The sequence below is a fragment of the Oncorhynchus kisutch genome, linkage group LG2 (assembly GCF_002021735.2).
Source record: "Oncorhynchus kisutch isolate 150728-3 linkage group LG2, Okis_V2, whole genome shotgun sequence".
Lineage (NCBI taxonomy): Eukaryota > Metazoa > Chordata > Actinopteri > Salmoniformes > Salmonidae > Oncorhynchus > Oncorhynchus kisutch.
In genome coordinates, this window is record NC_034175.2 from 64,391,102 (window position 1) to 64,535,280 (window position 144,179).

Below are 144,179 nucleotides of genomic sequence, written 5' to 3' on the forward strand. Positions count from 1 at the left end.
CCAAATTCTGGTTGAGAAATGAACATTTTGTTTTCTGGCAACAGCTCTGGTGGACATTCCTACAGTCAGCGTGCCAATTACACACTCCCTCAAAACTTGAGACATCTGTGGCATTGTGTTGTATGACAAAATGGCACACTTTTGTTGTCCCCAGCACAAGGTGCATCTGTCAAATCAAATCCAATTTTATTGGTCACATACACATGGTTAGCAGATGTTAATGTGAGTGTAGCGAAATGCTTGTGCTTCTAGTTCCGACCGTGCAGTAATATCTAACAAGTAATCTAACAAATTCACAACGACTACCTCATACACACAATGTAAGTGGATGGAATAAGAATATGTACATATAAATATATGGATGAGCGATGGCCGTGTGGCATAGGCAAGATGCAATAGATGGTATAAAATACAGTTTATACATATGTAGGATATGTAAACATTATTGAAGTGGCATTATTTAAAGTGACTAGTGATACCATTTATTAAATCAATTTTTAAAGTTGCCAGTGATTTGAGTCTGTGTAATGATCATGGTGTTTAATCAGCTTCTTGATATGCCACACCTGTCAGGTGGATTTAATATCTTGACAAAGGAGAAATGCTCACTAACAGGAATATGAACAAATTTGTGCACAACATTTGAGAGAAATAAGCTTTTAGTCCATAATAAACATTTTTGGAATCTTTTATTTCAGCTCATGAAAAAAGCGACCAACACTACATGTTGCGTTTATATATGTTTGTTTAGTGTAAGTGAACGTTATAAAGGGACATTGTTTTATTTTTAAAAAAGATGTCCAGTTTGGGTCGTAGTTTATTGCCAAAACAAATAGGTATGTCTGGCCCGAGTTTGACACCCTGGGCTAGCCTATCAATTTATGTAACTAGCTATTTATTTAGCAAGCCAAAGACACAGTATAACCATTAGCTAGCTAGCTGCTGGGAGGATGTAATGTCAATGGAGGAGTGGGTGAGTGACCGACGATTTCCTATCATATCGTTTTCGTTGGCTATAGCTAGAGATGCTGCGGGTGTTAATCTCTTCGTTTTCAATCAAATGTATCTGGCAGTATAACTGGAATCTGATGGAATAGCCTACATCAACTTCATCGGCCACCCAGACATCTTTGTCTTTTTCTCATGAGCCTAATAAATTGGTACAGTAATACTTGCACGGGCAGAAATGAGCATTAAAGCACATGCCACCAGAGGGCAGTACATCTACATCAGAGAGGTCAACATTGCCTCAACCCAGAACCAAATCTCAGGATTATGGAACCATTGCTTGGGACAGTGTAAAAACAAAATACTATATTTTCCTTGAAATACAAACAACAAATTTAAATTAAATGACAAATAAACTTGTATCATACCTAATTAAGTTGATATTGACCATTATATTCCTCCTGTCAAGTGGATCACATATTCTTGTTACCTTTCCGACTGAAGAGCGCTACAGAGTACATCACTTCCTGCCATCTAGGACCTCAATACCAGGCGGTGTTAGAGGAAGGCCCCAAAAATAGTCAAAGACCCTTGCCACCCTAGTCATAGTATGTTCTCTCTGCTACTACAAGGCAAGCGGTACCGGAGTGCCAAGTCTAGGTCCAAAAGGCATCGCGTGGACAGAAACGAACATCTTTCTGGTAAGAAGAGGGGCGGGGGCGTATGCCTTATGGCCAACGTGACATGGTGTGATGAAAGAAACATACAGGAACTCAAATCCTTCTGTTCACCTGATTTAGAATTCCTCACAATCAAATGTAGACCGCATTATCTACCAAGAGAATTCTCTTCGATTATAATCACAGCCGTATATATCCCCCCCCAAGCAGACACATCGATGGCTCTGAACGAACTTTATTTAACTCTCTGCAAACTGGAAACGATTTATCCGGAGGCTGCATTCATTGTAGCTGGGGATTTTAACAAGGCTAATCTGAAAACAAGACTCCCTAAATTTTATCAGCATATCGATTGCGCAACCAGGGGTGGAAAGACCCTGGATCATTGTTACTCTAACTTCCGCAACGCATATAAGGCCCTGCCCCGCCCCCCTTTCGGAAAAGCTGACCACGACTCCATTTTGTTGATCCCTGCCTACAGACAGAAACTAAAACAAGAAGCTCCCACGCTGAGGTCTGTCCAACGCTGGTCCGACCAAGCTGACTCCACACTCCAAGACTGCTTCCATCACGTGGACTGGGAGATGTTTCGTATTGCGTCAGCCAACAACATTGACGAATACGCTGATTCGGTGTGCGAGTTCATTAGAACGTGCGTTGAAGATGTCGTTCCCATAGCAACGATTAAAACATTCCCCAACCAGAAACCGTGGATTGATGGCAGCATTCGTGTGGAACTGAAGGCGCGAACCACTGCTTTTAATCAGGGCAAGGTGTCTGGTAACATGACTGAATACAAACAGCGCAGCTATTCCCTCCGCAAGGCTATCAAACAAGCTAAGCGCCAGTACAGAGACAAAGTAGAATCTCAATTCAACGGCTCAGACACAAGAGGCATGTGGCAGGGTCTACAGTCAATCACGGACTACAGGAAGAAACCCAGCCCAGTCACGGACCAGGATGTCTTGCTCCCAGGCAGACTAAACAACTTTTTTGCCCGCTTTGAGGACAATACAGTGCCACTGACACGGCCTGCAACGAAAACATGCGGTCTCTCCTTCACTGCAGCCGAAGTGAGTAAGACATTTAAACGTGTTAACCCTCGCAAGGCTGCAGGCCCAGACGGCATCCCCAGCCGCGCCCTCAGAGCATGCGCAGACCAGCTGGCCGGTGTGTTTACGGACATATTCAACCAATCCCTATACCAGTCTGCTGTTCCCACATGCTTCAAGAGGGCCACCATTGTTCCTGTTCCCAAGAAAGCTAAGGTAACTGAGCTAAACGACTACCGCCCCGTAGCACTCACATCCGTCATCATGAAGTGCTTTGAGAGACTAGTCAAGGACCATATCACCTCCACCCTACCTGACACCCTTGACCCACTCCAATTTGCTTACCGCCCAAATAGGTCCACAGACGATGCAATCTCAACCACACTGCACACTGCCCTAACCCATCTGGACAAGAGGAATACCTATGTGAGAATGCTGTTCATCGACTACAGCTCGGCATTCAACACCATAGTACCCTCCAAGCTCGTCATCAAGCTCGAGACCCTGGGTCTCGACCCCGCCCTGTGCAACTGGGTACTGGACTTCCTGACGGGCCGCCCCCAGGTGGTGAGGGTAGGCAACAACATCTCCTCCCCGCTGATCCTCAACACTGGGGCCCCACAAGGGTGCGTTCTGAGCCCTCTCCTGTACTCCCTGTTCACCCACGACTGCGTGGCCACGCACGCCTCCAACTCAATCATCAAGTTTGCGGACGACACAACAGTGGTAGGCTTGATTACCAACAACGACGAGACGGCCTACAGGGAGGAGGTGAGGGCCCTCGGAGTGTGGTGTCAGGAAAATAACCTCACACTCAACGTCAACAAAACTAAGGAGATGATTGTGGACTTCAGGAAACAGCAGAGGGAACACCCCCCCATCCACATCGATGGAACAGTAGTGGAGAGGGTAGCAAGTTTTAAGTTCCTCGGCATACACATCACAGACAAACTGAATTGGTCCACTCACACAGACAGCATCGTGAGGAAGGCGCAGCAGCGCCTCTTCAACCTCAGGAGGCTGAAGAAATTCGGCTTGTCACCAAAAGCACTCACAAACTTCTACAGATGCACAATCGAGAGCATCCTGGCGGGCTGTATCACCGCCTGGTATGGCAACTGCACCGCCCTCAACCGTAAGGCTCTCCAGAGGGTAGTGAGGTCTGCACAACGCATCACCGGGGGCAAACTACCTGCCCTCCAGGACACCTACACCACCCGATGCTACAGGAAGGCCATAAAGATCATCAAGGACATCAACCAGCCGAGCCACTGCCTGTTCACCCCGCTGTCATCCAGAAGGCGAGGTCAGTACAGGTGCATCAAAGCTGGGACCGAGAGACTGAAAAACAGCTTCTATCTCAAGGCCATCAGACTGTTAAACAGCCACCACTAACATTGAGTGGCTACTGCCAACACACTGTCAATGCCACTGACTCTACTCCAGCCACTTTAATCATGGGAATTGATGGGAAATTATGTAAATATATCACTAGCCACTTTAAACAATGCTACCTTATATAATGTTACTTACCCTACATTATTCATCTCATATGCATACGTAGATACTGTACTCTATATCATCGACTGCATCCTTATGTAATACATGTATCACTAGCCACTTTAACTATGCCACTTGGTTTACATACTCATCTCATATGTATATACTGTACTCGATATCATCTACCGTATCTTGCCTATGCTGCTCTGTACCATCACTCATTCATATATCCTTATGTACATATTCTTTATCCCCTTACACTGTGTATAAGACAGTAGTTTTTTTGGGAATTGTTAGTTAGATCACTTGTTCGTTATTACTGCATTGTCGGAACTAGAAGCACAAGCATTTCGCTACACTCGCATTAACATCTGCTAACCATGTGTATGTGACAAATACATTTGATTTGATTTGATTTGAAGGCTCCTTAACAGCTTCTACCCCCAAGCTATAAGACTGCTGAACAATTAATCAAATGGCCACCCAGACTATTTGCCTTGAGAAGTCACATAATTAGTTAAATAAATTCCACCTGTGTGCAATCTAAGTGTCACATGATCTTAGTATATATACACCTGTTCTCAAAGGCCCCAGAGTCTGCAACACCACTAAGCAAGGGGCACCATGAAGACCAAGGAGCTCTCCAAACAGGTCTGGGACAAAGTTGTGGAGAAGTACAGATCAGGGTTGGGTTATAAAAAAATATCAGAAACTTTGAACATCCCATGGAGCACCATTAAATCCATTATGAAAAAATTGAAAGAATATGGCACCACAACAAACCTGCCAAGAGAGGGCTGCCCACCAAAACACACTGACCAGGCAAGGAGGGCATTAATCAGACAGGCAACAAAGAGACCAAAGATAACCCTGAAGGAGCTGCAAAGCTCCACAACAGAGATTGGAGTATCTGTCCATAGGACCACTTTAAGCTGTACACTCCACAGAGCTGGGGTTTACGGAAGAGTGGCCGGAAAAAAGCCCTTGTTTAAACAAAGAAATAAGCCAAAAGGCATGTGGGAGACTCCCCAAACTTATGGAAGGAGGTACTCTGGTCAGATGAGACTAAAATGTAGCTTTTTGGCCATCAAGGAAAACGCTATGTCTGGCGCAAACCCAACACCTCTCATCACCCCGAGAATATCATCCAGTGACAGCATCATGCTGTGGGGATGTTTTTCATTGGCAGGGACTGGGAAACTGGTCAGAATTGAAGGAATGATGGATGGTGCTAAATACAGGGAAATTCTTGAGGGACACCTGTTTCAGTCTTCCAGAGATTTGAGACTGGGACAAAGATTCACCTTCCAGCAGGACAATGACCCTAACCACACTGATAAAGCAACACTTGAGTGGTTTAAGGGGAAACATTTAAATGTATTTGAATGGCCTAGTCAAAGCCCAGAACTCAATCCAATTGAGAATCTGTGGTATGACTTAAAGATTGCTGTACACCAGCGGAATCCATCCAACTTGAAGGAGCTGGATCAGTTTTGCCTTGAAAATGGGCAAAAATCCCAGTGGGTAGATGTGCCAAGACATACCCCAAGAGACTTGCAGCTGTAATTGCTGCAAAAGGTGGCTCTACAAAGTATTGACTTTGGGGGGTGAATAGTTATGCACGCTCAAGTTCTGTTTTTTGTGTTATTTCTTGTTTGTTTCACAATAAAAAATATTTAGCATCTTCAAAGAGGTAGGCATGTTGTGTAAATCAAATGATACAAAACCCCAAAAATCTATGTTAGTTCCAGGTTGTAAGGCAACAAAATAGGAACAATGCCAAGGGGAGTGAATGCTTTGGCAAGCCCCTGTAATTAGTGAACCACACACTGCATCAAGTTGAGTCTGTAAGTAAGCATTTCACGGTATTTGGCGCATGTGACTAATAAAATTTGATTTGATTTCTTTGGCAGAAGGAACCTCTCCTCTGTCCATCTGGCCACTGTGAGGCTAAAAAGTAAGGTAAACAAACAGTTTTGTTTGACACGTTTCTATGGAATAATAAAGTACATTACGTAAAAAACGTGATTTTCCTGTGTTTTATATTTTCAGACTGAGGTTGGAATAATACTGTATAATTGTGAAAATGATGATAATGCTGTTTTCGTGCAAGAACTGTTTGAATAGACTGTAAAATTTCAGCCTGTTTTGGTGGGATGGAGTTTTGGCCTGCCTGGCGACATCACCTGGTGGTATAAATTAATAGACCAATAACAAAAATAGTTTCAAATCTCTCTGCCAATAACAGCTAGTTTTCATGTTATATATCTCTCCCATTAGGCTCATCCAATTAGGCCCCTTACTCAGACCACTTATAGACAGTCCTAGCAAAGTTCCTGCTTGCGAAATTGCTCTCTGCTAAGAAGCTACACTACATGACTAAAAGTATTTGGTCACCTGCCCGTTGAACATCTCATTCCAAAATCATGGGCATTAATATGGAGTTGGTCCTTCCCAGATGGCAAAAAAGGGGGGCTTTCCACTAAATGTTGGAACATTGCTGAGGGGACTTGCTTCCATTCAGCCACAAGCATTAGTGAGGTCGGATGATGGTGTTGGGCGATTAGGCCTGGCTCGCAGTCGGTGTTCCAATTCATCCCAAAAGTGTTTGATGGGGTTGAGGTCAGGGCACTGTGCAGGCCAGTCAAGTTATTCCATCCTGATTTTGACAAACCATTTCTGTATGACCTTGCTTTGTGCACAGGAGCATTGTCATTCTGAAACAGGAAAGGGCCTTCCCCAAACTGTTACCACAAAGTTTGGAAGCACAGAATCGTAGAATATCATTGTCTGCTATAGGGTTAATATTTCCCTTCACTGGAAATAAGGGGCCTAGCCCGAACCATGAAAAATAGCCCCAGACCATTATTCCTCCTCCACCAAACTTTACAGTTGGCAATAAGCATTGGGGCAGGTAGAGTTCTCCTGTATCCGCCAAACCCAGATTTGTCTTTCGGACTGCCAGATGATGAAGCGGGATGAATTACTCCAGAGAATGTGTTTCCACTGCTCCAGAGTCCAATGGTGTTGTGCTTTACACCACTCCAGCTGACACTTGGCATTGCACGCGCATGGTGATCTTAGGCTTGTGTGCTCCTGCTCGGCCATGGAAACCCATTTCATGAAGCTCACGACGAACCGTTCTTGTTCTGACGTTGCTTCCAGAGGCAGTTTGGAACTCGGTAGTGAGTGTTGCAACCGAGGACAGATGTTTTTTATGCGCTACGCGCTTCAGCACTCAGTGGTTCCGTTCTGTGAGCTTGTGTGGCCTACCACTTTGTGGCTGAGCCGTTGTTGCTGCTAGACTCCACTTAACAATAACAGCACTTTCAGTCGACCAGGGCAGCTCAAGCAGGTCAGACATACAACTCTCCTTCCGTGGCCTCCAATTGATCTTAAATACAAGTAAAACTAAATGCATGCTCTTCAACCGATCGCTACCTGCACCTACCCGCCTGTCCAACATCACTACTCTGGACGGCTCTGACTTAGAATACGTGGACAACTACAAATACTTAGGTGTCTGGTTAGACTGTAAACTCTCCTTCCAGACCCATATCAAACATCTCCAATCCAAAGTTAAATCTAGAATTGGCTTCCTATTTCGCAACAAAGCATCCTTCACTCATGCTGCCAAACATACCCTTGTAAAACTGACCATCCTACCAATCCTCGACTTTGGCGATGTCATTTACAAAATAGCCTCCAATACCCTACTCAACAAATTGGATGCAGTCTATCACAGTGCAATCCGTTTTATCACCAAAGCCCCATATACTACCCACCATTGCGACCTGTACGCTCTCGTTGGCTGGCCCTCGCTTCATACTCGTCGCCAAACCCACTGGCTCCATGTCATCTACAAGACCCTGCTAGGTAAAGTCCCCCCTTATCTCAGCTCGCTGATCACCATAGCATCTCCCACCTGTAGCACACGCTCCAGCAGGTATATCTCTCTAGTCACCCCCAAAACCAATTATTTCTTTGGCCGCCTCTCCTTCCAGTTCTCTGCTGCCAATGACTGGAACGAACTACAAAAATCTCTGAAACTGGAAACACTTATCTCCCTCACTAGCTTTAAGCACCAACTGTCAGAGCAGCTCACAGATTACTGCACCTGTACATAGCCCACCTATAATTTAGCCCAAACAACTACCTCTTTCCCAACTGTATTTAAATTTTTTATTTTTATTTTTTTTGCTCCTTTGCACCCCATTATTTTTTATTTCTACTTTGCACATTCTTCCATTGCAAAACTACCATTCCAGTATTTTACTTGCTATATTGTATTTACTTTGCCATCATGGCCTTTTTTGCCTTTACCTCCCTTCTCACCTCATTTGCTCACATTGTATATAGACTTGTTTATACTGCATTATTGACTGTATGTTTGTTTTTACTCCATGTGTAACTCTGTGTCGTTTTATCTGTCGAACTGCTTTGCTTTATCTTGGCCAGGTCGCAATTGTAAATGAGAACTTGTTCTCAACTTGCCTACCTGGTTAAATAAAGGTAAAATAAAATAAAATAAATAAATAAATAAATAAATAAATAATTTGACTAACTGACTTGTTGGAAAGGTGTCATCCTATGACGGTGCCACGTTGAAAGTCCCTGAGCTCTTCAGTAAGGCCATTCTCCTGACAATGTTTGTCTATGGAAACGGCATGGTTGTGCGCTCGATTTTATACACCTGTCAGCAAAGGGTATGGCTGAAATGGCCAAATAAACTAATTTAAAGTGGTGACCACATACACTATATACACAAAAGTATCTCTGTTATTTTTTGACCATTGTAATTGAAAAAAAAAATTAACAGTAAGGTACTTAATATTAAATAGGCTGTCATTGTAAATAATAATTGGTTCTTAAATGACTTGCCTAGTTAAATAAAGGTTAAATTAAACAATTAAAAAATCTATATAATGATTTGATATTGCGTTAAAACTGCTGCATTTTGGGATTGCCTAATTCTTTTAGGATTGTGAAATTAGGTTTTAGTGGTATGCAAGTCTTTGTGTGTGTGTGTGTGTGTCATCAGAACTAGCCTATAGGGACATTTCATAAACAAAGATGAATGAGAGCAGATTAAAACAGCAGAGGAAACCTTCATGTTTGTAGGGGACAGAGGGGGCTAAAGAGATCTTTCTCTATAAAGTGTATGACTACGTGTGTTAAACATCTGCTCATCTCGGCCAATATCCCACAATCGGAGCTGGCTGCAGTCCTTCCTCCCTCAAGTTTCTTCCCATAGGCTAGCCTATTCTCTCCGGCCGCAATCACACACTATTGGCCCGGTCAGGTGACAAGCTTTGGGGAAGCTGGCCAGCCTCGTTCTCGCTTTCCATCATTTAACACGCCATCGCCAACCGGGAGTGCACGGGAACAGGATAGAGCATCGGATTTATCGGAATATTTTCCAGATATTGGACAAAACTGATTTAGGGTCAACGGCATGGGCGAGCGAACGGCATTTCTGCTGTTATGGGTTGCGACCTTGACGCTGGCATCTGAGGTAAGAAAAGGGGAGAACAGGTCTGCGTTCTTCGTGTATCGGGCAAAGCACGAACCTCCATAAGCTAGTTCCCGTCCCTGTAGCAGCGGAGGATAAGGGTGAACTGAAGGCAGGAGGAGTGAAAATAACGGAATTCAGACCCACGGTGAATCAGGATTGCATTTGGAGGCAGAAATAAATGTTACTAAATTACAAAATTCCACAATGTTTTTAAGGCACTATACGCTAAACACCATAGGTTTTAATGCGATTACTAGGCTACATTTCTCATCTTGTTCCAACCACTCCATATTTCTGCTAATTGCAGCCTGCGTAGTAGTATCGAAAATAGCTTGTTTTTATCTCCATCATAGCCTTAACTAGCTTTGGAGTGGAATATCCAAATGTGTAAAGCAAAAACATTCCAAATTTTTTTTGGGGCCTATAATTGCCCTACCGTTGAATCTGTCAACGACACTGGATTGACAGTTAGGCACTAGATTACATGGACCTGGAATGACAAAATAAAGTATTGGTCCGTTTCTCTACTGACAGACTACTCGTTTAGCCTATATGCAAAAATATTAGGGCCTAGCTATATTGTGAGGTTACGTTGTTTCAATGGTGGTAAACGTATGCTGGCGTGTATGAATTAGTTGGAGTCCGTTGCAAAACGTTTCGTCAATTTACCATTTACTCTAGGAAGCAAACAGAGCAAAAAAAAACGGGGAGGGACATACCAGATTTTGTCCAATAGAAAATATAGCTTCCGTTGCAAAACGTTTTCCGTTTGGAGTAAACAATTTCCTTTGCTAAATGTTTTGCAACGGAATCTGACTAATGAATACACCCCGCATTTTGTATTTTTCACGGGTGTGTGATCCTTTTCAGGAATATTGAACAGATTAGGCTAGACACGCGTTTAGACCTGATAAACAACATAATTAAGCCTACGGACCATAAAGCAGTCTATTATCATTTTAAGGTTGTCGACCGGTTCAACTGCAAGCGACGCTGCAACCCATGGGTTATATTTTTTTTTAACCTACCATGAAAATGCAATGATAGGCTATCTGCTTATCAACATCAAATGAAGGACCAACAAGTTACATCCTTTGGGCATTTTACACTTTAGCCTTAACTAGCGTAAGGCCTCCCAGTGAGCACGTCCAGCACCTGATGTACATGGACATTGAAAAGTTGTAAAAATGTGTTCCGTCCACCCTGGCCTTGATTTCAATGTCCACAGACGTCCGGCCCAGACCGGCCTCGATTTTGTCCCGATCATAGACATTTATGATTTGGTTCTGACAATAATAGATGTCTTTGTTTCACAAGTTTGGACAGCACAGTACAGTAGGGCATAGCAGAGTAATAGTTTGGTACAGTAGAGTACAGTAAATGCGTATTTTCAATTTCCAGAATCGACGTTGTTTCATCTTTCGCTCAGAGCCAAAATTCAACCCGTTTATCTTTGTATGTTGGATTCGATTTCAACGTCTTTTCAACATAATTTTGCTCACTGGGTTACTACAAATGCTGTGACCCATTTTCAAATCTCTATGTTAGATTCACATAGCAGGGTTTATTTTAGTCAATAAATCAGTTTGTGCCTATTCCTTTTGAGAGTGAAGAGACATTGTTGCTTTTCCGATACAAGGAAATATGGAACTGCTGTGCATATGGATACTTATGGAACAGACATTAACATGATACAATGTTGCATTTGCCACATAACCGGCCAGTGGATGCTGGTGGGTTTATGTGGAGTGGAGAATGGAAAAGAGTGAAGCTTGACACAAGCAAGATGGCGTCAGTGCTGCAGTGCTGAGATACACGGTGGCTAGACGGCACTGAGGAGGTTGCTGTTTTTAACAGCGCATTATTTGATTTAAGAGTTATGACACAGCATCAAATTGTCTATGTTCGTGAGTAAAGCCTCAAAATGGGCCTGGGTCGATAGTAGTAGCTTATGTTGCATCTAGACTGTTTTATGCCATTCCTTGGTGCCTTGACTGTAAGCATAAAACCAACAGGATAATTGCACTGTAAACTAGTAAACAAAGTGTGCATACCAGAACAGTCGGTCAACCCCGACATGCTAAAAGACATGGACAAGTCTCTGTTTGACAGCTGCTCTATTAGGAACATAAAACAATGTGTTTAACATTTTCTTATCATCTTTATATCATTTTGAAGGTGTTTAGGGAAAGAATAGTCTACTTTGGTTGCAGTGTGTATGTGTGTGTTCGTACATATGTGTTTGTTTTGTGTACCTGTAACTGATGGAGAAAGAAAAGCACAACTGTAGGCGCATTTTACTTGGCCACACCAAGTAGCCTAATCATTAGCAACATCACCAATAAAAACCCAATCTGGTGCAGCGGTCCAAGGCACTGCATCACTACAGCCTGCGGTTCGATCCCAGGCTGTGTCACAACCGGTCACGGAAGTCCCATATGGCGGCGCACAATTGGCCCAGCGTTGTCCGTGTTTGGCCGCCATTCTAAATAAGAATTTGTTCTGACTTGCCGATGTGAAATTATATAAAGTGGCATTGTTTAAAGTGGCCAGTGATACAGTTAGCGGTGGTGCGTGCTAATAGTGTTTCAGTCGGTAACGTCACTCGCTCTGAGACCTAGAAGTAGTTGTTCCCTTTGCCCAGCAAGGCCTGCGGCTTTTGTGGCGCGATGGGTAACGATGCTTCGAGGGTGACTGTTGTTGATGTGTGCAGAGGGTCCCTGGTTCGAGCCCAGGTTGGGGCGAGGAGAGGGACGGAAGTAATACTGTTACATTGATGCTGTTGACCTGGATGACTGGTTGCTGAGGAAAAGGAGGAGGTCAAAAGGGGTTGAGTGTAACGGATGTGAAACGGCTAGCTAGTTAGCGGTGGTGCGTGCTAATAGCATTTCAATCGGTGAAGTCACTCGCTCGGAGACCTAGAAGTAGTTGTTCCCCTTGCTCTGCAAGGGCCGCAGCTTTTGTGGCGCGATGGATAACGATGCTTCGTGAGTGACTGTGGTTGATGTATGCAGAGGGTCCCTGGCTCGAGGAGAGGGACGGAAGCTATACCGTTACACCTACTTACATAAAGGTTACACAAACAGACACTGACCACAAAGTTACTTTGTTGCCATTTACGTACGTCCCCGTTTACCAGGGACTGTAGTTGTCTTGCACACCTTCAGTGCTGGTCATAAAAAGTGCTAGCTAGCTCATGGATTTTAGATATATTTTTTTCAACCTTTATTTAACTAGGCTAGTTAAGAACAAATTCTTATTTTCAATGACGGCCTAGGAACAGTGGGTTAACTGCCTGTTCAGGGGCAGAACGGCAGATTTGTACCTTGTCAGCTCGGGGGTTTGAACTTGCAACCTTCTGGTTACTAGTCCAACGCTCTAACCACTAGGCTAGGCGTACAATGTTCTTCCCCAAAAACATAGCAAAATAACAATCTGTTTTAGTAGCTATAGTTAGCTAGATGTCATCATCTAAAATCACCCGAATTCATAAGACAGTTCTTATTTGATTAATGGTGGTCGGACACATCTATGTGACGCTAGCCACAATAAGGATTAGCCACAGTAGTGGACTTTAGCCTTCAAAATAAACGTATGTCTTTGACAGTGAAGCAAATTAATACAAATAGTAGAATTATGCTATAATTGAATAGATCATGCTAAACGAGGTTGGAATGTTATATATAATCAACTAAAGACAATGTTAATTAGACAAATGTGTTAATCACACTGGATGTATTATACTTCAGAATTGCGTTGGGGGCATACTTATTTCACTCAAATCAAATGTATTTCTCACATACACATGGTTAGCAGGTGTTAATGCAAGTGTAGAGAAATGTTTGTGCTTCTAGTTCCAACAGTGCAGTAATATAACCTAACAATTTCACAACAACTACCTTATACACACAAGTGTAAAGGAATGAATACGAATATGTAAATACAAATATATAAATGAGGCAAGATGCAGTAGATGGTATAGCGTACAGTATATACATGAGAATGAGATGAGAAATGTAGGGTATGAGAACATTATATAAAGTGGCATTGTTTAAAGTGGCCAGTGATACATTTAATTCCATCAAGATGGCAAGATGCAGTAGATGGTAGAGAGTACAGTTTAAACATATGAGATGAGTAATGTAGGGTAAGTAAGCATTATATAAAGTGGCTAGTGATGCATTTAATTACATCAAGATGGCAAGATGCAGTAGATGGTATAGAATACAATATATACATATGAGATGAGTAGTGTAGGGTAAGTAAACATTTATATAATATAAAGTGGCAAGTGATAAATTGATTACATCAATTTTTCCATTAATAAAGTGGCTGGAGTTGAGTCAGTATGTTGGCAGCAGCCCCTCAATGTTAGTGATGACTGTTTAACAGTCTGATGGCCTTGAGATAGAAGCTGTTTTTCAGTCTCTCGGTCCCAGCTTTGATGTACCTGTACTGACCTCTCCTTCTGGATGATAGTGGGGTGAACAGACAGTCGCTCGGGTGGTTGTTGTCCTTGATGATCATTTTGGCCTTCCTGTGACATCGGGTGGTGTAGGTGTTCTGGAGGGCTGGTAGTTTGCACCCAGTGATGCGTTGTGCAGACCTCACTACCCACTGGAGAGCCTTACGGTTATGGGCGGAGCAGCTGCCGTACCAGGTGGTGATACAGCCCGACAGGATGCTCTCGATTGTGCATCTGTAAAAGTTTGTGTTTTTGGTGACAAGCCGAATTTCTTCAGCCTCCTGAGGTTGAAGAGGCGCTGCTACACCTTCACCACACTGTCTGTATGGGTGGACCACTTCAGTTTGTCCTTGATGTGTACGCCGAGGAACTTAACTCTCCACCCTCTCCACTACTGTCCCGTCAATGTAGATAGGGGACTACGATTGCGTAGTCTGTGGCTCTATTGGGGCGGTAAGCAAATTGGAGTGTGTCTCGGGTGTCAGGTAGGGTGGAGGTGATATGGTCCTTGACTAGTCTCTCAAAGCACTTCATGATGACGAAGTGAGTGCTACAGGGCGGTAGTCATTTAGCTCCGTTACCTTAGCTTTCTTGGGAACAGGAACAATGGTGGCCCTCTTGAAGCATGTGGGGACAGCATATGTCCGTAAACACACCAGCCAGCTGGTCTGCGCATGCTCTGAGGATGTGGCCGGGGATGCCGTCTGGGCCTGCAGCCTTGCGAGGGTTAACACGTTTAAATGTTTTACTCACGTTCGGCTACAATGAAGGAGAGCCCGCAGGTTTTGGTAGCGGGCTGTGTCAGTGGCACTGTATCGTCCTCAAAGCGAGCAAAACAGTTGTTTAGTCTGTCTGGGAGCAAGGCATCGTGATCCGCGACAGGGCTGGTTTTTGTTTTGTAGTCCGTGATTGACTGTAGACCCTGCCACATACCTCTCGTGTCTGAGCGGTTGAATTGCGACTCCACTTTGTCTCTGTATTAAGCCTCCTCAATGTACAGTTGATTTCGGAAGTTTACAAACATCTTTGCCAACTACATTTAAACTCCGTTTTTCATAATTCCTGACATTTAATCCCAGTAAAAATTCCCTGTTTTAAGTCAGTTAGGAGGACCACTTTATTTTAAGAATGTGAAATGTCGGAATAATAATAGTGATTTAATTATACTTGTATTTCTTTCATCACATTCCTTCCACAAGCTTCCCACAATAAGTTGGGTGAATTTTGGCCCATTCCTCCTGACAGAGCTGGTGTATCTGAGTCAGGTTTGTAGGCCTCCTTGCTCGCAAATGCTTTTTCAGTTCTGCCCACAAATTTTCTATAGGATTGAGGTCAGGGCTTTGTGATGGCCACTCCAATACCTTGACTTTGTTATCCATTTTGCCACAACTTTGAAAGTATGCTTGGGGTCATTGTCCATTTGGGAGACCCATTTTGCATCCAAGCTTTCCTGATGTTGCTTCAATACGTCCACATAATTTTCCTGCCATCTATTTTGTGAAGTGCACCAGTCCCTCCTGCAGCAAAGCACCCCCACAACATGATGCTATCACCCCCGTGCTTCACGGTTGGGATGGTGTTCTCTGGCTTGCAAGCCTCCCCCTTTTTCCTCCAAACATAACGATGGTCATTATGATCAAACAGTTATATTTTTGTTTCATCAGACCAGAGAACATTTATCCAAATAGTATGACCTATGTCCCCATGTGCAGTTGCAAACTGTAGTCTGGCTTTTTATGGCGGCTTTGGAGCAGTGGCTTCTTCCTTGCTGAGTGGCCTTTCAGGTTATATCAACATAGGACTCGTTTTACTGTGGATATAGATACTTTTGTGCCTGTTTCCTCCAGCATCTTCACAAGGTCCTTTGCTGTTGTTCTGGGATTGATTTGCACTTTTAGCAACAATGTACATTAATCTCTAGGAGACAACGCGTCTCCTTCCTGAGTGGTATGACGGCTGCGTGATCCCATGGTGTTTATACATTTGTACTATTGTTTGTACAGATGAATGTGGTACCTTCAGGCATTTGGAAATTGCTCCCAAGGATGAACCAGGCTTGTGGAGGTCTACAATTTTCATTCTGCGGTCTTGGCTGATTTCTTTTGATTTTCCCATGATGTCAAGCAAGAGGCACTGAGTTTGAAGGTCGGACTTGAAATACATCCACAGGTACACCTCCAATTGACTCAAATGATGTCAATTAGCCTATCAGAGCTTCTAAAGCCATTATATCATTTTCAGAAATTTTCAAAGCTGTTTAAAGGCACAGTCAACTTAGTGTAAGTAAACTTCTGACCCCCTGGAATTGTGATACAGTGAAATAATCTGTCTGTAAACAATTGTTGGAAAAATGACTTGTGTCATGCACAAAATAGATGTCCTAACCGACTTGCCAAAACTATAGTTTGTTTACATGAAATTTGTGGAGTGGTTGAAAACGAGTTTTAATGACTCCAACCTAAGTGTATGTTAACTTCCGACTTCAACTGGATATCTCATTAAGTCTGGATTTTTAAGCCTCCATATATGCAATGGTTCTAATGTGTCCATGATATTCGTAATTTCCCAAATAGCTTGAAGGTGTTTTCATTTATGATCCGTTGGGGTACTTAAAACTGTATTCTAATCTCCCACCATAATAATAGTCATTTGTTGCTTGTGATTTCGAGAGATTAGCATATATCATATAGAAGAAGTGTGGATCATCATTATTTGGACCATATAGATTAATTAGCAACATCTGTTTATCGTCCAATTGCATGTTTTAAAATGATTCACCTTCCTTTCCGATCTGTTTGGACAGTTTGCACATTCCGATCAACATTGTTATTAATTAATATGATCACCCCTTTTGAGATTCTTTGCCCATGACAGAAATATACTTCTCCCTCCCAGTCCTTTTTCCATATAACCTCATCTGTAATTGGAGAGTGAGTTTCCTGTAAACAATAGATATTATGTTCCTTCTCTTTGAGCCAGTTAAAGACTGTCATTTTTATAATCAATCTGCTAAGCCATTACAATTATAACTAGGTATACTTATTTCACCACTTACCGTAATGAGATACAAGTTTCAATATTACTTTTTTTACTCATAATATATGCCTGTAAACGTACTACCAAAAAGTAGTAGACGCCCAGAATTGATCCACACTTACCAATACTACCAGTATCAGTGTCTGACATCTACCCATGTAGCTGTACCATAATATATGCACTGCTAAACATGCTGCAACTGACTCTAAGTAAACCTCCAATTGTCTTGCAAACGCCTCCCCCATCCCAGAAGGGGGTGTTGTCCCTGATACTGTCATACCACCCCCGTACCCATAACACACCTTTAGCGTCCTAAAACACACCTTCAACCGCCGATTGGCATGGTCCAGGTAAGAAATCGGGACTGTCCCATAAACTTGTTTCTATGCTGCCACCCCTCAAGCGCCCAGCCATAAACCCTATAAGCCTATGCCATGACCACGAGAGGAGAATCCTCTTTAGGAATTAGCCACGTAACAAATAAAAAATGGAGTGAATGAATATAAATAATACTACTAACAATAATGAATGATTATATCCTCATTACTGTCATAAAAACAGTGATGCACAAATATCTATATACAGCTGCTCATTATTGGCTCCCTTTGCAAGTTGGCAGTTGGCAAATACAACAAAGGAAAGCCGAATTCTTCTGAAAATGACAGGCTCACTAATTCACACCCCTACAATCACAATGGAGGAAAGACCGTCTTTCATTTCATTAGATCAGAATGTCAGTAAAATGAGATGAATAAATTGAAAACATGTCGGCAATTTCATCCTTGTTGATATTCTAGCATTGCAAATATAATTTGAGGAATCTGCAATAACTGATGGGTATCTGATTTATACATCCCAACACCCTTGCAAATAATACACAATCCTAATGTATAATTGCCCTTGACACTAAAGGACAAATAGGGAAAAATAATAATAAAACAATATATGCAGAAATTGTAATTATAGTGATTTGTTGTATATCGTAAATTTAGATCTTTATAAAATATGATTCCAGGACATCCCCCTTTTGCACCAGGGTCGCTGTTCTACAAAACGTGGAAAAGGTGTGTAGGGAGAAAGCTAGAGCGTAGACAAAAGAAATAAGATCAAAATTGTCCGGCACCATGGGAAAACATTATGGCACACGAGACACCTGTTAGTGGACTAATCCACCGCGGAGGCAGCGGCATAGCAGTATCACCAGAAGTACATTTACCGTTAATTCTGATCATTTCTAATCTACGTTTGTTTGGTTACTGTCACAGTTACTGCATTCGATTTATTATTATTATTATTATTATTACAGTCTGACTGTTTTCAATGTAGGAGTTGACATGTTGTTTGCAGAGCGTACAACCTAGTGACACTTGTGAGAAAAGTTTAGATTGATTTAATTCCATTTACGAGATGTCAATTTATTCATTGTTTTTTGTTTGGAGCGCTCCTGTCAATCTTAAGGAAGGAAACGCACCTGATTACGCATAGAACTAGGCCTAGAACACGTGGTCTGCGTGCAAATGTAGACCTATAAATGTGTCTATTTGTGCTCTATTTCTGAGGAGTATTTCTGTCTGTAATAAAGTCCTTTTGTGGGGAAAAAATCATTCTGATTGGCTGAGCCTGGCTCCCAAATGGGTAGACCTATGCCAACCCAATCATGTGAAATCCATAGATGAATTAAGGCATAATGAATTTATTTAAATGTACTGATTTCCTTCTATGAACTGTAACTCAGTAAAATCTTTGAAACTGTTGCATGTTGAGTTTTATTTTTGTTCAGTATAGTTGATTTTATTCTAGCATAGGGTGTCTATATATGGAAAAAATACACGTTGACCAATCGATTGGTCGAAAGAACAGACGACTCTCGGTCGATCAATATTTTTTTTGTCGGGGACAGCCCTACTGTAAGGGCACCTTGCCCTTGACTGATTGTTCGCGGCCTAGTAGTCTGATGGAGACAAAAAACAACTGTTTTTACCAAATATTGTTGTAATGCTGTGTATTAGGAACTAGCTTAGCATGCTAGAATTACTCAGTCATATTGTAACCTTTGATTCCCTGAAGAGCTAGTTGTTTATGTACAGCTTATCCAATACTAAGCGCACATTCTGTTTCTCTGCTCTGTCTTTTGAAAATGGGATAAAGGATGCGTTGTCTCTTATTTCATGGGGGAGTTTTTTGTTGATAGAGAATGGTGTGCCCTTCAACTCCCTACCCCTTTCCAACACGGCCACCTTCATCTTGTAATGTGAGAGTCTAGCAAGAATGGGTCAGGGTTTCTGGGGAACCCTTTGGCCAAAATGATGCGGCCTTTGGAAATCAATCTTATCCACCTGTTTGTTGGCCATTTAAGATTGCTTAGTAAAATTCTTCACCTTTTCTTTATTTTCATTCTCTTTCACTCACTTTATGACTTTGTCATGCTTCTGCATTTTTAGGTCAAGTAGCTCCACTTTCATTTTAGTGTTATCACTCAGGAGTTTCATCATTGATTTTAGGGAGTCTGACGCTTTCAAACCTTTGTTTTCAGTCCTTATTTCTTCCGTTCATTTGTTGGAAAGCAATTCATTCCTACCTTGAGGGCCTCGATGTCCTCCATTACTCCGGGCTGTAGATCTAGCCGTTGAGGCCTTATATACATGCTTGCCGTCAATGCACTGTCCTTTTTGGACATTGTTGTACCCGCATCCTCTTCCATTGTTATGTTTGATTGTTTGGAAGGATGTTTCGCTGGATTAAATCATCTCTCTTGGTCACTTTGTCAATTCAATATGCTTGAACAGCAAGTCAATCTATAAAAAGTTCATAGTTTTCTGTTATCCGTAGTGTAATTAGTTATAGGCTAATTTCGCAGATTTTAAGATTCATTGGATGAGTTGTGCCCACCACGCCATCACATGCCATGTCATTTCCCCTCAGGGAAGGTGGTACTTACACTCTGCTATAGTGCAGCCTCTCCTTGGGATGTCACCTTCCTGGAGATGGTGGGACCTGAAGTCAACTGTCTGTCACCTAGCTAGCTAGCTTGCTCTAGTCTCATGGTAGGCTATGGTTGGTACCAGAGTGCTAGTCAGCCAGTGGCAGGTATCAAATCCTGGCAGGGTTGGAACAAGACAAGCTACATAAACACAAGCTCCCTTTTTCCTAAGCATAACAGGCACTCCCAAGGTCTTAATCATGTGGAATGGGATTTCTGTTGTTACTCCTGTTACAACTGACCCCCTCAATAACAAGGACTTTTCTTGGGATTGTTTTACTGCTTGCATGTCACATACTGTGTAATGTTGAGTGACCAAAACCAGGCTGGTCTGTGGCTGATCATGGTCAATGGTACAGTTTAGAGGTCGACTGATTATGATTTTTCAACGCCGATACCGATTTATTGGTATCGGCGTTAATTAATCTGACTTTTTTATTTTTTACATTTATTTGTAATAATGACAATTACAACAATACTGAATGAACACTTATTTAACTTAATATTATACATCAATGAAATCAATTTAGCCTCAAATAAATAATGAAACCTGTTCAATTTGGTTTAAATAATGCAAAAACAAAGTGTTGGAGAAGAAAGTGAAAGTGCAATATGTGCCATGTAAGAAAGCTAACATTTAAGTTCGTTGCTCAGAACATGAGAACATATGAAAGCTGGTGGTTCCTTTTAACATGAGTCTTCAATATTCCCAGGTAAGAAGTTTCAGGTTGTAGTTATTATAAGACTATTTCTCTCTATACGATTTGTATTTCATATACTTTGACTATTGGATGTTCTTATAGGCACTTTAGTATTGCCAGTGTAACAGTATAGCTTCCGTCCCTCTCCTCGCTCCTACCTGGGCTCGAACCAGGAACACATCGACAACAGCCACCCTCGAAGCAGCGTTACCCATGCAGAGCAAGGGGAACAACTACTCCAAGTCTCAGAGCGAGTGACTTTTGAAATGCTATTAGCGTGCACCCCGCTAACCAGCTAGCCATTTCACATCGGTTACACCATCCTAATCTCGGGAGTTGATAGACCTGAAGTCATAAACAGCACAATGCTTGAAGCACAGCGAAGAGCTGCTGGCAAAACGAACGAAAGTACTGTTTGAATGAATGCTTACGAGCCTGCCATCGCTCAGTCAGACTGATCTATCAAATCATAGACTTAATTATAACATAATAACACACAGGAATATGAGCCTTCGGTCATTAATATGGTCGAATCCGGAAACTATCATCTCAAAAACAAGACGTTTATTCTTTAAGTAAAATACGGAACCGTTCCGTATTTTATCAAACGTGTGGCATCCCAAAGTGTAAATATTGCTGTTACACTGCACAACCTTCAATGTTCTGTCATAATTACGTAAAATTCTAGGCAAATTAGTTCGCAACGAGCCAGGCGGCCCAAACTGTTGCATATACCCTGACTCTGTGTGCAATGAATGCAAGAGAAGTGACACAATTTCGCCTGGTTAATATTGCCTCATAACCTAACCTGGATTTCTTTTAGCTAAATATGCAGGTTTAAAAATATATACTTCTGTGTATTGATTTTAAGAAAGGCATTGATGTTTATGGTTAGGTACACGTTGGAGCAACGACAGTCCTTTTTCGCGAATGCACACCACATCGATTATATGCAACGCAAGACACGCTAGATAAACTAGTAATATCATCAACCATGTGTAATTAACTAGTGATTATGATTGATTGTTTTTTATAAGATTAGTTTAATGCTAGCTAGCAACTTACCTTGGCTTACTGCATTCGCGTAACAGGCAGTCTCCTCGTGTAGTGCAATGTAAGGCAGGTGGTTAGAGCGTTGGACTAGTTAACTGTAAGGTTGCAAGATTGAATCCCCGAGCTGACAAGGTAAAAATCTGTCGTTCTGCCCCTGAACAGGCAGTTAACCCACTGTTCCTTGGCCGTCATTGAAAATAAGAATGTGTTCTTAACTGACTTGCCTAATTAAATAAAGGTTAAATAAAGGTGTAAAAAAAAAAAAACTGCATCCAAAAATACCGATTTCCGATTGTTATGAAAACTTGAAATCGGCCCTAATTAATCGGCCATTCCGATTAATTGGTCGACCTCTAGTACATTTGCATGTACAATCTCTGTCCCATTCCCACTACTGTTACAGGGATTCCTCCTCTATCAACAAATTGTTCAGAGATCTGCACAGCCTGAGGAAGCCTGTGGAACCAGGACAGCCCTAGCTGACTATTGGTGGATTCAGGGAGGGTATCTGATCCTAGATCTGTGCTTAAGGGAAAAATCCACTCCATAAGCAGTGTCACTTGCCACATCATCATGATGCGAAAAGCATAATTAGATGTAAAACGCATCATCATGAGGATGTGACAAATGAGACTACTTCTTGAAAGTCCAATATCTTGAGAAATGTTGGGACTGTATGAACAGTGGACTAATGAAAGAAATGCCAAAATATATAGGTGGATTTTTCCATGAATGGCAACTCCTGCATCAACCAGCACCTTAACCCAGTTCAGTGTGCTGACTCAGGCCTAGTGAATGTATGGTGAGTGTCTTTACTCCTGATGACCAGGTGGTGAATTAAGATTCTAGAAGGCACCAACACCTGCAACCCGGCTGATGCTGTCTCCCTTTCCGTTGCCATACCAACATCGTTGCTGTTGACACCATCTTGGAAATGCTGCAGTCCTTTCCCCATCGCATCAGTTGGTTCTGGCATCCCACTACCACCTCATAATATCAACATCCATTCAGGCTCCTTAATGGATGATAACTATGGTTCATGTTTGTGTTCCTCATGTCAGCCATGTTCCTCGAGGGTCCCTTACAATTAAACACAAATAAACTAGACAAAGACTTAATTAACCAGCAGTGTCAAAGAGCTTCCCTGCAGGTAGGCAAGGACTGTCCCCGACAAAAAACAAAATATTGTTTGATCGAGAGTCGTTGGTTCTTTTGAACAATCGATTGGTCCACATTTTCAAATGTGTATTTTTCCAAATATAGACACACCCTGTGTTTGAATGAAATCAACTATATGTTGGCTACTTTGCCTGAAGCTTTAAGCACTGCAATTCCAAATTAAGACACACAAATTACTAAAGAGGGAGCCAGAGATCAATATAGGCTAACCAGAATATAGCCTGCCCGATGCTGCTGGTCTTCACAGATTCTGCCTTTAATCTGTTGACGGTAATAGGCTACACCAGCGGTCGACAACCTTTTCCATTTGGAGTGCCAAGTTAGGGTACCATTTCTACTGATTTTCATATGCACCTTTTCTTAGAACAGCTTCATTTAATTTATAAAAGTCTTCATATCTCAAAATCAATGTCATATGATTAATCAAATTCTATCTAAGTTAAAATGATACAAATCTAAAAGTAACATCTATTGCCAATATGTTTAAAACATGTGCCTACAAACTGGACAAGCTGGACCCAAGTTAAAATAACTTTGAACTTGGGTCCAGCTTGAAACTGGTGCTAGCAAACTTGCAGCATTGTATAAAATATTCTAGGCCCCAGAGTTCCCTGGGCCTGTGAGCTCCGGACAGACAGACACAGCTGTAGGCTATTTGCGGAAGTGATAGTAAGTAATCAGGTACCCCTTTTTTATGGCATTTCCACCTGATCAGAACAATAAATGTTTTCCCCTTAAATACTGAGTTGTTATTGAAAGGGAGAGTGCTGGAAAGATTTTTCAAATAGGCTACGTTGAGGAACTATTGTCATTCTCAGTGAATTTAAAAACAGACTAGGCCTAGTTCTATGTGTAATCAGGTGCGTGTCCTTACTCAAGATTGACAGGAGCGCTCTAAACAAAAGACAATGAATAAATTGAAATGAAATAAACCAAAAATAAACATGGAATGAAATAAACCAAAACTTTTTCCTCAAGTGTCACCTAGGTTCTCCACTCCTACAATGACATAGGGAAGACTGTAATAATATATTGAATGCATTAACAGAAATGACTGTAACCAAACCAACATTGTAGATGAGAAATGATAATTAACGGTAAATGTGTTACTGGTGTTGTCACGACTTCCGCCGACGTCGGCTCCTCTCCTTGTTTGTTCGGCGATCGATGTCACCGGCTTTCTAGCCATCGCCACTCCATTTTTCATATTTCCATTTGTTTTGTCTTGTTCCATACACACCTGGTTTTCATTCCCTAATCACACTGCATGTATTTAGTCCTCTGTTCCCCTCCATGTCTTCGTGTGAAATTGTATTTATGTTATGTGGGTATTGTTACGCGCCTTACTTTTTGTCTATGTTCCGTGTTTGGGCACGTTTATGTACTTTTGGTCTTTCGTTGGACCGGAATAAAAAGTGTGGCTGTTCACTTCACTCTGCTCTCCTGCACTTGACTTCGCCTCCAGTACAAACCCTTAGCACACCTGTTATCTTCACAGCCTCCGCAATGGATTAGTCCACTCAGACAGGTGTCTTGTGTTCCATAATTCAAATATATATTTGCCACTACTCAACTGAAAAAATCTTGGTCAACCAAACAATCGACCAGTTGACTAAATGGGGTCAGCCCTAAGGTAGGCTATAACAAAACAAGCACCTTGTGAGCACAAACCAGACTCCCTGAATTCCACAGGGTGTTGGGTCAGACACATTAATAGCATCTATTGAAAAATGCTTGTTTCTTCACTGCTGCTATAAGAAATTAAAGGGCAACATACAGTGCCTTCGGAAAGTATTCAGACCCTATCAGGGACTGGGAGATTAGTAAAGATCAAGGCAAAGATGAACGGAGCAAAGTACAGAGGTCCTTGATGGAACACCTGCTCCGGAGCTCTCGGGTCCCTCCGACTGGAGCGAAGGTTCACCTTCCAACAGGACAATGATCCTAAGCACACAGCCAAGACAACACAGAAGTGGCTTCGGGACAAGTCTCTGAATGTCCTTGAGTGACCCAGGCAGGGTCCAGTCTTAAAGAGGATCTGCAGAGAAGAATGGGAGAATCCCCAAATACAGGTGTACTAAGCTTGTGGCGTCATACGCGAGATGACTCAATCTGAAATCGGTGCTATAGGTGCTTCAACAAAGTACTGAGTAAAGGGTCGGAATACTTATGTTAATGTAATATCTCAGTTAATAAATAAAAAAACAGTTGAATCAATATTAGAAAAAGGTTGTAACTTAACAAAAAGTCAAGGGGTCTGAAAACTTTCCCGAAGGCACTGTGTGTCCATCTATAACACTTGTATTGCAGACAAAATGGAAACCATGAATATGGGGAGAAAATATATAGAATATACATCCAAGATTGTGTGGTAATTGATCATTAACTGCTACACTACAGGCTGCAGAAATAACTAGGGCCTAGTTTTTTTTAATGAGTATCATCAATCTAGGAAATGGATCGTTGTGTTTTTCTTTTCGCAGGCCATTTACCAGCAGAATGGCAGCAGGCTTCTGTTTTGTTAGGTTGCGGCATCCTTCTTTTCCGATGTGCGCGAGACAAAAAGGAGAGCCAGACGGCCAGCTACAATGAAACTTCCTCCCATTGTATCACGGAACAAAAAGAGTGGGGAAAAACCATGATCCCAGAATGCTTTGCGTTCAACTTTGTTGAAGGCGGGCGGGTGGGGGGGCGTAGATGTGTATTTTGTGACCGCTGGTTTAGATTTTGAGTGCACTTCAACTGCAAATAATGTTTTTAATAATTTATTTACAGTAATTTGACTCCCTCTGCACTCCTCCTTCACTGCAGGTGCCTTCTGATGACTCAGTGGGTCTGCTGGCAGAGCCCCAGGTAGCCATGTTCTGTGGGAAATTCAACATGCATGTCAACGTTCAGAGTGGCAAGTGGGAGTCGGATCCCTTCGGCACAAAGAGCTGCATCGGAACCAAGGAGGGCATCCTGCAGTACTGTCAGGAGGTAGGAGGAGAGGGGGGATGAGAGGGAGGGGGAGGAGATAGGAAGAGGCATCAGATTAGGTGGGAGAGGAGGAAGAGGCATCAGATTAGGTGGGAGAGGAGGAAGAGGCATCAGATTAGGTGGGAGAGGAGGAAGAGGCATCAGATTAGGTGGGAGAGGAGGAAGAGGCATCAGATTAGGTGGGAGAGGAGGAAGAGGCATCAGATTAGGTGGGAGAGGAGGAAGAGGCATCAGATTAGGTGGGAGAGGAGGAAGAGGCATCAGATTAGGTGGGAGAGGAGGAAGAGGCATCAGATTAGGTGGGAGAGGAGGAAGAGGCATCAGATTAGGTGGGAGAGGAGGAAGAGGCATCAGATTAGGTGGGAGAGGAGGAAGAGGCATCAGATTAGGTGGGAGAGGAGGAAGAGGCATCAGATTAGGTGGGAGAGGAGGAAGAGGCATCAGATGAGGGAGGGAGAGGTGGAAGAGGCATCAGATGAGGGAGGGAGAGGTGGAAGAGGCATCAGATGAGGGAGGGAGAGGTGGGAGAGGGAGGGATAGGTGGGAGAGGGAGGGTTGGGTGAAAGAAAGAAGGAAGGAAGGAGGGAGGGGTAGGCGGGTGGAGGGAGAGGTTGGTTAGAGGGAGAGGTAGGAGGGGGAGGGAAGGAGGAGGGGGAGGGGTAGATGGGATGGAGGGCAGGAGAGGTGGGAGGGGCGGAGATGTGGGCGAGGGGTAGGTGAGAGACTGAAGGAGAGGTGGGAGGCGAGGGAGGGAGACAGAGGGAGGGATAGGTGGGAGGAGAGGGAGGGAGAGGTGGGAGGGAAATTTGGGAGAGGGAGAAAAAAGCGAGCGGTAGGAGAGAGGGGGGAAAGGAGTGGAAGAGGGTGGGAAGATAGAAGGGTGGAAACAGAATGCGATTAGGGTGAGAAAAAGGAACAAGGGAAGCGATAGGAAAGGGGGAGGTCTGAGGTAAATGTCTGGAATATTAAACCCATAGAAAACAACTGTGTGAAGTACATTCATTAAAGCATGCTCCTTCCCCCAGGTGTACCCTGAGCTCCAGATCACTAACGTGGTGGAGGCCAACCAGCCAGTCAGCATTCAGAGCTGGTGCAAGAAGGGACGCAAGAAGGGACGCAAGGAGTGTAGCAGTCACACACACATCGTGGTGCCCTACCGCTGCCTGGGTAAGTTGTGTGTGTGTGTGTAGGATAGAACAAAGTTTAATGTCCTTGAGGGGAAAATTGGCTTAGAACAACAGTAACGCTGTATAGAAAATAGTAATTACTGGTCATTACACACAACATAATACATACAGTGTCTTCGGAAAGTATTCAGACCCCTTGACTTTTTCAACATTTTGTTACGTTACAGCCTTAGTCTAAAATGGATTAAATAAATACAAATCCTCATGACACATAATACCCCACAATGACAAAGCGAAAACAGGTTGTTTGAATTTTTTTGCAAATGTATTACAAAATACATAAGTATTCAGACCCTTTGCTATGACACTCAAAATAAAGCTAATGTGCATCATGTTTCCATTGATCATCCTTGAGATGTTTCTACAACTTGATTGGAGTCCACCTGTGGTAAATTCAATTGATTGGATATGATTAGGAAATGCACACACCTGTTTATATAAGGTCCGACAGTTGACAGTGCATGTCAGAGCAAAAACCAAGCCAAAGGAATTGTCCGTAGAGCTCTGAGACGGGATTGTGTCAAGGTACAGATCTAGGGAAGGGTACCATTGCTGCAGAATGCTGTGGTAGCCATGCTGGTTAAGTGTGCCTTGAATACTATAATAAATCACAGACCGTGTCCGCAGCAAAGCACCATCACACCTCCTCCTCCATGCTTCACGGTAGGAACCACACATGCAGAGATCATCTGTTCACCTTCTCTGCGTCTCACAAAGACACGTCAGTTGGAACCAAAAATCTAATATCCATGGCTCGTGTTTCTTGGCCCAATCAAGTCACTTCTTCTTATTCGTGTCCTTTAGTAGTGGTTTCTTTGCAGCAATTTGACCGTGAAGGCCTGATGCACGCAGTCCCCTCTGAACAGTTGATTTGTCTATTACTTGAACTCTATGAAACATTTATTTAGGATGCAATTTCTGAGCCTGGTAACTACAATGAACTTATCCTCTGCATCAGAGGCAACTCTGGGTCTTCCTTTCCTGTGGCGGTCCTCATGAGAGCCAGTTTCATCATAGCGCTTGATGGTTTTTGCGACTACTTGAAGAAACTCTCAAAGTTCTTGACATTTTCCACAATGACTAACCTTCATGTCTTAAAGTAATGATGGACTGTCATTTCTCTTTGCTTATTTGAGCTGTTCTTGCCATAATATGGACCTGGTCTTTTACCAAATAGGGCTATCTTCTGTATACCTCCCCTACCTAGTCACAACTGATTGGCTCAAATGCATTAAGAAGGAAAGAAATTTCACAAATTGACTTTTAACAAGGCACTCCTGTTGATTTGAAATGCATTCCAGGTGAATACATTATGAAGCTGGTTGAGAGAATGCCAAGTGTGCAAAGCTGTCATCATAAAATATACGTAGATTTTTTTAACACTTCTTTGGTTACTACATGATTTCATAGTTTTGATGTCTTCACTATTATTCTACAATGTAGGAAATAGTAAAAAACAAAGAAAAACCTTTGAATGAGTAGGTGTCCAAACTTTTGACTGGTTCTGTAGGTGTGCCAAGCTTGTAGCGTCATACTCAAGAAGACTCAAGGCCGTAATTCACTGCCGAAGGTGCTTCAACAATGTACTGAGTAAAGGGTCTGAATACTTATGTAAACGTAAAATTTCAGTTTAAAAAAAAATACATTTGCACAAAAATAATTTAAAAAATCAGTTTTTGCTTTGTCATTCTGGTGTATTTTGTGTAGATTGATGGGGGTGGGGGACTATTTAATCCATTTTAGAATAAGGCTGTAATGTAACAAAATGTGGAACAAGTCCAGGGGTCTGAATACTTTCCGAATTCACTTTACATTGCACGTTACCTCTGTCATACACATTGTACACTTCTCATGTAGCCACATACATTATACATATTGCACAATTTCCTTACACATTCTGTCAGTGGCGCTAACACAGTGTGTGTGCGCGTGTGTGTGTGAGAATCATTCATCTGTGTTTTGCAGTTGGAGAGTTTGTGAGTGATGCCCTGCTGGTTCCTGATAAGTGCAAGTTCCTGCATCAGGAGAGAATGGACATGTGTGAGAGCCACCTGCACTGGCACACCGTGGCTAAAGAGGTCAGGACGCTTTCATGGCTTATCACACAGTTCTGATGTGTTCAGGTCTCTGCTCTCTGGTCTCTCCTCTATCTATCTAGTACTCTCTATCTGTCTATACTGAACAAAAATATAAACCATTTCTAAGGTTTTACTGAGTTTGAGTTCATCGAAGGAAGTTAGTCAATTGAAATAAATCCATTAGGCCCAAATGTATGGATTTCACATGACTGGGCCTGGGATGGGCCTGGAATGGCATAGGCCCACCCACTTGGGAGCCAGGCCCAGCCAATCAGAATGAGTTTTTCCTCACAAAAGGGCGTTATTACAGACAGAATTACTCCTCAGCACCACCCCCTCCTCAGACGGTTCTGCAGGTGAAGAAACTGGATGTGGAGGTCCTGGGCTGACGTGGTTACACGTTCTCTGACAACAGCTCTGTTGGACATTCCTGCAGTCAGCATGCCAATTGCACACTCCCTCAACTTGAGACATCTGTGGCATTGTGTTGTGTGACACAACTGCACATTTCATTGCCTTTTATTGTCCCCAGCGCAAGGTGCACTTGTGTAATGATCATGCTGTTTAATCGGCTTATTGATATGCCACACCTGTCAGGTGGATGGATTATCTTGGCAAAGTAGAAATGCTCACTAACAGGGATGTAAACACATTTGTGCTGAATTTTTGGGGGATGGAACATTTCTGGGCTTTTATTTCAGATCATGAAACATGGGACCAACACTTTACATGTTGCGTTTATATTTGTGTTCAGTCAAATGTTATATTCTCTCAACATTACACACAAAAGAATAAGGACATTACAAATGTCATGTGTGTATATATACAGTGTTGTAACGGTGTGCAAATAGTGAAAGTACACGTGGGAAAATAAATTAACATAAATATGGGTTCTATTTACAAGGATGTTTGTTCTTCACTAGTTGCCCTTTTTCTCGTGGCAACAGGTCACAAATCTTGTGGCTTTGATGGCACACTAGTATTTCACCCAACAGATATGGGAGTTTATCAAAATTGGATTTGTTTTCAAATACTTTGTGGATCTGTGTAATCTGAGGGAAATTTGTCTCTATGGTCATACATTTGGCAGGAGGTTAGGAAGTGCAGCTCAGTTTCCACCTACTTTTGTGGGCAGTGTGCACATAGCCTGTCTTCACTTGAGAGCCAGGTCTGTCTATGGCAGCCTTTCAATAGTAAGGCTATGTTCACTGAGTCTGTACATAGTCAAAGCTTTCCTTCATTTTGGGTCAGGTATTCTGCCAGTATCCTCACCTCTCTATCTATCTAGTGGTCTCTCTCCTCTATCTATCTAGTGGTCTCTCTCCTCTATCTATCTAGTGGTCTCTCTCCTCTATCTATCTAGTGGTCTCTCCTCTATTCAGTTCAAGGGGCTTTATTGGCATGGGAAACATATGTTAACATTGCCAAAGCAAGTGAAGTAGATAATATACAGAAGTGAAATAAACAATAAAAATTACACTCACAGAAGTTCCAAAATAATAAAGACATTACAAATGTCATATTATGTATATATACAGTGTTGTAACGATGTACAAATGGTTAAAGTACAACAGGGAAAATATATAAGCATAAATATGGGTTGTATTTACAAGGGTGTTTGTTCTTCACTGGTTGACCTTTTCCTGAGGCAACAGCTCACACATGTTGCTTCTGTGATGGCACACTGGATTTTCACCCAGTAGATATGGGAGTTTATCAAAATCGGGTTTGTTTTCAAATTCTTTGTGGATGTGGGTAATCTGAGGGAAATATGTGTCTCTAATATGGTCATAAATTGGGTAGGAGGTTATGAAGTGCAGCTCAGTTTCCACCTCATTTTGTGGGCAGTGTGCACATAGCCTGTCTTCTCTTGAGAGTCAGGTCTGCCTACGGCAGCCTTTCTCAATAGCAAGGCTATGCTCACTGAGTCTGAATATAGTCAAAGCTTTCTTTGAGTTTGGGTCAGTCACAGTGGTCAGGTATTCTGCCACTGTGTACTCTCTGTTTAGGGCCAAATAGCATTCTAGTTTGCTCTGTTCTTTTGTTAATTCTTTCCAATGTGTCAAGGAATTATCTTTTTGTTTTCTCATCATTTGGTTGGGTCTAATTGTGTTTCTGTCCTGGGGCTCTGTGGGGTGTGTTTGTGAACAGAGCCCCAGGACCAGCTTGCTTAGGGGACTCTTCTCCAGGTTCATCTCTGTAGGTGATGACTTTGTTATGGAAGGTTTGGGAATCGCTTCCTTTTAGGTGGTTGTAGAATTTAACGGCTCTTTTCTGGATTTGGATAATTAGCGGGTATCTGCCTAATTCTGCTCTACATGCATTTGGTGTTCTACGTTGTACACGGAGGATATTTTTGCAGAATTCTGCATGCAGAGTCTCAATTTGGTGTTTGTCCCATTTTGTGAATTCTTGGTTGGTGAGCGGACCCCAGACCTCACAACCATAAAGGGCAATGGGTTCTATAACTGATTCAAGTATTTTTTAGCCAGATCCTAATTAGTATGTCGAATTTTATGTTCCTTTTGATGGCATAGAATGCCCTTCTTGCCTTGTCTCTCAGATCGTTCACAGCTTTGTGGAAGTTACCTGTGGCGCTGATGTTTAGGCAAAGGTATGTATAGTTTTTTTGTGTGCTCTAGGGCAATGGTGTCTAGATGGAATTTGTATTTCTGGTCCTGGCGACTGGACCTTTTTGGACACCATTATTTTGGTCTTACTGAGATTTACTGTCAGGGCCCTGGTCTGGCAGAATCTGTGCAGAAGATCTAGGTGCTGCTGTAGGCCCTCATTGGTTGGTGTCAGAAGCACCAGATTATCAGCAAACAGTAGACATTTGACTTCAGATTCTAGTAGGGTGAGGCCGGGTGCTGCAGACTGTTCTCGTGCCCTCACCAATTCGTTGATGTACAGTGGGGCAAAAAAGTATTTAGTCAGCCACCAATTGTGCAAGTTCTTCCACTTAAAAAGATGAGAGGCATGTAATTTTCATCATATGTACACTTCAACTATGACAGACAAAATGAGAAAAGAAATCCTGAAAATCACATTGTAGGATTATTAATGAATTTATTTTCAAATTATGGTGGAAAATAAGTATTTGGTCACCTACAAACAAGCAAGATTTCTGGCTCTCACAGACCTGTAACTTCTTCTTTAAGAGGCTCTTCTGTCCTCCACTCGTTACCTGTATTAATGGCACCTGTTTGAACTTGTTATCAGTATAAAAGACACCTGTCCACAACCTCAAACAGTCACACTCCAAACTCCACTATGGCCAAGACCAAAGGGCTGTCAAAGGACACCAGAAACAAAATTGTAGACCTGCACCAGGCTGGGAAGACTGAATCTGCAATAGGTAAGCAGCTTGGTTTGAAGAAATCAACTGTGGGAGAAATTATTAGGAAATGGAAGACATACAAGACCACTGATAATCTCCCTCGATCTGGGGCTCCACGCAAGATCTCACCCCGTGGGGTCAAAATGATCACAAAAACGGTGAGCAAAAATCCCAGAACCACACGGGGGGACCTAGTGAATGACCTGCAGAGAGCTGGGACCAAAGTAACAAAGCCTACCATCAGTAACACACTACGCCGCCAGGGACTCAAATCCTGCATTGCCAGACGTGTCCCCCTGCTTAAGCCAGTACATGTCCAGGCCCGTCTGAAGTTTGCTAGAGAGCATTTGAATGATCCAGAAGAAGATTGGGAGAATGTCATATGGTCAGATGAAACCAAAATATAACTTTTTGGTAAAAACTCAACTCGTTGTGTTTGGAGGACAAAGAATGCTGAGTTGCATCCAAAGAACACCATACCTACTGTGAAGCATGGGGGTGGAAACATCATGCTTTGGGGCTGTTTTTCTGCAAAGGGACCAGGACGACTGATCCGTGTAAAGGAAAGAATGAATGGGGCCATGTATCGTGAGATTTTGAGTGAAAACCTCCTTCCATCAGCAAGGGCATTGAAGATGAAACGTGGCTGGGTCGTTCAGCATGACAATGATCCCAAACACACCGCCCGGGCAACGAAGCATTTCAAGGTCCTGGAGTGGCCTAGCCAGTCTCCAGATCTCAACCCCATAGAAAATCTTTGGAGGGAGTTGAAAGTCCGTGTTGCCCAGCAACAGCCCCAAAACATCACTGCTCTAGAGGAGATCTGCATGGAGGAATGGGCCAAAATACCAGCAACAGTGTGTGAAAACCTTGTGAAGACTTACAGAAAACATTTGACCTCTGCCAACAATGGGTATATAACAGTATTGAGAAACTTTTGTTATTGTCCAAATACTTATTTTCCACCATAATTTGCAAATTAATTAATTAAAAATTCCTACAATGTGATTTTCTGGATTTTTTTGGGTGGCAGAACTTGCACAATTGGTGGCTGACTAAATACTTTTTTGTCCCACTGTATATGTTGAAGAGGGTGGGGCTTAAGCTGCATCCCTGTCTCCCCCCACGGCCCTGTGGGAAAAAATGTGTGTGCTTTTTACCTATTTTAACTGCGCACTTGTTGTTTGTGTACATGGGATTTATAATGTTGTTTGTTTTTCCCCGAACACCACTATCCATCAATTTGTATAGCAGACCCTCATGCCAAATTGAGTCGAAATTTGTCTCCACTTTTGTGGATTGGGGTGATCAGTCGTTGTTTCCAAATATTGGGGAAGATGCCAGAGCTAAGGATGATGTTAAAGAGTTTAAGTATAGCTAATTGGAATTTGTTGTCTATATATTTGATCATTTCATTGAGGATACCATCAACACCAGAGGCCTTTTTGGGTTGGAGGGTTTTTATTTTGTCCTGTAGTTCATTCAAGGTAATTGTAGAATCCAGTGTGTTCTGGCAGTCTTTAATAGTTGATTCTAAGATTTGTATTTGCTCATGTATATGTTTTTGCTGTTTGTTCTTTGTTATAGAGCCAAAAAGATTGGAGAAATGGTTTACCCATACAGCTCCATTTTGGATAGATAGCTCTTTGTGTTTAGTGTTTTCCAGTTTTCCCAGAAGTGGTGAGACCTAATATGGATTCTTCAATTACATTGAGATGATTTCTGACGTGCTGTTCCCTCTTTTTCCGTAGTGTATTTCTGTATTGTTTTAGTGATTCACCAAACTCAGGTTTTCCGGGTCTTTGTTTTTGGTTGGACAGGTTTCTCAATTTCTTTCTTACATTTTTGCATTCTTCATCAAACCATTTGTCATTGTGGTTAATTTTTTTGATTTTTTTATTTGACATTTTTGGATTTGATAGGGAAGCTGAGAGATCAAATATAAGGTTTTCTACTGCCCAGTTTACGCCTTCACTATTACAGTGGAATATTTTATCCAGGAAGTTGTCTAAAAGGGATTGAATTTGTTGTTGCCTAATTGATTTTTTGGTAGGTTTCCAAACATTCCTTCCATCTATAGCATTTCTTAATATTACTCACTTCCTTTTGGCTTTGATGCCTCATGATTGAGTATTACTCTGTTCAAGTAGATAGTGATTTTGCTGTGGTCTGATAGGGGTGTAAGTGGGCTGAATGTGAACACTCTGAGAGACTCTGGGTTGAGGTCAGGTCTGATAAAGTAGTTTACAGTACTACTGCCAAGAGATAAGCTATAGGTGTACCTACCATAGGAGTCCCCTCGAAGCCTACCATTGACTATGTACATACCCAGTGTGCGACAGAGCTGCAGGAGTTGTGACTTGTTTTTGTTGGTTATGATGTCATAGTTGTGTCTAGGGGGGCATATGGGGGAGGGAATGCTGTCACCTCCAGGCAGGTGTTTGTCCCGTTGTGTGCTGAGGGTGTCAGGTTCTTGTCTGGTTCTGGCATTTAGGTTGCCACAGACTAGTAAATTCTCTCCCTGGAAGAGAATTGATTGATTTCCCCCTCCAGGATAGCATTGAGGTTGCCACAGACTAGTACATTCTCTCCCTGGAAATGATTGATTTCCCCCTCCAGGATGGAGAAGCTGTCTTCATTAAAGTATGGGGATTCTAGTGGGGGGATATAGTTAGCACACAGGAGAACATTTTTCTCTGTTGAGGTAATTTCCTTTTGAATTTCTAGCCAAATGTAAAATGTTCCTGTTTTGATTAATTTAATAGATTAAGTTAGGTCTGCTCTTTACCAAATTAGCGTACCCCCTGAGTCCCTTCCCTTTTTCACACCTGGTAGTTTAGTGGATGGGACTACCAGCTCTCTGTAACCTAGAGGGCAACCAGTGGGTCCTTCTCCTCTATACCAGGTTTACTTGTAGGATGACGATGTCTGTATTACCGATTTCTTTGAAGTCCAGGTTCCTGATCTTTAGGCCAAAGGCAGATGACCTCAGACCTTGGGTATTCCAGGATGAGATAGTGAAGGCTTTGTTTTCCATAAAGTGTCCAATGTTGTTCATCGTGTGGTTTGGCCTCAGGCCAGTAAGTGTGAGCAGAGCCTGCTGAGCATCTGGTACATGCCATTGGCTTGGGCTAGTGTAAGAGTGGGGGTTGGGCCTGTTTGCCTGCTCACTGCCTGGGTGTATGTGTAACTTCCATGTTGAGGCCCTCTTTGCGGGGGTGGGGTGCATGGGTTGGACAGGAGGGGCATAGATCTGATCTGAGGCTGGTGGTGTTGTGGCTGGTGGTGTTGTGGTCTGGATGTAGGTCCTCTCTGCATGGGTCCTCTATGTGTAGGTCCAGGGGGGGTCCCGCAGGTTTGGGAGTGTCGCTGGTCTGGGCGGGGTGTCCATTGATTTGTTGCTCCTGTGTGAAGTGTTGGGACTGCGTTTGAGAGCGATGTCTTTAGATGTCTTTAGAGTCCTGGCGAAGGTGGGCACTGCTGCCTTGTATAGGTGGACCTGGTCATAGATGCTGTTCAAGTCTGGGGTGGAGTGGTGGGCCAGGAAAACATATGGTTTTGAGGCACTGTCATGGGAAATACTTGCGTTTACCTGCTGTATGGTAGCAGGGTGGAAGTCTTTCGTGGTAGCAAATCCAATTTTTTTATCACATACACATGGTTAGCAGATGTTAATGCGAGTGTAGCGAAATGCTTGTGCTTCTAGTTCCGACCATGCAATAGAATCTAACAAGTAATTTAACCTAACACTTTCACAACAACTATCCTTGTACACACAAGTGTAAATGAATGAATAAGAATATCTACATAAAAATATATGGATGAGTGCTGGCCAAACGGCATAGGCAAGATGCAGTAGATGGTATAGAGTACAGTATATACATATGAGATGAGTAATGTAGGGTATGTAAACATTATATATAGTAGCTAGTGATACATTTATTACATCAATTTTTCCATTATTAAAATGGCTAGAGTATAGTCAGTATGTTCGCAGCAGCCCCTCAATGTTAGTGATGATTGTTTAACAGTCTGATGGCCTTGAGATAGAAGCTGTTTTTCAGTCTCTCGGTCCCCGCTTTGATGCACCTGTACTGACCTCGCCTTCTGAATGATAGCGGGGTGAACAGGCAGTGACTCGGGTGGTTGTTGTCCTTGATCTTTTTGGCCTTTCTGTGACATCGGGTGGTGTAGGTGTTCTGGAGGGCTGGTAGTTTGCCCCCGGTGATGCGTTGTGCAGACCTCACTACCCTCTGGAGAGCCTTGCGGTTGTGGGTGGAGCAGTTGCCGTATCAGGCGGTGATACAGCACGACAGGATGCTCTCGATTCTGTAAAAGTTTGTTTTTGGTGACAAGCCTCCTGAGGTTGAAGAGGTGCTGCTGCGCCGCCTTCACCACACTGTCTGTGTGGGTGGACCATTTCAGTTTGTCCGTGATGTGTACGGCGAGGAACTTAACTTCCCACCTTCTCCACTACTGTCTTGTCGATGTGGATAGCGGGCTGCTCCCTCTGCTGTTTCCTGAAGTCCACGGTCATCTAGCAGGGTGGAGATACGCACTTGTGCATTGGGGAAAGTAGAAGAAGCTTTTTCAATCACTCCCTTCAGTGCTGTGGCCACCCTTTCCTTCTGTGTTCTCAGATTGTTTGTATCTGTGTGTAATATTATGTGGCTGGGTGAGCCTAGTTGGTCCTCAGACAGAAGGTCTAGGGCGCGCTGGGTGTTTGGACACCAGAGTTTAGACGCACTGTGTTTGGGAGAAAAAAAAATATTGTATATATTTCCTGTTTGATGACAATCTGCGTCTTGGGGGGTCAGGAGGGCTATCAGGGTGGCTGACGGGGGGGGGGGGGGGTACTCAGAGGGGTGAGGTCCTCTGGGCTTGGGGTTCTTCATTTGTCTGTTCTGCTGTGATGTTGATGCTATGGTCAGGGTCTGGTGTGGACTGTTCTGCTGTGGTGTCAAGACTTTTGTCAGGAGCTGAGGTGGGCTGGTCTGCTGGCTTCTCTGCGGAGGTGGCCACCTCTAGTGAGTTGTTCTGTCACACGCCATCCCTCTAACCCTCTCCTCTAGCAGTCTGATCCTCTCCTCTAGTGCTCTGTTCTTCTCCTGCTCTTGCTTTTTATATTGTTGAAGTTTTCTCACTCTATCTATCAATGTATTTATAGAGCCCTTCTTACATCAGATGATGTCACAACATGCTGTACAGAAACCCAGCCTAAAACCCCAAACAGCAACAATGCAGGTGTAGAAGCATGGTTGTTAGGAATAACTCCCTAGAAAGGCCGGACCCTAGGAAGAAACATAGAGAGGAACCAGGCTATGATGGGTGGCCAGTCCTCTTCTATCCATCTTGTATTCTCTTCTCTATCTAGTCTCTCATCTATCCATCTACCCATCTATCTCGTGTTCTCTCCTCTATCGATCCATCTCATGTTCTCTCCTCTATCGATCTAGTGTTATCAGTCCAGGGGGGTTCTGATCTATGCGGTAGCAAGGGGTGGTGTAAACAGAGGAAGAGTCAGCTTTAAAAAAAAAAATATATATATATATATATTTAATGTTCATAGAATGGCACTCGGATGGTTCAAGAAAGGGAAACAAAATCCTAGTTCGGTTCAGAGCACTTCACTTACAAACCAAAGATCGTTTTGATAATCAACAAAATAATCTCTTTTGAGACTAAGCTTGGCTTTGGCTCGCAGCTACGGGAATCACTCACGCACATTCATCTTTTAATCCGTTTTGTCTTGGTCTCTCAATGTCCTGTTCTTTTCTTGTTTCTTCGTTCTATTTTTTTAACTTTTATTTATTTATTTATTTCACCTTTATTTAACCTGGTAGGCAAGTTGAACAAGTTCTCATTTACAATTGCGACCTGGCCAAGATAAAGCAAAGCAGTTCGACACATACAACAACACAGAGTTACACATGGAATAAAAATACAGTAGAAAAATAAGTCTATATACAATGTGAGCAAATGAGGTGAGATAAGGGAGGTAAAGGCAACAAAAAAAAAGGTCATGGTGGCGAAGTAAATACAATATAGCAAGTAAAACACTCAAATGGTAGATATGCAGCGGAAGAATATAAATAATGGGGTGCAAAGGAGCAAAATAAATAAATACAGCAGGGGAAGAGGTAGTTGTTTGGGCTAAATTATAGATGGGCTATGTACAGGTGCAGTAATCTGTGAGCTGCTCTGACAGCTGGTGCTTAAAGCTAGTGAGGGAGATAAGTATTTCCAGTTTCAGAGATTTATGTCATTGGCAGCAGAGAACTGGAAGAAGACCAAAGGAAGAATTGGTTTTGGGAGTGACCAGAGAGATACACCTGCTGGAGTGCGGGCTACAGGTGGGTGATGCTATGGTGACCAGCGAGCTGAGATAAGGGGGGACTTTACCTAGCAGGGTCTTGTAGATGATATGGAGCCAGTGGGTTTGGCGACGAGTATGAAGCGAGGGCCAGCCAAAGAGAGCGTACAGGTCGCAATGGTGGGTAGTATATGGTGATTTGGTGACAAAACGGATTGCACTGTGATAGACTGCATCCAATTTGTTGAGTAGGGTATTGGAGGCTATTTTGTAAATGACATCACCAAAGTCGAGGATTGGTAGGATGGTCAGTTTTACAAGGGTATGTTTGGCAGCATGAGTGAAGGATGCTTTGTTGCGAAATAGGAAGCCAATTATAGATTTAATTTTGGATTGGAGATGTTTGATGTGAGTCTGGAAGGAGAGTTTACAGTCTAACCAGACACCTAGGTATTTGTAGTTGTCCACATATTCTAAGTCAGAACCGTCCAGAGTAGTGATGTTGGACAGGCGGGCAGGTGCAGGCAGCAATCGGTTGAAGAGCATTCATTTAGTTTTACTTGTATTTAAGAGCAATTGGAGGCCACGGAAGGAGAGTTGTATGGCATTGAAGCTCGACTGGAGGGTTGTTAACAGTGTCCAAAGAAGGGCCAGAAGTATACAGAATGGTGTCGTCTGCGTAGAGGTGGATCAAAGACTCACCAGCAGCAAGAGTGACATCATTGATGTATACAGAGAAGAGAGTCGGTCCAAGAATTGAACCCTGTGGCACCCCCATAGAGACTGTCAGAAGCCCGGACAACAGGCCCTCCGATTTGACACACTGAACTCTATCAGAGAAGTAGTTGGTTAACCAGGCGAGGCAATCATTTGAGAAACAAAGGCTATCGAGTCTGCCAATGAGGATGTGGTGATTGACAGAGTCAAAAGCCTTGGCCAGGTCAATGAATACGGCTGCACAGTATTGTTTCTTATCGATGGCAGTTACGATATTGTTTAGGAACTTGAGCGTGGCTGAGATGCACCCATGACCAGCTCTGAAACCAGATTGCATAGCGGAGAAGGTATGGTGGGATTCGAAATGGTTGGTATTCTGTTTGTTGACTTGGCTTTCGAAGACCTTAGAAAGGCAGGGTAGGATAGATATTGGTCTGTAGCAGTTTGGGTCAAGAGTGTCCCCCCCTTTGAAGAGGGGGATGACCGCAGCTGCTTTCCAATCTTTGGGAATCTCAGACGACACGAAAGAGAGGTTGAACAGGCTAGTAATAGGGGTTTCAACAATTTTGGCAGATAATTTTTAGAAAGAAAGGGTCCAGATTGTCTAGCCCGGCTGATTTGTAGGGGTCCAGATTTTGCAGCTCTTTCAGAACATCAGCTGACTGGATTTGGGAGAAGGAGAAATGGGGAAGGCTTGGGCGAGTTGCTGTGGGGGGGTGCAGTGCTGTTGACCGGGGTAGGGGTAGCCAGGTGGAAAGCATGGCCAGCCGTAGAAAAATGCTTTTTGAAATGTTCAATTATAGTGTAATTATCGGTGGTGACAGTGTTTCCTATCTTCAGTGCAGTGGGCAGCTGGGAGGAGGTGTTCTTATTCTCCATGGACTTTACAGTGTCCCAGAACTTTTGAGTTGTGTTGCAGGAAGCAAATTTCAGCTTGAAAAAGCTAGCCTTGGCTTTTCTAACTGCCTGTGTACATCGGTTTCTAGCTTCCCTGAAAAGTTGCATATCACGGGGGCTGTTCGACGCTAATGCATAACGCCATAGGATGTTTTTAGGTTAGTTAAGGGCAGTCAGGTCTGGAGAGAACCAAGGGCTATATCTGTTCCTGGTTCTATATTTCTTGAATGGGGCATGCTTATTTAAAATGGTGAGGAAATCATTCAAAATAAATAACCAGGCATCCTCTACTGACTGGATGAGGTCAATGTCCTTCCAGGATACCCCGGCCAGGTCGATTAGAAAGGCCTGCTCACTGAAGTGTTTCAGGGAGCGTTTGACAGTGATGAGTGGAGGTCGTTTGACCGCTGACCCATTACGGAAGCAGGCAATGAGGCAGTGATCACTGAGATCTTGGTTGAAAACCGCAGAGGTGTATTTAGAGGGCAAGTTGGCTAGGATGATATCTATGCGGGTGCCCGTGTTTACGGCTTTGGGGTGGTACCTGGTAGGTTCATTGACAATTTGTGTGAGATTGAGGGCATCAAGCTTAGATTGTAGGATGGCTGGGGTGTTACGCATCTTCCAGTTTAGGTCGCTTAGCAGCACGAGCTCTGAAGATAGATGAGGGGGCAATCAGATCCCATATGGTGTCCAGAGCACAGCTGGGGGCAGAGGGTGGTCTATAGCAGGCGGAAACGGTGAGAGACTTGTTTTTAGAGAGGTGTATTTTTAAAAGTAGAAGTTCAAATTGTTTGGGTACAGACCTGGATAGTAGGACAGAACTCTGCAGGCTATCTTTGCAGTAGATTGCAACACCGCCCCCTTTGGCTGTTCTATCTTGTCTGAAAATGTTGTAGTTAGGGAAGAAGATTTCAGAATTTTTGGTGGTCTTCCTTATGCCAGGATTCAGACACGGCTAGAACATCCAGGTTGGCAGAATGTGCTAAAGCAGTGAATAAAACAAACTTAGGGAGGAGGCTTCTAATGTTAACATGCATGAAACCAAGGCTTTTACAGTTATAGAATTCATCAAAAGAAAGTGCCTGGGGAATAGGAGTGGAGCTAGGCACTGCAGGGCCTGGATTCACCTCTACATCAACAGAGGAGGAGTAGGATAAGGGTACGGCTAAAAGCTATGAGATTTGGTCGTCTAGAACGTCTGGAGCAGAGAGTAAAAGGAGGTTTCTGGGGGCGCTAAAATAGCTTCAAGGTATAATGTACAGATAAAGGTATGGTAGGATGTGAATACAGTGAAGGAACCTAGTTATATGCAACTATAGTTCTCCTCATTTCACCCCCCCCCCCCTTCTCCTTTCTTCTCTTTTTTCCTAGTGCGTAATTTCTTCACTTGCACTGGTAATAAGGGGTGTGTTCAGGGAATCCTGTGTAGTCAGCAGGGATTCCCTGAGGGCCTCTTCCCCTTTGACTCCCATTGACCCCCATACCTCTGGATGATTCACCCTATCAGTATTCTCTCCTCTCTCTCATATTCTGAGGGAGTGTGTGCTGGGCTGCGATGACTCAGCCCTTTATCTCGGTCCATCCTCCCATGCATGCAGGATTGCTCCTCACCTCATCCTATTATTTTTGACTGATTCTATAAGCTAGAATTCTACCAATGATTGATTTGCTTCATATTATTTATTTGTATCACCTTTAGTCTTTTGCATAGTTTTATACTGAGCATGTACCTGACCAGGAAACCATCTTGACACTAGTGATATGTAAAGAGCTGTGTCTTAAAAAGTGATGGGCAAATGAGATGTTTTCTAATTACTATTATTATCAGTCCTGCGGAGACCGCACCATGAATCTCCATGACTACGGGATGCTGTTGCCATGCGGCATCGACCGTTTCCGGGGGGTGGAGTTTGTGTGTTGCCCAGCGGAGACACAGCGCGAGTCAGACAGTGTGGAGCTGACTGAGTCTGATGTGTGGTGGGGTGGAGACGAGACTGAATATACCGATAACAAGTACGCACGCACAAACACAATGCGTGCACACATAAAGGAGCAAGCACAGATGCATACAGGCAGACACAAACATCCAGACATTTAAGCACGCACACATCATCTTAAATACTTACTCAAGTTCCTAAACCAGTGGTTAAATCCTTTTGACAGATAACCTGCACAACCAGATAGACTCACGTTCCACCCTCTCTCCCTACAGCATGCCTCGCCAGGCGGATCAGGGGGCTGTCACCACTGAGGAGGATGACGAAGAGGATGCCTTTGACAGAGACGAGGACGGAGATGGTCTTGAGGATGATGATGATGATGAAGACGATGAGGATGACGTGACCGATGAACGGGACAGTGGTGAAGGCACCTCCAACATCGCCATGACAACCACCACCACGACCACCACTGAGTCGGTTGAGGAAGTCGTCAGAGGTAAGAACAAGCCATGGATTGAAAGAGATGATTACTTGTTTGTTTGTTTATTTTTCTCCAAGGATTTGTGGAGAGGTTTCAAAGGTGGAGAAGATGTGTGTATGTTTGAACATACTGTGTAAACACACCCAGTGTGTGTGATTGCTCTGTGTGAGTGTGTGTTTTAAGAGTGTGTGTCTTTCTCAGAGGTGTGTTGGGCGCGTGCTGAGTCGGGCCCATGCCATGCCATTCTGGAGCGTTGGTACTTCGTGCCAGAGAAGGGCACCTGTGCCCCCTTCCTCTTTGGAGGGTGTGGGGGCAACCGGAATAACTTTGACTCAGAGGAGTACTGCCTATCTGTCTGCAGCACCAGTGTGTGTAAGTCCCTGGACTGGACCCCCGATATGGACCTCTAGGTCCCTTGCCTTGGGGACTATAACCCCTGCTGTCTGGCTCTGAGCTGTCTGCCTCTGAGCTGTCTGTCTGTCTAACACAGTCTACCTGTCTGTCTGATGGCTCTTAGACACTTGAAGCACAAGTGATGTACTACCTACTCTGAAAGGGGAAGATGTTTCAGTTCTATACTGAACAAAAATATAAAAACAACATGCAACAATTTCAAAGATTTTACTGAGTTACAGTTCATATAAGGAAATCAGTCAATTGAAATAAATTCATTAGGCTTTAATCTATCGATTTCACATGACTGGGAATACAGATGTCCATTTTATTGGTCACAGATACTTAAGAAAACTAAATGTAGATGCGTGAATCAGAAAAGCAGTCAGTATCTGGTGTGACCATTATTTGCCTCGTGCAGAGCGGCACATATTATTTGAATAGAGTTTATCAGACTGTTGTCCCATTCCTCTTCAATGGCCTCTCCCTCAACTTGACACGTCTGTGGCATTGTGTTGTGTGACAAAACTGCACATTTGAGTGGTATTTGTCCCCAGCGCAAGGTGCACCTGCGTAATGATCATGCTGTTTAATCAGCTTCTTGATATAAAACACCTGTCAGGTGGATGGATTATCTTGGCAAAGGAGAAATGCTCACTAACAGGGATGTAAACACATTTGTGCACAAAATGTGAGCGAAATAAGCCTTTTGTGCGTATGGAACATTTATGGGACTTTTTTATTTCAGTTAATGAAACATGGGACCAACACTTTATATGTTGTTTTGATATTTTTGTTCAGTGTAAATTTTACATCATATTTGTCAATGACTTTTAAGTTTTCATTGAATTTCATTAAAGAGATTTTCTGCCACTCTTAGAAGGTGGTGGAAGGTCAATAACATGCACAGCCTTTTACGAAATGAGTTGATCTTTCATTTCCCTCCAATAGTAGTTATTACAGATGAACCATTACTCTGGATAGCTAGGACTGTTTTACTGTAACAAACCTTGAGGGTCTGGATCCATCTCAGGTTTTAGGGAAGTGCAGAGTGTTCCAAACAAAATAGTCTTCTCTATTGGGTGAACAGGTAGCTTGGTACAGACAGAGGTTGACCTTTCAATTAGGTCATTCTGATATAAAACATTTAAAAAACTATGTATAATGACCTAATCAAGAAACGGACGAGATATTAGGAAGTATCTGCGCCGACATTAGCAGAGAATGTCACTGGTGGAAAATAGCCAACTCACTCACTCACCTCTTCACTCTTCTGCTTTTGCAACAATTCTCTTACTCACTCCATCACTCACTAACCAACTCAATAACATTGTGTGTGTGTGACAGTGTTTGTCTGGTGATTTATGGTGGCCTGACCTGGCAGTGGGTTAATGACTTGATGTTCTAACCGGTTTAACCTAACAGCAGCAGTGTCTCTTTAAGTGTGTGTATGTGTGTGTGTGTGTGTGTGTGTGTGTGTGTGTGTGTGTGTGTGTGTGTTCGTGCGTATGTCAGTTGGTTGAGTCTCTGTCTGTTTCCCAGCCCCAGCCTGGCTGTTCCACTCCTTTCCGGCACTTTCCGCGCAGTTAAGCACGCCTACCCTGATCCTGACTAGGCAGAATTTCCAGTCTCCCTTATCTCGTGCATGCATACACACCCACACACAAAAAAATGTCAAGGCAGACTGGTATATCACCTGTCTGTCTGTGTGGTTGACCTGTTTCTCTACCTACCTGCCTGTCTGTCTGGTTGACCGGTCTCTCCACCTGTCTGCCAGGTCTACCGGTCTTTGTGTGGTTAACCTGTCTGTCTGTGTGTTTTACCTGTCTGTATGGTTGACCTGTCTTTCTGTCTGTGTTGTTGACCTGTCTCTCTACCTACCCCTCTGTCTGTGTGGCTGACCTGTCTGTGTGGCTGACTTGTCTGTCTGTGTGGTTCACCTGTTTCTCTACCTGTTTGTCTGTCTGCGGTTGACCTGTCTGTCTGTGCGGTTGACCTGTCTCTCCACCTGTCTGCCAGGTCTACCTGTCTTTGTGTGTTTGACCTGTCTCTCTACCTGTCTGTCTGTGTGGTTGACCTGTCTCTTTATGTCTGTGTGGTTGACCTGTCTGTGTGGTTGACCTGTCTCTCTACCTGTCTGTATTTCGGTCTGTGTGGCTGACCTGTCTTTCTGTGTGGCCGACCTGTCTCTCTACCTACCTATCTCTGTGTGGTTGACCTGTCTCTCTACCTGTCTGTATGTGTGGTCGACCTGTCTGTCTGTGGGGTTGACAGTCTCTCTACCTGTCTGTGTGGTTGACCTGTCTCTCTACCTGTCTGTGTGGTTGATCTGTCTGTCTTTGTGGCTGACCTGTCTTTCTGTGTGGCCGACCTCTCTCTACCTACCTATCTCTGTGTGGTTGACCTGTCTCTCTACCTGTCTGTATGTGTGGTTGACCTGTCTGTCTGTGGGGTTGACAGTCTCTCTACCTGTCTGTGTGGTTGACCTGTCTCTACCTGTGTGGTTGACCTGTCTCTCTACCTGTCTGTCTGTGTGGTTGATCTCTCTCTACCTGTCTGTCTTTCTGTCTGGTTCACCTGTCTGTCTTTCTGTCTGTGTGGTTCACCTGTCTGCCAGGTCTACCTGTCTGTCTGTGTGGTTCACCTGTCTCTCTACCTGACTGACAGGTCTACCTGTCTGTCTGTGTGGTTGACCTGTCTGTCTGTGTGGTTGACATGTCTGTCTGTGTGGTTGACCTGTCTCTCTACCTGACTGCCAGGTCTACCTGTCTGTCTGTGTGGTTGACCTGTCTCTCTACCTGTCTGTCTGTGTGGTTGACCTGTCTCTCTACCTGACTGCTAGGTCGACCTGTCTGTCTGTGTGGTTGACCTGTCTCTCTACCTGACTGCCAGGTCTGTCTGTCTGTCTGTGTTTGACCTGTCTCTCTACCTGTCTGCCAGGTCTGTCTGTCTGTGTGTTTGACCTGTCTCTCTACCTGTCTGCCAGGTCTGTCTGTCTGTGTGTTTGACCTGTCTCTCTACCTGACTGCCAGGTCGGTCTGTCTGTGTGGTTGACCTGTCTCTCTACCTGACTGCCAGGTCGACCTGTGTGGTTGACCTGTCTCTCTACCTGACTGCCAGGTCTGTCTGTGTGTTTGACCTGTCTCTCTACCTGTCTGTCTGTCTGTGTGTTTGACCTGTCTCTCTACCTGTCTGCCAGGTCTGTCTGTGTGGTTGACCTGTCTCTCTACCTGACTGCCAGGTCTGTCTGTGTGTTTGACCTGTCTCTCTACCTGTCTGCCAGGTCTGTCTGTGTGTTTGACCTGTCTCTCTACCTGACTGCCAGGTCTGTCTGTGTGTTTGACCTGTCTCTCTACCTGACTGCCAGGTCTGTCTGTGTGGTTGACCTGTCTCTCTACCTGACTGCCAGGTCTGTCTGTGTGGTTGACCTGTCTCTCTACCTGACTGCCAGGTCTGTCTGTGTGGTTGACCTGTCTCTCTACCTGACTGCCAGGTCTGTCTGTGTGGTTGACCTGTCTCTCTACCTGACTGCCAGGTCTGTCTGTGTGGTTGACCTGTCTCTCTACCTGACTCCCAGGTCTGTCTGTGTGGTTGACCTGTCTCTCTACCTGACTGCCAGGTCTGTCTGTGTGGTTGACCTGTCTCTCTACCTGACTGCCAGGTCTGTCTGTGTGGTTGACCTGTCTCTCTACCTGACTGCCAGGTCTGTCTGTGTGGTTGACCTGTCTCTCTACCTGACTGCCAGGTCTGTCTGTGTGGTTTACCTGTCTGCCAGGTCTACCTGTCTGTCTGTGTGGTTGACCTGTCTCTCTACCTGACTGTCTGTGTGGTTGACCTGTCTCTCTACCTGACTGCCAGGTCGACCTGTCTGTGGTTGACCTGTGTGTTCAGACCCTTAAAGTCTTAGTATAGTTTCAGATTACAGTGACAATAAGGTAGAAATGTGGGAGGAGGATTTGCCGCTGTTTATCAAACAGTTACCTTTGGACCCTTTTGTGGAAATCCCCTTCCTCCTCTCCCCTCTATCGCTTTTTCTTCCTCCTCTCCCAGTGCCTACCACGGCCCCCTCCCCCCCTGGCGCGGTGGACCGTTACCTGGAGTCTCCCGGAGACGACAGCGAACACGCCAACTTCCAGCAGGCCAAGGAGAGTCTGGAGGCCAAGCACCGCGAGAGGATGTCTCAGGTCTGTGTGTATGAGAGTGAGAGAGACAATTAGCCTGTGTGTTTGTGAAAGAGGGAGAACTTATGGGGGAGAGGGGTCCCTTCTCTGACGTGAACTATGGACAATAAGGGATTTCACTACACTACCCACAATCCTCTGATGTGTGACTGACGTGTCTCGCCAGGTGATGAGAGAGTGGGAGGAAGCAGAGAGACAAGCCAAGAGTCTCCCTCGCGCTGACAAAAAGGCAGTCATCCAGGTACACTACCTTGTGCGTGCGTGTGTGCATGTGTGCGTGCGTGCGTATGTGTGTGAGTGCATTCTAGTGTGTGTTAATTTTTTTGTGTGCAGCACTTCCAGGAGAAGGTGGAGGCCCTGGAGCAGGAGGCAGCAGGAGAGAGGCAGCAGCTGGTGGAGACCCACATGGCCCGGGTGGAGGCCCTGCTCAACAGCCGCCGCCACATGGCCCTGGAGAACTACCTCGGCTCCCTGCAGGCCAACCCACCCAGGGTACATATGCACAGTGCATTCGGGAGTGTTCAGACCCCTTGACTTTTTCAACATTTTGTTACATTCTAGCCTTATTCTAAAATGGATTGAATTGTTTTTCCCCCCACATCAATCTACACACAATACCACATAATGACAAAGCAAAAACAGGTTTTTAGACATTTTTGCAAATGTATAATAAAAAAAATTCACATTTACATAAGTATTCAGACCCTTTACTCAGTAAATTGTTAAAGCATCTTTGGCAGCCTCGGGTCTTCTTGGGTATGACGCTACAAGCTTGGCACACCTGAGTTTTTCTCCCATTCTTCTCTGCAGATCCTCTTGGATGGGAAGCGTCACTGCACAGCTATTTTCAAGTCTCTCCAGAGATGTTTGATCAGGTTCAAGTCTGTGCTCTGCCTGGGCCACTCAAGGACATTCAGACACTTGTCCCGAAGCCACTCTTCCATTGTCTTGGCTGTGTGTTTAGGGTCATTGTCCTGTTGGAAAGTGAACCTTCACCCCAGTCTGAGGTCCTGAGCACTCTGGAGAAGGTTTTCATTAAGAATCTCTCTGTACTTTGCGCCGTTCATCTTTCCCTTGATCCTGACTAGTCTTCCAGTCCCTGATGCTGGAAAAACATCCCCATGGCATGATGCTGCCTCACTGTAGGGATGGTGCAAGGGTTCTTTCAGACGTGGCGCTTAGCATTATGGTGGAGAAATTACAAGATGATGTTATAATACTACCATTTATGCAATAGAACAGGGTTCCATTAGTACTCGCTTATCTGTGTCTGTGTGAACTGAGAGGAGCCTTTGAGGCTCAATGCTGACAATTGATTTCCGAATGGTTTGGTGATAAAACCTACAGCATGCATTCCATAGAATGAGTTGGTGTTTATGTAATGTAAGGTACCAGGGAGAGATGGCTCAGGTATGGATAATGATGAGAGGAACCTTGTCTCAGGCCAAACTCTGGTTTCTGTACAATAAGAACAGTCTTCACAGCAAATGCTTTCTGGCTGGGGGATACTCCTTTCTCATATCTGTTGTTTGTCATGTAGACTAAGGGGTGTGTGTGTGTGTGTGTCTTTGCTATAAAATATCTTTGTATTCTGTGTGTCAGGGCTTTCAACCAAACAGTCAAGAGTGTTGGGTTGACCAGCCTCGTTATTGCAGAGCACTCACATCATTCACTTATTAATAAGTGATTAAATATTTAGTTTAAGTATAACTCTGACTTGTGTGATAAGGTTGTCTCTCCTCATTTGATAATATAGAAATAACCACCTCAGTATTCAGGCCAATGAGTTCAATCTTGGTTTCATCAAACCAGAGAATCTTGTTTCTCATAGTCAGAGTCCTTTAGGTGCCTTTCGGAAAACTCCAAGCGGGTTGTCATGTGCATTTTACTGAGGAGTAGCTTCCGTCAGGCCACTCTACCATAAAGACCTGATTTGTGGAGGGCTGCAGAGATGTTTCTCCTTCTGGAAGGTTCTCCCATCTCCACAGAGGAACTCTGGAGCTCTGTCAGAGTGACCATTGGGTTCTTGGTCACCTCTCTGACCAAGGCCCTTCTCCCCTGATTGTTCAGTTTGGCCAGGCGGCCAGCCAGTTCTAGGAAGACTCTTGACTCGTGCTTCTACACCTGCATTGCTTGCTGTTTGGGGTTTTAGGCTGGGTTTCTGTACAGCACTTTGAGATATCAGCTGATGTACGAAGGGCTATATAAATACATTTGATTTGATTTTTGGTGGTTCCACTCTTCTTCCATTTAAGAAGGATGGAGGCCACTGTGTTCTTGGAGACCTTCAAGTTTTTGGTACCCTTCCCCAGATCTGTGCCCCTTCACAATCCTGTCTCGGAGCTCTACGGACAATTCCTTCGACCTCATGGCTTGGTTTTTGCTCTGACATGCCCTGTCAACTTATATAGACAGGTGTGTGCCTTTCCAAATCATGTCCAATCAATTGAATTTACCACAGGTGGACTCCAATGAAGTTGTAGAAACATTTCAAGAAAGATCAATGGAAACAGGATGCACCTGAGCACAATTTCGAGTCTCATATTAAAGGGTCTGAATACTTATGTAAATAAGGTATTTCAGTTTCTTATTTTTAATACATTTAAAATAAAACTGTTTTCCCTTTGTCATTATGGGTTATTACGTGTAGATTGATGAGAAGAAAGAAAAATATTTAATCCATTTTAGAATGTGATCGATACACCCTCTCACCATGCATAATGCACATATTACACTCAGTACACACTGTACACCAGGTGTGCCCTACCTTCTTTGACGTCAGATCTACTTTTTCATTTGCCAGTCTGAGATCTACCAGTCTCTAAATCTAAACCAACCAACAACATCTGTGAAACGCAGCACACCACTGAGTATTGACCTGCTGCTATGAATCCTATTTGATACCCAAATATAATGTGGACCAATAACACAGTTTCCACACAAGTGCAACCAATTTCATTTCCTGCCTTTGTGTGACTTTTGGCATTGGGTTGAAGTTGTTTTTTTATAGTTAGGGCTGCAGCGTGTTGCCAGTCTCATGCAGGACACAAGGTGGTCATCATTCATAGTAGATCTGTACTTGGACTTTATTATCTTCATGTGAGAAAATGCAGACTCACAGAGGTAGGTTGACCCAAAAAAGGGCTGATCAGTTGAGAGCACATCTTGTTATGTTGGGATACTTCTTCCTCCAGCAGTAGCTCCCAGAACTCTTCTTTCATCTCAGTGGTTGCCCTGGATTTCAGCTGAATGTCATTTTGAAGGGTGACATTTTCAGTTTCTCATATAGTTGTGTCCAACTGAAAAAGTGATCCCATTTTGGAGGCAATGACTTCCACATTTATGTCTGTGCCAAACGGAAAGCACTTATAAGTGGCAATAGGCTCAAGTGATGCAGTCAGTGAAATGACTGTCGTACTCAGATGAGGTGCTCTGGACTTGCTCCACGTAGCGTCCACTGTCAGGCTGTGCTGTATCCTTGCCCTGACGTTCAGGTTCTGAATGCAGCTTTTTACGTTGCAGCTTTCTCGTGACCAGTTGTAGTTTGCATTTAAAAGTGTTCACAGAGCTGATCATGTCTCTGACATGTTTGCCTTTCCCTTGCAGCTCTACATTTTAATTCATTAAACATGTAAGTTATGTCAGTGAGAAAAGCTCAATCCAGGAGCCACTGTGTGTCCTCGAGCTGTGCATATTCTGCATGTTTGGGGACCTTGAGAAACTCCTTGATTTCAGGCAACAACTCACTGAATCAACCTAAAAATGTACCTCGGCTCAGCCACCTCACATCCGTGTGCAGCAGCAGGCCTGTGTGCTCCTCTTCAGTCTCTTCTAAGTGAGCGTGAAATAGCCTCTGCTGTAGGCTTCTTGCTCGAATAGAACACACAATCTTCATGGTAACATCCATCATCTCTTTCATGTTTAACATCTTCCCGCACAAAGCTTACTGATGAATTATGCAGTGATAACTAAGAAAGTCCGGGAAAGAATCATCTTGTTTGCACAATGCAACAAACCCACTGATGCGGCCTACTATAGCAGGTGGCCCATAGGTAGTAATGGAAACAAGCTTACAAAAGGGCAGTTGGAATTTGATAGACATCTTTCAAGCTTTTATGGAGTTTGCTAACTCCCTTGTATGTCCTTTCAGTGGCAAAACGGCGAGTAGTTCCTCATTTGTACTCATGTTGTCAAATAAACTCAGCAAAAAAAGAAACGTCCCTTTTTCAGGACCCTGTCTTTCAAAGATAATTTGTAAAAATCCTGTGGAATAAATTGCAATGTCCATACTGTGAGACGCCTAAGACAGCGCTACAGGGAGACAGGATGGACAGCTGATCGTCCTCACAGTGGCAGACCACATGTAACAACACCTGCACAGGATCGGTACATCTGAACATTACCTGCGGGACAGGTACAGGATGGGAACAACAACTGCCCAAGTTACACCAGGAACGCATAATCCCTCCAGTGCTCAGACTGTCCGCAATCAGCTGAGAGAGGCTGGACTGAGGGCTTGTAGAGCGTTACACCGAGGCCTGTACTCTGGAGCGGGATCGATTTGGAGGTGGAGGGTCCGTCATGGTCTGGGGCGGTGTGTCACAGCATCATCGGACTGAGCTTGTTGTCATTGCAGGCAATCTCAACACTGGCGTTACAGGGAAGGCATCCTCCTCCCTCATGTGGTACCCTTCCTGCAGGCTCATCCTGACATGATCCTCCAGCATGACAATGACACCAGCCATCCTGCTCGTTCTGTGTGTGATTTCCTGCAAGACAGGAATGTCAGTGTTCTGCCATGGACGAGCACGTTTGGGACCTTTTGGATTGGAGGGTGAGGGCTAAGGCCATTCCCCCCAGAATGTCCGGGAACTTGCAGGTGCCTTGGTGGACGAGTGGGGTAACATCTCACAGCAAGAACTGGCAAGTCTGGTACAGTTCATGAGGAGGAGATGCACTGCAGTACTTAATGCAGCTGGTGGCCACACCAGATACTGACTCTTACTTTTGACCCTCCCTTTGTTCAGGGATACATTATTCCATTTCTGTTGTTCAGTTTGTCTCAGTTGTTGAATCTTATGTTCATACAAATATTTACACATGTTAAGTTTGCTGAAAATAAACACAGTTGACAGAGAGAGGTTTCTTTTTTTGTTTACTATTCTGATGAAATGCATAACTGCCACATCTACCATTGTCTGTGGACTGGTCAAACTGAAGGGAATAACATTCACAGTTGTCAGTATCCTTCTTCAGTTGATCCTCAAGGTTCTCTGCTATTCCCTCACATCTTCTTGTCTGAATGTAATTGATAGCAGCCATAATTTCAGCCTTATTCTTAAAATCCCCAAACAGTGAGTCTGCAGCCTCAATAAATGCTTCCTTGATCATCTCCCCATCTTTGAACAACTTTTTATGCTTAGCAATAACACTGGTCTGAGGGCACTACTCACACGACAAGAGGCTATGGTTGCCGCCTCCCTTTGGTCACAGGCCTTGTGAAAGTTGACTGCTGTGCTGCCCTTTGGTCACATGCCTTGTGAAAGTTGACTGCTGCGCTGCCCTTTGGTCACAGGCCTTGTGAAAGTTGACTGCTGCGCTGCCAGTTGGTTGTTTTGTTCTTGTTCCTTTCTTCTTTGTAAGACAGTCTTTGCTGGAAAATCTCTTTCCTGGGTTTTGTGTGGTTTAAAACGTTGTTCTATGTTACCTTTCTTTGGGATAGCGATGCTATTATGGTAGATGAAGCACACACTTTTTGTGTCTCTGTCTCTGTCCCTCACCCCCCTGTCTCTGTCCCTCACCCCCCTGTCTCTGTCCCTCACCCCCCTGCCTCTGTCCCTCATCCCCCTGTCTCTGTCCCTCACCCCCCTGTCTCTGTCCCCCTGTCTCTGTCCCTCATCCCCCTGTCTCTGTCCCTCATCCCCCTGTCTCTGTCCCTCATCCCCCTGTCTCTGTCCCTCATCCCCCTGTCTCTGTCCCTCATCCCCCTGTCTCTGTCCCTCACCCCCCTGTCTCTGTCCCTCACCCCCCTGTCTCTGTCCCTCACCCCCCTGCCTCTGTCCCTCACCCCCCTGCCTCTGTCCCTCACCCCCCTGCCTCTGTCCCTCACCCCCCTGTCTCTGTCCCTCACCCCCCTGTCTCTGTCCCCCACCCCCCTGTCTCTGTCCCCCACCCCCCTGTCTCTGTCCCCCACCCCCCTGTCTCTGTCCCTCACCCCCCTGTCTCTGTCCCTCACCCCCCTGTCTTTGTCCCTCATCCCCCTGTCTTTGTCCCTCGTCCCCCTGTCTCTGTCCCTCGTCCCCCTGTCTCTGTCCCTCGTCCCCCTGTCTCTGTCCCTCGTCCCCTGTCTCTGTCCCTCGTCCCCTGTCTCTGTCCCTCGTCCCCTGTCTCTGTCCCTCGTCCCCCTGTCTTTGTCCCTCGTCCCCCTGTCTTTGTCCCTCGTCCCCCTGTCTTTGTCCCTCATCCCCCTGTCTCTGTCCCTCATCCCCCCTGTCTCTGTCCCTCATCCCCCCTGTCTCTGTCCCTCATCCCCCCTGTCTCTGTCCCTCATCCCCCCCTGTCTCTGTCCCTCATCCCTCTGTCTCTGTCCCTCATCCCCCTGTCTCTGTCCCTCATCCCCCTGTCTCTGTCCCCCTGTCCCTCATCCCCCTGTCTCTGTCCCTCATCCCCCTGTCTCTGTCCCCCTGTCCCTCATCCCCCTGTCTCTGTCCCCCTGTCCCTCACCCCCCTGTCTCTGTGTCTCATCCCCCCCGTCTCTCTGTGTCTCATCCCCCCCGTCTCTCTGTGTCTCATCCCCCCCGTCTCTCTGTGTCTCATCCCCCCCGTCTCTCTGTGTCACCCCCCCCGTCTCTCTCTCTTTGTGTCCCATCCCCCCCGTCTCTCTCTCTCTGTGTCCCATCCTGCTGTCCCTCTGTACCTCTTCCCCTTGTCCTTCTGTACCTCATCCCCTTGTCTCTCTCTGTCTCTCAGCCTCGTCAGGTGCTTGGCCTGTTGAAGAAGTATGTCCGTGCAGAACAGAAGGACAGACAACACACCCTGAAACACTACGAGCACGTCCGCATGGTGGACCCCAAAAAGGCTGCTCAGATCCGACCCCAGGTACCCCAACCACTATAATACACTACGCACAAACCCCTAAGCTCACCGTTCAACCACCCTACACTACCCACAAGCCCCTACAGCCACTCTGTATCCTGTGTAACTCCTTTGACCTCTGAACTTTGCCCTTCTGACCTCTAGGTGATGACCCACCTGCGTGTGATTGACGAGAGGATGAACCAATCCCTGGGGCTGCTCTACAAGGTGCCCAGCGTGACCAATGAAATCCAAGACCAAGTTTGTGAGTGTCGCCCTACACCTTCCCATATACTGCCGTGTCATGATATTATTCAGTCTATACACGGTGTCGTGCTGGGTTGTGTTATTACTGAGATATTGTACAGATTATGCTTTTTCCTTTCTGCCTCTCTCTCTCTGTCTGTGTGTAGCTGTCCTGATGCAGAGGGTTCAGTCAGAGCTGTCTCAGCAAGTCTCATCTCTGCAGAGCGATGGGAGGGTGAGTTTCACACATACACAGGCACGCACACTCTTGCTCATAAAAATAGTACAATCTCTCCTATCTCACAAACCCACACACAGATAGAAAGTCAGTCATGTGTATCCTGTGTTTGTAGAGTGATGGCAGGGTGAGCTATGGAAACGATGCCCTGATGCCCGACCAGGCTTACAGCTCTGCCCCTCTGGACCCTGGCATGGGCCTGGATCGACTGGGCTTCATCCACCCAGAGAGCTTCAATCAGCCCAACACTGACAACCACGGTAACACACACACACACAACACACACTCTCACAACCAGCCTTAACACACAGCCTAACTAAACCACAGCAATACACATGCATTATCCATTAAATTGGTCTAAAGCTTTTAGTTCGTGAGTGTTTCCTCTGTTAAAACAGTTGACCCTGTTGATGCTCGTCCAGTCCCAGATAGAGGTCTGCCCACTCGGCCTGGTAAGTGTGTATATGATTGTGTTTGTGGTTTGGGTTATGCTTGTGTAGGTCTCTTTGATGATGTTTGGATGCTGTCTCTCACTGTGTCCAGTGTCTGCTCTGAAGCCTGAGGAGGTTCCTGAGGTGCGGGTGGAGAAGGAGGAGCGGCAAAGCGCCAGCTATGAAGTGCATCATCAAAAACTGGTACGGTAACACCCAGTAAATTACCTACAGTATACACTGGTACATATTAATGTGTATCACAAACTGGTATGGCAACACCCAGTAAATTACCTACAGTATACACTGGTACATATTCATACATGTGTATCACAAACTGGTACAGCAACACCCAGTAAATTACCTACAGTATACACTGGTACATATTCATGTATATCACAAACTGGTACGGCAACATCCAGTAAATTACCTACAGTATACACTGGTACATACACATGAATGAATATCACAAACTGGTACGGCAACCCAGTAAATTACCTACAGTATACACTGGTATATATTCATTCATGTGTATCACAAACTGGCTCAGTAGCCCAAGTTCACATGTTTATGATGGGAACATTTGCATTTGAGGCTGGTAAATAATGTTGCCTTCACAATATACAGTATATAACTGCAGAAACACTCAACACCTCCAGGTTGATTGATAGGTTTTGTGTTGATTATTACCAGGTGTTCTTTGCTGAGGATGTAGGCTCCAACAAGGGTGCCATCATCGGCCTGATGGTGGGCGGCGTTGTCATAGCGACAGTCATCATCATCTCTCTGATTATGCTGAGGAAGAAGCAGTATACCTCCATCCACCACGGAATCATCGAGGTGAGTGTTTTCTGTGCCTGTGTGTTGGTGTTCTGTACCTGTGTGTTAAGCTGGTGTGTGTGTGTGTTGGTGTTCTGTACCTGTGTGTTAACCTGGTGTGTGTGTGTGTTGGTGTTCTGTACCTGTGTGTTAACCTGGTGTGTGTGTGTTGGTGTTCTGTACCTGTGTGTTAACCTGGTGTGTGTGTGTGTGTTGGTGTTCTGTACCTGTGTGTTAACCTGGTGTGTGTGTGTGTTGGTGTTCTGTACCTGTGTGTTAACCTGGTGTGTTGGTGTTCTGTACCTGTTTGTTAACCCGGTGTGTGTGTGTTGGTGTTCTGTACCTGTGTGTTAACCTGGTGTGTGTTGGTGTTCTGTACCCTGTGTGTTAACCTGGTGTGTGTGTGTTGGTGTTCTGTACCTGTGTGTTAACCTGGTGTGTGTGTGTGTGTTGGTGTTCTGTACCTGTGTGTTAACCTGGTGTGTGTGTGTGTTGGTGTTCTGTACCTGTGTGTTAACCTGGTGTGTGTGTGTGTTGGTGTTCTGTACCTGTGTGTTAACCTGGTGTGTGTGTGTGTGTTGGTGTTCTGTACCTGTGTGTTAACCTGGTGTGTGTGTGTGTTGGTGTTCTGTACCTGTGTGTGTGTTGGTGTTCTGTACCTGTGTGTTAACCTGGTGTGTGTGTGTGTTGCAGGTGGATGCTGCAGTGACCCCAGAGGAGCGTCACCTGTCCAAGATGCAGCAGAATGGCTATGAGAACCCCACCTACAAGTTCTTCGAACAGATGCAGAACTAAGGAGCTACCCTTTGACCCCTCCCAGACCCTGAACTTCCTTTAACCCCTCACACCTAGGGCCCGTTCCATTTTGGTCCATAAACCCCTCACACCTAGGGCCCGTTCCATTTTGGTCCATAAACCCCTCACACCTAGGGCCCGTTCCATTTTGGTCCATAAACCCCTCACACCTAGGGCCCGTTCCATTTTGGTCCATAAACCCCTCACACCTAGGGCCCGTTCCATTTTGGTCCATAAACCCCTCACACCTAGGGCCCGTTCCATTTTGGTCCATAAACCCTTCTAACTCCTATTCTATTGCTGTCAATGGATCTGAAAGGACTGAGTAGGTGAAACCAGTATGACTGAAGTGCCAGAAAAATCTAGAATGAATTGGGTTCGAAATAGTTGTAGTCATATTACTTCCAGCTATCCAGGGGTAGTGCCAAGGAGCTGGGGGTTGAAATACAACCTAGCCACACTCACCCTTCATCCTTTCCTCGTAAAGTGCAGCACATCAACATTCATAGCTGCTATTGGTCAGACCAGGATATCCTCATTCACCTGCATATTTTTCTATAATATCCTGTAGTGTTTGTACAGAACAGAGAAGCTCATTGATTGATTCATCTGTCCGTCTATCTGTGGGTGAGCCCTCCCCCTCAGGATAGCACTCGCAGGTCTAAGAGGGTGAAACAGAGGCCCCAAATATCCCTGCAATCTTCCTGACGCACTCTGACGCACTCTCCCCTCCCCCTCCATCTCTCCCACGCACTCTTCTCCCCTCCCACTCTCTCAGATGACAGCTGTGCTGTGTTTAGTGATGACATAACAGCTCTTAACACTAGCGAAGGGAGGAGGGGCTCAGTCTGCCCTGAGCTCCTCTCTGTGGGATTATACCACAAGGGAGGAGGGGCTCAGTCTGCCCTGAGCTCCTCTCTGTGGGATTATTCCACAAGGGAGGAGGGGCTCAGTCTGCCCTGAGCTCCTCTCTGGGATTATACAAGGGAGGAGGGGCTCAGTCTGCCCTGAGCTCCCCTCTGTGGGATTATACCACAAGGGAGGAGGGGCTCAGTCTGCCCTGAGCTCCTCTCTGTGGGATTATACCACAAGGGAGGAGGGGCTCAGTCTGCCCTGAGCTCCTCTCTGTGGGATTATACCACAAGGGAGGAGGGGCTCAGTCTGCCCTGAGCTCCTCTCTGTGGGATTATACCACAAGGGAGGAGGGGCTCAGTCTGCCCTGAGCTCCTCTCTGTGGGATTATACCACAAGGGAGGAGGGGCTCAGTCTGCCCTGAGCTCCTCTCTGTGGGATTATACCACAAGGGAGGAGGGGCTCAGTCTGCCCTGAGCTCCTCTCTGTGGGATTATACCACAAGGGAGGAGGGGCTCAGTCTGCCCTGAGCTCCTCTCTGGGATTATACAAGGGAGGAGGGGCTCAGTCTGCCCTGAGCTCCCCTCTGTGGGATTATACCACAAGGGAGGAGGGGCTCAGTCTGCCCTGAGCTCCTCTCTGTGGGATTATACCACAAGGGAGGAGGGGCTCAGTCTGCCCTGAGCTCCTCTCTGTGGGATTATACCACAAGGGAGGAGGGGCTCAGTCTGCCCTGAGCTCCTCTCTGTGGGATTATACCACAAGGGAGGAGGGGCTCAGTCTGCCCTGAGCTCCTCTCTGTGGGATTATACCACAAGGGAGGAGGGGCTCAGTCTGCCCTGAGCTCCTCTCTGTGGGATTATACCACAAGGGAGGAGGGGCTCAGTCTGCCCTGAGCTCCTCTCTGTGGGATTATATCACAAGCGTTTCAGGTTTTTTTTCCAGAAAAATTTATAAAAAACCAAAATATATAACTAATACATCAGAAATATGTAAAAGGCAAAGAAATATTGAATGTTTTTATTTTGTGCGTAATGTATTGAAATAAGGCAGAACAACTAGCTGTAACTATATGTAGTGCATGGTGATATTGATGCCAGATATACGTAGAGAAGCCAGGACTGGGCCTCTCATATAGACTTTTAGCAGGATTGTACATTTTCTGTGTCTTCTTTGTGATCTTGTGATATGAAGAAGAGAGAAAAAAAAAGTATTTAGAATCTGGTCCGCTTTGTTGTCACTGCGACAATCTTTAAACAGAACCTGTGCTCTCCTTTGTTTCCAGCCCCTTCCTCGCTGTGTGTTACCTACATGGACCCAATTATCTCTATCTACATGTAGCTAATATAATGACGTGTAATAGTATATGAAAGGAAGTCTATCTGTTTCATTTAGTCTGGGTGTTACTGGTGTTACTGCTCTGTTTGTTGGTTTATGTCCCTTAAATATTCCACCACTAGGAATTGTTTCAGCTCCATTCATCATTCCATAAATCTCAGCATTCCACCCTATCTTTCCTCATTCCTATATTGTCTGTGAACATCATTTATGTTTTCTTTCTCATGCTCTCTTTCCTCTGTCTATCCCATAGACCTCGACCCCCATAACCAGCCCAGCTCCTCTATCCATGCTGTCGGCTTGGTGTGTGAACTATGTTGACTTGAGAGAGGAGGGGGAGGGGGGGGGGGGGGAGGGGGAGGGGGGGGGGGGGGGGGGGGGGGGATTGGGTGTGTCAGATTTGTACATTCTAATCTATTGTCTTTCTGATCATCAAACACTTATTCCCTCCACAATGTCTCACACAGAACATACACTATTTTTCCATGACATAGACTGACCAGGTGAAAGCTATGATCCCTTATTGATGTACATGTATCAAACAACCAAGGAAAGATAAAAACTGTTCTTGTTCTGTGGTGGATGTCTCCCTCTTGCTTGTTTTATCAAATCTCTCATGTCTCAGACATCCTGGCTTTAAAAGCAGAGGCTAAAGAAATACTGATCTCAGACTATATTGATAGTTATATTGATCTCGAGACAATGTGCATGAGGCAAAATACAGGGACACTGTTCAGAAACTGCACAGGACTTTCAGATATAAATGTGTTATGTGGAACAGATGTCATTCTGTCAGGTAGTTTTGTGTTACATTTCCATCTGCAACATTCTGAATGTTTCACCGAGCTGAACGCACCCCAGATCTGGGATCAGTATTGAGGCCGTAGTAGACGAGACATTCCCCATACCCAAAATGGAGCCTCCAATAGACATGAATGTGACATTCATATTGTGCAATTATGCCACAGATCTACATACTACTACACTCCCTCCCTACACACAAACTGAAGCTCTTAAATCAGGTAAATGTTTTGGTGTTATCAAGGATACTTGTACAGGGTATCTCCAGGGGTTAGTGGATTAATTTGTTCATTCTGTGACTTTTTCTGTGTACCTATACAAATCATTTGCTTAGACTGAGAAAACGCTTTCTACACTATCCCATCAATAAAATGTTGAATGTACATACAAATATCTGGTGTTGAATCTGTGTGTGGTCATGACAGAGCTTGAATCCTGATCATATAGGAAAAACATTAGAACCCACCTGAGTGGTATGTATGCATGCATTACACTGGAGCAGTTCTGCCTATAGACAGACTACGTGTACTGGAGCAGTTCTGCCTATAGACAGACTGCGTGTACTGGAGCAGTTCTGCCTATAGACAGACTGCGTGTACTGGAGCAGTTCTGCCTATAGACAGACTGCGTGTACTGGAGCAGTTCTGCCTATAGACAGACTGCGTGTACTGGAGCAGTTCTGCCTATAGACAGACTACGTGTACTGGAGCAGTTTTCTTTAGGAACTACACCGGGGTCTCGGTTGAATGAGCATAGTAGAGTACACCGACATGCAATTTTGTGGCTCTGCATTGGAGCTGTTGGATCAAGGACAGACTCAGTCCTTAGGAAAACATCTGCCACTTTATTTCCCCTGGTGGACGATAAAGGTCCAACTCATTAGGAGGAAAATAGCTTCAAATAAAATACAAAACTGATCCTTTTATAAATGGAAAATATGAAAATACACTGCCCTTGTGGCTATCAAAAACATGGAGTACCGGTATATACAATGGAAACTATACTAAGCTACAGATAAAGGAACAAAAAATGCAAAGCTCATTTGATTTTCCAGCATACGCAAACACTCCACCTCTCAGACATTCATACACACACACATATACACTCCCTCCAACAAGCATCTCTTCCCTGGTTAAAATAAGAAGACCTCCCCAATCAAACCAAAAGGACGAAGTTGCCCATAGACATGGATCTAAAGTCTGTTCATTTCCACCTATTAATGTAACGCTTAGGGCTGGTCACAGTAATCTGATCCTAGATTTCTGCCAGTGGGCAACTTCTACCTGGGGCAGTCATGGAGCCCCATGCCCCTCCCCCTCAGCTGTCCTGTGCTGAGGTGGCCAGTGTCACCGTGGTGATGGGCTGGCCAATCCCGTGCAGCTGAATGCGGGCCAGCTTCTTCTGCTCACACTCAGTCACCAGGTTGTTGAGCTCAGCAGCGCTGTAGCCAATCAAAGTCCTCAGGTCACACACAAACTTGTAGACGAAGCGCTTGCCCTGCACCTTGCTGATCATGTCCCCGTCGTAGTAATACCTGAGAAAATTGTCCGAAATTAAAACGACATGACTAGAAAGTTCAAGGTAAGGGAACAAGTCACGAGTGCCTGAAATTGTGCAACGGAAATGTTAGAGGAAAAGGGAGAGAAACTGGCAGATTGACATACCTCAGCGCTCGGCTGAGTTTCTCATAGTTCATGGTGGGCTTGTTCTTGCGTTGGCCCCATTTCTGGGCCACCAGTTCAGGCTGGTTGAGTTTAAACTCTCCCTCCTCTCCCACCCAGGAGATACAGTCTCTAGCATCCTTATCCGTCAACAGCTCCAACAGGAACTGCCACAGCTGGATCTGACCGTTGTTACCTAAAGGGACAGGTGAGAGGACGGGTGTGCGTGTGTTCACATCAGATACGAGCATATGCACACTTAAGGCATCCATAATAAAAAGCATACCAAGACTACTGCTCGAGGTACACATACAGTTGAAGTCGGAAGTTTACATACACTTAGGTTCAACCACTCCACAAATTTGTTGTTAACAAACTATGGTTCTGGCAAGTCGGTTAGGACATCTACCTTGTGCATGACACAAGTAATTTTTCCAACAATTGTTTACAGACAGATTATTTCACTTATAATTCACTGTGTCCCAATTCCAGTGGGTCAGAAGTTAACATACACTAAGTTGACTGTGCCTTTAAACAGCTTGGAAAATTCCAGAAAAGTATTGGCTTAATTGACATAATTTGAGTCAATTGGAGGTGTACCTGTGGATGTATTTCAAGGCCTACCTTCAAAATCAGTGCCTGTTTGCTTGACATCGTGGGAAAATCAAAAGAAATCAGCCAAAACCTCAGAAAAAAAATTATAATGTAGAGCTCCACAAGTCTAGTTCATCCTTGGGAGCAATTTCCAAACACCTGAAGGTACCACGTTCATCTGTACAAACACCATGGGACCACACAGCCGTAATACCGCTCAGGATGGAGATGCATTCTGTCTCCTAGAGATGAATGTAGTTTGGTGCGAAAAATGCAAATCAATCCCAGAACAACAGCAAAGGACCTTGTGAAGATGCTGGAGGAAACGGGTACAAAAGTATCTATATCCACAGTAAAACGAGTCCTATATTGACATAACCTGAAAGGCCACTCAACAAGGAAGAAGCCACTGCTCCAAACCTCCATAAAAAAGCTAGACTACGGTTTGCAACTGCACATGGGGACAAAGATCATACCTTTTGGAGAAATGTCCTCTGGTCTGATGAAAGAAAAATAGAACTGTTTGGCCATCAATATGTTTGGAGGAAAAAGGGGGAGTCTTGCAAGCCAAAGAACACTATCCAAACCGTGAAGCACGGGGGTGACAGCATCTTGAGGGAGGAAAATTGTGTGTATATTGAAGCAACATCTCAAGACATCAGGAAGTTGAAACTTGGTCGCAAATGGGTCTTCCAAATGGACAATGACTCCAAGCATACTTCCAAAGTTGTGGCAAAATGGCTTAAGGACAACAAAGTCAAGGTATCGGAGTGGCCATCACAAAGCCCTGGCCTCAATCCCATAGCAAATTTGTGGGCAGAACTTAAAAAGCCTGTGCGAGCAAGGAGGCCTACAAACCTGACTCAGTTACACCAGCTCTGTCAGGAGGAATGGGCCAAAATTCACCCAATTTATTGTGGGAAGCTTGTGGAAGGCTACCCGAAAACATTTGACCCAAGTTAAACAATTTAAAGGCAATGCTACCAAATACTAATTGAGTGTATGTAAACTTCTGACCCACTGGGAATGTGATAAAAGAAATAAAAGCTGAAATAAATCATTCTCTCTACTATTATTCTGACGTTTCACATTCTTAAAATAAAGTGGAGATCCTAACTGACCTAAGACAGGGAATTTTTAATAGGATAAATGTCAGGAACTGTGCAAAACTGAGTTTAAATGTATTTGGCTAAGGTGTATGTAAACTTCCGACTTCAACTGTACATACACAACACCCAAGACACACAAATGCCTACCTGTGCGGTTGCCAGGTGAGCTGCGCTCCTCTCCTCCTGAGATGCGGGGTGTTCTGGGGCCGCGGTTCTGCTTCAGTACCTTGATAGTGGTGGGTGTGGTCTGCACGGCAGCTGGGATGATCTGGACTTCTGAGGGCGGAGGCAGAAGGTTCAAACAGCCAGAAATATACAGGATGAAGTTACCACCTGATCTATGGTCAGTTTGGTGTTCCTACCCATGTTGGCACAAGTAAGGATTTGGGTGAGAGTAAGCTGATCCTAGATCTGTGCCTATAGGCAACAACACCCACATAGAGGAGAACAATATAGTGTGGTTGATGAATGCAGGGTGACAATGAGTGAGAGAGACAGGAAATAAACTTACGTTGGTCAATGGTGACTGTGGCCTCCTGGCCAGACTGGTCCTGACTGGCCAACACATCTGTAAAGAACATGGACAGATACAGTATGTGAGCTAAAACCAACTTCAATAAACATGCTTGTTCAGGCTCAGAACAACTCCCATCCCCTTCAAATCAAATCACATTTTATTGGTCACATACACATGGTTAGCAGATGTTAATGCGAGTGTAGCGAAAAGCTTGTGCTTCTAGTTCCGACAGTGCAGTAAAATCTAACAAGTAATCTAACAATTCCACAACAACTACCTTATACACACAAATGTAAAGGGATGAATAAGAATATGTACATATAAATATATGGATGAGATATGGCCATTCAGCATAGTCAAGATGCAGTAGATGGTATAGAGTACAGTATATACATATGAGATGAGTAATGTAGGGTTTGTAAACATTATATAAAGTGGCATTGTTTAAAGTGACTAGTGATACATTTATTACATCCAGTGTTTTATTATTAAAGTGGCTGGAGTTGAGTCAGTATGTTGGCAGCAGCCACTCAATGTTAGTGATGGCTGTTTAACAGTCTGATGGCCTTTAGATAGAGATTGAGTCAGTATGTTGGCAGCAGCCACTCAATGTTAGTGATGGCTGTTTAACAGTCTGATGGCCTTGAGATAGAGATTGAGTCAGTATGTTGCAGCAGCCACTCAATGTTAGTGATGGCTGTTTAACAGTCTGATGGCCTTGAGATAGAGATTGAGTCAGTATGTTGCAGCAGCCACTCAATGTTAGTGGTGGCTGTTTAACAGTCTGATGGCCTTGAGATAGAGATTGAGTCAGTATGTTGCAGCAGCCCCTCAATGTTAGTGATGGCTGCTTAACAGTCTGATGGCCTTTAGATAGAGATTGAGTCAGTATGTTGGCAGCAGCCCCTCAATGTTAGTGGTGGCTGTTTAACAGTCTGATGGCCTTGAGATAGAGATTGAGTCAGTATGTTGGCAGCAGCCCCTCAATGTTAGTGGTGGCTGTTTAACAGTCTGATGGCCTTGAGATTGAAAAATAGCTTCAGTCTCTCGGCCCCTGCTTTGATGCACCTGCTTTGAGGGAGGAGCAGTTGCCGTACCAGGCGGTGATACAGCACGACAGGATGCTCTCGTTTGTGCATCTGTAAAAGATTGTGAGTGTTTTTGGTGACAAGCCAAATTCTTCAGCCTCCTGAGTTTCAAGAGGCACTGTTACGCCTTCTTCACCACGCTGTCTGTGTGGGTGGGCCATTTTAGTTTGTCCGTGATGTGTACGCTGAGGAACTTAAAACTTTCCACCTTCTCCAATACTGTCCCGTCGATGTGGATAGGGGGGTGCTCCCTCTGCTGTTTCCTGAAGTCCACTATCATCTCCTTTGTTTTGTTGACGTTGAGTGTGAATGTTATTTTCCTGACACCACACTCTGAGGGCCCTCACCTCCTCCCTGTAGGCCGTCTCGTCGTTGTTGGAAATCATGCCTACCACTGTAGTGTTGTCTGCAAACTTGATGATTGAGTTGGAGGCATGCGAGGCCACGCAGTCGTGCCCTAAGTCATCTGGGGCAAGACATCGGTGTCCGCGACGATGTCCGTGATTGACTGTAGACCCTGCCACATACATACTTTGTCTCTATACTGACACTTAGCTTGTTTGATTGCCTTGCGGAGGGAATAGCTACACTGTTTGTATTCGGTCATGTTTCCGATCGCCTTGCCATGATTAAAAGCAGTGGTTCGCGCTTTCAGTTTTGCGCGAATGCTGCCATCAATCCATGGTTTCTGGTTGGGGAAGGTTTTAATAGTCACCATGGGTACATCATCACCGATGCAGTTGCTAATAAACTTGCTCACCGAATCAGCGTATACATCAATGTTGTTGTCTGAGGCGATCCAGAACATATCCCAGTCCACGTGATCGAAGCAATCTTGAAGCGTGGAATCAGATTGGTCGGACCAGCGTTGAACAGACCTGAGCACAGGCGTTTCCTGTTTTAGTTTGTGTCTATAGGCTAGGAGCAACAAAATGGAGTTGTGGTCAGATTTGCCTAAAGGAGGGTGGGGCAGGGCTTTGTATGCATCGCTGAAGTTAGAGTAGCAACGATCCAGAATGCTGCCAGCCCGGGCCGCGCATTCGATATGCTGATAAAATTTAGGGAGCCTTGTTTTCAGATTAGCTTTGTTAAAATCCCCAGCTACAATAAATGCAGCCTCAGGATATGTGGTTTCCAGTTTACATAAAGTCCAATGAAGTTCTTTCAGGGCCATCGAGGTGTCTGCTTGGGGGGGTATAGACGGCTGTGATTATAATCAAAGAAAATTCCCTTTGTAGATAATGCGGTCGGCATTTGATTGTAAGGGATTCTAGGTCAGGTGAACAGAACGACTTGAGTTCCTGTATGTCGTTATGAATACACCACGACTCGTTAATCATTGTCGGCGCCATGTTGGATACTCCCTAGCCTCTAATTTTCAGGCATACTGTATGTAACCAATATAATAAGAATAACAATTTGTTTTGGGGGGGGCTTACATTTGTCCTGTTACACACAGGCGTGTAATGTAAATATTTTTATTTGCACATCCCAACTCCCTGAGACACCCGCAGAGAGTGGGGTCACAGCCAGGGTCGCCATTGTACAGCGACCCTGGAGAAATTAGGGTTAGGTGCCTTGGTTAATGGCACAGCGACCTTGTCGGCTCCTGTTTCGGAACAGCAACCTTTCGGTTACTGTCCCAACCCTCTAACCTCGAGGCTAACTGCTGCAAGGTTTGTATTATGACTCTACTTAGTCCTGAAATGGTGCTAGCCCTTATCCCTAACACAGTGACTCAAACATACAGAAGCTACAATACAAACTCACACTTGCGGAGCAGCTCTAAGTGGCTCCAAAGGATCTCTCCACTGGGGACCCTCTGCAGGAACTCTTCCTGGGTGAAGGAGCAGAGGTCGTGACCCGGGATGTGAATCCCTCCCACCTCCATCTCGTCAATGCTGAACTCCTTCATCACCCACACGGCCCAGTGGATCACCTGGTCCGCCGTCCACTGTTCTGGGTCTGAGAGGAGACAGACACATTACAAGACTGACAATGCTGACTACAGCTTTTCTTGTCTGTTATAAATGGCATGGCAATAGCAGCAAACTGGTCTCACTTTGTACAACAGTGTTTACCTGTCTGATTATTTGTGGTTTTGTGTTTCAGTGTATGTGTGTGTATCTGTATTTGTCTGTGTCCTGCTTGTTTTTGTGTTTCAGTGCAAGTGTGTGTTGGTGTCCTCCTCACCGTAGGGTATCCCCAGACGGACCTGTTCCTTGCGGTAGCCCTCCAGGGCGGCGGCCCAGCGTGTCACCTGCTCCGAGGTGTCATCTGACAGGGAGGAGTGCTCCACAGCAATCAGCTGGCCCTCCTCCATCAGGGTGCCCTCCTCCCCTGCCGCATCCGGGTCAATCACCACCTCCACCGTCTCCACCGGTTTCACGATCTCCAGGATGTTCAGCTTCTCCTCGCCTGGATGGAGGGATTTGATGGGAGGTTAGAGTGTGATTAGTATCAACAGCCTAATTTGTATGGTGCCACATTTGTGTGCATCTATATATTGGGTGCCTGGGTTTTGATTTTGGTGCCGAGACTGTCGTTTGTGTACCTGGCTTTGTGATGATCTGTAGACTGAGTTGCACTGTGCCGTCTGTCTTCACTCCTTGATCAAAGAGGCTGTGGTCTGGATGCAGCTGGAGACAGAAAGAAGGAGAAAGGAGAGGGCAACAGGGGAGGACAGGCGAGGGACAGAGCGGAGGACGGGTGAGAGAGAAAGAGAGGAGGTATTTTAACCCCATAAATACAGGCCTCCATCAGTATCAGGTCTGATCAGGTATTTGAACTCCATAAATACAGGCCTCCATCAGCTTCAGGTCTGATCAGGTATTTCATCAGTACCTGGATGTCCTGTAGACAGATTTCATATCCATCCAATGACATCTGGATACGGGGCTCCAGGAGCTTCTTCAGGTTACCGATTGGCTCATTGATGTCGATGTCCTGTTGGATCAGATCGGCTGATGTAATGGTCTGCTCCTCAACCCTGAAAATGGCACGACCACACAAACAAAAACACACAAATAGTCATGTTAAATCATCAGAAGTAGGGAGGGAGCTGGGTTTGAATTGATGTGCTTTATGGGTGATTGTTCACATTGTAAAATATATATCACTCACCCCTCCTCCAGGCACTCCTGTTTCTCCTGTCCGTCGATCTCAATCTCTATCATCTCCTCTGTCTCACTTTTAGACATTGCTGTACCCCAAGAATCAACCTATTCTGAGGAAAAGACAGACAGGGGGGGGGGGGGTATCAATCAACATTAGGGTGACATCAAATGTTTTCAGATGTGATGGAACAAACACATCGCTACAAACGGTTCAAATTGGCACCATCATTGAGACTTTAGTAAATTGTCATGAACACATTCTTTGAACAGTGGCATTATATCAAGTAAAAAGTTGTTTAAAATCAAATCTAAAAGGTTAATATTTAGCTAGTGGGTCTTGATGTGAATGAAGTTGGGTCATAGTCTCGAAACTAAAAAAAAATAATCTCAGGTGTCATTTTTCACTACATTTCCTCTTGCAACACTGAGATCTGTATTTATCTATTTCAGAATTATTATATTTTTGGTCAGATATTATGCATTTCACAAAAAAATAAAATCGCATAATGATCATTACCGTAAAAATTTTCGAAGTCCAAAAATGTTAACAAAAACAAATCAATATTCAAATATTTTTCAACATTGCTCACCTAATGCGGCCTGAGTAAAGCATAATACTGGACATTTTAGCGCTTTCGGTAATGAGAAGGCCAAGTGGGATGAGAATAAGAACCTCATTCTGAAGACACACACACACATGCATACATACACATATATACATATACATATACTTAAAACTTGTGCTCATCTAAGGACTACTCCTCTAGATGATGCATCATGGGTGAATAAAGCTTTACTTTAAAAAGTGTTGTAATGTCCACAAATACTGTTTGCATGTAATAAATATTATAGTTTCATGTAAACTTCAACTAGTGTAACATTTTTATGATTTATGGACAAACTACTGCAATATATTTGGGGGTTTTTTTCTAAAGAATTTAATCCAGATGCATTTCAGCAATGAGAATTTGGGGTGAAAATTTACCAATTTCAGGTAAAATGTAACATTTATTTAATATAAGACACTTTCCAAAATCTAAACATCTGGTCCTCAAAATTAAACTTGATTTTTGAAGATGAATCATAGTTTTGTAACTCAATTTTCTAGACATTTTAAAACTGGATTCATGAGAATCACCCAGTTGAGGGAGCCTCGGTTTCTCATTGGGCGGCAGAGAGTTATGTGCGAGCTAAAGTACTAACGCGAGGGCGAGGCCTCTCCAAAGCATAGGCCTTACTGTAGGCCATTAGTTGATAAATCATTACATAAACTTGATACATTTGAACTCCTCTGAAAGCAAACACTTCTAAGATATATCGGTAATAATGTTAATTATACGTGTAGCATAGCTGTACAATACTGTAGCAATACAATGCTAGCTATCCAGCATATTTTTCAGCGATGTTATGTGAGGGGCGAGACACGCGCAAAACGGGGGTCGGTCTCGTGAAATACACAATTTATACTGACTGTAAGAAACACAGTTCAATGAATAACTGATTTAAACGTCGATTTAAATATACTCTGAAACTTAGAATTTGGAAAACTTTAAAACGGAAATGGAAGAAACGGAAACAAAACAGCAGAGGGGCAATCGCAAAGGAGCCGGAAATCCTGGCTAAGTTTAGTGTTGTCTACAGACTTCCGAGAGCGGTCAGGGGGAAATGCCGGAGTAATTTGCTCGATTAAAATGAAAAATAACGTAATATTTATAACACTGGGAAAGCGTATTTACATATGGCTAAAAGTATAACGTATCACCAGGGCGAACAACTGGAATAGAATGAACAAGCTGTCGTTTGCGTTAGCAATATTAGCTAGCAGCTACCACTGCTTAGTTAGCTAACGTGTCGAAAGTTGGATTTTGTATGGACACGTTTGAAGGCAAAGTCATTTGGAAAGCGATTTTGTAGTTGGGAAGTAATCTGAAAACCACTCCATCCAGTACATTATTTAGACTTGATGTTAGTGTTTTTAGGCTAATGCATGTGGTATCAACACGCTAGCTTTGTAGGCAGCATTCAGCTAGCTAACAGTTTGATACAAAAAGCGGGAAGACCGATTACCTATTGAAAGAATATACAATTCCGTTTAGATTGACAATGTAATGGATTTCATATATACATCAAAAATAGTTTATGGTCGTACACATACCTCTTAAAATGTACACTCCCAAGATTGTGGACTTGATATATGAGTCAATGTAGAATAGCAAGCTAGCCTTTCCACTCAAATCGATTTCATGCAAGTTTTTGGACAACAAGACAGGGGGCGGGGACTAGCTTGCTTTTTTAGACATATACGAGTTAACTCTTGTATCAAAGAAATCATCATGATATTTGTGTGTGTGTGTTATGTGATGTTTGATAGCACGCATAATTATTTACTATAATGATCAGCTTCTATCCCCAAGCCATACGACTGCTGAACAATTATTCAAATAGCCACCTGGACTAGTTACATTGACCCCCCCCCCCCCCCCCCCCCCCACCTCTTTGGTTTTACACTGCTGCTACTCTGTTTATGATCTATGCATAGTCACTTTACCCCTACCTACATGTACACATTACCTCGACTAACCTGTACCCCCCCACACATTGAATCGGTACTGGTACCCCCTGTATATATCCTCGTTATTTTATTTTTTACTTTAGGTTATTTAGTAAATATTTTCTTAACTATTTCTTGAACTGCATTGTTTGTTAAGGTCTACACCTGTTGTATTCGGTGCATGTGATCAATTTGATTTGACTTGTAACCTACTTTTACCAGACGGTTGTTGTAGATAAGAACACTCACTGTATGCATGAACTTATGTGGTAATAATTGAGCCATCAGTACTCCTTATTTCACAATGTCCCTCCCACAACGATCCTATTACATTCTAAGTTTAACTATGTATTTATTTGGTCCATCCTATGTCCTGAATGATTTTATACTCAAAGCTATAAAAATTAACCCTATCTTTAAGGGTAGGTAAACAAACAAGTGTTAATGTCACATTCACAAGTAGGGTGAAATGCCTTTCTTGCAAGCTCCAAACCCAACAAAGCAGAAATCAATATCAATGTAGTACTAAAAATAACACTGGGTAGAACAAAAACACAATAAATAAACATGTAGTTAGTTCTTATTACAGAAAGATGTGTAATTAATTTGCAAGTATTATCTAGTATTATATTAATTGTATAATTATGCTGCAGTTCCTGTTAATAATAAATACATACAATGCCTTCAGAAAGTATTCTGACCCCTTGACTTTTTCCACATTTTGTTACGTTACAGCCTTATTCTAAAATGGATTAAATAAAACAATTCTGCAATCTACACACAATACCCATAATGACAAAGCATAAACAGGTTTTTAGAAATTGTTACAAAAAAACTAATCCTTATTTACGTTAGTATTCAGACCATTTGCTATGAAACTTGAAATTGAGCTCAGGTGCATCCTTTTTCCATTGATCATCCTTGAGATGTTTCTACAACTTGATGGGAGTCCACCTGTGGTAAATTCAATTGATTAGACATGATTTGGAAAGGCACACACCTGTCTATATAAGTTGACAGTATATATCAGAGCAAAAACCAAGCCATGAGGTCGAAGGAATTGTCCGTAGAGGTCCGGGACAGGATTATGTTGAGGCACAGATCTGGGGAAGGGTACCAAAAAATGTCTGCAGCATTGAAGGTCCCCAAGAACACAGTGGCCTCCGTCATTCTAAAATGGAAGACGTTTGGAACCAACAAGATTCTAACTAGAGCTGGCCGACCGGTCAAACTGAACAATCGGGGGGGAGGGCCTTGGTCAGGGAGGTGATCAAGAACCCGATGGTCACTCTGACAGAGCTCCAGAGTTCCTCTGTGGAGATGGGAGAACTTTCCAGAAGGACAACCATCTCTGCAGCACCAACAATCAGGCCTTTATGGTAGAGTGGGCAGACGGAAGCCACTCCCCTGTAAAAGGCACATGACAGCCCGCTTGGAGTTTGCCAAAAAGCACCTAAAGACTCCCAGACCATGAGAAACAATATTCTCTGGTCTGATGAAACCAAGATTGAACGCGTCACATCTGGAGGAAACCTGGCACCATCCCTACGGTGAAGCATGCTGGTGGCAGCATCATGCTGTGGGTGCTGTAGACCACACTATTTACCAATCGAGTTTTAATCTATATTCTTCGTAGCTTTCTATTTACTACCACAAACCGATGCTGACACTAAGACCGCAGTCAATGAGCTGTATTACAGCCATAAGCAAACAGGAAAACGCTCATCCAGAGGCGGAACTCCTAGTAGCCGGGGACTTTTCTTCTGCAACCAGAGGGAAAAAACTCCAGACCACCTTTAATCCACACAGAGACGCGTACAAAGCTCTCCCTCGCCCTCCATTTGGAAAATCTAAGCATAATTCTATCCTCCTGATTCCTGCTTACAAGCAAAAAATAAAGCAGGAAGCATCAGGTCAGAAGAAGCAGATGCTAAGCTGTTTTGGCTAGCACAATATGTTCCAGGATTCTTCCGATGGCCATGAGGAGTACTCCACATCAGTCACTGGCTTCATCAATAATTGCATCGATGACGTCCTACCCACAGTGACCGTACGTACATACCCCAACTAGAAGCCATGGATTATAGGTAACATCCACACTTTTTTGTTTATTTTTACCTTTATTTAACTAGGCAAGTCAGTTAAGAACAAATTCTTATTTTCAATGACCGCCTAGGAACAGTGGGTTAACTGCTAGTCCAACGCTCTAACCATTAGGCTACCCTGCCGTCACTGAGCTAAAGGGTAGAGTTGCCGCTTTCAAGGAGCGGGACTCTAACCCGGAAGCTTATAAGAAATCGCGCTATGCCCTCAAACAGGCAAAGCGTCAATACAGGACTAAGATTGAATCATACTACACCGGCTCTGACACTCGTCGGATGTGGCAGGGCTTGCAAAATATTACAGACTACAAAGGGAAGCACAGCTGCGAGCTGCCCAGTGACGCAAGCCTATCAGACGAGTTAAATTACTTCTATGCTTGTTTTGAGGCAAGCAACACTGAAACATGCATGAGACCATCAGCTGTTCCAGACGACAGTGTGATCACGCTCTCCGTAGCCGATGTGAGTAAGACCTTTAAACAGGTCAACATTCACAAGGTCGCAGGGCCAGACGGATTACCAGGACGTGTACTCCGAGCATGCGTGGACAAACTGGCAAGTGTCTTCACTGACATGTTCAACCTGTCCCTGTCCGAGTCTGTAATACCAACATGTTTCAAGCAGACCACCATAGTTCCTGTGCCCAAGAACACTAAGGTAACCTGCCTAAATGACTACCGACCCGTAGCTTTGAAAGGCTGGTCATGGGTCACATAACACCAATATTCCTTAAACCCTAGACCCACTCCAATTTTCATACCTCCCCAACAGATCCACAGATGATGAAATCTCTATTGCACTCCAAACTGCCCATTCCCACCTGGACAAAAGGAACACCTATATGAGAATGCTATTCATTGACTATAGCTCAGCATTCAACACCATAGTGCCCTCAAAGCTCATCAATAAGCTAAGGACCCTGGGACTAAACACCTCCCTCTGCAACTCTATCCTGAACCCCCAGGATAGGGGGTTGATCCTCAACACAGAGGCCCCTCAGGGGAGCATGCTAAGTCCCCTCCTGTACTACCTGTTCACTCATGACTGCATGGCCAGGCATGACGCCAACACCATCATTAAGTTTTCCGATGGCACAACAGTGGTAGGCCTGATCACAGACAATGATGAGACAGCCTATAGGAAGGAGGTCAGAGACCTGGCCGTGTGGTGCTTGGACAACAATCTTTCAATGTGATCAAGACAAAGGAGATGATTGTGGACTACAGGAAAAGGAGGACCGAGCACACCCCCATTCTCATCAATGGGGCTGTAGTGGAGCAGGTTGAGAGCTTCAAGTTCCTTGGTGTCCACATCACTAACAAACTATCATGGTCCAAACACACCAAGACAGTCGTGAAGAGGGCACAACAACAAAGCCTATTCCCCTCAGGAGACTGAAAAGTTTTGGCATGGGTCCTCAGATCTTCAAAAAGTTCTACAGCTGCACCATTGCATCACTGCCTGGTATGGCAACTGCTCAGCCTCCAACCTCAAGGCACTACATTGTTGCAACCACTATTACTAGCCTGTTCAACCTCTCTTTCGTATTGTCTGACAAATGTGGGAAAGCTGCCGCAGTCATCCCCCTCTTCAAAGTGGGAGACACTCTAGACCCAAACTGCCTCAGACCTATATCTATCCTACCCTGCCTTTCTAAGGTCTTCGAAAGCCACAGTGGAGCCCAATACTCCACCGGATCTTTGCTGTAAACTCTGGACCTAATTTTAAAAATTAATCTCTCCAGAAATAAGTCTCTCACTGTTGCCGCCTGCTACCGACCCCCCTCAGCTCTGTGAATTGATCGCCCCCCATCTAGCTTCAGAGTTTGTTCTGTTAGGTGACCTAAACTGGGATATGCTTAACACCCCGGCAGTCCTACAATCTAAGCTAGCTGCCCTCAATCTCACACAAATCATCAAGGAACCCACCAGGTACAACCCTAAATCCGTAAACATGGGCACCCTAATAGACATTATCCTGACCAACTTTCCCTCCAAATACACCTCTGCTGTCTTCAATTAGGATCTCAGCGATCACTGCCTCATTGTCTGTATCCGCTATGGGTCCGCGGTCAAACGACCACCCCTCATCACTGTCAAACGCTCCCTAAAACACTTCTGCGAGCAGGCCTTTCTAATCGACCTGGCCCGGGTATCCTGGAAGGACATTGACCTCATCCCGTCAGTTGAGGATGCCTGGTCATTCTTTAAAAGTAACTTCCTCACCATCTTAAATAAGCATGCTCCGCTCAAAGAATGCAGAACTAAGAACAGATATAGCCCTTGGTTCACTCCAGACCTGACTGCCCTCGACCAGCACAAAAACATCCTGTGGCGGACTGCAATAGCATCGAATAGTCCCCGCGATATGCAACTGTTCAGGGAAGTCAGGAACCAATACACGCAGTCAGTCAGGAAAGCAAAGGCCAGCTTTATCAAGCAGAAATTTGCATCCTGTAGCTCTAACTCCAAAAAGTTATGGGACACTGTAAAGTCCATGGAGAACAAGAGCACCTCCTCCCAGCTGCCCACTGCACTGAGGCTAGGTAACATGGTCACCACCAATAAATCCATGATAATCGAAAACTTCAACAAGCATTTCTCAACGGCTGGCCATGCCTCCCTCCTGGCTACTCCAACCTCGGCCGACTATTTTCTCTGTATACATCAATGATGTTGCTCTTGCTGCTGGTGATTATCTGATCCACCTCTACGCAGACGATACCATTCTGTATACTTCTGGCCCTTCTTTGGACACTGTATTAACTAACCTCCAGACGAGCTTCAATGCCATACAACTTTCATTCCGTGGCCTCCAATTGCTCTTAAATGCTAGTAAAACTAAATGCATGCTCTTCAACCGATCGCTACCAGCACCTGCCCGCACGTCCAGCATCACTACTCTGGACGGTTCTGACTTAGAATATGTGGACCTCTACAACTACCTAGGTGTCTGGTTAGACTGTAAACTCTCCTTCCAGAATCACATTAAGCATCTCCAATCCAAAATTAAATCTACAATCGGCTTCCTATTTCGCAACAAAGCATCCTTCACTCAGGCTGCCAAACATACCCTCGTAAAACTGACGATCCTACCGATCCTTGACTTCGGCGATGTAATTTACAAAATAGCCTCCAACAATCTACTCAGCAAATTGGATGCAGTCTATCACAGTGCCATACGTTTTGTTACCAAAGCCCCATATACTACCCACCACTGCAAACTGTATGCTCTCGTTGGCTGGCCCACGCTTCATATTCGTCGCCAAACCAACTGGCTCCATGATATCTATAAGTGTTTTGCTAGGTAAAGCCCCACCTTATCTCATCTCACTGGTCACCATAGCAGCGCCCACCCGTAGCACACGCTGCAGAAGGTATATTTCACTGGTCATCCCCAAAGCCAATTCCTTTTTTGGCCGCCTTTCCTTACAATTCTCTGCTGCCAATGACTGTAACAAACTGCAAAAATCACTGAAGCTGGAGACTCATATCTCTCTCACTAACTTTAAGCACCAGCTGTCAGAGCAGCTCACAGATCACTGCACCTGTACATAACCCATCTGTAAATAACCCATCCATCTACCTCATCCACATACTGTTATTATTCTTTTTGCTCCTTTGCACCCCAGTATCTCTATTTGCACATTCATCTTTGCACATCTATCACTCCCAGTGTTTAATTGCTAAATTCTCATTGTTTCACCACTATGGCCTATTTATTGCCTTACCTCATTTGCACACATTGTATATAGACTTCTTCCCCCTATGTTTGTTTATTCCATGTGTAACTCTGTGTCTCAGCCTCCAGTATTTATGCTGCAGTAGTTTATGTGTCGGGGGGCTAGGGTCAGTTTGTTATATCTGGAGTACCTCTCCTGCCCTATTCGGTGTCCTGTGTGAATCTAAGTGTGCGTTCTCTAATTCTCTCTTTCTCTCTTTCTCTCGGAGGACCTGAGCCCTAGGACCATGCCCCAGGACTACCTGACATGATGACTCCTTGCTGTCCCCAGTCCATCTGGCCGTGCTGCTGCTCCAGTTTCAACTGACCTGAGCCCTAGGACCATGCCCCAGGACTACCTGACATGATGACTCCTTGCTGTCCCCAGTCCACCTGACCGTGCTGCTGCTCCAGTTTCAACTGTTCTGCCTTATTATTATACGACCATGCTGGTCATTTATGAACATTTGAACATCTTGGCCATGTTCTGTTATAATCTCCACCTGGCACAGCCAGAAGAGGACTGGCCACCCCACATAGCCTCTAGGTTTCTTCCTAGGTTTTGGCCTTTCTAGGGAGTTTTTCCTAGCCACCGTGCTTCTACACCTGCATTGCTTGCTGTTTGGGGTTTTAGGCTGGGTTTCTGTACAGCACTTTGAGATATCAGCTGATGTACGAAGGGCTATATAAATAAATTTGATTTGATTTGTTGTTTGTCGAACTGCTTTGCTTTATCTTGGCCAAGTCGCAGTTGTAAATGAGAACTTGTTCTCAACTAGCCTACCTGGTTAAATAAAGTTGAAATAAAAAAAATACAGAGGGTAGTGTGTACATCCCAGTAGATCACTGGGGTCAAGCTTCCTGCCATCCAGGACCTCTGTACCAGGTGGTGTCAGAGGAATGCCCTAAAATTTGTAAAAGACTCCAGCCACCTTAGTCATAGACTGTTCTCTCTGCTACTGCACAGCAAGCGGTACCGGAGCGCCAAGTCTTAGTTTCAAAGGCTTCTTAACAGCGTCCACCCCCAAGCCATGAGCGCTCAGGACCTCAGACTGGGCCGAAGGTTCACCTTCCAACAGGACAACCACCCTAAGCACACAACCAACAACATTTCATAATGACCACCAACTGCTGTACAATGGTCTAGGCTAGGTATGTAAAAGCTTTTGAAACTTAATTCAAGTTCATCAAAAATATGCATGGTCGATTGATGGCCAGTATTTGGTTAAGGGGGCTCCTGAGTGGCACTGCATCTCAACGCAAGAGGCATCACTGCAGTACCTGGTTCGAATCCAGGCAGCATCACATCCGGCCATGATTGGGAGTCCCATAGGCCAACGCACAATTGGCCCAGCGTCGTCCGGCGTAGGCCATCATTGTAAATAATAATTTGTTCTTAACTGACTTGCCTAGTTAAATAAAGGTTAAATGAAAAATGAAAAAAAAAAAGTTAAAATCAGTGCTCAGTTCCTGGAAGGGTATCATTTCTGACGTCAAAAGTGTAGCGGATAGGATCGAAAATGGCGGAGTACCTGGCGTCCATTTTCGGTACAGAGAAAGATAAGTGAGTAAATGTTTTCAACAATATATATATATATATATATATATATCCTTGCTTGTTTGGTCTGACAATCATATTACAGACCTATGAAGAGAACTTCCACACTTGCCTTACTATGTTATATCATTCACAATTAGCTGTGAAATTTAGACGTGTTAGAATGATGGATATAGTCATTTGGAAAACGTTAGCATGTTGTTGAACATGTGTGCACATGTAAGGGATCTTTGTGTGTGCTGAGCAGTTTGCCAGTCTCACCTGTAAAATGTACATTACATTGCTTAGTACCCTGTTTGTCAATCTAGACATTATTTTGTGTGACACTAATGATTTTGTAGTTAGGGAAACACTGCTGGCAACTCACTCTGCAATGTGTCCCAAATGGTTAAATTAGCTAGCTATACCAAGATTTGTCATCTGTTGCTATACATCCAGTAACGTTAGCCATAATGTCAACTAGCTGGCTCCCAAGATCATCCAGATGCGCATAGCATTTGCCCTGTATAATATGTGGTGTGTCCAAGTTTGAAGAAATTGTGAAACGGACAATATAACTACAGTAGTACTGATGCAGTAGTACTCAACTCGCGGTTATATCCGTGGGGCAGACAGGTTTAGAGTCATTAAATATTGTGTGGTTGAAGGGCCAGTGGATGACGGGCGGGTTGTATAAAGACAAAAAATACCTTGACATCCATAAATGTTTAATTAGTGTGCAATTTCTATAGGTAACATTGAGGTTTTTCTTTAATTTATATTAGGATATCTGGTATTACTGCATAAACCTAAACTTTAGGGTTTAACAGTACGTGCGCCAAATAATCTACCCATCCAATCGCCAAATAACTTTCTGCCCGTTCCCAAAAGCAGTAACGTCAATCCATGGAGGCAAGAGTACATTGTCGAAGTTTAATTCAATAAGACAAAAGCTGCAAAAGGACAGTTGAAAATAAAGAAGGGAAAATTTGAAAAGTTTTAATGAAGAGAAAAAAAGAGGGTGATAACAGATAATCCCATAACATGATAATTCCTGTTATTTGTGGTGATTGATTGTGAGGCTCTATACACATGTGACAGTCACAGGACTGGACTTCAAACAGACCCTATGGCATGTCAAAGGAACTGTTGCCTACTGTTTAGATGGGTTAAATGGAAACTGAAATCTGGACATTGACTAACCAGAATAACAGCGTTTTTTTTAAAGTTCCAAAGTCTGATGATGATAATAGTCCCGTGTGAATCGACATACCTGTGTTGTGATAGAAACGTCTGAGTTTGACAGCTGTTACTTGCGGTTTGAGCAAGAACACAATAACTGATTCAATAAATTGAACGAAGTGCTGCGCATAGCCTATATATGGAGGGCCTACATGTATCAACTTTGACTGCGAATGCTATTGTTTATATGTTTTGTGCAAATGATTTGAACATTGCCAAATGCGTCACTTAACCAATATTGTACCTCCTGGAATAACGGTCATTCGAATAACTTATCTTTCAAATACAAAATATACACTTACAGTGCACAGTTTATGATTTGATCATGGAAAAACACCCCCAACGGGTTAAGTTCCTCGGTGTCCACATCACTGGGGACTTATCATGGTCGTCGTGGAGAAGGCTGAACTGATTTTGCCTGGCCCCTCACATCCTTAGTAACTTTTACAGCTGCTCCATCGAAGAGCATCCTGATTGGTTGCAGCACCGTTTTGTATGGCAACTCCTCTGAATCCAACCACAAGTCGCTACAGAGGGTTTTGCATATGGCCCAGTATTTCACTGGGGCTGAGCTTCCTGCCACCCAGGACCTCTATACCAGGCCGTGTCAGAGGAAGGCCCTGTTTTCTGTGCTACCGCACAGCAATCGGTACTGGAGTGCCAAGTCTGGGACCAGAAGGCTCCTTAACAGTTTCTACGCCCAAACCATTAGACTGCTGAACAGTTAATCAAATGGCTACCTGATTATAATGTTTTGCACTGACTCTATTCCAGAGGCTCAATGTACTGTTTTTCCATTTGTTTATTTAGCATTGTTGGTTAAGGGCTCGTAAGTAAGCGTTGTTGTATTTTGCGCATGTGACGAATAAAATTTGATTTGATTTGGTTGTATCACGATCTGGTAGCCAACTGCGCTTCATTGGGGGTGAGCTCCCAACCATCTAGACTCCAGCCATCTGAGACATGCACTGTTCTACGTACTCCTGTCTGGCAGATGGTACCGGTGCATCAAGACTCACACCAACAGACTCCTAAACTGCTTCTATCCCCTAGCCATAAGACTGTTAAGTGGCTAACATCTACTGCTCCCCCTCACACCTATGCTGCTGCTTAAATGATTATTGATTAGATGTATTACACTGCACTTGTGGATGTGACAACTTGAACTTGTTGCACCCTGCTGTTTTCATACTCCGCCTCTGACCTTCCACTTGCATTTCAATTGGCCCGTTCCACAATTCATGTCTCAAAATTCAGCCAGGTGCAACTTTCCTAAACTGCGTACATTAAGTTGATCTTTTTGTATTTGAACAATTGTCTTATATGAAAGTCAAAATGTTTACAGAACTGTATCGCGCGCTAGGTGTATTTGTTTAGACAGCATTTGGGCAGCGTCGGCAAATCCCCTCAGGTGGCAGCCAGCTTCATGAATAGACAGTATAATGTTTAATAACATTTACCGTCTATTTGAATGGGTTAATATGAGCTCTAGCTAGACAATCTGCTCTAGCTAGCTCTACTGTACTTTCAACAGGCTGCTGTTTTCCTACCTTTTATCACATGATGGAAAGTTTCATATTTCTCTTAATTTGCATGTGATAGTGCATTTCTCTAGATAGTTATGCATTTCAGCACTGATTACTTAGGCTTTTTTTTTTTTTCCCCCAGGGTGAACTGTTCTTTCTACTTTAAAATTGGTGCCTGCCGACATGGTGACCGGTGCTCCAGATTACATAATAAGCCAACTTTCAGCCAGGTAAGTCAATTCAGTCAAGGAAACTTATTTAAAATATTTGCGTCTACCAGAGGCCTGCATTAAAGGGCATGTGGAAAAGTTATCTTGCCAAGATGAAATGGTTGTCATGCTCTAGGCAGGGTTAGCGTTTGTCAAATTGCTACATTATCTTTGGTTTGGTAAAACGGATCCAGCTTTGTTTAGCTTGTTCTTCTAATCACGGACGGGGCAAGTTTTATCAGCACTCTGGTGTTCTGATAGTGAAGCACCATAGTGTGAATAACATTTTGTGCATGACTCCCCCCCCCCCCCCCCCCCCCCCCCCCAATCTACTGATGTGTGTTTGTGGGCTCTGTTGTGCACCTTTCACCAGCCCCTCTGTATTTATCAGACACCTTTTAATAATAATACTACTAAAATGTACTTTGAATATAGATGACTAAATACAGTACTAGTTAGTGTCCTAAATATATGAAACAGGAAGTGTTTTAAGCAACCATACTTCTGAAACAAGCACAGCGATACATATTTCCTCCATTTTTGCTGGTCCAAGTCTGTTCTGTGGCCTCGCCTTGAATAGCCAAAGCGTTTTTTGCATACCGCATCTCAGTATACCAGACAAACACGTCCCACACAACATTCTCTCTGCTTTGCTATTTTTCTTTCGCTGGTCCCTTTATTAATGAACAGAGGTACTTTTTCTAACCCCAATAGGACAATAAATATCCTATTTTTAGTGGACAGTCTGCCCTGAATCTAGGCCATCCTCTTACCCTTTCACTCAGTCACATGTCTGTCTATTTAACTGAATATCATGACAACCTTTGATTGAGAGCTAGGTTTCACCCAGGGAGCCCAGGACATAACATTGTGTTGCTAGTGTATACATACTGAAGAAAAATATAAACGCAACAATTTTATTGAGTTACAGTTCATATAAGGAAATTAGTCAATTGAAATACATTTATTAGGCCCTAATCTATGGATTTCAATTGACTGGGCAGGGGTACAGCCATTCGTGGGCAGGGGCTCAGCCAATCTGAATTGGTTTTTCACTGCAAGGGCTTCATTACATACAGAAATACTCCTCCGCTTCATTAGCTGGCCGGGTGGCTGGTCTCCGATGATCCTGCAGGTGAAGAAGCTGGATGTGGAGGTCCTGGGCTGGCGTGGTTACATGTAGTCTGCGGTTGTCAGGCCGGTTGGACGTACTGCCAGATTCTCTAAAACAACGTTGGAGGCGGCTTATTTGAGAGAAATTAACATTAAATTCTTTGGCAACAGTTCTGGTGAACATTCATACAGTTAGCATGCCAATTGCAAGCTCCCTTAAAATTGAGACATCTGTGGCTTTGAGTTGTGACACAACTGCACATTTTAATATTGGTATTTTGTTGTCCCTAGCACAAGGTGCACCTGTGTAGTAATCATGTTTAATCAGCTTCTTGATATGCCGCACGTTGGGTGGATGGATTATCTTGGCAAAGAAAAATGCTCAATAACAAAGACGTATTCAAATTTGTGCACAATATTTGAGAAGCCTTTTGTGCATGTTTTTGGGATATGAATCATGGGACCAACACTTTACATAGTTTATATTTTTGTTCATTATAGTTAGAGCTGACACTAGATGGTGTCTTAGGGTATTCACTTCAGGTTGTTGGCAGCTCTTTTAGTATTTTTTTTTTTTTTGACAGAGCTCATAACATTTGACTATGGATTACTGATGGCTCTCGTTCCCTCATTAATACATATTGTGGTATTGCGTTAGACTAAACTTGACTGACACGCTGCGCTTAATTTCCCCACCTCAAAGCCTGATGTATCCCTCTCAGTGAGTAGAGACGCATGACTAAGTCGCTTAAAGCATCTACTAAATAGCATAAACATTTAAATAAAATAATAAAACCTAGCACAGCAGCTGTACTCTAGGTTTCCCTACAGTTCGCCTCCTCCGGACAAAGAAAAGACTCAAACTTCCCATCGTGTCCTCCAGTCAAGCAGTTCCTCTACATCCAGGGATTTTCTCTTCTCCCCCCCCCACCACCACTTTTGCTATAGGTTCTAGGTATCAGGATTTGGGGAATTTGTATTTTTATTAAAAATATTTATTTTTATTTTTCCCTCTCCAGACCATCTTGATTCAAAACATCTACCGTAATCCCCAAAACAGTGCGCAGACGGCCGACGGCTCCCACTGTAAGTGCCTCTGCTCCAGTCCTCTCAGCCCTCAGGTCTTTCTAGCTCTCTCCTCCCTCCTCAGATTTTAGGTCTGTGTCTCTTCTGGCTTCCTGCAGGGCTTCTGAGGGTCTTTCTAAACACTGGTAGCAGGGGCTACCTCAACACGCCAATATGCCGCACCCGGAAAAACGCCCCCTATTTCGCCAGTCAAATAGATGTATTGCATTTATCTGTGGCCATTCAGGAGGTCTAAGCCTAGGTGTAGAATGACATGCTCTGATGGTGACATTGAGAAAAGGATAAACACAAATGCCTTGATTCACTAAATTTGCAATGATCCCTTACAGTGAAGTTAATGCCTCCAAGTGATCTCCTGGTAGTATCTGTTTTCTAACACAGTTATAGTGCACAGATGACTGACTTTAGGCATTTATCATGCGCTTTCAGACAAGACTGACAACACACCGACTGCGCTAGTGCCCAATATTTGTTGGAGGTTGACAGCAAAATATCGATATGCGTTACTGTCCAGACACAGCACGGCTTTAGTTTTGGCTCTCGCCACACTGTCACCCCTATACAATAGACTGATTAACTTATGTCAAACATATTGTAAATCTTATAGTACCTTGAAATTGAGCCCCGACTAGCAGAGCTGATGTATTGCCACTCACTGCCTCCCAGGTAAGTCATGGGTTTGTGGTCTTGTTGATGTCATGTATAACTGTTCTGTTTCTCAGCTGAGCATCTCAGAATGACTCAAAATTTTGAAAATGTATCAAAAGGAGAAAAAAAGTAACTTAGAATAAAAAGCACATCTTAGCATTCAATCACCTATGATTCAGCAAGTTCTTGAAGTCATTTCGAGCCCCATTGACCTTATATTGTGTGTATACAGTACCAGTCAAAGTTTGGACACCTACTCATTCAAGGGTTTTCTTTATTTTGACTATTTTCTACATTGCAGAATAATAGTGAAGACATCAAAACTAACAAAAAAGTGTTACATTGATTTGTATATTTTATATTTGAGATTCTTCAAAGTACCTGCCCTTTACCTTGACATCTTTGCACACTTGGCATTCTCTCAACCAGCTTCACCTGAAATGCTTTTTCAACAGTCTTGAAAGAGTTCCAACATACTATGAGCAATGGTTGGCTGCTTTTCCTTCACTCTGTGGCCCAACTCATCCCAGACCATCTTAAATGGGTTGAGGTTGGGTGATTGTGGAGGCCAGGTCATGTGATGCAGCACTCATCACTCTCCTCCTTGTTCAAATAGCCCTTCACAGCCTGTCATTGTCCTATTGAAAAACAAATGATAGACCCACTAAGCGCAATCCAGATAGGATGGTGTATCATTGCAGAATGCTGTGGTAGCCATCCTGGTTAAGTGTGCCTTGAATTCTAAATAAATCACTGACAGTGTCATCAGCAAAGCACCATCACACCACCTCCATGCTTCACGGTGGGAAACACATGCAGAGGTAATCTGTTCACCTACTCTGTGTCTCTCAAAGACACGGCGGTTGGAAACAAAAATCTCAAATAATGTCCATTACTTGTGTTTCTTGGCCCAAGCAAGTCTCTTCTTATTGGTGTCCTTTAGTAGTGGTTTCTTTGCAGCAACTCAACCATGAAGGCCTGATTCAGTGTTGATGTCTGTCTGTTACTTGAATAATTTAATTGGGCTTCAATCTGAGGTGCAGTTAACTAATGAACTTCTCCTCTGCAGCAGCGGCAACTCTGGGTCTTCCTTACTTGTGGCGGCCCTCATGAGAGCCAGTTTCATCAGCACTTGATGGTTTTTGCTGCACTTGAAGAAACTTTCAAAGTTCTTTAATTTTCTGTATTGACTGTCGTTTCTCTTTGTTTGTTTGAGCTGTTCTTGACCTGCCGTAATATGGACTTGGTCTTTTACCAAATAACGGCTATCTTCTATATATGACCCCTGCCTTGTCACAACACAACTGATTGGCTCAAATGCATTAAGAAGGAAATAAATTCCACAAATGAACATTTAGCAAGGCACACCTGTTAATTGAAATGCATTTCAGGTGACTACCTCATGAAGCTGGTTGAGATAATACCAAAAGTGTGCAAAGTTGTCATCAAGGCAAAGGCCAGCTGCTTTGAAGAATCTCATTTGATTTGTTAACTTTTTTTGTTGTTACTACATGATTCCATATGTGTTATTTCATAGTTTTGATGTCGTCACTTATTCTACAATGTAGAACATAGTACAACTAAAACTTAGGAACGAGTAGGTGTGTCAACTTTGACTGGTACTGTATGTACAGCGCATTTGGGAAGTGTTCAGAGCTCTTTTACTTTTTCCACACAATGCTCCATAATGACAGGGGGAAAAAATATGTTTTTAGAAATGTTTGCAAATGTATAAACAATTTAAAAATCACATTTACATAAGTATTCAGACGCTTTACTCAAGGACTTTCTTGAAGCACCTTTGGCAGTGATTACAGCCTAGAGGTCTTCTAGGGTATGATGCCTAAAGCTTGGCACACCTGTATTTGGGGAGTTTCTCCCATTCTTCTCTGCAGATCCTCTCAAGCTCTCCGGTTGGATTGGAAGCGTCGCTGCACAGCTATTTTCAGGTCTCTCCAGAGATGTTCAAGTCCGAGCTCTCTGTGCCACTCAAGGACATTCTGAGACTTGTCCCGAAACCACTCCTTCGTTGTCTGGGCTGTGTGCTTTGGGTCATTGTCCTGTTGGTAGGTGAACCTTCATCCCAGTCTGAGGTCCTGAGCTCAATGAAACAGGTTTTCATCAAGGATTTTTTTTGTACTTTGCTCCTTTCATCGTTCCCTCGATCCTGACTAGCCTCCCAGTCCCTGCAGTTGAAAAACATCCCCACAGCATGATGGTGCCAGGATTCCTCCAGACGTGATGCTTGATTTCATCAGATAATCTTGTTTCTCATGGTCTGAGAGTCCTTCAGGTGCCTTTTGGCAAACTCCAAGTGGGCTGTCATGTTCCTTTTTTACTAAGGGGCTGCCGTCTGGCCACTCTACCATAAAGGCCTGATTGGTAGACTGCTGCAGAAATGGTTGTCCTTCTAGACGGTTCTCCCATCTCCACAGAGGAACTCTGGAGCTCTGTCAGAGGGATCAGAGGGTTCTTGGTCACCTCCCTGACCAAGGCACTTCTCCCCCGATTTCTCAGTTTGGCCAGGTGACCAGCTGTAAGGAAGAATCTTGGTGGTTCCAAACTTCTTCCATTTAAGAATGGAGACCACTGTGTTATTGGGGACCTTCAATGTTGCAGAAATGTTTTGCTACCCTTCCCCAGATCTGTGCCTCGACACAGTCCTATCTCGTAGCTCTATGGACAATTCCTTCAACCGCATGGCATGGTTTTTGCTCTGACATGCACTGTCAACTGTGGGGCCTTTTATATTGTGTGTGTGTGTGCCTTTCCAATGAATTAACCCCAGGTGGACTCAAACCAAGTTGTAGAAACATCTCAATGATGATCAATGGAAACCAGATGCACCTGAGCTCCATTTCAGTTCTCATAGCAAAGGGTTTGAATACTTATGTAAATAAGGTTTTTATTTTTAAATGTGCAAAATTTTCTAAAATCGTGTTTTTTGGGCTTTGTGTGTGTGTAGATTAACGAAGAACATGTTTTATTTAATCCATTTTAGGCTGTAACAAAATGTGGAAAAGTCAAGGGGTCTAAATACATTCCAAAATGCACTGTACGTAGATTTACACTACCGTTCAAAAGTTTGGGCTCACTTAAAAATATCCTTGCCTTGGAAAGAAGCACATTTTTGGTCCATTTAAAATCATATCAAATTGATCAGAAATGCATTGTATACATTTGTTAATGTTGTAAATGACTATTGTAGCTGGAAACATATTTTTTTTAAATGGAATATCTACAGTGGGGCAAAACTTGTTCAAGTTCTCCCACTTAAAAAGATGAGAGGCCTGTAATTTTCATCATAGGTACACTACAACTATGTCAGACAAAATGGGGGGGGAAAAATCCAGAAAATCACAGGATTTTTTAAATGAATTTATTTGCAAATTATGGTGGAAAATAAGTATTTGGTCACAGGCTCCTCTGTCCTCCACTCGTTACCTGTATTAATGGCACCTGTTTGAAGTTGTTATCAGTATAAAAGACACCTGTCCACAACCTCAAACAGTCACACTCCAAACTCCACTATGGCCAAGACCAAAGAGCTGTCAAAGGACACCAGAAACAAAATTGTAGACCTGAATCTGCAATAGGTAAGCAGCTTGGTTTGAAGAAATCAACTGTGGGAGAAATTATTAGGAAATGGAAGACATACAAGACCACTGATAATCTCCCTCGATCTGGGGCTCCACGCAAGATCTCACCCCGTGGGGTCAAAATGATCACAAGAACGGTGAGCAAAAATCCCAGAACCACACATGGGGACCTAGTGAATGACCTGCAGAGAGCTGGGACCAAAGTAACAAAGCCTACCATCAGTAACACACTACGCCGCCAGGGTCTCAAATCCTGCAGTACCAGACGTGTCCCCCTGCTTAAGCCAGTACATGTCCAGGCCTGTCTGAAGTTTGCTAGAGAGCATTTGAATGATCCAGAAGAAGATTGGGAGAATGTCATATGGTCAGATGAAACCAAAATATAACTTTTTGGTAAAAACTCAACTCGTTGTGTTTGGAGGACAAAGAATGCTGAGTTGCATCCAAAGAACACCATACCTACTGTGAAGCATGGGGGTGGAAACATCATGCTTTGGGGCTGTTTTTCTGCAAAGGGACCAGGACGACTGATCCGTGTAAAGGAAAGAATGAATGATTGAAGATGAAACGTGGCTGGGTCTTTCAGCATGACAATGATCCCAAACACACCGCCCGGGCAACGAAGGAGTCGCTTCGTAAGAAGCATTTCAAGGTCCTGGAGTGGCCTAGCCAGTCTCCAGATCTCAACCCCATAGAAAATCTTTGGAGGGAGTTGAAAGTCCGTGTTGCCCAGCAACAGCCCCAAAACATCACTGATCTAGAGGAGATCTGCATGGAGGAATGGGCCAAAATACCAGCAACAGTGTGAAGACTTACAGAACACGTTTGACCTCTGTCATTGCCAACAAAGGGTATATAACAAAGTATTGATAAACTTTTGTTATTGGACAAATACTTATTTTCCACTATAATTTGCAAATTCATAAAAAATCCTACAATGTGATTTTCTGGATTTTTATATATATTTTTTCTCATTTTGTCTGTCACAGTTGAAGTGTACCTATGATGAAAATTACAGGCCTCTCATCTTTGTAAGTGGGAGAACTAGCACAATTGGTGGCTGACTAAATACTTTTTTTGCCCCACTGTACCTATTACCAGCAACCATCACTACTGTGTTCCAATGGTACAGTGTGAACTAATCCAAGTTTATCGTTTTTTAGAAGGCTAATTGACCATTATTAAACCCTTTTGCAATTATGTTAGCACAGCTGAAAACTGTTGTTCTGATTTTAAAGAAGCCGTAAAACTGGCCGCCTTTAGACTAGGTGAGCATCAGCATTTATGGGTTTGATTACAGGCTCAAAATGGCCAGGAACAAAGAACTTGCTTCTGAAACTGGTCAGTCTATTCTTGTTCTGAGAAATTAAGGATGTTCCATGTGAGAAATTACCAAAAAACTGAATGTCTCGTACTACTCCCTTCACAGAACAGTGCTAACTGTCTCTAACCAGAATAGAAAGGAGTGGGGGGCCCCGGTGCACAACTGAGCAAGAGGACAAGTACATTAGTGTCTAGTTTGAGAAACGGATACCTCACAAGTCCTCAACTGGCAGCTTCATTAAAAAGGGTTTTCTAATCAATTCGCCTTTTTAAAATGATACATTTGGATTAGCTAACACAATGCACCATTGGAACACAGTGATGGTTGCTGATTATGGGCTTCTGTACGCCTAAGTAGATATTCCATAAAAATCTGTCTTTTCCAGCTACAATAGTCATTAACTATGTCTGAACTGTATTTCTGATCAATTTGTTATTTTAATGGACTAAAAATGTGCTTCTCTCTTCAGACATTTCTAAATGACCCCAACCTTTTGAACGGTTTTGTAGTGCGTTTGGGAACTATTCAGACCCCTTCCCTTTTATCCATATTTTGTTACGTTATTCTAAAAATGGATGTAATTTGTGTGTGTATAATATATATCATTTGCGATAGTCAAATGTTGTCGTTCTGAGTATGTCGCTTCTTCCAGCTCCCTCTGTTTCGGTGTGGACCAGTCCCATGGATCATCTTAATGTCTTTCACTCATCCCTTCCTACCCTGGTCTGGGGCTGGTTGGGGCACAATTACACTGTTTTGAGGGAGGGGGATGGAAGTAAATGCACCTAGTTTCAGGCAGATTTCTTAACTGTTACTTAAAATATTTCAAATGTACATTTTGTATTTTCAGACCATTGCCCTCTTGAACATTTACCGTAACCCTCAAAACACTGCCCAGTCTGCCGATGGTTTGCGCTGTAAGTTTCCCACCTGTTAACAGGGACCAGCTGCTATGTTTCCTCTTGATCTCCCATTCTAAGATTTATCCCTTTTTTTTTTCTCAGTGATTTAAGGTTTGGACCCTTTTTTAAGGTGCTGTACTAGACATGCAATACAACAGGTACTAGTGTTAAGTAAAACAATCCATGTGGGCTACTCTTCTGGTAGGTACCACTTACAGAAATAACCAAATAAAGGTTGATGCATACAGTAGTGTATATTTCTATTAGATTTTGAATTAAGTCCTTTCTTCTAGGTAATAGTTTATTCATGTTTTTTTTTTTTTTCAAGTACTCACTCATTTACACATCACTAATCCTGTTCAAGAAGTTAACCCTGCCCCATAGTCTCAGGTCAAACTCATTTATGGAAATGTCTTGTTTTTATTGTACAAAATGTGATACATGGAATGTGATTTTGGGGAGATGAGTATGACTGACATTTTCCCTAGAGTGTTTAGGTCCCAGTGAGTCCCATTCCTTAGTATTCATTGACAGCTATATTATGTCTGACAGCGCCAGAACCTTGCTATTACTACTTAGCACAGAATGTAACTTTAAATGAGTCTCTTAAGACTCCTCATAAGGGAAATGTCGAGTCTTACTGTCCTTGTTGTGCAGGGGCACAATGAACTGATTCTTGGCACTGACCCTTTTGCTTCGGACATGATATTTCCTGAAATCCCCATTTCATGTATACAGGACTGTGTGCTATTAGGCAATTCAAGTAATTTGTAATTCAGTAATATTTAGATTAAAATCCTGTCCAATCAGTCCAGACTTGTCTGTTTTTAGCAATGTTTCTCTTGTGCATGTTAGTTAATGAAACCACACTGATGCCGTCATTGGCTTGTCCCTGATAAGTGTTTCTCCTGTGGCCACTAGGTGCCGTCAGTGATGTGGAGATGCAGGAGCACTACGATGAGTTCTTTGAGGTGAGTCAGTGACACGTCAGCTTCTGGTATTATCGCACTATAAATCCACTTGAAAGGAGTGGATGATGCAGCTCTTGGTTACGTTGCGTCAATTCCCCCATCACACAGCCCATGTGGGAGTCCATGACAATACTGAAACCGACTAGAAATATTGAAACTTTTTTTCCTGGCCATTTTTGGGAAATGCGCTTTGAATTCAAGCAAACTTGAGGCTTAGTGTTTTCCCGTTTCTGTCTGCCAATCCACCTCTTCCTTTGTTTCTCTTGTTGTAGGAGGTCTTCACAGAGATGGAGGAGAAGTACGGAGAGGTGGAGGAGATGAATGTGTGCGACAACCTGGGAGACCATCTGGTTGGAAACGTATACCTGAAGGTGTGTCACTTACCATGTAATTGTGTGTGTGTGTGATGGTGGGTTTTGTGCATGTTTGTTGAACACCCATTCTCCTCCTTCCATTTAATCACAAAAACTCTGTCGTTGTTTCTGCCTCTTAAGAACGTAATTTCGCACACACACACACCAACTCTGTGATGGTCTCTGTGTGTAGTTCCGTCGTGAGGAAGACGCGGAGAAGGCCGTGATGGATCTGAATAACCGTTGGTTCAACGGTCAACCAATCCACGCCGAGCTCTCTCCCGTTACAGACTTCAGAGAAGCCTGATGCCGCCAGTATGAGATGGGGTCAGTACTCCACCGCAGGACCACACACACACCATTTTCAGCTCAAGATGGCGTTAGTGGTGATTACAAATGCTTTGTAATTCATTGAGGTAATTTAAATGAAATAAATGCTAGAGGTACGCTCTGGCAGGTTCTAAACCAAGCCACCACCTCACGTCCATCCCTCCCCTTCCATCTCCATTATCCTCAAATACATATCTTTCCCTCCATTGCTGCCTTTTCAATTCCCTGTTGGCCCTTTCATATTGTCCCAATGACTAAAATGGTTATTTTCCTTTTTTATAATTTTTATTCAAGAAATGTAAAGCTTGCCTTCTCAATAAAAAAATAAGTAAACATGATTTACAGGGCACTACCATTTGTCGTATATGCTTAAATATTTTACTGCTGCCTATAATTTTTATTTGGGACCACCAGTATCACTAGGAAGAGAAGGGGGAAAAATAACCCAGATAACATTTCATGGAATAGAAAGAAAAGAGTGCTTCTTCAGGAGATGAGCTTCACAAGTGGCTACATTTCAATCTTTAAAATACACTTTTCTGGTGCTCCTTCACCCTGTACAGGTGATTCTTATCAATACGTTGACTATTTTTCTTTGTGTTGGTGTAGAGCACTGTTATCTACACATTTCTTCCAACTGGATCCATGTTTTTATAGTGTCCCGCAATTAGTAACTGTTACTTTTGCTTCAGGCTGGGTTTAGGGAAGATAAATATTTCCCGTAGACTGCTCCCTGCCTGATTCCCAGTAACTTGACACCTCAGCTGATTTCTCACTCAGAACATGCTTTGTTCACTTGGCTCAAAAAGATAGTTAGCATAGATTTATTTGAAGGATTCTCTTAAACCAATTAGCTGTGATTCTGACTATTTGGAATGGGTAAAAAGTTTCTCTAGTTTCCCATGCCTACACTTCCTGTTTGGATTATGGCTACAAGTACATGTTATTGATTGCATGTACAACCTCTGTTTTCAGTGAGTTGTTTCCATTCAGAATGACACCAGCACAGTGCCAAAGATGAGAATAGGGACACATGGCATCACCTGCCCCAGATGCAGTATTTCATATGGAAAGTGACAATGTGAATGCAAATTCTGTGTGTGTTGGACTACATGCTTTCAGCTTTACAAAGGACTGCACTTATGACACTATCCCATCAATGTATCACTCTCTAAAAATAACCATATAATAGCAGATACTGTACATGGTGGTTGACAAGTTTGGTAACAGGTAGGCCTACATCAGGGCTGTCCAACTCATTCCGTGGAGGGCCTAGTGTCTGCAGGTTTTTGGTTTTTTCCTTTCAGTCGAGCCCTAGACAACCAGGTGTGGGGAATTCCTTACTAATTAGTGACCTTAATTAATCAAGTACAAGGGAGTGAAAACCCACAAAGGTCCTCCATGGAATGAGTTTGACACCTGTGATCTACATAATGGTCATGTTTGCAAGTTTACTTATCACTCCATCTTACTGGAACACCTAGGGTGAATGAATGCCAGAGGATGTTTTTGCCAATAAAGTTGACACTCCCAAAGAATCCTGTTGACTTAGACTGCAATAGCTTCAGAGGGTACAATTATATGGTTGGTTTTCACAATTTTGTGTTTCAAGATGGTCTATTCCATTTGGCTGCGTAGGCTATGTATATCCACAGCTTTATTCACCCATCTGATCTGTGTGTTCAGACATGAATGTCTACATAGGCCTGCAAGTTTAGGGAAGAGCAAAGAAGTGCTGAAGAACTGATGTATTAACTTGCTGGGAAACTTTCTAGTATAGGGTTTTCCAACCCTGTTCCTGGAGAGCTACCATCCTGTAGGTTTTCGCTTCAACCCTGATTCTAATATTTAGCTGATAAGCTGAGTCAAGTACAGTAAGTTACAACTGGGAAGTGAACCTACATGAGGATAGCTCTCCAGGAAGCGGTTTGGCGAACCCTACACAGCACATTGAAATAATAAAAGCTTGATGAGTAGATGGTGTTTATATAGCACCATGAAAGAACAGAGCACACGTGGGAAGAATAGAGAAATATGGATGTGAAGAAGGGATCTTATAAGCACAGGTTTAATGTTAGAGCTATTTGAGAAGTTGGAACAGCTACATCTGGTATTGAGTGGTTGTTAGTCATTGTAAAACAAATACATCAGATTGGCCTCCCAGATTAATAGACTGGAAAGGTGAACTGGAACAGGGTGTGCTGGTCTGCTTTAAGAAAAATATATATATTTTCCACTTAAGTCGGCATGTTCATTAGCAATCGTTTTGCACACCTTTTATACAATTCTGTTTGCACACCGTGTTGTGCTCATTTTCAAGGTTGAGCAAAACTTTTCTCAGGGGAAATATCCAAACGTTTAAATACCAACATTATTGTTTATCTTGTGGAAGTATATCTACAAGGGGGCTGGCTACTTTCTGAGCCTTTTGTTTCCATATGTGCAGGACATTCGAAACGAAGGCCCGACAAATGTGTAAGCTCTGATTGGAGGAGCAAGACAAAATAACACCCCCACTGTAGCCAATGAACGTTCACACCAAACAAGGATGCTCGAATCAGATTGGGCCGTGTTGTCGTGCTTTAAAGCATGAGCTGCTGGGTAAACTAGTATAGTCGCAATCTAAAAAAGATCATTTTTGAAATTGGATCATGAGCTGCTGGGTAAACTAGTATAGTCGCAATCTACAAAAGATCATTTTTGAAATTGGATCACGCACTGGTCCATCGCCACTACCTTAATTAACTCAAAGGTGAGTGAACAATGTTAACTACTTCAAAATAACTAGATTTAATATAGATATCATTCCTAGTTTTCCTGCCCTGTTCCAGAGCCTCCGTCACTCATGTGCGGCGCTTGAACAATACTAGCGCCCTCTCATTCCTGCTTATTAAAATGTATTACTATGTTATTTTTAAAACTAGTATTCGTTGAATGTGTGGTGTCGAGTAGCGTAGAGAGACTAGAGCATGTAAAACTAGTGAGTGACATGAACAAGCATGATGAAATACCAAATACGTCACGGAGTGTTACACCGACAAGTATGCCGCATTCAAAGCAACTGGGATCTCATTCAAGATAACCGGGAACTCGGGGAAAAAAACTAGACCCGAATGGGAATATCGTTTTGAACGATCATAATAGCAGCAAAAAAAATGATGAACTTGTTAACTAAAGAGTGTTTATTTATTTGGAAGCACAGGCTTGTCTGTGTAGTCTGCTCTATCCACTAATGCTGAATATATGACTGACACTTGACTAGATTGACTACATATAATCAATAACTAGAACCATACATATGTATAGTATTCAATCAATACTAGATAGTGTAGCCTGTAATTGCGAAACATTTTACGTTTGCGAGTTTAATATTGGATGGGGGAGGGGAAATGACGTGGCTTAATTCGCACTGCCGTAGACTGATGTAAGAACAGTGTGTCCTGGTTTAGCCTCTTTGCGGTAGGGGCTGTAACACTGAGCTGGATGTTACATCCAGTAGAGATAGCATCCAGCTCATTTATATCCGGCTCAGTTTTACATCCAGGGCATTTCCATTGAGAAGGACCCATAAGCACCAACATTAATTTCTTAAGGGCATATCAAATTGGGTGTCAAATGAATGCTAAATTTATGTTTTGGGAGAATTAAGAAATGGATACATTAAAAAACACATTTTTAAAAATCTACAAGTAAGTAAATCTTCTGTAAGTTTAAGAAATATTGCCTTGTAATTCCTTTACTATGAACTTTATTTTCTCATTTCTCTCATGAGGTGGCAGGATAATGAAAGTTCAGAGAAGTTACAAATAATGGTAGAGCAACCAAGTAGTTATAGTGATTTTACTGATATACATTTGGTTTATGAATGAAGTGAATGAAACCTGTAATTCCTTTACCAAATTGGACATGGAATTACTGCAACTGAAATGGCAACAATGGGAAATCCATGATAGTCACAAACCACAGTTCGGTCACATGCTGCTGTCCTCCCTTCCACTGGCATACTGTTATGTTCAGCTCAATACTGTTTTCTTTGTCTTTCTGTCTGGTGGTCAAAACAAGAGTTTTAAAACAGTCTGTGTCTAGACAACCTCTCGCTCACTCTCCAGTTAACATCAGCTCTTACTGACATCTACCCATGAGCCCCCTCTTTCCATCTACTGTAACCAGCATCCTCACCGACCGACACCAGACATCCATGGATGGAAGGTGTTGGAAGGTGGACCTTCCCCCCAGTGTGGGAACCTGCTCCAGAGCGCTCAGGACTTCATCAATGAACTCTCTGTACTTCGATCTGTTCGTCTTTCCCTCGATCCTGACTAGTCTCCCAGTCCCTGCTGCTAAGAAACATCTCCACCGTATGATGCTGCCACCACCATGCTTCACCATAGGGATGGTGCCAAGTTTCCTCCAGATGTGACGCTTGGCATTCAGGCCAAAGAGTTCAATCTTGTTTCCATCAGACCAGAGAATCTTGGTTCTCATGGCCTGGGAGTCTTTAGGTGCCTTTTGGCAAACTCCAAGTGGTCTGTCATGTGCCTTTTACTGACGGGCTGCTGTCTGGCCACTTTACCATAAAGGCATGATTGGTGGAGTGCTGCAGAGATGGTTATCCTCCTGAAAGGTTCTCCCATCTCCACAGAGGAACTCTGTCACAGTGACCATCGGATTCTTGGTCACCTCCCTGACCAAGCCCTTCTCCCCCGATTGCTCAATTTGGCTGGGTGGCCAGTTGTAGGAAGAGTCTTGGTGCTTCCAAATGTCTTCCATTTAACAATGATGGAGGCCACTGTGTTCTTGGGGACCTTCAATTCTGCATAAATGTTTTGGTACCCTTCCCTTGATCTGTGTCTCGACACAATCCTGTGTCGGAGCTCTACGGACAATTACTTCGACCTCATGTCTTGGTTTTTGCTCTGACATTCACTGTCAACTGTGGGAACTTTATATGTGTGTGTGTGCCTTTCCAAATCATGTCCAATCAATTTAATTTACCACAGGTGGACTCCAAGTTGTAGAAACATCTCAAGGATGATCAATGGAAACAGGATGCACCTGATCTCAATTTATAGTCTCATAGCAAAGTGTCTGAATTCTTAAGTATAGAAGGTATTTCAGTTTTTTTTGTTGCTTTGTCATAATGGGTTTTTGTGTGTTGAATGTTTTTTTAGAATATGTCTGTAACGCAACAAAATGTAGAAAATGGGAAGGGGTCTGAATACTTTGTATGCACACTCTCGGAAATCTCTCAACCAGGTCATTTGACTATGAAGGCCTGATTCACGCATTCTCCTCTGAACAATTAATGTTGAGATGTGTCTGTTACTTGAACTCTGAAGAATTTATTTGGGCTGTAATTTCTGAGGCTGGTAACTCTAATGAAATGTTCCTCTGCATCAGAGGTAACTCTGGTTCTTCCTTTCCTGTGGCGGTCCTCATGAGAGCCAGTTTCATCATAGCGCTTTATGGTTTTTGCGACTGCACTTGAAGAAACTTTCAATGTTCTTAATTTTCCGTATTGACTGACCTTCATGTCTTAAAGTAATGATGGGCTGTCGATTCTCTTTGCTTATTTGAGCTGTTCTTTCCATATGGACGTAGCCCTATTTGGTAAAATACCATCTTCTGTATACCACCCCTACCTTGTCACAACTCAACTGATAGGCTCAAAGAAAGAAATTCCACAAAATGAACTTTTAAGAAGGCATTCCTGTTCATTGAAATGCGTTCCAGGTGACTACCTCATGAAGCTGGTTGAGAGAATGCCAAGAGTGAGCAAAGCTGTCAAGGCAAAGGGTGGCTATTTTGAAGAATCTCAAATATAAAATATATTTTGATACTACATGATTTCATAGTTTTGATGTGTTCACTATTATTCTACAATGTAGAAAATATAAAAAATACGAAAAACCCTTGAATGAGTAGGTTTAAAAAATTAAACTTGTTTGTGTATCTATATATAACACCGTGCCTTCAAAGTATTCATACCTCTTAACTTATTCCACATTTTGTTGTTGCAGTCTGAATTCAAAATGGATGAAATATAAAACATTGGTTCAGTGTTATTACTTTGCTTTGGGGAGCCAAGATGCTGGTGGGCAAATGTCATGCATCAATATGGCACTGTGTTACTAACCCAACACATCATTAACATTTTGAATCTCTCAAAAGGATTTTAGTCACAATAGAAGTGTGAGATGGATATCTTGGCGCCTTCCTGTGAAGAATGGGTTGAAGAAGTGCCTTTTGGGTATGAAAGGCTGGGTGTTGGAGGTGGTAGTCTCTTTCAAAGTTTTGGTTGGAAGGCATGTTTAAATCAAATCAATTTTTATTTGTCACATACACATGGTTAGCAGATGTTAATGCGAGTGTAGCGAAATGCTTGTGCTTCTAGTTCCGACAGTGCAATAATATCTAACAAGTAATCTAACCTAACAATTTCACAACAACTACCTTATACACACAAGTGTAAAGGAATGAATATGTACATAAAGATATATGAATGAGTGATGGTTCAGAACGGCATAGGGAAGATGCACTAGATGGTATAGAGTACAGTATATACATATGGAAGTGGCATTGTTTAAAGTGGCTAGTGATACATTTATTACATCAAGATGGCAAGATGCAGTAGATGGTATAGAGTACAGTATATACATATGAGATGAGTAATGTAGGGTATGTAAACATTTTTGAAGTGGCTAGTGATACATTTATTACATCAATTTTCCATTATTAAAGTGGCTGGAGTTGAGTCAGTATGTTGGCAGCAGCCACTCAATGTTAGTGATGACTGTTTAACAGTCTGATGGCCTTGAGATAGAAGCTGTTTTTCAGTCTCTCGGTCCCAGCTTTGATGCACCTGTACTGACCTCTCCTTCTGGATGATAGCGGGGTGAACAGGCAGTGTCCCTCCCTCCCGTTGGGGGCATGTCTGACATCACGTTTTACCACAATGTTTATCTTTTGCAGAGCAGTGTGGAATGTGGACAAGGTCAAAATAACAATCTCTTGAGTAGGCTCAACATTCCTCCACAAATGTAAAGGTCTAATAAGTGAGCACCCTTTTGCACACATGGGTGATTTGTTAGTTTTGTATTTGATACACTAGTGAATTATCAACGTCTCAAGCCTACCCCTTCCATCAGCACACAATGGTTGGCTGTTCAGGCAAATCCGGCAAATGTTTAAGTCTCAAGCATTCCCTCTAAACTCTATAACATTTTCAAATTACCTTACACACGTTGGAATGGACAGTATCTGTTTCTGCAGACTGTTCACCCACTGCAGACTGTGTTCACCCCCCCCCCCCCCCCCCCACACACACACAGCTGTTGCTGGTGTCGTGTTGCAGGGTCAAACACCCACATATCAGCTTTATAGATGTCGTCAAAAGAGTGCACCTATTAATAGTAGCTGTAGTAGAAGATTGTGTGGTGTTGCTGTGTTGTTTTCTCCAATGTCGGTGGCTGTAACTGAAGTAACAAGTTTTACTTTTTATCTGAGTGTTCACTGCTGCCTCCTTCTAAAGTACTCAGTCTTGGAAGAGGTTAACACTGCTGCCTCATTCTAAAGTACTCCGTCTTGGAAGAGGTTAACACTGTAGGCTAACCAGTCAATCGTGTGTGCCGGCCACGTGTGTTTGTGTTCCTTTCCCTAAACACTCTTAACAGCTGGTTGTAGAGTTAATGCATGCAGACGTGTGTGTGTGTGTGTGTGTGTGTGTGTGTGTGTGTGTTAGCTAGGGTTGGGGGGTAACTGATTACATGTAGGCTTATCAGTTACTTTTACATTCATCATGGACGTTTGTGAAAATATATATAATGACACCTTTCTGTTTTCTCAATGGCATTCAATTCAGCATTGAAAATAGGTGTAAGTCTAAGGTTTTATTTCCGCCAGACCCAGTCTGGCTACAAGTCCGAGGCCTCTTTGATGACACCAAATGCGTTTGATGGATATTGTTTGTCTTCTTGTAAAGCTTCCTTAAGGGGAAAGTAAAACAAAAGTAACAAATGAATCGTAATTATGTTACGGAGTTTGGGTAATCCAAAAGTTACGTTACTGATGACAATTTTGGACGTGTAAATAGTAGGCTCACACTAGGGTTGACTCGGCTATGTTATGGCTCGGCTATGTTATGGCTCGGCTATGTTATGGCTCGGCTATGTTATACAACCGCCATATTTTGGTGGCCTTGGTGAGGAGCTCGCAAGGAATATGTGGCATAGAGTAGTGGGAATGCTCAGCCAGGTAGAGGAGAAGCAGCTGTGTTCTGTTTGCTAACAACTCAACTGTTTAGCAGCTTTGGTAGGCTACTTCTTCTTTTTAAACCAAACCCCTTTAGTGCCACTGTTGTCCTCACAGACGCAACACACTGCATAGACTGATGTGACGTTTCTCTTGCGCTGAGTGAGTTACACTAGTGTCTACACTGTGTAACCTATATAGGATACCCGTGTGAGAATCTGGGTTGGAGTGTATAGGCCTGTGGGGGGAGCATTATGTTCTCCCTGGCAGTATTCACCTGAACGTGTCCTGTTTTGACCGTAATGTAATGATGTATAAATCAACTGAATGTAACCTCTATGTATGTGAATGTGTTCTGTTATTAGTTGAGAAGGATCCCCTAGCCTATGCTGGTACATTTTACTAAAGGAATTTGTATCTGTCAGCTACTGTTTGTTTGTCGGACTCACTCATTCTCTATCTCACCCTCTCTCTCAGGTGAGCCATGCCTTCAGTTCCCTCCAGCATAGACTCTGTGCACCCTGTGTCCTCCGTCTGCCCCCACGCAGCTATGCTTCACAACAACGCTACCAAGGCCAACGGAGACGCCGCCATTTTGAATGGGGGGTCCAAGGTCAATGGAGAAGCAATGGAGAACTTGGGGTTGTTCAACATGAATGGATTGGCCCAAGTGAATGGGGAGGAGGGGGAGAACGACCTGGAGAACACAGTCACAGGCACTGAGGAGAGGCAGTGGATCCGTCCTGATCTGCCCAGTAGATGCACCTGGAAATTGGGCATGTCCTCTGCCGAGTCCCCTCACTGCCACTCTGCAAAGTGAGTCACACACACACTTATCACGAACAGGATTTGCATGTTTCCCAGCCTTTTTATTGTAGAGAGAGCTGATGGAGGTTTGTGGTCAGTGATCATTCATTTCTCCACCCCATGAACATGACGGAAATAGATCCGCAGCATTTCCACATACTCTGCTTATCCTCCCTGCTCTTCAAACACCTCTAGTTTACATAGTCCACTAATTTCCCTTGCTAATTCCCCCTAGTTTACATAGTCCACTAATTTCCCTTGCTAATTCCCCCTAGTTTACATAGTCCACTCATTTCCCTTGCTAATTCCCCCTAGTTTACATAGTCCACTCATTTCCCTTGCTAATTCCCCCTAGTTTACATAGTCCACTCATTTCCCTTGCTAATTCCCCCTAGTTTACATAGTCCACTCATTTCCCTTGCTAATTCCCCTCACTATTTCCCGTTGCTAAGATATAGTCAGTCACCTGCTTGCTTCACTAGCAGGGAGAGAAAATAACCAATATATTTGTTTTTGAGCAGCAACCTAAAAGCATGATTTTGGTTTGCCATTTAGCCAGGCTCCATTTTCCTGCATATTGACACACCTGATAGAGCCAGAACCACAAAGAGGACCAAAGCCTGTGGGGCTGGTCTTTCTGACTTGGAACCTTTGTAGGAACCCCGTGTGAGTGGGAAGGGTTGGGCAAGGAATTTGGTGTTTCACCATGACTTGGCAGTTTCCGATTGTTTTGAGGAACACTGAAAGGAACCCTTTGGACATTTTGTCCTAGGGGATAAGGGTGTGTGCATGTGGTATGCTCATGCTGAGTGTCTGGCATTTATCTGGAACAGTCTTGCTGTTTTGACAGTAATCTCTCCATTCGATCAATTTATGTTGTTATATATATTCAATATGGCATCAATAACTCTGTGCGGCTTGGCAAAGGCTTTGTTTATGTCTCACTACCAGAACGAATCCAGAGGCTACCATGTTGTGAAATAAACTCTCGATGTCCCAAAGACCGTATCGTACTAAGGGTACAAAAGTAGCCAAGTTACACAAGTTTCCATCTCTCATATGAAACAACTTTCAATACTTAGGCGTGAACTTACCCATAAAAGGGAGTTTGCTTTCTTTTTTCCTCTTTTTCTCTAATTTGTGAATGATCATGGTTTATATAGATTGCTCTCCTTAACTGAGTCTCCATCCCATCCTTACCTCTCAGGACCGAAGCCCCCAGAATTCTACCCAACATCCTCAGGAGGATTGGAGACACACCTTTGGTCCGCATGAACAAGATACCCAAAGCCTTCGGCCTCAAGTGTGAACTCTGTGAGTATTTCCACACATACAGTCAAAGGGCATGACACCCGCTGAGCCTAAAGACAACCAGAGAAAGGCCGTCTGTATTTGAATATCCTTGTTTGTGTTAACAGAATGTCATTTATCCTATTAAACACAAAAACAATGTTTCAAGTGAGAGTTAGGCAGGACTGATGCTGAAAAAGAAAGGACATTCTTGTCTACTTCACCCATATTTTGTGTAGTTCCAGAAGTTAGCGTAGAGTCTTTGTAGCAGTGTAGCTATCTAGATTTTAAATTAGTTGAACTACCAACAAGCTACTGCAAAATGTAGTTTAATTTCTAGTTGAACTACATTTAGTTCACTACTCCCAAAACTGCTGATTTAGCTGTCTTCCCTACAGCTATTTCTTTTTTTTTTAAGCAATAATCCATAATTCCAGTGGTCGAGGACATGACAGTGGGAGGAGGGTGATGGTGGAAGGAAACATTAAGAGGGGAAGGAGGAGAAAGTAGCAGATACAGTGGGGCAAAAAAGTATTTAGTCAGCCACCAATTGTGCAAGTTCTCCCACTTAAAAAGATGAGGCCAGTAATTTTCATCATAGTTCAACTATAACAGACAAAATTTGTTTGTTTTTTTCTCCAGAAAATCACATTGTAGGATTTTTTATGAATTTATTTGCAAATTATGGTGGAAATTAAGTATTTGGTCACCTACAAACAAACAAACAAGATTTCTGGCTCTCACAGACCTGTAACTTCTTCTTTAAGGGGCTCCTCTGTCCTCCACTCGTTACCTGTATTAATGGCACCTGTTTGAACCTGTTATCAGTATAAAAGACACCTGTCCACAACCTCAAACAGTCACACTCCAAACTCTACTATGGCCAAGACCAAAGAGCTGTCAAAGGATACCAAAAACAAAATTGTAGACCTGCACCAGGCTGGGAAGACTGAATCTGCAATAGGTAAGCAGCTTGGTTTGAAGAAATCAACTGTGGGAGCAATTATTAGGAAATGGAAGACATACAAGACCACTGATAATCTCCCTCGATCTGGGGCTCCACGCAAGGTGAGCAAAAATCCCAGAACCACACGGGGGGACCTAGTGAATGACCTGCAGAGCGCTGGGACCAAAGTAACAAAGCCTACCATCAGTAACACACTACGCCGCCAGGGACTCAAATCCTGCAGTACCAGACATGTCCCCCTGCTTAAGCCAGTACATGTCCAGGCCTGTCTGAAGTTTGCTAGAGAGCATTTGGATGATCCAGAAGAAGATTGGGAGAATGTCATATGGTCAGATGAAACCAAAATATAACTTTTTGGTAAAAACTCAACTCGTCGTGTTTGGAGGACAAAGAATGCTGAGTTGCATCCAAAGAACACCATACCTACTGTGAAGCATGGGGGTGGAAACATCATGCTTTGGGGCTGTTTTTTTGCAAAGGGACCAGGACGACTGATCCGTGTAAAGGAAAGAATGAATGGGGCCATGTATCGTGAGATTTTGAGTGAAAACCTATCAGCAAGGGCATTGAAGATGAAATGTGGCTGGGTCTTTCAGCATGACAATGATCCCAAACACACTGCCTGGGCAACGAATGAGTGGCTTCGTAAGAAGCATTTCAAGGTCCTGGAGTGGCCTAGCCAATCTCCAGATCTCAACCCCATAGAAAATCTTTGGAGGGAGTTGAAAGTCCGTGTTGCCCAGCAACAGCCCCAAAACATCACTGCTCTAGAGGAGATCTGCATGGAGGAATGGGCCAATATACCAGCAACAGTGTGTGAAAACCTTGTGAAGACTTACAGAAAACGTTTGACCTCTGTCATTGCCAACAATGGGTATATAACAAAGTATTGAGAAACTTTTGTTATTGACCAAATACTTATTTTCCACCATAATTTGCAAATAAATTCATTAAAAATCCTACAATGTGATTTTTCTGGATTTCTTTTTCTCATTTTGTCTGTCACAGTTGAAGTGTACCTATGATGAAAATTACAGGCCTCTCATCTTTTTAAGTGGGAGAACTTACACAATTGGTGGCTGACTAAATACTTTTTTGACCCACTGTATGTGGCGATGACATGGAGACTGGGTTAAATTGGAAGTGAGGGAGAATGAAATAGACCATAGAGTGAGGGAGAAGTTCTTCAGACTCCTCCTGTAGTACAGTTAGCCTCTGTATTAGACTCCTCCTGTAGTACAGTTAGTCTCTGTATTAGACTCCTCCTGTAGTACAGTAAGCCTCTGTATTAGACTCCTCCTGTAGTACAGTAAGTCTCTGTATTAGACTCCTCCTGTAGTACAGTAAGTCTCTGTATTAGACTCCTCCTGTAGTACAGTTAGTCTCTGTGTTAGACTCCTCCTGTAGTACAGTTAGTCTCTGTATTAGACTCCTCCTGTAGTACAGTTAGCCTCTGTATTAGACTCCTCCTGTAGTACAGTTAGTCTCTGTATTAGACTCCTCCTGTAGTACAGTAAGCCTCTGTTTAGACTCCTCCTGTAGTACAGTTAGCCTCTGTATTAGACGACTCCTGTAGTACAGTAAGCCTCTGTATTAGACGACTCCTGTAGTACAGTTAGTCAGTAGGACTGGTTTCCTACAGGCCTCGCTTGCTATGAATACTGCTATTATTGTAAAGTCAACATATAGCCTCCTTTCCCCTCATTAGTCTGCTAGGCTCCACTGTATGATTGTAGGGGTCTTGTCTCAGGTATCACTCTGGGTGGAGCGGGTTTGGCCACCTGAAAGTCCCTCTGTTCTGAGGGAATAAGTAACCTTTCTGAGGGCTACAAGGTGGGGAGGGAGGGGGGCTGGAGAGGGACAAGGTCTTGTATCTGGTGTCACTAGGCTGAATTGTCAGTTACCAGCTTACCATCCACCGGATGTGGATTCTGGGGGAAATGTTCTTGCCATCTCTTTTTATTTATTTCACCTTTATTTAACCAGGTTGGCCAGTTGAGAACACCTTTATTTAACCAGGTAGGCCAGTTGAGAACACCTTTATTTAACCAGGTAGGCCAGTTGAGAACACCTTTATTTAACCAGGTTGGCCAGTTGAGAACAAGTTCTCATTTACAACTGCGACCTGGCCAAGATAAAGCAAAGCAGTGTGACAAAAACAACAACACAGAGTTGCACATAAACAAATATACAGGCAATAACACAATAGAAAAATCTATGTACAGTGTGTGCAAATGTAGAAGAGTAGGAAGGTAGGCAGTAAATAGGCCATAGAGGCAAAATAATTACAATTTAGCTTTAATACTGGAGTGACAGATGTGCAGATGATGATGTGCAAGTAGAGAAACTGGGGTGCAAAAGAGCAAGAGGATAAATAACAATATGGGGATGAGGTGGGCTATTTACAGATGGGCTGTATACAGGTACAGTGATCGGTAAGCTGCTCTGACAGCTGATGCTTGAAGTTAGTGAGGGAGATATAAGACTCCAGCTTCAGATATTTTTGCAATTTGTTCCAGTCATTGGCAGCGAATAACTGGAAGGAAAGGCAGCCAAAGGAAGTGTTGGCTTTGGGGATGACCAGTGAAATATACCTGCTGGAGCAGGTGCTACGGGTGGGCATTGCTATGGTGACCAGTGAGCTGAGATAAGGAGGAGCTTTACCTAGCAAGGACTTAAAGATGACCTGGTGCCAGTACGTTTGGTGACGAATATGTAGTGAGGGCCAGCCAACGAGAGCATACAAGTCGCAGTGGTGGGTAGTATATGAGGCTTTGGTGATAAAGCGGATGGCACTGTGATAGACAACATCCAGTTTGCTGAGTAGAGTGTTTGGGGCTATTTTGTAAATGACATCGCCGAAGTCAAAGATCAGTAGGATAGTCAGTTTTACAAGGGTATGTTTGGCGGCATTAGTGAAGGAGGCTTTGTTGCAAAATAGGAAGCTGATTCTAGATTTAATTTAGGATTGGAGATGCTTAATGTGAGTCTGGAAGGAGAGTTTACAGTCTAACCAGACACCTAGGTATTTGTAGTTGTCCACACATTCTAGGTCAGAACCGTCCAGAGTAGTGATGCTAGTCAGGCAGGAGGGTGCGGGCAGCGATCGGTTGAGGAGCAAGCACTTAGTTTTACTAGCATTTAAAAGCAGTTGGAGGCCATGGAAGGAGTGTTGTATGGCGTTGATTATTGTTGTTATAGCATCAGGTAATTTTAAAGACCACGACTGGGTATTCTGCCCGGCGCCAGCGATTGAACCGGCAGTACATTTCTTTGATTGGCCAATGACTGGTGAAGTACAGTAATACCAGACGGTTAATAGTAGGTCAGTTTTGGACCACCATCCACATGTGTTATTTGGGTTCACTGCATGTGAACCATGTCACGGTCCTCAGTCTAAATATCTGAGTGAGCCAGTGAGTTATTTTATATATTTTTTTTACGGGCTTAATTGTTTAAAGCCAATCTCTGGTTGATTCCCATGGCTTAGTGAGACAAAAAGTTCTGTTTCCATGGCACTTGCATGGATTTTCATGTGATTCGGATTTACTCTTTGGCTGACTAAGTCCACAGTGGATTTGGGGCCGTTTGGCACAGATTCAATCGGCTATTGTACGTGTGAGTGAGAAACGCTGGACCTTTGGATGACCTCCCCACCTGAATTTTTCCAAATCTGCTCATGCCAGCTCTGTCTCTTCCCATAATCCTCGTCTGTGGCAACTTCTACTGTACTTCCTGGCATTGCGAAGGGGCTTTACAGTTAACTTGTACACAGGGGGATTCTGTTTAAGTTTTCTCTGTGGTATATCTAAAGTACACAATAACATCATAATATAAGCAGCTGCAGTACATATTGATGATTCAACATTTCCTTAAATCCTCTCTCTTTCTCTCTGTGTGTAGTGGCCAAGTGTGAGTTCTTCAATGCAGGGGGCAGTGTGAAGGACCGTATCAGTCTGAGGATGGTGGAGGATGCAGAGCGAGCTGGCATCCTCAAACCTGGAGACACCATCATCGAGCCCACCTCCGGCAACACCGGTACGTGTCTCTAGGATTCCCTGAGCGCTATAAACAGGCTTATTCTTGGACAATGGGGAGGGGGGGAGGGGAGGGGGGGGGGGGGGGGGGCAGCAAACTACCTGCCTGAAAACACTCCTGCCGCTTATGGACATATTCCACCACCACGTATCAAAACACACGTCACTCACAGTGGAAAGATTACACACCCAAGTCAAAGGAATTAGGTTTTTGTTGTTGTTAGTGTGTGTGTGTGAGAGAGAGAGAATTTAACATTCAGTTTTGCCTGGTAATGTCAAGTAGTCACTGAGACCTCCCAGCCTACCTTTAACATTAGGATCTTGTCACTGTAGCCCTGTGTTCTGCAGTATGGTGTTCTGCTGACATGACCTGTTATTCACATCTGTATTGACTCCTCTCTCTCTCTCTCTCTCTCTGTGTGTTCTGCAGTATGGTGTTAGGCTGACATGACCTGTTATTCACATCTGTATTGACTCCTCTCTCTCTGTGTGTGCAGGTATTGGTCTGGCCCTGGCCGCTGCAGTTAAAGGCTATCGCTGCATCATCGTCATGCCTGAGAAGATGAGCATGGAGAAGGTGAGACTGGTGTTTGTGTATCATCCATGCGTAGGCATTGGAATGTAACTAAATGTAATCTAATCTTGTGTTCCCAGGTGGATGTGCTGAGAGCCTTGGGGGCGGAGATCGTGCGTACCCCCACCGCCGCCCGTTTTGATTCGCCAGAGTCCCACGTGGGCGTAGCCTGGCGTCTGAAGAACGAGATTCCTAACTCTCACATCCTTGACCAGTACCGTAACGCTAGCAACCCCCTGGCCCACTACGACACTACTGCCGAGGAGATCCTGGAGCAGTGCGATGGTGTGTGTGTGTGTGTGTGTGGTGTGTGAATGCGATGGAGAAATTGAGTGAAGAATACCTACTTCCTCCTACTCTTCTAATAGACCTCTCTGCGCCACTCTGCCCTTGCAGGTAAGGTGGACATGTTGGTGGCAGGAGCTGGCACAGGTGGCACCATCACTGGCATCGCCCGCAAGCTGAAGGAGAGATGCCCCAACATCAAGGTAGGCACCTAGTCACTTAACACAACGTCCCAGATCTATAAGAAGGCAATATATCTGACTAGAATGTTATCGCTCTGTACTTTGTCAATTGAATTCCATTCAGTCTTGTAGAGCCAATTCCAAACTCATTTAGCTGAAAGTATACAACAAGAGTTCAACTCAAGGCCCACAGTTATAAGGCCTGTTGGGCCGAGTCATAAAGTAGGATCATAAAGTAATATTGCATCTCCCGTTGATGAATAAAGCCATATAATGTGTCTCAATGATAAAAATGAATACAGATCTTAAGTTGCCTTTGTGTGATTATTTATTACCATGTTACTTTGGCTTATTGATGTAATGGTTTAGTTAACAGTGTTCTGTGTTGTGTAGATCGTGGGCGTGGACCCTGAGGGTTCTATCCTGGCTGAGCCAGAGGAGCTGAACATGACAGACAAGACCCAATACGAGGTGGAGGGCATCGGATATGACTTCATCCCCACCGTGCTGGACAGATCTGTGAGTGTGTGGCAGTGATCTGAGTTGAGCGGTGTTTTCTACTCTGCATACAGTAACGGTCACAACACACAAGTGGAAGGAAAATGACTCCTAAGATAATATTGTATATGATCGCTATAGTAGAATGCATATAAATGTTTCTCTCTGATTCAGGTAATTGACAAGTGGTATAAGTCCAATGATGAGGAGTCCTTTGCCATGTCACGCATGCTGATCAGGGAGGAGGGGCTTCTTTGCGGTAGGTTGACATCACACACAATGATTGGTGCTCCCAAAGAGCAAGGGTCTCTCTCTTTTTTTCTCTCGCTCTGTCTAACTGTCTCTCTTTCTAGGAGGTAGTTCAGGCACGGCCATGGCTGCAGCAGTGAAGATGAGTACAGAGCTGAAGGAGGGCCAACGCTGTGTCGTCATCCTGCCTGACTCCATCCGCAACTACATGTAAGGGCGGGAAGAGGGGGATGAGTGGAGGAGGGAGATTGAACAGGAAAGGGGGATGGGGGGGTTAAATGTGTGGAGAAGGAGCATTAACATGCCAAGTGTTTTTAACAGGGTATGTAGTACCAATGTTGTGAGCCTTGAGTGTGACTGTTGTAATCCCCCCCCCCCCCTCGCCAGGTCTAAGTTCCTCAGTGACAACTGGATGTGTGATAAGGGCTTTCTAACCCCAAATGACCTGATGGTGTCCAAATCCTGGTGGTGGAACCTGACTCTGCAGAGTCTGAACCTGTGTGCCCCTATCACCGTGCTGCCCTCCGTCAACATCAAGAAGACCATCAAGATCCTCAAGGAGAAGGCCTTCGACCAGGCACCCGTCGTTGACGAGTCCGGGTACGCTTTTCCCTGGTTACCATGGTCACCTGTTTGTCATTCAGGCCGAGTGTCAATGTACCCTATAGTGTGACTGTTAACAAAACATTAGTCCCCTTGACAAGAGGTCAATACAGGCATTTTATTAATCAGCGTGTATATGTTCATGATAGTTTCATTCACAAGCAGTTCTGCTTGTATTCAGGTGTCATAATGCTAATTACCATATTCTCTCTCTCGTCTGTGTAGCATGATCCTAGGGATGCTTACCCTGGGCAACATGTTGTCTTCTGTGCTGGCTGGGAAGGTCAAGGCGTCTGACCCTGTCTCCAAGGTGCTCTACAAACAATTCAAACAGGTCAGTTCCCTTACCTACATGCTCAACAATATGCCACACTCTCACAAGAACACTTCAACTCAACTGTGAGCTGCTAAATAAAGTTCTCAAACTGAAGGCTATCTTTGAGGAGAGCAGGGGTACTTAACTACTATTTGAGAAGGTCCAGTCACACACATTTCCTAGATGGCAAAGGTCCGGATGGATACTGCAATTCTCCACATTTTTCTATGTCTTATGGCATGCTCATATGATACCTGACACAACAAAATCATGGGTGCCCCTGTGGGGTCAAGGCCTGTGGGAATGTCATCTGGCCATGATAACTACAAGATTGCTGGTTATCCTAACTTACCTACCTAGGTAACATGGGATTTTTGATCAACTGGACATTTGACGGTTTTACGTAGCTCTAAGGTCTGTCAGTGAATGACAGAGGAACCTCCCCTGTTCTAGATCTGAACTGTGGTCCGCCTGTTGTAGTTTGTAATTCTCATTTGTCCCACTCTCCCCCCTCAGGTGCGACTGACCGATAACCTGGGTAAGCTGTCCCGTATCCTGGAGACAGATCACTTTGCCTTGGTGGTGCATGACCAGATTCAATGTAAGTTTACCCCTCCTTCCTCTCTTCCATCAACCTTAATCTTCCTGTCTTTCTCACTTCCTCTTACTCTCTCACACTTCCTTATCTCACCATTTCCCCGCTATCTTGTATTGCTCCTTCTGTCTCTTTTCCACCACTGATAGTTACCTTTGTCAGACAGTAGAGAAGAACATTCCTAGCAACACCTGCTGTCTTCGGTTGACCCTGAACTGGCCCTCCTACAGGGTCAGGGGTCATACCTGGTTCCTGTCCAGGTAACCTGTCCGCTGCCATAGCAAACCCCCACCCGGCCAGAGGCAATGTGGTGCTTGTTTTCCCTCTGACTAGCTTGCTGTTCAACGTTAGGGGCTGTTCATCAGTTTGGTCAGATAAGCCTGCAAAAATAAAATCACAAGTCGTTACATAGCATATTTGTCTTTCTCACAGCCTAGAGAACACAAGGCGTAATGATGCTGTCTGATCTTCGGTTTTGTGGTCTAGTAGATTAACACGGTGTGTGTTGGGTGACAGGGTTTTGGTGCCTGGCAGTGCCTGGCCACCAGTAGAATAGGGCAATACCCAGACTGTTGTGTAAGCATAGACAAGGGGATTTAGCTTAATATGCCATCATGCTTTTTGTCAGCCCACCACCACAACTTCACCAGAGGACAAATAAATGTTTTTCATCAACTATCATTTACTGAGACATCCCAAGGACAAGTGGTTTTTCTTGACAATGTGCCCTGAGCAGGAAAAACTCTGTCCCTCAGCTATGACTAGGCACCCCCTATGCTCCCTATCATATTTTACTATGTTCATCCTATATTCAGTGTTCCTTATCTAACAGCAGGGGTCTCTTCGGAACCTGACTTTCATTGCGACCTAACCCTGTCTCTCAAACACAGGAAGCTAGTTGCATAACTTCTTGTAAACTGATATGGTTAGATTCAGTATAATTGCCGGCTATTGTATAATGCATTGCTTCATTCTTGGATAAAGACCTTGGGAGGTTTCAACTTCCTTTATGGCAAACATTCCCATATGAAAAAGGGAGAATATGTTTAATTGGATAAGTATTTTGACATACTACATAAATTATCTTTCATGCAGGACACATTTCAGTGGTTTTACAACTCTTCTCCTATTTGTCAAAAATGTTCTCTTGCACCTAAAGTCTTATCTCAATAGTACTATTACCCCTCTCTCTGTCTCGCTGTGTCTCTCTCTCTTTCTCTCCCGTCCTCTGTCTCTCTCTCTGTGTAGTCATGGCGGACGGCTCCTCCTGTCTGAGACAGATGGTGTTTGGGGTGGTGACGTCCATTGACCTACTCAACTACATCACCACGCGCGAGAGGCGGGGAAGCGCACGGGAGCGCACGATGTCGGAGTGCTCCATGACATCTGAGTGCTCGCTGACCGACGAGCTGTAACCACTTTCTGTTTCCTGTGCGTTGGAGGAAGTGACCCACCCCCCAAATATTGACAATGAAGAAGAAGATGTAGACTTTTAGGAGGTTGTGGTTTAATCTTAAAATAATTATTTTCCAACCTTCTTGGCTACAGCTGTTTTGTTGTTTTTGTGATTAGAATCCTAATTTACTGTAGCCTTTGCTGCGATTTTAAGTAATTTAGCTGGTTTCAGATACATAGTTTTCCACTAAACTTTAAGGTATATAAATTACATTTTAAAGTGTGCAACTATACGTTTCCATCTGTCTTGCCTCTTCATTATTGAAATTATTAAAAAGAATAGTGTTCCTGACTTGATTTTATTGCAGAGGATACTAAAACATTAGAATATGCTCGCTAGACTAACGACTCAGTAAATTTGAATCTTTCAGCTAAATGGTCATCTACCTACCATTTTGTATTGCATTGAGATTTCTATGTAACTGATATGTGAATGTGACTTCCATTTTAGTGGAGAACAGCAAAACATTTCTGAAATTTGCTGTCGCCTTTTAGACTTAAAAGTGCATCATAGTTTTTCTTTGATACCAACAGAGTTACATTGCCATCTAGTGATAACTAAAGACATAGTATGTGCCTAAAATTGTCATTTGGGTTCATCAATCTGAATTGAATACCTATTCAGTATGGAAAAAAATAGAGGTGTCACATTGACAACATTCAAAGAGAGAGGGTGTCAATGAAGGGTACCTTCTTTTGTTTGAAGGGTTTGGCCTTGAAGGGTAAACAAGCACACAGCGTAGGTCAGGCCAAGGATAGGTGAGTTTGGCACAAAACCAAACTGTAACCCAAACAGTATGACTTGTGTTGGGTCATTTTTTTTTCTTGTATTGAAACAAGACATTGAATAGTTGGCTGGTTGAAAGTATTTAAAGTAGCCATACAGTGCAGGTCTTTTATATCGGCCTGTCTGGGGCAGGTTGGGTTGTTTTGACCTTTTTTTTGCTACTTTTCTGTTCTGTTTGACTTCCTGTTTTAATCATGACTGTGTTATGTTATGTATGACAATGGAGCTGTTATGATCTATTCATTAACTTACATCCACTAGCAGAGATGGAGGGGTAAAATATGACTTTAGTGTCATATTTGCGTGAGGTGGAGCATGTTATGAAAGTGATATTTGAACAATATTCCCTGTCATTATTTCCACTCTGGGTTCAGCTGTTCATTTCATATTTCTCTTGATTTGTCAATTTCAGGTTATTTTGTGACAACTATTATTACTGGCTTCCATTAAAGGCCCTTTCTCTTGAGCAAGTTTCAAGTTGTATTAGTCATACTGTATGTACGTGATCAGTGGTGACCAGTCATTCAGGCAAAATGTTTTGAGTTAATAAAGCTGCATACAAGCATGGTCTCTATTTTTTGTTTTGTTTTCTTGAGTAAGGCAGCTCCAGAATGCAGGTTTTTCAGCCTAGCTCAGTGCCTTCTGTGTTGGAGGGGCAGCCAGTGGAAAATACAGAGCGTAGGGGTTGGTAATTGCGCCGTGATTGGCTCACTTTTCTTTTACTCATGGGGACACTGTTATCACAATCTACAGGGAGAGCTAGAAAGTTCAAGCCCCTTGGGTGCTGCCATAGATTTACATTAGAAGTGCCCATCCAAGAAGGCTCAATGTCATTGGCCACAGATAAAATGACATCAAATCATGTTATATCTACCGTAGCCTTGATTGGATGGATAATTTCAAAATCTTAGCTAGCAAGCTAGACGAGCAGTCATCTTCATGAATCATGTCGTCAATCTACTGGAAAATCCTTTTCAATCCAAAAAATTCTAGATAAACTTATCAGTGCTCATCGGCCATTGGACATAAACATTACCCAACAAGTTGTAAATTGCAAATTCAACAATGAGTGGTTTGGAAGGAATCAGTGGCTAACTGCAAGCGTAGCAAAGCAATCACTATTTTGCTTGCCCTGCTATTTGTTGGAAAGGGTGTGTGGTCCAAGTCTGGTTTAAGGGTCTCTTTTCCAAGTTTAAAAGGATAAACATTCAAATGCAACACCACAGGCCAGAAAAGGTTGAATACATTGGCCATGCTGTCAATCAGTGAGTTCAAGACAACTGGGAACTCTGGGGCTCTGTTTGAGCTTTCATTGTCTGCTTATATGCCCCCTTAATGTATCCTACGGTTCAGACTTGGTGTACAGGGAGAATACTGTAAGAACGGCCCATATTCTGAATTCTGTCACTGTATTTCAAAAGTGCTGAACAAATAGTTTTTTTTGACTATGTCCGTCTTAGCTCATTCATATCTTCATCGACATTAGTGTTTGCCTCTTATGCACTCATCATTCCCTTATGCCATTGTTTGTACATCTCAATTGTCAGTAGAAACCACATTTGTTTAAACAAGTCAGCCATATCAGCTATGTTTTTTTAATTAGGCAGTAATTGAGGCTGAATTAACTGTTTCGCTGCCAGAAAAGGCTTTGCTAATAGCCAGGTGTAGTGGCACTAAATAGTGCTAAACTAAAGCTCTGCTGTTGGGAGAGCTTCATGTAGGTCCTAACAGTTTTTGGGCACCGTTTGTCACCGTTATAGTGCAATTAATGTATTGGTTAGTGTTGTGTAGTGGCTTGCCCCATCAAGATTTATGGTAAAATCGCCACTGTACGGGATACACATGGTATACACCGTCCGACAGAATGCTTACTTGCAGGTTCCTTCTCGACAACGTAACAAGAAATGATAAAAGATAAGAATACAAACAAAAAGTAAATGGCTCAGTAGAATAGAAAACATTTTAGCATAAGTATAATACAGGAAGGCACAATTTATTGTCCAATGTTTACACGTTTTGTGGAAGAGGGAATTGGGGGGGGGATGTTTAAATTGCACATCATTGAGCAATAAGAGTCTGGTACCAGCAGAGGTGTATGTGTGTGCTAAGGTGTGAGGGTCAGTGCAGGTGGTCAGTCCAGTTCAAGTGTTCACCAGTCTGATGGCTTGTAGATAGAAACTGTCTCTGAGCTTGTTGGTATCAGACCGACCGTAAGGGAGTGAAAAACTTGTGGCTGGGGTGTGTCGGGTCCTTGATTATGCTGCAGGCCTTCCTCAGGCACTGCTTCAAGTAGATGTCCTAGATGGGTGGGAGCACGGTCCCAGTGATGAACTCGGGCATATTCACCACCCACTAGAGGAGGGCCTTGCGGTTGTGGATGGAGCAATTCCCGTATCAGGTCGTGATGCAACCGGTCAGGACGCTCTCAATGGTGCAGCGGTAGTATTTGGAGAGGACCTGGGGTGGCATGCCGAATTTCTTCAGAGGCCATAGGAAGTAGAGATGCTGTTGCATCTCTACATTGGCCATGTTCTGTTATAATCTCCACCCGGCACAGCCAGAAGAGGCCTGGTTCCTCTCTAAGTTTCTTCCTAGGTTTTGGCCTTTCTAGGGAGTTTTTCCTAGCCACCGTGCTTCTACACGAGCATTGCTTGCTGTTTGGGGTTTTAGGCTGGGTTTCTGTACAGCACTTTGAGATATCAGCTGATGTACGAAGGGCTATATAAATACATTTGATTTGATTTGATTTGTTGCGCCCTCTTGACAAGAGTGATGGTGCTGTTGGTACATGTCAAGTCCCCATGATGTGGACGCGGAGGAACCTAAAACTCTACTGCAGTCCTGTTGATGTAGATCAGGGTATGTTCCCTGCTATGCTTTCTGAAGTCAACAATCAACTCCTTTGTTTTGTTGAGAGGCTGTTATCCTGGCACCATAATGCCAGTTCACTTACCTCCTTCCAATAGGCTGAGTCATTGTTGTTAGTTATCAGGCCTACAACCGTGGTGTCGTCAGCAAACATGATGACGGGGTCCTGCAAAGCTACGCTGTCATGGGGGAACAGGGAGTACAGCAGAGGACTGAGGACACACCCCTGGGGGGCCTTGGTGTTAAGAGTCAGTGTGGAGGAGGTGTTGTTACCAATTCTCACAGCATGTGGTCTGCCCATCAGGAAGTCCAGGATCCAGTTGCAGAGGGTGGCACTGGGATGATGGTGGTCTCCTTGAAGCAGGTGGGGACTACAGCCTAGGACAGGGACAGTTTGAAGATGTCCGAGAAGAAGCCCACCAGCTAGTTAGCACACACACAGGACGAAGCCAGGGATGCCATCTGGGCCGGCGGTTTGTGAGTATTCACTCTTTTGAGAGTTTTGCTCATGTTAGCCTCGGAGAGAGTGAAAGCACCTAGTCATCCAGAGCAATGAGAGGCTTCCTAGATGGCAGTGTGCCCAGGGTGGTGCAGTGAGTTAGCGAGAAAGCTATTGTGCATATGTGTGGACATGTTTTCCTGTTTATCACAGTTTTGCATGTGCGTAGGAGGTGTGTATGTATATATTATGGTCATAGTGGGAATTCCGACATGAGTTTAGTGAGCGTTAAAGGAACGTATTTGCCTTTTTTAATTTACTTTTCTATCTATGTGTATTCTGACCTTGAACTTAAGCATGAGAATGGTATTCTATTCACCCGCTATTCTTTTGGGGTGGAGATCAAAGAAAGGAAGGTGTAGTGGAGGTGTTTCTACATGGGGAGTGTTGCTGCTCAGCTATTTTCAGGTCTCTCCAGAGAAACTTTATTTGCCACATGCACCGAATTCAACAAAAAGTAGACTTTACCGTGAAATGTTTTAACCAACAGTGCAGTTCAACAAGAAGAAAATATTTACCAAGTAGGCTAAAATAAAAAGTCATAATAAAAAGTAACACAATAAGAATAGCGAGGATATATACAGGGGGTGCCGGTACCGAGTCAGTGTGCAGGGGTATGGGCTAGTTCATCTGTACAGGACATGTAGGTGGGGCAAAGTGACTATGCATAGGTAACAAACAAACAGTGAGTAGCAGCAGTGTACAAGGGGGGGGGGGGGTTATTAATTGTTCAGCAGTCTAATGGCTTGGGGGTAGAAGCTGTTGAGGAGCCTTTTGGCCTTAGACTTGGCGCAACGGTATCGCTTGCCGTACAGAAGTAGAGAAAACAGTCTATAACTTGGGTGACTGGAGTATGGGCTTTCGTCTGACACCGCCTATTATATAGGTCCTGGATGGCCGGAAGCTTGGCCCCAGTGATGTACTGGGCCTTTCTCACTACCCTCTGTAGTGCCTTACGGTCAGATGCCGAGCAGTTGCCATACCAGGTGGTGATGCAGCCGGTCAGGATGCTCTCTCTATAGACTCTTTTGAGGATCTGGGGGCCCATGCCAAATCTTTTCCGTCTCCTGAGAGGGAAAAGGTTTTGTTGTGCCCTCTTCACGATTGTCTTGGTATGTTTGGACAATAATTGCTTGTTGGTGATGTGGACACCAAGGAACTTTAAACTGTTTGATAGGGTTCAAGTCCCGGGCTCTGCATGGGCCACTCAAGGACATTCAGAGACTTGTCCCGAAGCCACTCCTGCATTGTATTGGCTGTGTGCTTAGGATCGTTGTCCTGTTTGAAGGTTAAACTTTGCTCCAGTCTGAGGTCCTGAGCGCTCTGGGATGGGATGGGATGGTGCCAGGTTTCCTCCAGACGTGACGTGACACTTGGCATTCAGGCCAAAGAGTTCCATCTTGGTTTCATCAGACCAGAGAATCTTGTTTCTCATGGTCTGAGAGACTTGAGGTGCCTTTTGGAAAACTCCAAGCGAGTTGTCATGTGCCTTTTACTGAGGAGTGAATTCTGTCTGGTCACTCTACAATAAAGGCCTGATTGGTGGAGGGCTGCAGAGATGGTTGACCTTCTGGAAGGTTCCCCATCTCCACAGAGGAACTCTGAAGCTCTGTCAGAGTGACCATCAGGTTCTTGGTCACCTCCCCAACCAAGGCCCTTCTCCCCATTTGCTCAGTTTGGCAGGGCAGTGGTTTGGTGGGGGTTCCAAACTTCTTCCATTATAGAATAATGGAGGCCACTGTGTTCTTGGGGACCTTCAATGCTACATAAATGTTTTGGTGCTCTTCCCAAGATCTCTGCCTCAACACAATCCTGTCTCGGAGCTCTACGTACAATTCCTTTGACCTCAATTCCTTTGACCTATAAATGTAGCGATGCTACATACAGACACCGGTTAATCAGTCGGCACAATTGGTTGGGCGCCCGTAAAACTGCTGCCATTTCTTCCGGTGCCATATTCAGTTCTCATGGCTTTATTTTTGCTCTAACATGAACTGTCAACTGTGGGATCTTATATAAACATGTGTGTGCCTTTCCAAATCATGTCCAATCAATTGAATTGACAACAGGTGGACTCCAATCACGTTGTAGAGACATCTCAAGGATGATTAATAGAAATAGGATGCACTCAATTTCGAGTCTCATAGCAAAGGGTCTGAATACTTATGTAAATAAGGTATTTCTGTAAAAAATAAATATACAGTTGCAAAAATGTCTAAAAACCCGTTTTCATTTTGTCCTTATGTATATTGTGTGTAGATTGCTGAAGATTTGTATTTATTTAATACATTTTAGAATAAGGCTGTTATGTAACAAAATGTGGAAAACCTCTGAATACTTTCCGTATGCGCCCTACGTGGAAAGGAGTGCATAGGAAAGGAGTGCGTAGGAAAGGAGTGCGTAGGAAAGGAGTGCGAAGGAAAGGAGTGCGTAGGAAAGGAGTTCATTTCCTAAGTCTAAATCGTCCCATCATGCTTGTGAAAGAATTACAGTGAATGACTGTTGCACAGTCAGTATGCAGTTTCCACACAAGGGGGCAGTAATAGCACATGGGTCCACTCTTCCATTGATGTGAAGACTCATTGAAGACCGGCCCTTATGATTTTTCCATGCTACAGTGGACTTGCTGTCTAGAATGCTACTTGGAACTACAAAACAATTTGAACCCTAACCCTTGGTCTAACCTTTACACCTAACCCTGAATTAAAAACAAACATCTCACGTAGGCTTCTTTTTCAGCTCATGATGTTGCCTGTAATTACTCTGGAGCATGCACGAAGACTCAAGGGTGACTGACTGACTGACTGACAGACAGACAGACAGACAACTTTCTTTCAAATCTGTTGTTTAAGCGTTACTTTAAGCTACCGATATCCTGAAAAGTTAATTGTTTTGCGCATTGACAGAATACTCTAAAGAGGATGGATGGTCAGGGAGTTTTGTTCAGGTCAACTAATTACATTCAATGCGTCAAGAGGAAGTTTTAAGTGGTTTGTGTACAGAGAAAAGCACATTTTCATTTATGTTATTTGGCCATGGTCATTTGATCTTTGCTCAAAAGGACAGAACAACCACATGATCGCTAATCCCTCTCCCCTCCTTTTCTCTCCTCCTTTCATTCTCCCCCTCTCCAGGCCTGTGGGTGATCGATTATTTACCCAGGATTCAGTGGGAGGAGGGTGACATTGGTTTGGAGTGATTCAGTGTTTAAGCCACTTTAATATCTGTCTCATATCTGCTCTGTATGTATGTTACCCGGTCAGTCGGATACGCTCTGCTCTGTTCCTCCTGCTAAGAGGCTGCTTTACTCAAGCTTGTCCTCTTACTGACCCCACATACAGTATACAGATTACATTGTCTGGATCCCTGACCCACTAAGCTTCCCCTATGTCATATAGTTAGATTGTCCCTATGACATTTAGTTCAGTTGTCCCTATGACATGTAGTTAGGTTGTCCCTATGACAAGTAGTTAGGTTGTCCCTATGACAAGTAGTTAGGTTGTCCCTATGACATTTAGTTCAGTTGTCCCTATGACAAGTAGTTAGGTTGTCCACAGGACATGTAGTTAGGTTGTCCCTATGACAAGTAGTTAGGTTGTCCCTATGACAAGTAGTTAGGTTGTCCATAGGACATGTAGTTAGGTTGTCCCTATGACATTTAGTTCAGTTGTCCCTATGACAAGTAGTTAGGTTATCCATAGGACATGTAGTTAGGTTGTCCCTATGACAAGTAGTTAGGTTGTCCCTATGACAAGTAGTTAGGTTGTCCCTATGACAAGTAGTTAGGTTGTCCATAGGACATGTAGTTAGGTTGTCCATAGGACATGTAGTTAGGTTGTCCCTATGACAAGTAGTTAGGTTGTCCATAGGACATGTAGTTAGGTTGTCCCTATGACATTTAGTTCAGTTGTCCCTATGACAAGTAGTTAGGTTATCCATAGGACATGTAGTTAGGTTGTCCCTATGACAAGTAGTTAGGTTGTCCCTATGACAAGTAGTTAGGTTGTCCCTATGACAAGTAGTTAGGTTGTCCATAGGACATGTAGTTAGGTTGTCCATAGGACATGTAGTTAGGTTGTCCCTATGACAAGTAGTTAGGTTGTCCCTATGACAAGTAGTTAGGTTGTCCATAGGACATGTAGTTAGGTTGTCCATAGGACATGTAGTTAGGTTGTCCATAGGACATGTAGTTAGGTTGTCCATAGGACATGTAGTTAGGTTGTCCCTATGACAAGTAGTTAGGTTGTCCATAGGACATGTAGTTAGGTTGTCCTTATGACAAATAGTTAGGTTGTCCATAGGACATGTAGTTAGGTTGTCCCTATGACATGTAGTTAGGTTGTCCATAGGACAAGTAGTTAGGTTGTCCATATGACATGTAGTTAGGTTGTCCCTATGACATGTAGTTAGGTTGTCCATAGGACAAGTCGTTAGGTTGTCCATAGGACATGTTGTCCCTATGACATGTAGTTAGGTTGTCCATAGGACAAGTAGTTAGGTTGTCCATAGGACATGTAGTTAGGTTGTCCCTATGACAAGTAGTTAGGTTGTCCATAGGACATGTAGTTAGGTTGTCCCTATGACATTTAGTTCAGTTGTCCCTATGACAAGTAGTTAGGTTGTCCCTATGACATGTAGTTAGGTTGTCCCTATGACATTTAGTTCAGTTGTCCCTATGACAAGTAGTTAGGTTGTCCATAGGACAAGTAGTTAGGTTGTCCATAGGACAAGTAGTTAGGTTGTCCCTATGACATGTAGTTAGGTTGTCCCTATGACAAGTAGTTAGGTTGTCCATAGGACATGTTGTCCCTATGACATGTAGTTAGGTTGTCCATAGGACAAGTAGTTAGGTTGTCCATAGGACATGTTGTCCCTATGACATGTAGTTAGGTTGTCCATAGGACAAGTAGTTAGTTTGTCCATAGGACATGTAGTTAGGTTGTCCCTATGACAAGTAGTTAGGTTGTCCCTATGACATGTAGTTAGGTTGTGTCCCAATCTTCACAGAGGAGCTCTGGAGCTCTGTCAGAATGACCATCAGGTTCTTGGTCACCTCCCCGACCAAGGCCCTTCTCCCCCAGTTTCTCAGTTTGGCAAGACGGTGGTATTGGTGGGGGTTCCAAACTTCTACAATTTAAAAATGATGGAGGTCACTGTGTTCTTTGGTACCTTCAATGCTGCAGAATTGTTTTGGTCCCCTTCCCCAGATCTGTGCCTTGACCCACAATCCTGTCTCGGAGGTCTACGGATAATTATTTCGACCTCATGACTTGGTTTTTGCTCTGAAATGCACTGTCAACAATGGGACCTTTATATAGACAGATGTGTGTTCCTTTCCAAATCATGTCCAATCAATTGAATGTAATGTCTGATAAAACAATACAGTAAATACTACAGTATACTACTCTGCAAATACACTAAAGTAATTACTCTAGTATATACTATTTTGTTACTACAGTATTTATACTAAACTGTAAATACTACAGTATACTACAGTCATGTCCGCAACACCTTAGTAAATATTTTTGCGGACTACAGTAAAGTCAGCAAAACACTACAGTGAATAAGATAGTATTCATACCATAGTATGTGGATGTACATAAAACAATGACTGAGTTGTGACGATTGGAAAGTAGCAGACAAGTTTAGCTCCCCACCACTAACCACTTGGTGTCTGTTCAACTGAATGTAAAGTGTGACGCTAACCCTAACCTTTCCTCTAATCCCTCCAAACTAATTTCCTCTAATCCCTCCAAACGCTACGCTGTCACGCCCTGGTCTTAGTATTTTGTGTTTATATATTTATTTGGTCAGGCCAGGGTGTGACATGGGGTTATTTTGTGTTGTGTTGTGGTATTGGGGGTTTTAGTAGGTATTGGGATTGTGGCTGAGTAGGGGTGTCTAGCATAGTCTATGGCTGCCTGAGTGCGGCAGAGTGCGGCAGAGTCAGGGTTCAAACCTGAGCCAACTCCTCCTGTTTATCGTGAGGAGCAGCGATCACAGGACTTCTGGACGTGGGAGGAGATATTGGACGGAAAAGGACCCTGGACACAGCCTGGAGAATATCGCCGCCCCAAAGAAGAACTGGAGGCGGAAAAGCGGAAAGGCGCTGGTATGAAGAGGCAGCACGGCGACGCGGATGGAAGCCCGAGAGTCCGCCCCAAAAATGTATTGGGGGGGGGGGCTCAGGGAGAGTGTGGCAGAGTCAGGGTTCAGACCTGAGCCAACTCCCCCTGTTTATCGTGAGGAGCCAAGGAGGAGACCAGAGCCAGAGCCGGTGTTGGAGGTGAGTGAAGCAGAGACTGTGAAGGAGTTAATGGGGAAAGTGGAGGAGAGAGTTATGAGGGAGTTGCTAGTTTGGTGCTTTAGGTATGATATTCGTCCGACGGAGCGTGTCGGGGATTTGATGGCACCTGGGTCAGCGCTCCATACTCGTCCTGAGGTGCGTGTTAGTCGGCTGGTGAAGAGTGTGCCAGCCTCACGCACTAGGCCTCCTGTGTACCTACCTAGCCTTGCACGTCCTGTGCCAGTCCTGCTCTCAGGCTCTCCAGTACACCTTCACGGTCCGTTCCATCCTGTGCCACCTTCACACACCAGTTCTCCGGGGTCAGCTCCCTGCACCAGGCTTCCTGTGCGTGTCCTCGGTCCAGTACCACCAGTTCCAGCACCTCGCACCAGGCCTTCAGTGCGCCTCGCCTGTTTAGCGCAGCCAGAGCCTTTCTCCTCTCCAGCGCTGTCGGAGTCTCCCGCCTGTTCAGCGCAGCCAGAGCCTTCCTCCTCTACAGCGCTGCCGGAGTCTCCCGCCTGTTTAGCAATGCCAGAGCCTTCCTTCTCTCCAGCGCTGCCGGAGTCTCCTGCCTGTTCAACCCAGCCAGAGCTGCTAATCTGCATGGAGCAGCCAGAGCTGCCAGTCTGCATGGAGCAGCCAGAGCTGCCAGTCTGCATGGAGCAGCCAGAGCTGCCAGTCTGCATGGAGCAGCCAGAGCTGTCAGTCTGCATGGAGCAGCCAGAGATGTCAGTCTGCATGGAGCAGCCAGAGCTGCTAATCTGCATGGAGCAGCCAGAGCTGCTAGTCTGCATGGAGCAGCCAGAGCTGCTAATCTGCATGGAGCAGCCAGAGCTACCAGTCTGCATGGAGCAGCCTGAGCTGCCAGTCTGCATGGAGCAGCCTGAGCTGTCAGTCTGCATGGAGCAGCCAGAGATGTCAGTCTGCATGGAGCAGCCAGAGCTGTCAGTCTGCATGGAGCAGCCAGAGCTGTCAGTCTGCATGGAGCAGCCAGAGCTGTCAGTCTGCATGGAGCAGCCAGAGATGTCAGTCTGCATGGAGCAGCCAGAGATGCCAGTCTACATGGAGCAGCCAGAGCTGCCAGTCTGCATGGAGCAGACAGATCTGCCAGTCAGTCAGACTCTTCCAGATCTGCCAGTCAGCCAGGATCCGCCAGTCAGCCATGATCTTCCAGATCCGCCAGTCAGCCAGGATCCGCCAGTCAGCCAGGATCTGCCAGAACCACCAGCTAGCCAGGATCTGCCGGATTCTACTACCTGCCTGAGTTTCCTCTCAGTACTGGGCTTCCTCTCGGTACTAGGCATCCTCTCAGTGCTGAGCTTCCCCTCAGTGCCGAGCTTCCCCTCAGTGCCGAGCTTCCCCTCAGTGCCGAGCTTCCCCTCAGTGCCGAGCTACCCCTCAGTGCCGAGCTACCCCTCAGTGCCGAGCTACCCCTCAGTCCCGAGCTACCCCTCAGTCCCGAGCTACCCCTCAGTCCCGAGCTACCCCTCAGTCCCGAGCTTCCCCTCAGTCCCGAGCTTCTACCTCAGTCCCGAGCTGCCCCTCAGTCCAGCGGGGTCCTTGGTGAGGGTTATTAGGCCAAGGTCGGCGGCGAGGGTTGCCAATCAAAGGACGCGTTACAGGGGGACTAAGACTTGGTTGGAGTGGGGTCCACATCCCGAGCCGGAGCCGCCACCGTGGACAGATGCCCACCCGGACCCTCCCCTATGGGTTTTAGTGTGCGGCCGGGAGTCTGCACCTTGGGGGGGGTGGTTCTGTCACGCCCTGGTCTTAGTATTTTGTGTTTATATATTTATTTGGTCAGGCCAGGGTGTGACATGGGGTTATTTTGTGTTGTGTTGTGGTATTGGGGGTTTTAGTAGGTATTGGGATTGTGGCTGAGTAGGGGTGTCTAGCATAGTCTATGGCTGCCTGAGGTTCTCAATCAGAGTCAGGTGATTCTCGTTGTCTCTGATTGGGAACCATATTTAGGTAGCCTGGGTTTCACTGTGTGTTTGTGGGTGATTGTTCCTGTCTCAGTGTGTTTGTATTCACCAGACAGGCTGTATTAGGTTTTCACATTTCCGTTTGTTGTTTTTGTATTTGTTCATATTTTCGTTCATTAAACATGTATCGAACTAACCACGCTGCATTTTGGTCCGACTCTCCTTCGACGGAAGAAAGCCGTAACATACGCCATGTCCACTGACATTAGTTTGGTCTCCGCAATGAGTCTGGATCTGAGTAACTCCCTGTTACTTTCTAGAACGCAAACACATTCTAACCGTTCTGATTGGTCCCAGAAATCGTTTTGGAAAACACCCCTCATTTTGACGTCACCACAAACGACTTCAACAATGATAGTCTCAGACTGAGTATCTAGCGAACATAGAGCTGTGGGAAGAATTCAGTTTAAGTCGCCGGGGCATCTGTCCTCTTCCCTCCCTTTTACTTGAATGACTTATTGTGGAAAACACCACTTCCTCTCCTCCATCAACATCATTCATGTCAGCAACTCTTCTACATGTTCCTGTTCATCTTCCTGTTCTCTGTTTGAGTGCCTTCCCCTCTTCCTCCTCTCTTTCCTGATCTCCCCCATCTTTCGCAGAGCTCGTAATCACACTGGGCCTTATACAGAAATGTGCTACTTACACATAGGCCTGGACATACACAACCTTCTTTATACAGACAGACATAACCTTAAAATACAGACTCTCATTCACGCTCACACCTTGGGCCTAGAACTCATTCAAACTCCCAGCATTAAGACAAAACACGAGAGAGAGATAAATATATATATTTGACACCTGTGAGAGGGAGAGAGTCAAGACACTGTATTCATAACAGTAAATGTATAACAGAGCGAGCGAGAGAGATGCGTGCACACACACATACACAGGTGGTGTGGATAACATGTCCCTGGGGTGTCTCTTGGTTGCACTAATTGAGCGCTATCAGTTTCAGCACGGGCAAAGGGGTGTAAGCGATGACGAAGAGTGCTCGTAACTGGGCCCTTGGTGTCGGTTATGTTAGACGCAGGCTACCTGTCCCTGAGCACCAACCCCTCCGGTACACCTGATCACCGCCTCAGATCTGCATTTAGCTCACGCCAGAACAGTCACATGATCTTACCACCAGGGTCACAACACAGGACCCATGCGTTGAATGTTATGTCAATGCCCCAACGCCTGTTACTGTGCATTAGAGGATGAGACAGGGTGTTGGTGTAGAGGGAGACGGAGAGTGGCGAGATGATTATGGGATGTAATGTGAGCACCAGACTGTGCTGTCTGTCTCTCACGGGTCAGTGGACCTCCCCTTCTGCCACCCAAACACCCCTCCATCCCACCATTCTACCCTCAGGGAAACGGAACAGCCTCAGGTGATGATGTAGACCAGTGTTTCCCAATTTCGGTCCCGGGACCCCCCTGGGTGCACATTTCGTTTTCTTGCCCTAGCACTACACAACGGATTCAAATTTGTTATCTGAATCAGTTTGTTATCTGAATCAGCTGTGTAGTTCGAGGGCAAAAAACGTGCACCCAGGGAGGGCCCCAGGACAGAGTTTGGGAAACTCTGATTTCGAGTGTGAGGGTGTTATATGTGTTGAGGTCTGATTGTTTGCCTTTTTTTTGCCTCTGTTCTGTTTGTGAGAAGTGTGTCTGTTTGCACGCGTGCGCCCGGCCATGTGCACACCTATGTGTGTCTATCTCTATGGACACTGGCCAGTTTACACATACTGTAGGCTACAGTCCTTATCTGTCAATCTCTGGTAGCATCAGAGTAACCTTTTCCCTTCACTCACCTCCCTCCCTTGCTCAACATTCAGACATCACGTCCACCATTTTCAGGGGCCAATCCCTACCGGGAAATGGCTCTTTAGCCAGCAGGAACAGGGCACAATGGAGCACGTTGTGTGAAATCACAGGATTTTTATAAGGACAGACCAGGAAGCAGAGCAGGGGAAGAGAGCATGTCTTTGGTTTTCTTCACCCCCCTTTTGCGTCCTTCCCCCTCAGTCAAAGCATATAAACCAAAAAGCCACATCTCATGCAACGTCACCCCCCCTTCTCCACCTCCTTTTCTCTTCCTTCTCTTCCTCCTCCTTCTCCACCACCTTCTCCTTTCTCCACCTCCTTTCTCCACTTCCTCCTCCCTCAACCTCTTTCTCCATCTCATTCTTCTCCTCCCTCCACCTCCTCATTCTTCTCCTTTCTCTACCTCCTAATTTTTCTCCTCCTTCCACCTCCTCATTCTTCTCCTTTCTCCACCTCCTCACTCTTCTTCTCCTCCCTTCTTCTCCTCATTCTTCTTCTCCTCCCTTCTCCTCCTCCTTCCTCCTTCTCCTCCTCCCTGTCCTCCTTCTCATTCTTCATCTCCTCCTCCCTCCACCTCCTCATTCTTCTTCTCCTCCCTCCACCTCCTCATTCTTCTTCTCCTCTCTTCTCCTCCTCCTTCCTCCTTCTCCTCCTCATTCTTCTTCTCCGCCCTTCTCCTCCTCCCTCCACCTCCTCATTCTTCTTCCCCCCTCCTTCCTGTCCTCCTTCTCCTCCCTCCTCCCTGTCCTTCTCCTCCTCGCTGTCCTCATTCTTCTTCTCCTCCTCCCTCCACCTCCTCATTCTTCTTCTCCTCCCTTCTTCTCCTCCTCCTTCTTCTCCTCCTCCTTCCTCCTTCTCCTCCTCCCTGTCCTCCTTCTCATTCTTCTTCTCCGCTCTTCTCCTCTTCCCTCCCTCCACCTCCTCATTCTTCTTCCCCCCCTCCTCCCTGTCCTCCTCTTCCTCCTCCCTGTCCTCCTTCCTGTCCTCCTTTACACCACTTCTGTTTTCTCTAACTGTACAGAGTTTGACAGGGTTCTGTAAGACAAAGAGGGAGAGGGAGTGAGTGAAAAAGCAAGACGAGAGAAGATGCGCAAGAGATAGTTACCACAGATAGAGAGAGAGCGAGAAGAGAAAACAGCTGTTTTTAGTTTACTCTCATTTGCATGTTTGTGTCAAACACAGGCCCTTGGGGCAGAGACGAATAGCTAATATTTAACCTCTGAACCTTACAGTGGGAAGTGGGTTGGCTACTGCAGGGATGTCTACTACAAGTCTGCATACTGTTACCTAAAGCACGACTAGCACACACACCTCCTCCCCACCACCTTCATTCTGTGTGTCTTCCCAAAGGCCCTCTCACCGCCTGTGACCTGTCTGCTCTGTGGAGTGACCAGGGGAAAACGGAACAAACCACTAAGTGGCCATGTTAATAACCTCTGAAAGGGATTCTCACTGACCCATGAAGATTGACCTTGACCAAATGTGGTCATACCATCACAGAGGGCATCTAGAGAAAGATTTGACCCCAACCCACACTGTTCAATAGAAGCTGAGGTGGCGAAAATATACTCTTTGTTGAAGCATGATGCTCAGATTAAATTAATTTAAAGTGCAAACGTAAAAAGAGACACTGCACAATGTTTTTTCCTAGTTCAGATATATTATGCTTCACTGATATCTATGTTAACATGATAGAACTTTGTTAGAGAGAGAAAGTGAGAACTTTCTGTCTCTGTCTCTCTCTGTCTCTCTCGGTCTCTCTCTGTTGAAACAACAGTAACTGGCTCACAGGCCCACAAATGCGCACGTAGGGGCACACACAAAACACACACACACAAAACACACACACACAAAACACACACGAAGCTGCTTGCGTGGAGAGTTTGATGCTGATGAGGGGTGAGAGGCAGAGGTGGTGGATGAGAGAGAGTTTAGTTCTGTCTGTCATGAGTCAGACTGGTTGTACTGCCAGCTCAGACAAACACTGTACTCTGTTCTCTAAGGGGTAGCATCATCTCTCTACATCACAATGCCTCTGATTGAAGGACAAGCTCTTCCATTGATGCTCAATCATAATTCAATCACCATAATAATTGCTTTCCCAAAACAGGATTATTACAGGGTTTAAAATTAGCATGCAATTAATGCAAATGTTAATATCAAAGTTCAGTTCATAATAAGATGCTGCCCATGACATCTAAAGTAACAGTGATGACCTTTCCCATAAACACTAGAGGTGTTCTGTGTTCACATTCTGTACTCAGACAGAAAATAACCCTTTGATACATTGAGAAGCCTTAGAATAAATGGCAACTGCCTAGACTCCACTGCTTTGTTGCAGGGTTGTAGCGCTTGTTGTCAACCTCATTTAACCCAATCAATTCAGGAAGTGAACTGAAATTCAACTCATGGATTCATGTTCACATTATTGAATTCTCTCATAGATACGGTCTCTAATAGCAATAGCAAAGTCTAATACACATCATAGGTGCTTGATCTCTGCCATGCTGTGTACCTTAGTTCCTCTGCTATCTGTGACCTTGCATATCATACCCCAGTGTTACGTAAGTCTCCTTTCACTCAGGTGTAAAGTAGGCTGCTGTCACTGGAGAGCAGATGAGGCTGGTGGAAGGAGCTACAGAAGGATGGGCTCATTGTAATGGCTGGAATGGAATTAATGGAACGGTATCAAACATAAAACATATGGAAACCACATGTTTGACTCCGTTCCATTTATTCCATTCCAGACAGTGCAATGAGCCCATCCTACTATGGCACCTCCACTGACGTAGAGGCAGGCAGGGCTCCATCAGGGCCAGAAGGTCCATAGTGCTGTGTGACCTAGTACTGTGTACTAACTAACTTATGACATTACCAGGCCTCTCATTTACCTCTTCTGATTATCTGGTTAAGAGCCTGTTTGGCGTGGTACCTCACAATCTTTATGGTTGTCTTTTGCATAGGAGAAGCTGATTTTAGATCACTTTGGGAAGAATTTCTGATGAAAAGTGTCAGGAAGGTGTGAGAAAACATCTGAGCCAGCCACCTCTTTGTGCTCTGGAGACACGGATAGAAGAGTTTCTCTCTGTGTGTGTGTGTGTGTGTGTGTGTGTGTGTGTGTGTGTGTGTGTGTGTGTGTGTGTGTGTGTGTGTGTGTGTGTGTGTGTGTGTGTGTGCTAATGGAGTAAAGTGCATATTTTTTTTCAGTCAGACAGAATGGACAGTTATTCCATTTTGGGAGCTCCTGTCCACCCACCATGCTTTACGTCAGTGGATTTCAGGACCTGCACGTCACAGAGAGAAAGGGCTCTCCCACTCCACAGTGATCCTCTGTCTACCTGCTTCCAGGCCTGCAGGCATTCCTATCTATTTTAGTCCTCATTAAAGATACAGGCTGACTGGCTACTGCAGTGATGAAAATCTTTAGTTGAAATTACAAATATATACTGTACAGTGTGTTTAGTCTTTTTTGGAGTGCTTTTCTAATTGTGTCACTTTTAGAGAGAGAGAAAGGGGGTGGGGGGTGGCGGCAGCTAATGTCACCAGATTCAAGAGGGCCACATCTACCTCTCCTCCAATCAGATCATTCGATGCCCCCACCCTGGCCCCTCCCACGCTTGACCCACTTCCCTGCCCAACCTCTGTCTGGTTATACAAACACAGATGACCCACTTCGCATGGTCCAGTGGAAAAGAAATTGAGAGATACTACAGTGCCTTTGGAGAGTGTTCAGACCCTTTGACTTTTTCCACATTTTGTTACGTTACAGCCTTATTCTAAAACAGATTAAATAAAATGTTCCTTATCATTCTACACACAATACCCTGTAAAGACAAAGAAAAAACAGATTTTAAATTGTTTATGCAGACCCTCTACTCAGTACTTTGTAGAAACACCTTTGGCAGCAATTACAGCCTCGGGTCTTCTTGGGTATGATGCTACAAGCTTGGCTCACCTGTATTTGGGGAGTTTCTCCCATTCTTTTCTGCAGATCCTCTCAAGCTCTGTCAGGTTGGATGGGGAACGTCGCTGCACAGTTTCTTTCAGTTCTCTCCAGAGATGTTTGATCAGGTTAAAATCCGGGCTCTGTCTGGGCCACTCAAGGACATTCAGAGACTTGTCTCGAAGTCACTCCTGATTTGTTTTGGCTGTGTGCTTAGGGTTGTTGTCCTGTTGGAAGGTGAACCTTCGCCCCAGTCTGAGGTCCGGAGCGCTCTGGAGCAGGTTTTCATCAAGTATCTCTCTGTACTTTGCACCGTTCATCTTTCCCTCGATCCTGACTAGTCTCCCAGTCCCTGCCGCTGAAAAGCATCCCCACAGTATGATGCTGCCACCACAATGCTTCACCTTAGGGATGGTGCCAGGTTTCCTCCAGGCATGACGATTGGCATTCAGGCCAAATAGTTCAATCTTGGTTTCATCACACCAGAGAATTTTGTTTTCATGGAGAGTCCTTTAGGTGCCCTTTGGCAAACTCCAAGCGGGCTGTCATGTGCTTTTTACTGAGGAGTGGCTTCAATCTGGCCACTCTACCATAAAGGCCTGATAGGTGGAGTGCTGCAGAGATGGTTGTCCTTCTGGAAGATTTTCCCATATCCACAGAGGAACTCTGGAGCTCTGTCAGAGTGACCATCAGGTTCTTGGTCACCTCCCTGACCAAGGCCCTTCTCGCCCAATTGCTCAGTTTTACCGGGCAGCCAGCTCTAGCAAGAGTCTTGGTGGTTTCAAACTTCTTCCATTTTAGAATGATGGAGGCCACTGTGTTCTTGGGGACCTTCAATGCTGCAGATATTTTTTAGTACCCTTCCCCAGATCTGTGCCTCGACACAATCCTGTCTCGGAGCTCTACGGACAATTCCTTTGACCTCATGGCTTGGTTTTTGCTCTGACATGCACTGTCAACTGTGGGATCTTATATAGACAGGTGTGTGCCTTTCCAAATCATGTTCAATCAATTTAATTTACCACAGGTGGACTCCAATCTCAAGGAGGATCAATGGAAACAGGATACACCTGAGCTCAAGTTCAAGGCTCATAGCAAAGGGTCTGAATACCTACGTAAATAAGGTATTTCTGTTTGAATAATTTAGCAAAAAAATCCTCAAAACCTATTTTCGCTTTGTCATTATGGGGTATTTTGTGTAGATTGATGAGGATTTTGTAAATTAAATACATTTTAGAATAAGGCTGAATACTCTGAATGCACTGTACATGAAAGAGATAGTTGTTAGTTTGAGTCAGACCTGAAAATGTGTAAAGTGCCTTTGCATTCACTGAGTGGTGGTGTGACGCCAGAGCAACACTGGGGGGTTGTCACTAGGCTGAGCCTGGTTCTGCTGTGTCCACTGTTAGCCTGGGGAGGTGACAGACAGACAGACAACCATTACAGCTACCATTACAGCTATCAGTAAAGAGGGAGGGGGTGGGGTAGAAAGGGAGAGAGAGAGAGAGAGGTGGGGTAGAAAGAGAGAGAGATAGAGGGGTTACCATCACAGTCAGCAGAGAGATGGAGGAGAGCTAGAGGGTGGGGTTAAAAAGGAAGAGACAGAGAGAGAGAAATTACCATCACCGTCATCAGAGAGATGGAGGAGGGCTAGAGGGTGAGGATAGAGGGGGGTACTAGAAGTGGGGAGTGAGATATGAATAGAAGTGCTAAATGACCTTGAAATATTGAGTTGCACCCCCTCCATGCTCTATGTGAGTTATTTCTTTGCTTTCCCATTCTAACATTTTGTTTTAGCATCTTTTACATTCAGGTTCTGTACACCAGCTTCCAACAGCTGAAAAAAAATTCACAGCAGTTTACATGGTACAATGATTCTCTGAACTATACTTGATAGTTTTGTGACATTAACTGGAACTAGGCAAACTTTTCTAATTTTAGCAACCAGGAAATGGCGGAGCGATTTCTGCATAGTGCATCTTTAATGTGAAATAACTATTACACAGTCCTGAAAACTCACTTAACTATTCCTGAAATATTCAGTTACTAGAAACAATTCGAATATCAAACTCACAAAAAGTACAATTATTAATTACACACATGTCCATAACACTGGCAATTTTTTATGGAAGCCATTTTTTTAAGAACCAGGAAGAGAACGTTGTCAAGGTCACATCCCCACACGTGATATCATTTAAAAGCCTAGAATGTATTCTCAAAGGGACAACATGACTTAATACAGTGGCTTGTATGGCCTCATAGATATGGATCAATAAATGAATGGCTGGGTATCAGGAAGATATCATGGAAACGCGCATGTGAACGTCGCTTTTTACATGTGCCATACATTAAAAACATTTCTCATCCACTCTTGTGATGGTCTGATGCGTGATGGAAGGTGCGAGCTCCCTGGGGATTTAACAGAGAATCTACCCGGTGGTCGTGCGCGAGCCGGGTGACGCACCCTGGTCCCTCTCTTCCCCCTCCTCTCCCCCCTTTTCCCCTCTCTTCTCCTCCCAGTTTCCATTTGACAACGTGCGCGCAGCTATCCTCTCTGTGCTGGTTTCATTGTTGCTACAGGCCCCAGATGAAGCAGTTAGCTTGGATTCAGTCTAGTGACGTCAAACTGTATCGCAAGATAAAGAGCCCATAGACATCAATGTATGTAGCCTACCACAATCTGGTTTAACAGGAGAGAGGGAGGTCATTTTGATTGGTTATCAAAAAAGCGAGTATTGTCTTAAAGGAAACAGCAGACATTAATATATCGATGTAATCTGTATGGCGGATTTAATGGGACAATCAGTAATTGAAACAATAACAATAGTACTCCCTGCCACTGTTTCGGTAAAACGCTGCGGGAAGGGGCTGGAGAAATGTTACCACTCTCAAATGTACAGACTACTATAACTACTGCTGTAGGCTACGCTTCTTTTTTATTCATATACTGTCAATACCAGGGATTATTGGAGTCAGGTGAGTTAGCTGGGGCTAGGGAAAAGTGTGACACCAATCCTGCCCCGAGGACTGGAGTTTCCCATCCCTGGTATAGTCTATACCAGGGCTGCCCAACCCTCTTCCTGGAGATATACTGTCCTGTAGTTTTTCAATCCAACCCCAATTTAGCATATCTGATTCAGCTAGTTAAGGTCTTGTTGAGCAGCTAATTAGTAGAATCAGGTGTTTTAAATTAGGGTTGGACTGAAAACATACAGGATGGTAGATCTCCAGGAAGAGGTTTGGGCAGCTCTGGTCTTTCCACACCATTATATATATATTTAACATTTTAGTCATTTATCCAGAACGACTTACAGGAGCAATTAGGGTTAAGTGTATTACCTAGTCCGATCAGGGTTTGAACCAGTGACCTTTCAATTACTGGTTCGACCTCTTTGGTACGTTCTGATATATAAACACTGCTAAAAAAATAAAGGGAACACTTAAACACAATGTAACTCCGCAGTCAATCACACTTCTGTGAAATCAAACTGTCCACTTAGGAAGCAACACTGATTGACAATACATTTCACATGCTGTTGTGCAAATGGAATAGACAACAGGTGGAAATTATAAGCAATTAGCAAGACACTCGTTCTCTGGTTGGGATAAGAATGGTGGTCCCAAGCTCCAGCGATGGGGTTGAGCCAGTTCCTTAAGGGTTTTACCACGAGTAACATCATCAGCAGGATTGCTTATGCTATCAACATACCTCCAGTCCTGGACTTCTGTTAGGTCTTGGATTTCCGCAATGCGAGTTCCGACAAACACCTTAAACCTGCAGGACTCCGACTTGAGCCAGGTCAATACAGTGGTCGAATCACTCCATTTTATGACCTGTTGGATTGGCAAGGTGAGCTCAGCTCGCAAGGTAGAGGCCAACTGGGCTCCGGAAAGGGCAGCACTGACTCCCAGCCTAGGCATTGACAACTGCTTCTTGGGTGAGACCCTGGACCTGGCCATGACAAAGGAGACATGGGTGTGGCCTGCCTTATCCTCCACTCTTAAATAGGAAACCGCCCCATAAGCTCGCTCCGAAGCGTCACAGAACACATGCAGTTCCAGGCATGATCCCAGTTGGTCAGCACAGCGTGGTACATAACATCTTGGCATTTGGGCTTCAGAGAGCTCCGATAACTAATTTTCCCTTTCCACTATGTCAGCCGGGTGTATCGGTTCATCCCAGTCACTCTTGGTCGGCCACAGGTCCTGGACTAAGACTTTGGCCCGGGTTGTGTATGGCAGGATATACCCAAGGGGATCGTATTTACTGGCCAGGGTCCGATAGATGGTGCGCAGAGTGGGGGTTTCGGTACTCATGGCTGAGCGGTGCTTGTAACCAAGGGTATCCGGTATGCAGCTCCATCTCAGTCCTAGAGTGGGTTCTTGTGGGTTATTGCCAGACTGCGATAGCCATAGTTCACTGCTACTGGACCTGGCTTGTGGCGGGTGGTGCTGGATAACCGCCGCTCTGTTACTCACCCCACTGTCGGACCTCAAATCCCCCCTTGGACAGGAGATTCCGTACTTTATCAAGGAGTGGTTTCGCTTCAGCCGTGGATGGGATGCTCTGTAAGCAGTTATCCACATAGAAGGCATTTTCCACTGAATCTCATACCTCTGGGTCTCTTTCTGGGTGCTCCCGTGCGTGTCTCTGCAGAGCGTATATGGCACAACAAGGACTGCAGGTGGTACCAAATGGGAGTACTTGCCATTCATAGATGGTGGGCACTGCGTCTCCTTCCATATATCGCCATATGAACCAGAGCAGTGTGGTGTCGGAAGGCAGTAAACGAATCTGATGAAACATGGCTTTGATGTCTCCACTGATGGCTGTAGAATGCTGCCGGAACCGGAGAAGGACACCAAGCAAGGAAGGACCTAAGGTTGGTCCGGGGAGTAGACAGTCATTCAGGCTTTGACCAGCAGCTTGGAATGAACAGTTGAAGACAAGTCTGTACTTCCCACTGTGTTGCTGGATAACATGGTGAGGGAGATACCAAGATTCACGGAGTGCGTTTCCCTCTTCATGAGCTGTCACTTTAGTGACATAGCCTGCCTTCACAAGGTTATGAATCTCTCGGTTATGAACTTCTGCAAGCTCAGGATTCTTCACCAGGCGCCGCTCCGTTGCAGGCCGTAGTGGGAGTACAGCCCGTGTCGTGGTTGCCAGAGGAGGATGGTTGGGCACCCGTAGCAGTGGGGTCTCATACCTGTGAACGCCATAAATTTCAGTGGTGGTGGTGCTCTTCTCCAGGAGGTCTAATGCATAGGAGTCATGTTTCGAGCGAGTGACCTCCTGTAGCTTCTGGTTGGAGAAGGTGTCCATCTTCCAGAGCATCTCAACATTCCGAAGGAGGTCAGTGGCTGCACAGGGGAATGGATCTGGATTGCTTCTGGTGAAGAGGAGTAGATTGCTTTGGCCCCTTGATGATCAAGCTAGGTCGTCGTGTGGAAAAGCACTGGGGCATGCTATTCAAGTGTTTGACAACTAGATGTGTCCACCTGGACCTACTGGAGAGTTTGGATACTGAACCCTTCCTCATGGCCCTACGGCGGTTTATCTCCCGACGGGGGAAACCCTACGAGATCCTGGCTGACAGAGGTACAAACTTCAAGGCCGGAGAAGTCAGGTTGGAGGAAGCCTTCCAAGCCATGGAACCCAGCCTCCAGGATCAGTTGATGGACCAACAAATCTCATTCAAATTTAATCCTCCAGGAGCTCCTCATTTTGGAGGAACATGGGAGCGAGAGATCAAATCTGTAAAGACGGCCTTACGAGTCGTCCTGGGGGACCAAACTGTCACTGAAACTGTCTTGAGGACTGTCCTGATAGAGGTGGAAGGGATACTGAACTCCAAACCCTTGGGATATCTCTCTGCAGACATCGCTGACCCCGATCCGGTTACACCGAATATTCTCTCGTTGGCAGACGCCGGTGGCGACACAGCCAGATCTTAGCTGACCATTTTTGGGCCCGATTCATTCGAGATTACATACCAAGTCTACAGCACAGAGGGAAATGGCAGAGAGGAATAGCCAGCCTGGAAACTGGCCAAGTAGTAATGATGGTGGACCCTCAGCTGCCTCGAGCCTCCTGGCCGGTGGGCCATATCACTAAGAACATGCCTGGGACTGATGGTCATGTTAGATCAGTGGAGATCCAGGTGAAGAACCGGACATATATCCGGCCAGTTGACCGACTAATTCCTCTCCCTGAGATGACAGAGGACGGGGAGCAATGAGCCTTTTTTGAGGAGTGTGGAATTTAACAAATTTCCGGGGTGGCTGTAGAAAAGGCCCATGGAGTTGGTGGAATAATCCTATATTTCATTGCCACTTACTCAGCTGGGCCAGGGGCGCTTTAATTAGGTTAGGTGGAAATGTCCGACAGATCTCAACTGCATAAAAGGAGGAAATTGCCATCGCCTGATCTCGCTGCTTTCTCTTCCTTAACTCCGTCTGATCCAGAAGTTCTGTGCGTCCATGAATCCACGTAGGTCCACCGACTCAGTTCAGATGAAAGGTAACAATCTGTTGCGATCCGGAGAGTGGGCCATCAGTTATTGTTTATAGTTATTACCGAGGAGCACGGCTTGGAGCGCACACTTCAAACATATTGTGTAATGTGAATTGTCAATGATCACGGCCCTACGGATCCTGATAGGCCAATTATGCAATCGATATGGTTAATATGTAATGAAATTAATGACATGTACACATGAAGACAATTGAAAGGGTGAAATAAGAAACGTCATTGTTTGCTAACTGATTGACTTTGATATCAAACTAATGGGGATTATAGATTGAATAACCACTGTTTGTATTCTTTCATGATTGATGATAAATAGTTACGAGCCTAAATGACTCACAGATGATTACTATTGACTTCTTAATGAATTGGATTGTTGACTTCCCTAATTATGTTAATCATGAATGATTGTTATATGATCTTTGGGATGAGGAATTTGATCGGATACATGTTATTTGTTTCCTTTGTCATGCAGCACAGACTACTCAGTAAATATACCACTTTATGGTTAAAGGAATTCCTGCCTCAGTCTCATCCATTCCTCTGTCACCTGACACGTGACCAACTGTTCACCTTCACTGTCAGTCATCCTACCTGTCCAGCTACCCACACAGATTCCACTAATCTTTCAGTGTGAGTGAAGGGAGGTAGGGAGGAGAGAAAGGGACAACATGAAGGGAGGTAGGGAGGAGAGAAAGGGACAACATGAAGGGAGGTAGGGAGGAGAGAAAGGGACAACATGAAGGGAGGTAGGGAGGGGAGAAAGGGACAACATGAAGGGAGGTAGGGAGGGAGGAGAGAAAGGGACAACATGAAGGGAGGTAGGGAGGGAGGAGAGAAAGGGACAACATGAAGGGAGGTAGGGAGGGAGGAGAGAAAGGGACAACATGAAGGGAGGTAGGGAGGAGAGAAAGGGACAATATGAAGGGAGGTAGGGAGGGAGGGAGGAGAGAAAGGGACAACATGAAGGGAGGTAGGGAGGGAGGGAGGAGAGAAAGGGACAACATGAAGGGAGGTAGGGAGGGAGGAGAGAAAGGGACAACATGCAGAGGTAGGGAGGAGAGAAAGGGACAACTGAAGGGAGGTAGGGAGGAGAGAAAGGGACAATATGAAGGGAGGGAGGGGAGGAGAGAAAGGGACAACATGAAGGGAGGTAGGGAGGAGAGAAAGGGACAACATGAAGGGAGGTAGGGAGGAGAGAAAGGGACAATATGAAGGGAGGTAGGGAGGAGAGAAAGGGACAACATGAAGGGAGGTAAAGAGCACTGAGATAGAGTTGCAAACAGCAGGTGTCAGTTTCAGTGCGGGTGGTCATGTTTTCCTCTAGCTCGCGATCCTGCGGCTGAGCAAAGAGGAGATGCTGGGTGTTTGATATGCAGCACTGATGGCAAGGTGCAGAAACGTGCAGAGAAATGTGAGACCAGATTGGGGGGGCTTGCGTGTGCAAAGAATGTCACCCTGGACGGTGCCCAGTGCAATGGTTGGCTTGTGGTATCTCATTCCCTTGTGGATCTACACACACAAATATACACACACACACACACACATACTCTAGCATACAGTACCAGTCAAAAATTTGGACACGCCTACTCATTCAAAGGTTTTTCTTTATTTTTACTATATTCTACATTGTAGAATAATAGTGAAGACATCAAAACTATGACATAACACATATGGAATCATGTAGTAACCAAAAAAGTGGTTACTACAAATATTTTATATTTGAGATTCTTCAAAGCCACCCATTGCGTTAATGACAGCTTTGCACATGCTTGGCATTCTCTCAACCAGCTTCACCTGGAATGTTTTCCCAACAGTCTTGAAGGAGGTCCCGCATATGCTGAGCACTTGTTGACTGCTTTTACTTCACTCTACGGTCCAACTCATCCCAAACCATCTTAATTGGGTTGAGGTCGGGTGATTGTGGCGGCTAGGTTATCTGATGTAACACTCCATCACTCTCCTTCTTGGTCAAATAGCCCTTACACAGCATGGAGGTGTGTTGGGTCATTGTCCTTTTGAAAAACAAATGATAGTCCCACTAAGTACAAACCAGATGGGATGGTGTATCGCTGCATAATGTTGTGGTAGCCATGTTGGTTAAGTGTGCCTTGAATTCATAATAAATCCCAGACAGTGTAAACAGCAAAGCACCCCCACACCATCACACCTCCTCCATGCTTCACGGTGGGAACCACACATGTGGACATCATCCATTCACCTACTCGGCGGTTAGATCCAATAATTTGAAATTTAGACTCCTCAGACCAAAGGACAGATTTCCACTGGTCGAATGTCCATTGCTTGTGTTTCTTGGCCCAAGCAAGTCTCTTCTTCTTATTGGTGTCCTTTAGTAGTGGTTTCTTTGTAGCAAATCGACCATGAAGGCCTGATTCACGCAGTCTCCTCTGAACAGTTGATGTTGAGATGTCTGTTACTTGAACGCCGTGAAGCATTTATTTGGGCTGCAATCGGAGGTGCAGTTAAATCTAATTAATTCATCCTCTGCAGCAGAGGTAACTCTGGGTCTTCCTTTCCTGTGGCGGTCCTCATGAGAGCCAGTTTCATCATAGCGCTTGATGGTTTTTGCTACCTCGTGAAGCTGGTTGAGAGAATGCCAAGAGTGTGCAAAGCTGTTATCAAGGCAAAGGGTGGCTACTTTGAACAATCTCAAATATAACATATATTTTGATAAGTCACACTTTTTAGGTTACTACATGATTCCATATGTGTTATTTCATAGTTTTGACGTCTTCACTATTATTATACAATGTAGAAAATAGTACAAATAAAGAAAACCCCTGGAATGAGTAGGTGTTTCCAAACTTTACTGTATATATTCTATGTGGCTCTGAATCAGCAACACTAGCAGTACATCTAATTTATTTTGAGCACTTGCGGTTGTCTTGTTGTTCAAGACTCCTCAGAGGCATGCTGCATGTGTGAATCGTTTTCAAAACAGCCAGGCACATCCCACAATTATACTTTGAGATGAAAGTTGTTTTACTTGTTAGATTTAAATGATCCAATTTGGGATAAGTCATGTTTTTCTGCAGGTGTTATTGTTTATGACTCAGAGATGGAAAAGGAAATGGACAGAACATTCTTTTTAAAGGACAGAAAGACAGAGAGAGGAAATGAAAGTATTAATTTCCAGGGAAAAAACAAGGCTTGAGAGATCTAAAATTGAATAAACAGAGAAATGGAGTGAGAGACAGAAAGAGAGTTGGAGGGAGAGAAAAGAGAAAAAAAAGGAGAGAAAAAAGAGAGAAGGGGTAGATAGGAAGAAAAAGGGGAGAGAGCAGAAACCAAGGGGGTAGAAATGATGAAGAGAGAGAGAGAAAGAGATAGATAGAGTGAGCGAAAGAGAGAGATAGATATAAAGAAGGAGAGAGATGAAAGAGAGAGAGAGAGAGCAAGAGAGAGAGTGAAAGAGAGCTATGGAGAGAGACAGAGATATAGAGAGATAGAGAGAGCTAATTCGGCACACAGCTGCTTTGTGAACTCAGTGAGAGAGGTCTGTAATGGAATGCTCATGCAGACGCCAGAGCCTCCTGTACAATATTAACAGAGCCCAGTGTGCGTCATACCGCTCACAGCTGACCCCGGGTGTGTGTGTGTGGGTTTGTGTGTGTGTGGCACTCTGACTCCCTCTCTCTCTAACTCTCTCACGCTCTTACTATCAGTCTCTGTTTCTCTCAAGTATACTTTGACAGTTCAGTTCAAAGTTAAAGCCCTAGTTGGCACGACTGTGGATACAGCACTATATCAGCTCAGAGTGTGAGTTCTAGAAATAACAATGGACAGATAAAAATGTGTTTGAAAGTGTAAAGAGATTACTTGTTACTTTGGTGCAAATGTAATATCTCAAGTAGGCCCACCCACTTGAGAGCCAGGCCCACCACTGGGGAGCCAGGCCCAGCCAATCAGAATGGGTTTTACTCCCCCCCACTGACAAATTCTCTAAAACGATGTTGGAGGTGGCTTATAGTAGAGAAATTAACATTCAATTCTCAGGCAACAGCTCTGGTGGACAGTGTGTGAAATGTGTGTGTGAATTACTATAAACTATACTATAACTGAACTATATAACTAAACTATAACTAAACTATAACTATCAAGACGCAATCTTACATTTCATTCAAATCTAGGTCATGAAGAAAAAGACTACAAAGATTTTGATACAGTCGACACAGCTGACATTCTACAAATGAAGTGTAAACATGTATGAACTAACTCTCCATCCAGCTTTTCTGAAATGCCAATTGCCTCTCCCTCAAAACTAGAGACATATCTGGCATTGTGTTGTGTGACACAACTACACATTTTAGAGTAAATCAAATCAAATCAAATCAAATTTATTTATATAGCCCTTCGTACATCAGCTGATATCTCAAAGTGCTGTACAGAAACCCAGCCTAAAACCCCAAACAGCAAGCAATGCAGGTGTAGAAGCACGGTAGCCTTATGCTGTCCCCAGCACAAGGTTCACCTCCATAATGATCATGCTGATTAATCAGCTGCTTGATATGCCACACTTGTCAGATGGATGGATTATCTTGACATAAGATAAAATGCTCACTAACAGGGATGTAAACGCAATTGTGCACAACATTTTTGAGAAATAAGCTTTTTGTGCGTATGGAACATTTCTGGGAACTTTTATCTCAGCACATGAAACATGGGACCAGCACTTTACATGATGCGTTTATATTTTTGTTCAGTGTAGATAACTATGCAGCATGCATGGATTCGTACTGTATGACACAATAATACATTTGCGTAGTGCAGTTACTTATCTCTTTCATCCCTCATGCTGAACAAAGAACCCACCAATGTGTTATGTAAAAATCGCAAACTGAACACTGAGTTTCAGTTTGCACATACAGTACTTGCATCGGTGAAGACCTAGCATAATCTCCACTTCTGGAGACATTTCAATATCTCTCTCTGTCTCTGAGAAGGTGTATTGTATTGATGCAGCTTGTCGTATGGCTTTTGTTCTATGTGTTAGTCACTTTGGTAGTTTGCTGTTTTGTGAGTAGAACAGAATGTTCTTTCAGCATTCCTCCTTTCTGCACTTTGCCTAAACCTAAAACGTCCACAAATCCTCTGGTATTCACACTTCCCCAGCCAGATAGTTTGATTGTGAGCAATGGCACAAATGTGTGTGTGAACTCATACACAGTTGATCATTAAAGGCTGCTTAGCTGACTACAGGGGGTAAAGTACATGTAATCCCCCCTTGTTGAACTCCGTTTGGGTCCCTGTGTGTGTGTGTGTGTGTGTGTGTGTGTATGTACAGTATGTGTGTGTGTGTCCTGTGGCAATCTCGGCACCAGCTTGGGCTTTATGGTTAACAGGTTCTTGTCTCAGCTTGGTATGAAGAGTTAATATATATCTCTCTAGATTGTGTTTCATAACATTTGAGTCTTTTGATCAGAGAAGTTGCCAGCCTCTTAACCTCCTCCTCATGTCTTCACCTCATCTCCTCTCTTCTGCTTTCACACAAGGAAACTGAAAAATAACATTCCTCTGTGTGCTTTCATGGTGATAACATATTTACTTATTTAGAGTACTAGGACACTTTTATAGCAGGGCTTGTCTGGAAGCTTGTTTGAAATCCCACATAGAGAGTGTGTGTGTGTGTGTGTGTGTGTGTCAGATGGTGAGCAGAGACAGATCTGTCTAAGTGCTCTTCACACTTAAGTGCGTAGACCTGAGGTCTCAAATCCCAGAATGCTTTGCAAGGTTCATCTTAGTCCGAAGTCTCAGGCTGGGGAATTTCCTCTGAGTGAGTAAACAACTGCCCAGTAGTGGTGTTTGGGTAAAATCACTGAGGAGGCCAAGCCAGTAGAAAAGCCATATTACAACCTATGTTGTGATAATCACATTGTTTTCTCTATAACCCATTTGTTCATAGACCACCATGATATACAATAAGGCAGTGACAACAAAAAGACAACAGTCACACAGTGGCAAAATAAATTCAACTACATACAAATCAAATCAAATCAAATTGATTTATATAGCCCTTCGTACATCAGCTGATATCTCAAAGTGCTGTACAGAAACCCAGCCTAAAACCCCAAACAGCAAGCAATGCAGGTGTAGAAGCACGGTGGCTAGGAAAAACTCCCTAGAAAGGCCAAAACCTAGGAAGAAACCTAGAGAGGAACCAGGCTATGTGGGGTGGCCAGTCCTCTTCTGGCTGTGCCGGGTGGAGATTATAACAGAACATGGCCAAGATGTTCAAATGTTCATAAATGACCAGCATGGTCGTATAATAATAAGGCAGAACAGTTGAAACTGGAGCAGCAGCACGTCAGATGGACTGGGGACAGCAAGGAGTCATCATGTCAGGTAGTCCTGGGGCATGGTCCTAGGGCTCAGGTCCTCTGAGAGAGAGAAAGAAAGAGAGAAGGAGAGAATTAGAGAACGCACACTTAGATTCACACAGGACACCGAATAGGACAGGAGAAGTACTCCAGATATAACAAACTGACCCTAGCCCCCCGACACAAACTACTGCAGCATAATTACTGGAGGCTGAGACAGGAGGGGTCAGGAGACACTGTGGCCCCATCCGAGGACACCCCGGACAGGGCCAAACAGGAAGGATATAACCCCACTCACTTTGCCAAAGCACAGCCCCCACACCACTAGAGGGATATCTTCAACCACCAACTTACCATCCTGAGACAAGGCTGAGTATAGCCCACAAAGATCTCCGCCATGTCACAACCCAAGGGGGGGCGCCAACCCAGACAGGATGACCACATCAGTGAATCAACCCACTCAGGTGACGCACCCCTTCCAGGGACGGCATGAGAGAGCCCCAGTAAGCCAGTGACTCAACCCCTGTAATAGGGTTAGAGGCAGAGAATCCCAGTGGAAAGAGGGGAACCGGCCAGGCAGAGACAACAAGGGCGGTTCGTTACTCCAGAGCCTTTCCGTTCACCTTCCCACTCCTGGGCCAGACTACACTCAATCATATGACCCACTGAAGAGATGACTCTTCAGTCAAGACTTAAAGGTTGAGACCGAGTTTGCGTCTCTGACATGGGTAGGCAGACCGTTCCATAAAAATGGAGCTCTATAGGAGAAAGCCCTGCCTCCAGCTGTTTGCTTATTAATTCTAGGGACAATTAGGAGGCCTGCGTCTTGTGACCGTAGCGTACGTGTAGGTATGTACGGCAGGACCAAATCAGAGAGATAGGTAGGAGCAAGCCCATGTAATGCTTTGTAGGTTAGCAGTAAAACCTTGAGAGAGAGGCTAGCACTGGAGTAATATGATCAAATTGTTTGGTTCTAGTCAGGATTCTAGCAGCCGTATTTAGCACCAACTGAAGTTTATTTAGTGCTTTATCCGGGTAGCCGGAAAGTAGAGCATAGCAGTAGTCTAACCTAGAAGTGACAAAAGCATGGATACATTTTTCTGCATCATTTTTGGACAGAAAGTTTCTGATTTTTGCAATGTTACGTAGATGGAAAAAAGCTGTCCTTGAAATGGTCTTGATATGTTCTTCAAAAGAGAGATCAGGGTCCAGAGTAACGCCGTGGTCCTTCACAGTTTTATATGAGACGACTGTACAACCATTAAGATGAATTGTCAGATTCAAAAGAAGATCTCTTTGTTTCTTGGGACCTAGAACAAGCATCTCTGTTTTGTCCGAGTTTAAAAGTAGAACGTTTGCAGCCATCCACTTCCTTATGTCTGAAACACATGCTTCTAGCAAGGGCAATTTTGGGGCTTCACCATGTTTCATTGAAATGTACAGCTGTGTGTCATCCGCATAGCAGTGAAAGTTAACATTATGTTTTCGAATAACATCCCCAAGAGGTAAAATAT

The 144,179-nt window shown here is 44.2% G+C and overlaps 4 protein-coding genes across 10 annotated transcripts; 3 read left to right on the forward strand and 1 right to left on the reverse strand.

Annotated features, from left to right (window-relative positions):
• Nucleotides 1-9,393: 9,393 nt before the first annotated feature.
• LOC109869985 (amyloid-beta A4 protein-like) lies at nt 9,394-59,594 on the forward strand. 3 transcript variants are annotated; one of them, XR_004204565.1, is made up of 19 exons: nt 9,394-9,695; nt 25,921-26,088; nt 27,114-27,255; nt 29,241-29,353; nt 42,452-42,636; nt 42,836-43,059; nt 43,246-43,416; nt 47,488-47,621; nt 47,785-47,859; nt 47,952-48,110; nt 54,588-54,716; nt 54,858-54,957; nt 55,106-55,173; nt 55,292-55,436; nt 55,575-55,628; nt 55,720-55,811; nt 56,301-56,447; nt 57,120-57,294; nt 57,334-59,594. XR_004204565.1 is itself a non-coding variant. In XM_031799916.1 (18 exons), exons 1-18 carry the CDS (start codon nt 9,636-9,638, stop codon nt 57,219-57,221), a joined length of 2,268 nt encoding a protein of 755 aa, XP_031655776.1. In that variant the 5' UTR covers nt 9,394-9,635; the 3' UTR covers nt 57,222-59,594. The 3 variants fall into 3 exon arrangements, 2 of the variants coding, with proteins under 2 accessions (XP_031655776.1, XP_031655786.1); XM_031799916.1 differs by having other exon boundaries at nt 57,120-59,594; XM_031799926.1 differs by lacking the exon at nt 43,246-43,416 and having other exon boundaries at nt 9,395-9,695; nt 57,120-59,594.
• A 1,442-nt stretch (nt 59,595-61,036) lies between these two features.
• On the reverse strand, nt 61,037-70,581 carry LOC109870048 (GA binding protein transcription factor subunit alpha). Of its 4 annotated transcripts, none has more exons than XM_020460382.2 (10): nt 70,453-70,581; nt 68,305-68,407; nt 68,026-68,170; nt 67,736-67,820; nt 67,375-67,599; nt 66,952-67,146; nt 64,088-64,144; nt 63,724-63,849; nt 61,877-62,069; nt 61,037-61,746 (listed from the first exon to the last, which is right to left on the reverse strand). In XM_020460382.2, exons 2-10 carry the CDS (start codon nt 68,379-68,381, stop codon nt 61,530-61,532), a joined length of 1,320 nt encoding a protein of 439 aa, XP_020315971.1. In that variant the 5' UTR covers nt 68,382-68,407; nt 70,453-70,581; the 3' UTR covers nt 61,037-61,529. The 4 variants fall into 4 exon arrangements, with proteins under 4 accessions (XP_020315971.1, XP_020315956.1, XP_031655811.1 ...); XM_020460367.2 differs by having other exon boundaries at nt 63,724-63,852; XM_031799951.1 differs by having other exon boundaries at nt 68,305-68,402; nt 70,453-70,579.
• A 7,510-nt stretch (nt 70,582-78,091) lies between these two features.
• LOC109870139 (splicing factor U2AF 35 kDa subunit) lies at nt 78,092-91,434 on the forward strand. Its single transcript, XM_020460505.2, has 6 exons — nt 78,092-78,234; nt 81,118-81,205; nt 89,805-89,871; nt 90,778-90,827; nt 91,100-91,198; nt 91,322-91,434. The coding sequence occupies exons 1-6, from the start codon at nt 78,191-78,193 to the stop codon at nt 91,355-91,357; spliced, it is 384 nt and encodes a 127-aa protein (XP_020316094.1). The 5' UTR covers nt 78,092-78,190; the 3' UTR covers nt 91,358-91,434.
• A 2,611-nt stretch (nt 91,435-94,045) lies between these two features.
• LOC109870002 (cystathionine beta-synthase) lies at nt 94,046-112,971 on the forward strand. Of its 2 annotated transcripts, none has more exons than XM_020460321.2 (14): nt 94,046-94,262; nt 100,238-100,576; nt 101,775-101,881; nt 106,728-106,862; nt 107,359-107,438; nt 107,516-107,720; nt 107,832-107,923; nt 108,296-108,421; nt 108,575-108,659; nt 108,754-108,859; nt 109,037-109,249; nt 109,478-109,586; nt 110,085-110,169; nt 111,412-112,971. In XM_020460321.2, exons 2-14 carry the CDS (start codon nt 100,245-100,247, stop codon nt 111,576-111,578), a joined length of 1,842 nt encoding a protein of 613 aa, XP_020315910.1. In that variant the 5' UTR covers nt 94,046-94,262; nt 100,238-100,244; the 3' UTR covers nt 111,579-112,971. The 2 variants fall into 2 exon arrangements, with proteins under 2 accessions (XP_020315910.1, XP_031655828.1); XM_031799968.1 differs by lacking the exon at nt 94,046-94,262 and adding an exon at nt 97,741-97,760.
• Nucleotides 112,972-144,179: the final 31,208 nt, after the last annotated feature.

Coding starts and splice junctions, on each gene's coding strand:
- LOC109869985 (XM_031799916.1), top strand. CDS start 9,636: ATGGGCGAGCGAACGGCATTTCTGCTGTTATGGGTTGCGACCTTGACG. Junction 43,060..43,245: donor GGTTGAGGAAGTCGTCAGAG/GTAAGAACAAGC, acceptor TGTCTTTCTCAG/AGGTGTGTTGGGCGCGTGCT. Junction 55,812..56,300: donor AAGTGCATCATCAAAAACTG/GTACGGTAACAC, acceptor GATTATTACCAG/GTGTTCTTTGCTGAGGATGT.
- LOC109870048 (XM_020460367.2), bottom strand. CDS start 68,381: ATGTCTAAAAGTGAGACAGAGGAGATGATAGAGATTGAGATCGACGGA. Junction 64,145..66,951: donor CTTAGAGCTGCTCCGCAAGT/GTGAGTTTGTAT, acceptor TGTTCTTTACAG/ATGTGTTGGCCAGTCAGGAC. Junction 61,747..61,876: donor AAACTCAGCCGAGCGCTGAG/GTATGTCAATCT, acceptor CAATTTTCTCAG/GTATTACTACGACGGGGACA.
- LOC109870139 (XM_020460505.2), top strand. CDS start 78,191: ATGGCGGAGTACCTGGCGTCCATTTTCGGTACAGAGAAAGATAA. Junction 89,872..90,777: donor GTCTGCCGATGGTTTGCGCT/GTAAGTTTCCCA, acceptor TGTGGCCACTAG/GTGCCGTCAGTGATGTGGAG. Junction 91,199..91,321: donor TTGGAAACGTATACCTGAAG/GTGTGTCACTTA, acceptor CTGCCTCTTAAG/AACGTAATTTCGCACACACA.
- LOC109870002 (XM_020460321.2), top strand. CDS start 100,245: ATGCCTTCAGTTCCCTCCAGCATAGACTCTGTGCACCCTGTGTCCTCC. Junction 108,660..108,753: donor GGAGGAGGGGCTTCTTTGCG/GTAGGTTGACAT, acceptor CTCTCTTTCTAG/GAGGTAGTTCAGGCACGGCC. Junction 108,860..109,036: donor GACTCCATCCGCAACTACAT/GTAAGGGCGGGA, acceptor CCCCCTCGCCAG/GTCTAAGTTCCTCAGTGACA.